At 38.3% G+C, this 144179-nt stretch overlaps 2 protein-coding genes and 1 long non-coding RNA gene across 4 annotated transcripts; 1 reads left to right on the forward strand and 2 right to left on the reverse strand.

Moving 5' to 3' along the window:
* Positions 1 to 7549: 7549 nt before the first annotated feature.
* Positions 7550 to 59873, reverse strand: SPINK7 (serine peptidase inhibitor Kazal type 7). 2 transcript variants are annotated; one of them, XM_021696933.1, is made up of 5 exons: positions 59796 to 59873; positions 10780 to 10902; positions 9892 to 9917; positions 9272 to 9399; positions 7550 to 7912 (listed from the first exon to the last, which is right to left on the reverse strand). In XM_021696933.1, the coding sequence occupies exons 2-5, from the start codon at positions 10838 to 10840 to the stop codon at positions 7867 to 7869; spliced, it is 261 nt and encodes an 86-aa protein (XP_021552608.1). In that variant the 5' UTR covers positions 10841 to 10902; positions 59796 to 59873; the 3' UTR covers positions 7550 to 7866. The 2 variants fall into 2 exon arrangements, with proteins under 2 accessions (XP_021552608.1, XP_021552599.1); XM_021696924.1 differs by lacking the exon at positions 59796 to 59873 and having other exon boundaries at positions 10780 to 10914.
* Positions 59874 to 61394: 1521 nt separating this feature from the next.
* LOC110586657 lies at positions 61395 to 62616 on the forward strand. Its single transcript, XR_002480716.1, has 3 exons — positions 61395 to 61457; positions 62418 to 62455; positions 62552 to 62616. It is a non-coding gene; the product is annotated as an uncharacterized LOC110586657 (long non-coding RNA).
* Positions 62617 to 109377: 46761 nt separating this feature from the next.
* GZMK (granzyme K) lies at positions 109378 to 118984 on the reverse strand. Its single transcript, XM_021696906.2, is given in 6 exon segments — positions 109378 to 109596; positions 111039 to 111308; positions 112084 to 112158; positions 112160 to 112235; positions 118379 to 118526; positions 118874 to 118984. Coding segments are annotated over 6 exon segments (807 nt in total). The 5' UTR covers positions 118938 to 118984; the 3' UTR covers positions 109378 to 109422.
* Between the last annotated feature and the right edge of the window lie 25195 nt (positions 118985 to 144179).

Here is a 144179-nt window from a genome sequence, read left to right on the forward strand (position 1 = left end):
TATCTGATCACTCTTGATATCTGATCAAGTTCTTCATTCCCCACTTTTAATATATAAGTCCTTGGCCAGCCTTTAGCAAGAATCTTCCTATTCTTGGTAACTCTCATTAATAATTTTCCATCTCCTGACCCCCTCAACTTGCTCCTTGGCTAAAAATCCCCACTTGTTTTATGCAGACTTGAGCCCAATCTCTCTCTCCTATTGCAGTAGGAGCTTTCAAGATTATACCTTGAGTGACACCTTCCTTACCATTTTAACAAGTGTCAAATACTTTAACAAGCTTACAAAATAAAGTTAATGGCACAATCATCATAAGCTTGTTGTAAGTTTCAAATGAGATTGTATTTGTAAAGTTCTTGTCCAGGGTCTGGAATATAGTAAGCTCTTAACAAATTTTGGTATTTGATGATAATGATCATGATAGTGAAGACAATGACAGTGACTGTGGTCTGAAGAAAAGACTCAGAAAGCACTTAAGAAGTATCTTAAAATAAGCAAATGGTGTACCTTTGTGGCCATATTGGAAATAATACATACTGGCATGTGATCACAAAAGGAACTTTATGATGATCAGTAATGTTTGATAATGACTAGAGGTAATGAGAATCTTATCCTTTTAAGTGTCTCATTGGAGGTCAAATGAATACTTCTCAGGGACTCTGCAGAGGTGATTCCTTTATTGAATGGCCTCTATCCACATTTTTAAACTTTTCTTTTTTAACAGCAAAATACTTTGTTTAATGACAATAGCAATATCAGTAATAATATTTACTGAGCACTAATTATGTGTCAGGTAGTTTTGGAATTGTTATATGGCTATTAACTTATTTAAATTTTAAAACTATGTTAGATAAATACTATTACTATCAATGACTTTACAAATAAAGGAAGAGAGGCACAAAGAAAATAGAGAAGTTGTCCAAGATCACAAGAGAGCATAGTGGAACTGAAAAATGTTGTATAGAAGCATAATACACTAAACAGACAACAGACGTTCTCCATTACTTGAAGGACTATGGCAGCTTGGCTTCCTTGTCCCCATCTTCCCATAATGGCCCTTGAGTCACACTCATGGAGGCCCTAGGGGTCCACAGGATAATTTGAAGATCTCTAGTCTAGGAGAGAAGTTCCCAAATTCCACCCTCAGACAGCAACTCCAGCAGGTGGGTCCATAGGGGTTCAGTGAGGAAAGTACTACTTGAGGGAGAGCTTATCTGGATCAGAGCCTCAGCCTGACTGGTTATAAGAGTGTGAATGCAGAAGGGAGAACGCAGAAAAACAGGATGATTTAGAAGGAGCAAGTTCACACAGAGTTCCAGGGCCATAAAGGAGATTCTCTAGTTCAGGGGATAAAGCAGTCATCTGAATTGAAGCCCAAGAAGAACCGAATCTCAAGATTTTAGATACAAGATTAGAGGAGAACTAATATAGAGGTTATTCTCTGGAGGGTGTCAGAGGGCTGGGCTGGCTGAGGCTATAATTGCTAAAACCTCTTCTACTTCTGAGGAAGACTGGCCAGAGTTTAGGAGCCGTTGATGTGCATGCATGGGTTAAGTGGTCACCTCTGGAGGGGAAATATTGCAGGATCTGGGAATCAGGAAAACTTTGACACAAAGTCCCTTGAGCTCTTCAGAAATGTCTTTCCACACAATGGCAGTCCTTTCCTGCTAATAAGCTAGACCTTTTAGGCAGCCCTGAGTTACACTGAGAAAAGGAAGAAGAAGAACAAGAACAAGAACAAGAAGAACAAGAACAAGAACAAGAGGAGGAGGAGAAGGAGGAGGAGGAAGGCAAAGGGAAAGGGGATAGGTAGGGGAAGAAGAAGAGGCAGAGCAGAAGCAGCAGCTTAAAATGTCACTGTGAATTGAGGGTTTTTTTTTTTTTTCTCCTAAGGAATTCTGAACTATTTTCAGCATGTATTGGTGGGGAGAGGGGAGGTGGGGAGAACCTTATGGTTTATTTGGGAATTTACTTAAGAACTCAGCCTGTGTGGCATATCCTTCCCATATTCTCTTGCTATTTCCCATTCTGAAGTCACTTCTGTGCCTTTGCTTTCTTGGAGAAACAGTTCTATCAAATTACTAGTACCTGTTTTGCATAACAATTAGGAAGAACACATTTTTGAATTTTAACTTTTTGTTTTGAAATAATTGTTGCAAGACTAGAACAAAGAACTTGTCATGTACTCTTCACCTCAAGACTCCATTTTGCCATTTGTGTCAATAATGCCTTTATAACAGGATGATCCAATCCAATCAGATTGTATAAAAAACTCTAACAGAAATTAACTCAAAATGGATGAAAGAGTTAATGTAATAGTTGTAAGTATACGAGTCTTAGAAGAAAACAGGCATAAACCTTTGAATGGGCAGTGGTTTCTTAGATACGACACTAAAAATATAATAAACAAAAGGGAAAATAGATAAATTGGATTTTGTCAAAATCCAAATTTTGTGCTTGATAGGACAGCCCACAGAATGGGAGAAAATATTTGCAAATCATAGATCTGATAAAGGAAAAAAAATATTCAGAATATATAAAGCTAAACAGAATATATGCAGTTCCACAATAACCAGACAAATAATCTAGCTAAAAAATGAGCAACGGGTTTAAATAAACATTTTTCCAAAGGATATATACAAATGGCCAATAAAGCCATTAAAATATGCTCATCATTAGTTATTAAAGAAATGCAAATCAAAGCCAAAATGAGTACCATTTCACATCCATTAGGATAGCTAAAAAAAATAAAATAAAAGACAAGATGTCAAGGATGTGGAGAAAATGGAACCCTCATACATTGCTAGAAAGATGGGGGAATAAGAGTGACTGCCAGTCAGTTTGGAGTTTCTTTTTGGAGTTATCAAAGGTATTGAAATCAAATAGTGGTGCTGGTTGCACAATTTTGTGAGCAGACTAGAGTTTTACATTTTAAAAACAAGAATTTTTGTAACTAATATAATGCTGTGTGTTAATTATAATTCAATTAAAAATTAAAAAATAATAAAACCCTGAGTTTTATGGTATGTGAAATATTTCTCAACAAACAACAACAATGACAATAATAAAAGATCCATTCAGAATCATGCAATATCATGTTCTTTAGTCTCTTTCAATGCAGAATATTTAAAAGGCCTGTTCTTGGTTTTTGAAAGTTGTAGATGAGTTATTTTATAGAAGGTTTCTGAATTTGAGTTTGTCTCATGTTTCCTAGTGGCTATATTCAGGTTGTGCATTTTTGGCAGGGAAATACAGAAGATACTCTATATTCTTCGCGTTGTATACTTTGAGATAGTATCCATGATGTTGATTTGCCCCATCACTAACTATGCTAACTTTGATCACTTCTGCCAGTTAGTGTCTGCAATGTTTCTCTACTCTACTGTTACTCTTTCTCCTTCCAAATTAGTAAATATTTTGTGATGAGATCCCTTGAGATTATTTGAATATCTCATTTTTCATCACAGTTTTACTCATGGTATTAAGTGAGGCCATGTTCAAATAGGGCAAACTATATAAGTAAATTCATGTAATCTTACATGTTCAAATTGTACTTTTGCCTTTTCACTTTCTAGTATCAATTTCTAAGGAACTAAAATATTCCCATTTCTCAAACCAAGAAAAAAACCCCCACATTTACTGATCATGGGCCTTTACTTCAACATACCAAACACATTTACAAAAATGTAGTCTATGTGTTCAAGCCTGGGTAAATGTTGGAGAAGTATGGACATACAGATCCTAATCAACCCTTTCATTTCCATAGGACTTTACAGTTTATAAAGCATGTTCACATGCATATATCATCTGACTCTGACAATATACAGGTTAAATTAGGGATTTGATTTTGTCGGTAAGCAAAGAGATATTGCACATGTAAATGACCAACCTACAGCTACACACCTGGTGATGTTCAAGTTGGCATAAGCATACAAGTCTCCTGTTCCAAGTTTTGTTGTGTTCTCTTGAGCTGCTTGGTGGAGTTTTATAAAGAAGACAATGATGATGAATATGCCAAAGACCTCAGGGAAGCAAGTGCTGATGAATACATAGAGAAGTGAGTAAAACTTAATAAAGTCATTTTTTTCTTCAAGGCCTAAACTTGGAGAGGTAACAATTTAAAAATAAACCTACTTTACACTTACATTTATAGTGATTTAACAGTTTCCCTGTGGCAAAGATTTACTTTTCCTGGCAGGGAAAAAGGAAAAGAAAAGATATTAATAGATATGCCATAGTAAGAAATATGTATATAAATTCCACTGATGTTAAAAGCTTATGATGAAAACCAAAAATCTTCATTGCCAATATCACTTCGGTGGGAGCTAATTTTAACCATTTCTATTCTAAGGTTGTTACCGTCACAATTCTCAATATTTAAGAAATCAAGAAATAGAGGTATAAGTATACCTTATTATTTATTGACTACCATCTATGAAGGAAAGTCGTTCATTTATATTACCTTACAACTTATAGTTCTTCCCAATTTTTGATGAGTATATCATGACTTTTCAAAAATTCTGCACACTACCTTTATAACTTTAAATAATATCTTGGTCACTTTCTATTATTCTCATCCTTAGGCAACATCTCATAATCCTACAAGAAACTTACATGCCTCCATACACTTCCCTCAGTCAACTTTTCTCTCTAAAGATTTGTCACCTCTATGTTTATTTTTACATTTAAGACATTAAAAATATGCACATTCTGTTCTGTATGCCATAATTCATTCTTCTACAGTTCAACCACAGGTTAATTCCAAAATTTGAAGAGCAATAACTATTTTTAAACATCATTTATAAATTTTAAAAGGATTCTGGGAATGTATCAATTGTGGGCCAAATCTAGACTTCAATTTCAGAAAGATCAGAAATCTTCTTTAAGGCGGTGAGTTGTGGTGAGTGTTGGAAGAAAAGGAGAAATGTCATCAACAGCTAGTATTGGGCTCTGAATACAATATGGACCAAAGACCTGAGGCTGCTCAGGTCTGCAATGAAGCCAGATGTTTCCTCATTGTCTTTATGCAGTGTGGTGTGTAGAACCAATGCTAGCTAGACTCAGCGCCAACAGAACCACCCACCATTTACAGTTCTGCAATTCTGCCCATTATTTCCCTCTGGCAGCTTCTTTTGTCTCACCTGAGAAGCTAGGCTGATCATGTCTACCTTATGATGGACGCTGTGTGAGGATTAAATGAGACAGGAATATGAAAGTCTTTTGTGAACTATAAGTGTTTTACAGATGTTATGTACTGGGTCATTTCATAGTAGAAAGAGTTGATTCCCAAGGGTATTGAGATATGATGGATGAAATTCTGAAAACACTTTTTTGGGCCCTGGATTGGGAGTAGCAGATCTGGGTTCTTGTCCTCGTCTTCCATATGAGCAATGAGGCATTTCCAATTTGGGGAGTTCAGAGTTTCTATCCATAAAAAGAGGCTGTTTACTGGGTCTCTTTCATCCATGATGATCAGGAATTCTTATATAGGTGTGTATTTTGCTCACATTTTGTATCATGTTTCCATTGATATCTTTCCCTGATCTTCATGCACAGTTGCCAGGGATTTTGTAGGTTTTTCCATCTGTACCATACTTGGGGGTGAGGATGGGCTCACAGTGTAGGGGTATGCCCATGCCATGGCCTTTATCACAGTCCAACTACCTGGAGAAAGAGAGCTTTTTTGTACAAAGAAATGAGCTTCTGAGGATTCAGTTCTGCTGAGGAGATGTGAGTGAGATCAGAGGAAGAATGAGAAGGACTGAGGTAGCCAAAAGTTTGAAGGCAGTAGGGGAGAGAGGGGTGAGCAAGTGGAGCAATATGGAAATCAGACTCCTAAGAAGGTATAAACAACTGAAGATATATAAGAAAGATTAGTGAGGAGCACTGGGAAAATGCAGATGTTTGTTTAAGACAGGACAAACAGTGTCAGGTGCAGGAGTAGATCAAGACCAAGAAAAGGAAAGACAAGAGAAGCTGAAGATCTAAGAAGGTGGGAGGAATTGCCATGATGAGAAGAGTACAGCAGACTGAGAAACCTGTGAGGTTGTGGGCAACTCAGGCGTGGGGATGCTTCACATACACAAGCAGGTGTGAGCAGCTCAGGAGAGGATCACACCAGGAGGGGTGGGAGCTTGGAACCCGGAAGTGAGAGCCGCTGAAGGTGGCAAGCAACTGAAGAGGGCTAAGCCAGCAAGACCATTTGACCACCTATTCTAGGCCCTGTTCAGATCACAACTTCTCCCTATCTGCTACTTTTACCTCAGCAGCTTTGTTTGTCCAAGATACTTCCCTATCCTTGCTCTTCTTCACAGTTTCCATAGTTGACTTGACCATGATCTGGCTTGACCTTGACTTTGAACTTGACTTTGAATTTGACTCTGATTCAGACCCATATTTTATCCCAATCATCCAGACCATGTTAGGTGCATCATGATCATGGGGACAGAGTCTGTACTAATATGATTATATAACACTTTAGCAGTAGAATATAAATGCAGGCATGATCCAATTGTTTATAAGCCTTTTCATACGACTTTTATGGAGTTACCATAACTATGGATTCCCTCTCTCTTCTTTTTTTTTTTTAGAATTTATTTTTTTATCTGAGATAGAGAGAGAGTGAGAGAGAAAGAGCACGAGTGGGGGAGAGAGGGAGAGGGAGAAACAGGCTCCCCACTGAGCAGAAAGCCCGATGCAGGGTTTGGTCCCAGGACCCTGGGATCATGACCTGAGCCAAAGGCAGACGCTTAACCAACTGAGCCACCCAGGCACCCCTCCCTTTCTCTTCTTGAGTCTATGAGGAGAATAAGGTTTCCACAGATTTCCTTGTATCTTTAGGGAAGCCTGTAGGTGGGCAGGACTATCCTCTTTCAATCTCTGGGCCAAGAACAGTTCTGGAGCAAGTGAGGGAAGAAGTGAACATGGGGAGGAGAAAATGAGGACCATGAAAGTATACCAAGGCCTAATCTGGGTCACTAATTTCTTGTGAGCTATGCCTATCACTGAAGACTTCCTCAAAGTGTTGTGGTCACATAAGCATCATCTATAGAAGGAACTCCAGCTTCATCACTAAGAATGAATTAGAGGTCTCTGTATTTAAAACAAATGTACAGTTTGCCAGTACGGTCAATGTTGTCTTGGTACATAGTGGTATCTGCATTTTACAGTTATGGAAGGCAAGTGTTAGACCAAGCAATGTAGTAGTCAGTGCCAGAGATGTTCTATTAAGGCTCCAGCAGGAGGTTAGCAAGGTGAGAGATAAGAAAGGAGGAAATTATGGAATGCTCATGGAAAGAAATGGGCAGGAAAATCTTCCCCCCAGGGTTGACTTCTTATAATGAAGGAGGTGCCCCTCTAAGGAACTTTGGAAAAGAGACTGATATAAAGGACCAGTATGGTCCATAGACTAGTTCCCAGTGGCAGGTACTGATTAAGGAAAGTAAAGACTCCAGGAGAGGGTAAGATGTTCACTGATGTGTGTGTGTGTGTGTGTGTGTGTGTCTCTTGGAAGTTACTTGGCATTCGTCATACAAAACTTTCTCGTAAAGAAGATTTATATATCCCTCAGTTTTATTTTTAAACTGAGATATTACATCCCAATCTAAGAAACAAATACAAGCAGAAGTAAAGATAAACTCTCTGGGGAGATTCTTTTATTGAGGTACAAAAAGAAGCCCGAAGTCAGTGAGGCATGAGTTTGAGGAAGACCACAACAACTTTCTCCACTCAACAAAGATGACTCTGAATCTGTCTCTGCCCCTACCCAGAGCGCTGGCCAAGATGAGGGAAAAGGCAGTCAGAGCCCGGGGATGATGACAATGACTGTGAAGATACCATCGCTCCGTACCCATGTCTGTGGAGAAGTTAACATCTTCCTTCATGAAGAAGCTGAACTTTTCCATTACTTTTCCTATGAGAAAACACATAACAAGATTCATTAAACAAGAGGAAATGTTATATGTCAGAGCCAAAAGGAACTATAGAAATTATGAGGCAGAGCTTAATGTTATAGATGAAGAAACTGAATCCCTGAAAAGGAAGGTCCTTGCCACAGGCAGTTTCTGACAGAGATAGAAGCAGAGTCTCCCTAGTCCAGTGATATTTCCACCATACTTACTGCCTCCACTGATCCCAGAACCGGAGCCCATCAACCAATATCCTACAATAACAATGGAGGAGGACATGGGAAGCTGAGGTGGCCTGCCCCTCAGTCTTTCCTGGCCAGCAAGGCCTGTGATGAAGCTGGGTCATGCGTTAGTGAGAACTGCCACCACATGTCCCTTTCAGTGTCCTTGAACACAAGCCACCTTCTAGGCCAAGAGCCCAATGGGTGTGCATGTTAGAGAATCTTCCCTTTTGTGAATTTTCCCTGTTCCTGAATAGAAATAAAGATGCAGACATATCCTTCTGAGCTCAGGGCCTAAACTGATATTCTAACTTGTTTAAATAATCACAAAGATGAAAAATACAAGACCGAAGATGGGTAGCCAAAATCCAGTGGTCTAAGGGAGACTTAATAATGAACGAAGTGGACTTAGTGTAAGGTAAGAAATGCTAAGGTGCCTGTTCTGCATTAAAGAAGTGACAAGTACCTAGTTATATTGCCTTCAGAAATAGTTCACAGGCCAAACAAAAATACCTAAGCAAAACATGCCCAGGTCTAAGCACTGACAGCTTGCATCTCCCTCTTTTAGATAAGAGAAAACAATTTTTGTGGTAGCCTTCTCCTCTTCCCCCATAAGGCTACAGTTATTTAGAACCCCTAGGAATTTGAGAAGGATAAAGGCGCTCTATCCACAGTTTGTCTAAGAATCAAGCAGTATGGCCTCACTTCTCTTAGAAATCATGTAGGATAGTGGTTTTCAATGATTTTTTATTATGGGGGTCAATATATTTTCTTCTAACAAGATACTGTGTAGAACTCCACTACCTAAAATAGCCCAAAGCTGAACTTTGGGGGTTGGAGATCACCCCCAGATGATCCCCTTAGCCCCCTTGCCTCTATAGAACCTCTGGGCTCCTAGTCTTACTGGATTCCCTCAATTGAGACAGGAATTGGCAGTTGGGTGATGGATGGAACTAGTTTAAGCTGGCAGAGCAGGTGGCCCAAACCTCGCCTGACTGTGAGACAGATGGTTTTCTCTCTCTACCAGCTGCTTCTGGGTGGGAATCAGCGCAGCTTATGGAGAGTGAAACAAGCTCATAGAGGAGAGGTTTGCAGTGGAGGACACTGGCTGTGACTTCTTTTTTCTTCCCACGAGGTACTCACAAGTTCTCAATGCATAGGTGGCATTCATTCCCATAGGTAATGTAGTCAGAACCACAAACGGGCAGGTATGTGATGGGGCAGGGGATGGCCACCACTGGGTACTTCTTATAAATGCTGCAGTCCACCTGCTACGGACACAAGAGAATGCCCTAAGCTATGCTGGCCTCTGTTGGGCAGGAAGCAAAATACCATCCTAGGAGTCCCAGGTCAGATATTCTGATGCTGCTTCTATTAATAATATTATCACCATGACAAATACTAGTACCGCTGTCCCCACCTCTGTTACTACTAGCATACGCTGTTAATAATTCCTGACCATTTCCATGCTAGCCTTTAAGCTTAAATTATACATGATTTATTTTTGTTTAATATTTATAACAACTGAATAGGGTAGGTTCTACCGTTACACCTATTTATAGATGGGTGAAATTCAGGCTTATACGTCGTATTTCTTCAACTGCCTTCTGGAAAGAAGAGGAGATTTTTTATCTGTGCCCGCCTCCTCCTTTGCCCCCTCCCCAAACATGCTGAATTAATTCTACATATATATTTCAAAACCTTTTGTTGACTAAATGACAGTCAATAGGAATTGAAATTAAAATGTAATTCAATATACTCACTGTTGTTAAAGGCAGACTAGCAGCTTCTGAAAGAGAGTGACAGATGGAAATGTTAAAAATAAAGCAAAGTCTTAAAGTCTCATGAATTAATGTTAATTTGGGCCTATGGATTGAGACTCTGTATTTGCTCTGGTGACGAATCGAATCTTAGCACACACTCTGTTCTTATATAAAACTCCAGCTGTTTGCTGAAGAAGCCAAATGGCCAATAAGGTAAGCCCTTTATTCAGGTAGGAGAATTAACTGGTTTCCTCCCTTTATTGACATGGGGCATTTTCTGGAGTTTATCATGTCTTTGATAATGATTCAAAGTCAGATAGCAATAGAAAGTATTGCAGTCACCCCTCCTAAGAGCCTGCAGTTCCACCATCTTTGATATTCTCCCCTCTGAACTGATACAAAGAAATGTAATGGAATGTTCTTAAGGTGTTAGACTCTTAATTCATTTAAATAATTTTCACCATATAAAAGTCTAATTGTTGACTCCTGGGCTTTGGAGAATTGTGTTTTATTTCAGTCCCCCTGGATTGATTTGGAGAGGCATCCAAGTTTTTCTGTGTCCTTGCACTGAGGAATAGTATCTAATAACACCAGCCACTTCCAGTGTCCTTATGGAATGGTAGACTTATGAAGAAATTAGTTCTTTTTTCTCCTATGGCTCCATGGATGAAAATAAAAATCCTTGAAAGGGAAAACACTGGACCCAACCACCTTCCCCCAACACCTGTTGGTACGTAAGAGCCTCCCTTCCCAGGCCAGGGCTGTTTGTATTATAAGCCAGTACACTTTAAATCCACATGCCCAGACATTTTCCTCCAATCCTGAGAAGGGGTTATTTGGGAAGACAAGCTTACTGGCTACACAGGCCACTCTCTGCCCTTAACTCACCCGAGTTGCTGAAGAAATGAGTCATTGTGCAGAGCAGAAGGAGCCCCCCGATGATCTTCATGGTGGAGACAGCTGTGATGTAGAGGCTCTCGGGACTGTCACACCAGCTACATCAGCCATACCCTAGGAAAGGGGTTAGGTTTATATGCCAGTCCTTGGTTTCTCCACCTTTCCTGTGAGGTCATCCAGAGTCAGTGTTGGCTCTGAGAGGTTCTCAAGGCACAATGTCACACCCTGGGTGGTGTTGCGGTTCTCGTCACTTAATTGCTACTATTATCTGACCGAGAAATTGATTATTTGAGGTGAGAAGTATTTTCCTGCTTGCACCAGAGGTGGGGACTGTTATTTAGAATTCTCAACTTCAAGTAGTAGAAGAGATTAACTACCGACTGCTTGGCCTAGTTATGAAATAAGTAAAAATATCGAACTTTTTTTTCACCAAATAAAGAATATTAGATTCAGATTGGATAGATCACACTTAGGTTTATATTCTGCCTCCTGGGGAAATACTGTTTCTTTTTGAAGCAATTGACATAGGAAGCAAGCTGGGACCTGGTGGGAGGAACAGTGACCTTAGCGTTTATGAGACTTGGAGAAGGCATTGACACTTTCTAGCTGTGTGACCTTGGGTGAGTCATTTATGGGCCATGAGCCTGTATCAGTCAGAGAGACCTGTTTATGCTGTGCTAACATATAACCTAAAGATTTCTGTGACTTAATATATGTTTGTTTTTTACTCAAGCTATCCACATACAGTTGTCAGCAGATGGTGCCATATTGCCTTCAATGGATCCCAAGGGGGCTGAGTAGTTTTGGAATATCGTTCATTGTCAAGGTGAAGTGAAGATGTGTTCTTGAGAATTTCCATTTTCAGCCATTATATGTTCCCCTCAGAAGTGACACTACTGTTACATTCTCTCAGCATCAAGCGACCTGGCTCAACCAGAGAGGTTACAGTGGGATCTTATCTTGTCCCGTGAAGACCAGAAGGGAGAGAACTGGAAAAATAGTTGTCAAAAAATACAGAGACCATCCCAGAGCCTTAGTTTCATGCCTTGTCAAGTGGGACCTACTGCTAACCACAATAGAATTTACAGAATTTACAGAATTTACAGAATTTTTATTTTATTTTATGTACATAAAAATGGTTAATTTTTATGCACATACATGAAAGTCTGTTCTAAAATGCAGTGCATGTCATTGTTATTGTGATTGTAATTATTATTAATGATCAGTCAAAAGTCTCTGCTATGGGTTGCTGACATTAGATTGTAAACTGGATTGCCCAAACACAATTGTCCAATTAGCTGCTTTTTGTCTGTTGGACTAGAGGGCATATGCATGAAAACCTGAAGGAAGGCAGTGGACTCTTCCACCAGTCTTTTGCTTGATGGGTTTATTTCAGTACATTCTGAAACAGAGAATCTGCAAAGATAATAAGCTAATAATAAATGACATTGCATGGTTCCCTAAAATTTTGACTTTTACATCTGTTTGGGAAGGAATATAATGTAGTAGTTAATAGGGGCATTGCGTCCAGAAGGTCTTATTTGGAAGTCTTGCTTTTAATAATTGTTGATTGTGTGACTTTAAGTATACAGATTAAGCTCTGGGTGTTTTGATTTCCTCATCTGTAACATAGAAATAATATTTACCTCCCAAAATGGCTTTGAGTATTGAATGCGGATATATATATATATATATACATACATACATATATATGTATATATATATATACACACACACACGTGTGTGTGTGTGTATCAGAGTACCAAGATCATAATTCGAGCTTCATACATGGTAGCTAGAATATGGAATGTGATCTTCAGGACAACTCATTGAGGAAGGAATTTTTATTACCCTAATTTTACCAGTGAGTAAGTTGAGACTCAGAGGATTTAAGTAATCTTCACAAGATCATGATACTAATTCATGGGGGAGACTATTTTGAGTTCAGTAATGGAAAAGAAGAGAAGCAAATGCCATAATAGAGTTCATTATGTTTTATTGTTTGCTATGATAGTTTGAAGACAATGAATACTGAGAAAAAGCCATTATGTTTCAAGAAGAGGTGTCTTTGTTGCAGTTTGAAAATGCATTTAGCAAAAAGGAATGGGAATGGGTTCAAAGGGAGATTAGGATGAAGTAGAGAATAGCATTATAATTTTTTCAGATATTTAATAGTCAAGGAGAGGAGGGGAATGAAAGAAGCTAAGCCTTCAGCAAGGTGTAGGATAGACTGAACCTGTCTTACAGCCAAAGGAAAGAAGGAATTTAAGATACATGGTGGAGGGTGGCTAATTACAGCATTACAGAAAACTGTAACTTGTCCTAAAGATCACATTATCATATATATATATATATATATATATATATATACACATTATATATACATACAATCTCATTCAATACTCAAAGCTACTCTGGGAGGTAAATATTATATCTATGTTACAGATGAGGAAATTAAAACATCCAGAGCTTAACCTGTATCCTTAAAGTTGCACAGTCAACATTGTAAGGTTGACTCTGGCTGTTAAGTTCTGGGGTTGCCTTTTGCAGTAGAAAAATTGGGTTGGTCTGGAAGCTGGAGAAGGATGGAGAGGCTTGGTACAGACATCAGTGGAAGACTGTCAGATAGTCAACTGTGGATATGAAAATTAATGTCCACTAGACAAAATTACCACTAGATTTTTTGCAGGTTCAGTCAGTACCATGCTGAATATTTCTCCCTAAATATATTATGACATTGAATAAGAAATGAAAAAAAGGTGACTTTCTGGATAGGGAGTGTGTACATCAGAGACTGGAGGGGAGCCAGAAGGCTGGCCATAGGCTCAGAAGAGAGTCAAGTGTTCAAGAAAGTTCTGATACACTATGCAAGGTGTGAGTAGTTAAGAGTTTAGAAGTCAAAGTTCAGAATACATGTAGACTTAATAATAGTAGTAGGCTTGGGGAATATGAACAATTGTTTATAGAGGCTATGGCTAGTAGGCAAAATGCCAGATTAATTTCTCAGGGGTGGGGCTGAGATAGTAATCCTCAGGGTGTATCCAAATATAAGGCAGATAAAAGATTGGTGGAAATAAAGTTCTTTGGATTTAAAAACGTGAGGAAAAGTGAGGTCAAATGATCAGGCATGGGTGGGTTGCTTAGGTTTGGGCAGCTGTTTACATAGAAATTTTTAAGTTGCACAATGAGCCATGAATTATAGAGGGAGGAGCCTTTGGAGGTGAAAGGTGAAGCTTGAGAAGACAAAAAGTCATCCATTTAGGCTGGGGGCAGTGTCTTTATTCCTCCTAACCTTCCTGCAAGGAGGGAAAATTTGAGGCCTTGTCAGATTATGACCATGGTTCCATTCTAGGGAAGGCAGGGTAGAACTAATGTGGAAAAACATAAAAATGAAATGAGAGAAAAATTTGAGAGTATTAGGGATTTCTTCCCCAATGGATTTGAGGTGCCACAGAGAAGGGAAAGATGACCCATCAGAAAGTTAGAGATTTGGGTGGTAGAATTAAATTGGTGCAGGACCTGAATAAAGAGGTTCTGGGTCAGTTAGCTAGAGGGAAATAAAGAAGCCAGCACCATGCTGGGCAGTAATCCAGGTATAGAATAATGGCTGTAAGAAAGGAAAGGTACAATAAGAAAATTAACCATTTTTTTTTAAGATTTTATTTATTTATTTATTTGAGAGAGAGAGTGAGAGAGAGAGCACAAGAGGGGGGAGCGGGAGAGGGAGAAGCAGACTCCCTGCCAAGCAGGGAGCCCGATGCGGGACTCGATCCAGGGACTCCAGGATCATGACCTGAGCCGAAGGCAGTCGCTTAACCAACTGAGCCACCCAGGTGCCCAAAAATTAACCATTTTTATGCACTTACTATGTGCTGGAACTCTGCTACATTTGGTGTGTGTATTATCTCATTTAAGATTTAAAATAATCTTCTGAGATTGGTGTGGTTATTTGTCCTGTTATATAGCTGAGGCAACAGGGACTTAGAGAAATGGCTAGTTTAAATTTAAAAGCCAATGCTTTTTAATCTCTCGGGTGTATTGCTGTTAAATCTAAATCTAAGAGATAGATTTGGAGACACGTTGGAAATTGGAATAATAGGAGTAAAACTGGTCAAATCAGGGCAGTCAGGAAGGACAGCTTATGTTTTAAATGAGCAGGCAGAAGGAGCTGAGTACTGGATCAGAATGTGTCACCTTTTCATGTGTGAGGATCATCTGGAAAGAAGGAGGGTCCCAGTGGGGAGAGAGGGTGATCTGGAGTCAGAGGACAATCGTTCCTTCCCCATCCCTCCACTCTCATCTATCTAAGGTGCAATGCTGTGACAGTCCCTTCTCTACATTGTGCTTTCTACTTCTCCCACATCTAGTGAGATTGACCTAGATTGGTGCTTCAGGTTTTCAAGTTAAAAACCCTTCCTTGAAACACTAATATGTACAACTGATAAATAAGGCTGAGGATTGGAGGTGGGTGAGAAGAAGTTGCAACTCTACTATTTAATTCTGCATTTTCCTCCTAATTGCTGTATCAGCCCATTCCCAACCCTCTGGGTTCCTTCCTTCTTGGCATCCATCACACATTCCATCCAACACCAAGGCCTTCTTGTGATGATTTTAAAATCAATGGCCTAGATTTGGGTGGACTAGCTCTTGTTTTTCGTTTGTCCTCCTCTCCCTTCCCTGTGTGGCTCCTTCACATTCTAGCTCTTTTTCTTCTTTTTCCTTTCCTTTTCCCTCACCTCCTCTTTCTTCTCTCCACCCCCCCTTCTTCTTCTTCCTCTTCTTTTTCAATGTAGCCCTCACTATATTCGTGCCTTTTTGTGTACTGGGACACAATGACCTAGAGATCTGGATATTTGCATTTTGATCTTGTGTCTGGCAGGACCTTGTTCCTTGCTTTTCATGGGAACAAGGAGTTAGCACATCCAGGGATCCTATGATTTGATTCTCTTTAATTTTCTTTGAATTGCTGAGGCCAAATAATTTCAATTATGGGACAAGATGATGTAAATAAAGGGTAACAACCCTTTCCTGTTGGTTCATTTTGCTCCAACGTGACCTCACACTATCTGGATTTAGATTTTACACTTACACACACAGCTTCCAGCTCCTATTGGTAAAATCATGTCTATTTTTTTTTTTTGCCATGTGCTACTGGTTTATTTATTCATTTGAGCTCATCATTTCATTTCTGTTTTTCTAAGCATCAATTAAAAATAACAACAAAGTAATGTCTTCTTTGCTCAGTGCTGAAGAGAACACTGTTTCTTTTGGGAGGATCCACAATGCACTTCATTTTATTAAAGGCTCCATTAAATGTTCTCTAATACTTTAAGTCAGTTTTTTCCAAACTTAATTTGCCATAGTTTACTTATTATTTTACAAACATTAAATAACATCTAAAGAGATGTTAGTGTTTTCTTTAACACTGAGAACAAGGATTTACTCTAATTTCCTATAAGGTTATGATGTCCAATATAAAGTAAGGTTTGTACCAAGGAAGATCATTGATTTTTTGGTCTGTTTGGTCTCCTCAGGAGTTCTTCATCATATTGAACAGAACTCCATTTCCGTATGGCTTCTATATGGCTTTTTAGTTCTCCACAGTGGAGACCAATAGAATGCGTCTGCTCTCTCTTTCCAAGTCTATCCCTTCAGATATGCAAAGGTAGCTCCGGAGGGTCTAGTCAAAGTCCTTTTTCTCCAGATGATACAAATTAGCTTCTTTAATATTTCCTTTACAGTATATAATCCCTTAGGTTCTCTAGACCCTGACATATTAACACAACATTACTTAATAACGGTGAAACACAAGTCATAATCAACCTTACCATTTCCCTTTGCTATTCTGGTCAGTGTCATCCTCACTGGAGACACAGAGAGAAATAAGGTAGACAAAAATTCTACTTCTTGGAACTTCCTTTCTTGTAGAGTAGAAAAAGGAAAATAATAAAAAAGTAGTAAGATGATTTCATATTTTGACAAGTATTTAAAAGAAATTGTATCATGGTATTGGAATAAAGAGTAATATGGAAATAAGGAACAAATTGCATTGAGTTATTAGAGAAGGCTTCCCAGAGCCTGAATGATGAGGACAGATACCTGAATGATGACAAGGAGCCATTCTGGAAAAGCCAGGACTCAATGGTGCAGAGAGAAGAGCTAGTGTGATGGCCGTCGGCACATCAAGCCTATTGAGGGATTCCACTTTCTCCAATTCCAGGATTATATAAAATGGCAGCTTTTGTTTTAAAAGAGTCAACTTGTAAATCAGTCAGGCTCCAGCCCATGTCCTCTGTGATTAGGCTACATGTTTTCCACTGAATTCTATGTGAGATTGGATTACAAAATTCTTTCATCTATTTTTTTCTTCTTCAGATGGTCTTTTCTCCATGTGTCTCTCTTCTTATTATTTCCTATTACAAACTGTCCTCCTGGTGACTTCAGTTAGAGTCTGCGTCTAGGAGTTTATGGTCTCAAACATCCATTTAGTGTCTACTTACTGAACTCTTATTATATGCCTCACTTGTTACTATATGACCTTGTTTGATTCATTTTCATCACAGCATTCGTTGTTACCTGTTATTGCCTGTTTCTTTATTTGCATATTATTCATCTCTCACCACTGGGAGGCAGGTTCCACAAGAACAGGATCTTGCCTGCCTTGTTCGTTTGCTTCTACTAGCACCTAATATAGTATTTGCAGAGTAAGAACTACTCCACAAATAATTACCAAATGAATGAATGAATAGTTTTTTTTTTTTAAAGATTTTATTTATTTATTTGAGACAGAGAGAATGAGAGAGAGCATGAGAGGGAGGAGGGTCAGGGGGAGAAGCAGACCCCCTGCCGAGCAGGGAGCCCGATGCGGGACTCGATCCAGGGACTCCAGGATCATGACCTGAGCCGAAGGCAGTCGCTTAACCGACTGAGCCACCCAGGCGCCCTAATGAATGAATAGTTTTAAGAGTCCACATCATTAGTCACAAGGTAGAGTAACAACAGAATTCATCCAGCATTGGGAAGAAATCATCTGGTTTGCATCAGTGAATTTAAAAAGAAATAAAGCATACCTCATTGGAACTTAAACAAATTTGTCATTTTAGATTGAACTTAACCTCATTAAGAAGAGGACATTGTGAAATATTTAACACATTCTCCTCCACTTTGTTGCCCATATGACTCAGAATCTCCTTTAAGTTGAAATCACTGTCGTCTGAGTGAACAAGGGCTCCTTTGCAGAGCCCCCTGCAGGGGCGAAGTGCAGAGGATAAATGCACTCTGCGTGTTTCTCAGCTGCTACCACCACGGTATCAATGCCAGGGATCCACCAATCCTAGTGGTGCCCATAAATCTATAAAAAGATTTATCAGCTAAGCAAAAGTTTCCATGAATTCAGGTTATACCTACATACTTTACGATGGGTACTACCTAAATGTAGCATGTCCAGAGCAGATGGCCAGGCTAGAAAGAAATACATAACTGTGTCCACATCTTGCTTCTCTTACCAAACTTAATCTCACTTCGACTCTCCTGCCTGAGGGCAATAAGGTCAATTCCTTAATTTTTATTTTGGTGGAGTTACTGTTCTACTGTTCCATTTCTTTGGTCTGCCTTTTATTATTTTTGAAACTAGAGATGGAAAGATGAAAAAGTAAAATACTGTTAAGTTACACAAGATGATCAAAATTAGCAAGAGAAGGTCTATATTTTAGGAGACTCTTGGAGAAAACAGAAAGACCTGGAACGATTTCCCCAGCTCCAAAGAGATCCACCCTGATGGACCCTACTGACCAGGGGCCCCGGGGGAAGGAAGATGATATAAGAGGACAAAGGCCCTGTTGCCAGCAGAACTGAGCTGTGTATTAGCTGGAAAGGGGATGGAGAAAGCTGAGCTGTGGGGACCCTTCTGGTTCAAGAACTGGTCAGAGTAAGATAGAAGAGTGAGGCTGACATCTAGTGGCAGCAACAGGTAATGGTACAGAGCCCACTGAAGCCAAAGGCTGATCACTTTCCCCAGCCTTAAAAATATAATGATGGTTTCAGCTCCCTGTATTAGTCCAGATCTTTCAGTTATAAGTGACAGCTTATAAGATGGATTAAGCAAAAAGGAAAAATGAATTTATTGACCAATGTAGTAGGAACAATGGAATGGAGTAAGGATTAAAAATGCTAAAACTAGGGGATCAAATGGTATCTATTCTTCCTCTCAAAAACATACTTTTCCCCCAGAAGTTCTTGGTACTCCTCCCTCCTTCTATTAGCATATGAACACTTTTTTCCTCTAATGAAGGTGAACTTCATTTACGAGTACAAGGTAGAAAGTCTCAAACAGCTGTTTGTATGTGTGTGTGAGATGTTTTCTTAGGCTCGTGTCTTCAGGTGAGACTAGGGGGACAGGGTCGGATCTCACAGGTGAGCCTGCACTTTTGGGTGAGTTTAATTTGGGGAGTGTCAGTAACACCACTTGATGACAGATCTTAGACGCAAGTAAAATGAAAGCTTATTTTAAACAATCAGTACACGGGGTAAATACCACCTCTTTCATTATTATATTTATTTGTAATAGACGTGTCAATTGGTTCTCCATTAGTTTGATTCCTTTATTTTCAGTTTTGTTCCAAATTTGGGTGTAGCATAGATGTGTTATTTATCATATGCCTTTAAATTCCAAAGGAAATGATTTTCGGAATTAAGTAGTGAAACGAATAAGCAAGTGTAGTACTCCGTTACTCATTAGCCACATTTTCCATATTTATAAAATTTAATATGAGGACCAAATTCCCTAAAGAGAAGAGATTTTTAAAAAAGGAGATTAGTATCATAAGGAAAGTGGGTATTGCTTCACATTCTCTCATCTTCCAAATGTAGTCCTGAGAAAGGGAGCTGCTTAGCAATTCCCTTTATATCTTGTCTCTTTTCCCGCCGATCACCGCACATTCCTCCTCTATCTCTTAATTATTCAAAATGGTGTTCTATGAAGTTTTTCAATAGAGAATCTTTCATCTCATAACTCATTCCCATTTTGATACCGTTTTTTTTTTAAGATTTTATTTATTTATTTGACAGAGAGAGAGTTAGCGAGAGCAGGAACACAAGCAGGGGGAGTGGAAGAGGGAGACGCAGGCTTTCTGTTGAGTAGGGAGCCCAATGTGGGGCTCGATCCCAGGACCCTGGGATCATGACCTGAGCTGAAGGCAGACGCTTAACGGCTGAGACACCCAGGCGCCCCCTATTTTGATACCTTTCGATTCAACATAGCAATGCCAGATTTTTTTTTTTTACCGAGAGGTAAAAGATAACCATAACAAGAGTGCTATGCATAATAATTCACATAATTCACGCTCTATCCAAATTTTCACCAGGTTTACACTGCTCATAGACTACAGTCTATTCTCCTTACCCTGCTATATATTTTTCCCAGAAGTCTAGCCTCTGTCTAACTTTCCACCTTTATTTATTTATTGACAGAGAGAGAGACAGCAAGAGAGGGAACACAAGCAGGGGGAGTAGGAGAGGGAGAAGCAGGCTTCCCCCTGAGCAGGGGGCCCGATGTGGGGCTCCATCCCAGGACCCTGGGATCATGGCCTGAGCTGAAAGCAGAGGCTTAATGACTGAGCCACCCAGGCGCCCCAGCCTTCCACCTTTAGATATTACTGTTCCCTAATACGTAACATCATTTCAACACAATTTTTCTCTTTATTATTTCCCTAAAGACACCGCACATTTTCTCAGTTGCAAATGTTTTCCCAAGCAGAGTGCCCTGTATAAATTGCCCATTCTATTTTCTCTTGCATTTTTTAATTTTTTTTTTATTTGACAGAGAGATACAGTGAGAGAGGGAACACAAGCCTGGGGAGTGGGAGAGGGAGAAGCAGGCTTCCCACTGAGCAGGGAGCCCAATGCGGGGCTCGATCCTAGGACCCTGGGATCATGACCTGAGCCGAAGGCAGACGCCCAACGACTGAGCCACCCAGGTGCCCCTCTCTTGCATTTTTTTAAAGAATCCTTTAAACTTAGCTTCTTTCAAGATACTCCCCACCTTGACCCCCATCTCAGGCTGACCGTTGATGTATATCTGATCGACTCACATGGGTAAGGGATTGCAAACATGTTAACTTGCAGGAGCCAAGCTGGTAATATAAATAAGTGAAGGGGGCCTCCTTCACCACAACAGAGAGGTGGGACTGTCTGAAATGCCTGAACTCCATTTAGATGGGCAGCTGCTACTAGGCAGCCATCGCTTTTTTTTTTTTATGTGAAATCCTAGCTTCCTATTAGCACAACTTTGATTTTTCAAAATAAATTGGAAATCTATATTTTTAGGTAAAATCTGATTTTTGAAATGCTGTCAACCATTTCAAGACTTACTAAAATATTGTTTGGTTGAACAAAACCAATGCTGTTTTCTATTAACATGAATTTTCTTAGGCATGTATTCTTTTTGCCAAATGTGATCACAAACTTCTGAAGAGTCTGGGATTTTTTCATTCTATTTTCTTGGTAGTTATTACAAGGGTCCTATACTGAGTAGGCTTGAGGGATTCTTTTAAGGATAGCAACTATGATTCTGTATCAATTCTGGCCAAGACTTGCACTCTTCTGTTCTCTTTTGTCTTTTTTTTTTTAGTTTCAAGTTTTTATTTAAATTCCAGTTAGTTATTTCTTACACCATACACAAAAACAAATTCAAAATGGATGAAAGACCTAAATGTGAGACAGGAATCCATCAAAATCCTAGAGGAGAACACAGGCAGCAACCTCTTTGATCTTGACCATAGCAACTTCTTACTAGACACATTACCACAGACAAGGTCTTTGCAAATGGCAAGATTTCATTCTTTTTGATGGCAGAGTAATATTCCATTATATATATACATACACACACATACACCACAACTTCTTTATCCATTCATCAGTTGATGGACATTTGGGCTCCCTCCAAGTTTGGCTATTGTTGATAATGCTGCTATAAACATCAAGGTGCATGTATCCCTTGGAATCTGTATTTTTGTATCCTTTGGTAAATGCCTAATAGTGCAATTGCTGGATAGTAGGGTAGTTCTATTTTTAACTTTCTGAGGAATCTCCATACTGTTCTGGCTGCAGTTTTCATTCCCACCAACAGTGCAAGAGGGTTCCCCTTTCTCTGCATCCTCACCAGTACCTGTTGTTTCTTGTGTTATTAATTTTAGCCATCCTGACAGGTGTGAGATGGTATGTCATCATGGTTTTCATTTGTATTTTCCTCATGATGAGTGATATTGAGTATCTTTTCATGTGTCAGCCATCTGCATGTCTTTTTTGGAGAAATGTCTGTTCATGTCTTCTGCCCATTTCTTGACTGGATTATTTGGTTTTTTGGGTATTGAGTTTGATTAAGTTCTTTATAGATTTTAGATACTAACCCTTTATCAGATATGCCATTTACAAATACCTTCTTCCATTCCCAAGGTTGCCTTTTAGTTTTGTTGATTGTTTCCTTCTCTGTGCAGAAGGTTTTTAACTTGATGAAGTCCCAGTAATTCATTTTTGCTTTTGCTTCCCTTGTCTGTGGTGATGTGTCTAGTAAGAAGTTGCTATGGCTGATGTCAAAGAGGTTTCTGCCTGTGTTATCCTCTAGGATTTTAATGGATTCCTGTCTCACATTTAGGTTTTTCATCTATTTTGAATTTATTTTTGTGTATGATATGAGAAAGTAGTCCAGTTTCATTCTTCTGCGTGTTGCTGTCTAGTTTTCCCAACACCATTTGTTGAAAAGACTATCTTTTTTCCAACGGTTATTCTTTCCTGCTTTGTTGAAGATTAGATGACCATAGATTTGAGGGTCAATTTCTGGGTTTTCCATTCTGTTACACTGATCTATGTGTCTGTTTTTGTGCCAGTACCATACTGTCTTGATCACTATAGCTTTGTAATACAGCTTGAAGTCTGGAATTGTGATGCCTCCAGCTTTGCTTTTCTTTTTCAAGATTGCTTTGGCTTGTCAGGGTCTTTTGTGGTTTCATACAAATTTAAGGATTTTTTGTTCTAGTTCTGTGAAAAATGCTGGTGGTATTTTGATAAGGATTGCATTAAACGTGCAGACTCCTTTAGGTAGTATAGACATTTTAACAATATTTGTTCTTCCAATCCATAAGCGTGGAATGTTTTTCCATTTCTTTGTGTCCTGTTCAATTTCTTTCATGTGTTCTAATTTTCAGAGTACAGGTCTTTTACCTCTTCGGTTAGGTTTATTCCTAGCTATCTATCTTATGGTTTTTGGTGCAATTATAAATGAGATTGACCCCTTGATTTCTCTTTCTGCTGCTCCATTATTGGTGTATAGAAATACAACAGATTAGTGGACATTGATTTTGTATCTTGTTACTTTGCTGAATTCGTGTATCAGTTCTAGCAATTTTGGGGGGAGACTTTTGGGTTTTCTACATAGAGTATCATATTGTCTGTGAATAGTGAAATTTTGACTTCTTCCTTGCTGATTTGGATGCCTTTTATTTCTTTTTGTTGTCTGATAGCTGAGACTAGGACTTCCAGTACTATGTTGAACAGCAGTGGTGATAATGGACATCCCTGTCTTGTTCCTGACCATAGAGGAAAAGCTCTCAGTTTTTCCTCACTGAGGACGATATTAGCTGTGGGTCTTTCATCTATGGCCTTTATGATGTTGAGGTATGTTCCTTCTATCCCTACTTTGCTGAGGATTTTTTCAAGAATGGATTCTGTACTTTGTCAAATGCTTTTTCTGCATCTATTGAGAAGATCGTATGGTTCTTATCCTTTCTTTTTTAATGTGGTATATCATGTTGATTGATTTGTAAATATTGAATCACTCTTGCAGCCCAGGAATAAATCCCACTTGATTGTGGTGAATGATTGTTTTAATGTACTGTTGGATTTGATTTGCTAGTATTTTGTTGAAAATTTTTGCATCCATGTTCTCAGGAATATTGGCTTGTAATTTTCTTTTTTTGTGGGCTCTTTGTCTGGTTTTGGAATCTAGGTAATGGTGGCCTCATAGAATGAATTTGGAAGTTTTCCTTCCATTTCTGTTTTTTGGAACAGTTTGAAAAGAAGAGGTATTAACTCTTCTTTAAATGTTTGGTAGAATTTGTCTGTGAAGCCACCTGGTCCAGAACTTTTGTTTGTTGGGAGATTTTTGATTACTAATTCAATTTCTTTGCTAGTTATCGGCCTGTTCAAGTTTTATATTTCTGCTTCAGTTTTGGTAGTTTATATGTTTCTAGGAATTTATCCATTTCTTCCAGATTGTCCAGTTTGTTGGCATATAATTTTTCATAGTATTCTCTTATAATTGTTTATATTTCTGTGGTGTTGGTTGTGATCTCTCCTCTCTCATTCATGATTTTATTTATTTGGGTCCTTTCTCTTTTCTTTTTGATAAGTCTGGCTAGAGATTTATCAATTCTATTAATTTTTTCAAAGAACCAGCTCCTGGTTTCATTGCTCTGTTCAACTGTTGATTTTTTGTTTGCTTGTTTGTTTCTATATCATTTATTTCTGATCTGATCTTTATTATTTCCCTTCTTCTGCTGGCTTTAGGCTTCATTTGTTGTTCTTTTTCTAGCTCCTTTAGTGGGGTTAGGTTGTATATTTGATACTTTTCTTACTTCTTGAGGTAAGCCTGTATTGCTACATACTTCCCTCATAGGACTGCTTTTGCTGCACCCCAAAGGTTTTGAACCATCATGTTTTCATTTTCATTTGTTTCCATGTATTTTTTAAAATTTCTTCTCTAATTTTCTGGTTGATCCATTCATTCCTTAGTAGGATGTTCTTTAACCTCCCTGTATGTGTGGTCTTTCCAAATTTTTTCTTGTGGTTTACCTCGTTTCATAGTGTGTGTTCAGAAAATATGCATGGTATGATCTCAATCTTTTTGTACTTGCTGAGGCCTGATTTGTGACCCAGTATGTGATCTATTCTGGAGAATGTTCCATGTGCACATGAAAATAATATGTATTCTGCTGCTTTAGGATGAAATGTTCTGAGTATATCTGTTAAGTCCATCTTGTCCAATGTGTTATTCAAAGCCATTGTTTTCTTGTTGATTTTCTGCTTAGATAATCTGTCCATTGATGTAAGTGGGGTGTTAAAGTCCCCTACTATTATTGTATTACTATCAATGAGTTCCTTTATATTTGTTATTATTTTATATATTTGGGTGCTCTCAAAATTGGGGCATAAATATTTACAACTGTTAGACCTTCCTGTTGGATAGACCCCTTTACTATGATATAATGCCCTTCTTTTTCTCTGTTACAGTCTTTGGTTTAAAATCTAGTTTGTCCAGGGGCACCTGGGTGGCTCAGTCGGTTAAGCGACTGCCTTCGGCTCAGGTCATGATCCTGGAGTCCCAGGATCGAGTCCCATATCAGGCTCCCTGCTCTGCTGGGAGTCTGCTTCTCCCTCTGACCCTCCCCCTTCTCATGCTCTCTCTCTCTCTCTAATAAATAAAATAAAATATTTAAAAAAAGAAGAAAAAAAAATCTAGTTTGTCTGATGTAAGTATGGCTACTCCAGCTTTCTTTTGGAAGCTAAGAAGGCACTTCCAAGTGTCTTGCCTAATTAGCCCGTGCCTGAGAAAGTGACAGCAGCTATTAGGAAGAATGCTAATGTAATTAATTATCCCACATAGTCTGGTGACATTCATGAATTCTCATTCATCTTGCTTTGAAACTGATGGTAGATACTTGGTTAATTCCCATTTTTTCAGTTACCATTCTTTTTCTTTAAATGACATTTCAATCATCCTCTGAGTCTAGTACTTGCTCTGAAGATGAGCACATATTTCTTTTATTGGACTAGCTTCTACACCCCATTTTCTTCAGTGCTCAGCAATAACATCCTCATGACACCGGAAGCCCATAAAGATTCTTTTCAAAGGAAGATATACATTAAAGGGTTAGGTCAACAGACTTGGGAAGCTCAAATTAGCTCCTGGGAAGTAATCATAAGCCCTTGGAATATCCCTCTTGATAAGAGTGACTTTGTAACCTGAGGTCATAGGCCATGCCATATAGTTTATGATCAAGGGAATGCCTGTTGTTGTTCCCTGTGGTCCTGAGCTGCTCTGTATTAATTTGTCCTCTGGGAATTCAGGGTGGCTGGAGACTCAGTGGTTGTCAGTCATGCAGGTGTCTCAAGCTTAGGTGACTGGCTTTTAATGAAAGGCCTGGGCATCAAGGCTTTGGTGAGCTTCCCAGGTTGGCAATACTTTGTATGGGCTGTCACACAGCATAGCTGGAAGAAGTAAATACTGCCTGTGTGAGTCCACTGGGAAAGGTCAGCTGGAAGCTTGTGATTGCTCTCTCCTGGACTCCACCCTATGAGCTTTCTGCCTTTGCTGATTTTACTCATATCCTTTCTTTGTAATAAACTGCTACCATGTGTATAACAGCTTTTCTAAAGTCTATGAGTCCTGCTAGCAAATCATCAAACCCGAGGATAGTCTTGGGGATTCCCAACACAAAAGATCTAACAGGTCATGGAAGAGTTACTAACAAGACATAAATCTGTTTGCAAAAACAATTTCAAATGGAGTTAAAATATATCACAAGGAATATTATTAATTTTTTAATCTAAGTTTACTATTGAACTTATTTGAAAGGCAAAGAAATATGTAAGTCAACTGTCAATTTTTATCTGTGTAAGACCACATAACCACTTTGTTATTCATGTGTATGTCTACAACTTTATCTATGTCTGTATCTATAACTGTATTGCTATCTATATCTATTTATGTCTACCAACCAGCATTTATGGGTGCTATTTATAGGCATGTCAATGTGATTTGTTAAAAAATTTTGAGTGATTTGAAAAAATGGATTTCTATTCATTTTTTGAATATAATCTATAGATATCTATTAATATGGTCTTCGATGCCAAAACACCACATAAGCCTTTCTTTCTTTTTTTTAATGAGTCAACTTTGAATGTTAACTGAAGTTTTTCAGAAAGACTTTTCTCTTTATACAGCGTGTCCCCAGTCGTTTATGACCAATAGGGGTTATTTTAAATAAAAATCCCATCCATCAGTAAATCCAGTTTCTTGGCTAAGATTATTTGATATTTCTGTGAGGAAATACAGAGAAAAAAAATAGTATTTTATTTTGAACTTACCACTGATCAACACAAAAAAAACACTCATTCTGGTAAGTGTGGCCATTTGTAGCACAAACATACGATGTCACATCTGGACACTGTGATGTATAAGAAGGATCCACTGAGTAGTACATTTTACATGGGGGCTGCAGATACCAAAAAAATGTCATATGAATAACAATTGATAGATTTTCTCCCATCTATTCCTGGCCTGTCACTTCCTCCTCCCCATAGAAATAATATCAACTAGGGCACCTGGGTGGCTCAGTTGGTTAAGCGACTGCCTTCGGCTCAGGTCATGATCCTGGAGTCCCGGGATCGAGTCCCGCATCGGGCTCCCTGCTCAGTGGGGAGTCTGCTTCTCCCTCTGACCCTACTCCCTATCGTGCATTCTCTCTCACACTCTCTCTCTCAAATAAATAAATAAAATCTTTAAAAAAAAGAAATAATATCAAATATTTCTATTCAATTGATCTTTTTCAAGATTTTCTCCTGGGCTTTGGTCAGGCAGCTTTTTTTTGCTGACTGCAGTGTTAGAAAATGCAGTGACCCATCCATTATCTCTTAAAATCATAAGCATTATAACATCCCCACTTAAATCCCAGATGTAAAGTTTCCACTTAAACTTGGAATCCCAAAGCCGTGAACTCATTCTAAGAAGTTTGTGAGTAGAGGTATTTATGTATTTATGAACTTCTAGAGGAAGGGGCTCAAATGTAATTGTTGAGAGTGAGGGTTCTGTATTGAGGCTGGGAATAAATCCTGTATTTACCACTGTTTAACTTTATGACCTTGAGCAAGTGACAGGTGTTATTTCATTTAATGCTCAGAGATGTATTTTACTGTTATCAAGTTTGTGCTACATAAGATTAAATGTAAGTCTGGAAAGGTTATAATGCCCAAGGTCACATGGAAAACTTTTGTTCTACTTATCCCTGTGAAGTTTTAGGTCTCTCATATCAAGAGAGTGATCAGGTTAGCATCAGAATTCAGAACTGAGAAATTTAAATTTACCTTAGGCCATTTATTTATATCGCGTGGCTTGAAGATTTCTGCAGACAAAGTACATACATAATAGGTTGAAATCATTCTTCATGGAATATGATTTTACCCACTGAAGTTACTAACTGAATAAGGAAATGTAATTTAATTACTCATTTGCACAAAAGTATAAAAAATAACTTACAGCAACAGAATTTGTGGGTGGTGTTCTTTTGTTAACTACTTTATTCATTTATTCATTCTTTCCTTCATTTTCACAGTCCTGACTTTATTTATAAATTTTCTATGTCACTGAGAAAAGAGTAAAAACCAGTTGAGGTTGTAGGTGTAACTTGCAAACTATGTTATTTTCATTAAGTTACCTGATTTTTGTTGGCTTTAGTTTCCTTTTCACTGCAGTTGGGATGAGTGTACGTACTTTAAAGTTTTTTTAATTAAATATGATATGGTAAATAAAATATTAGGCTTGTTCCTACCAAGATGCTGAACTAAAGAGGATACTATGAGTGATGATGAGAAACTTTAAGGGTTCCTTGGCTCTGGAGAGACTGGTTCTGGGAAACTAGTTTGTGTGAGGATGCTGGTGTTGCCTGGAGATAGAGGTTGGCCAGCTGGCTGTGGGAGAAGGAAATAAGAAAAGACTTATCATAGTTCTGTTATTCCTTATCTCTCACTGTAATATGATCTTTTAAATAGGCTAGAAAATTCTAGCTTTCCAAAAGTCAGAATTTCCAAAGTTCAGAGAGAAAACTTGAGTTGTATTTTAAATTATTTCCCAGAGGAAACAAGAAGCCTACCAACCTTTCCAGGAATAGACTATGCCAATTGCACATATAATCTTTTAAAGAATTAAAAAAAAAAAATGGAGCGCTTCTTTCTAATTCTAAAAAACCAGAATCTTTTAATGACAAAAGTAGCTGGATACGGTGAGGAAAAAGGAAAATAAAGGCCTTCATCTAGCAGAAATAAAGTAAAAATATATACCGCATACCATATATAAGAATAAACCTCAAATACATCTGAACATAAGAAATGAAACCATGCAAAGATCAACTGAATTTCTCTTTAATCTTAGTGTAGGAAAACCTTTCTGGTAGGTGAGGTGCTTTAGCATTTTTTTCATAGTGAAGTTGAATATCTTTTACAGATTTAAGAGCCATTTCTGTATTTTTGGGGTATGTGTATGCGTGTGTGAATTGTATATGTATGCATATTACTCATTTGGCAATTGGTTTTTATTTTTTTCCCTCAGTTTTAAGTATTCTTATATATTAGATGTATTAGTCCTTTATCTGTGATATGTGTTGCAGATATTCTCTTCCAGTTTATTAGATATTTTTTAGTTTAAGGAATTTACCCTGAAGATACACCTCCAACAATACAAAATACGTATGCATAAGATTATTGCAACATTGTTTGTAACTGCAAAATATTGAAAACAAACTAAACGCCCATACAAAGAAGACTGACTGAATAAACTTTGGTATACCCACCCAAGGAAGTTCTATGACATTGTATAAAAGAATGAGGGAGATCCCTGTGAATTGATATGTACTGATTTTCAGGATATTTGTAAATTGAGAAAAGCAAGTTGCAAACAGGTACCTATAGTATGCTATCTTTTAGGTAAGCAAGTAGGAGCATGACACAATGTGCACACATGTTTCTATATAACACAAGAAAGACAGAGATCAATGAAGCTGGTTCCATAAAGATGGCTGTGGGGTTGGAATAAAAGGGAAAGGAGTATGGAGGTAATGACACTTCTCTGAACCTAAACTTTTGCTCATTTTGTTTTATTTTCCTTGTGTTCAAAATAATTTTGAATTTCCCTTTGGATTTTTCTTGACCCATGCATTATGTAGAAACATGTCATTTCATTTTCAAATTTTGGAGGGTTTTCCAGAGTAACTCCCTTTTCTAACAGTGATACCCAATTGATACCCACTTTGCATTGTCAAGCCTAACATTCCCCACTTAGTCACACATGACTATTTTTCTTTTCTACAACTAAAAGAATATCAGATGTTTCTCTCCCAAGACTTGTAAGTTTGCTTACCTGAGAAAACAGTATGTGCCAAAGTGGAGGAAGCCAGGAAAAATATGGTTGTGTAGGAAAAGGTAGCCATTTGATCTCATCCAATGTCCTGCTCTGGTGGGACCTGGGAAAAGGCTTGAGATAGTTTATTCCTAATATCTTGCACAGCTGGCTTTCCAAACATGAGAGGACCTACTGCCCTGAGGTGTTGCATTCTTATAAACTTGACCATGATGGTCTCACACTGGCCTGACCCAAGGGTTCAGACCTGAGAGGGCCCTCTGCTTCAAAGAGAGATAGTAAACCGTTAAAAGAATTTTTTTTTTTTTCTGCCAGTAGTCATGTATAATCCCAGTCCTGGTTGGAAGAGGAACTGGGCTCCGGGCTTTCATCAGGACTGGCCCCAGGCATGTTCCTTTTACATAGGTTCACCCTATAATCTATCATCTACACTGGAACATTCATGTGAGTAAATATAAACACTCCAAGAATTTATAAAAAATTCTGAATAAACGGGTGTGGACTGAGGACTGTCCTGCGTTATCAGGGACATGTCACTTTATAATGTGAGTCATTTGATTTCCTGGGATAGACCAGTTTCTCCAGTCCTTCATTTCCTAACTAAGTGTCTTCTTGCAGACCACTTACACGTGCTCAAATACAAAGAATGAATTGAAAATAGAATTGTTGGTCTTGGGTCATAAAAATTATGTATACCTTTCCTGATGCAAGAATCAGGATAAATATCTTGATCTAAATATAATTTTTATGATTCTTAGATAGGTACACATAATTTTATATATATCAGAGAGATCTGAGTTCAGATTCTAGCTTCAACATCTCCTAGAAGTGTGAGCCTTAGAAAAAGGATGAACTTCAAAGCATATTGAGATGGTCAACTGATACTATTGTAAGTAAAGAGTTTATTTGTATTAAATTGCCAATTTCTTTAGCCACACTCTTCTCTTATAGGGTTGGAAATACTTAGGCCCAGAGAGAAGATGTTTTCCAAGTCATTTCCTCAACTTCCTCCTGTCCTTCTGTCATTCTGTCTCTTCTCCAAATTGTAGCTGGTGGGCATGCAGGGAAATGAGGGAGAATCCTATTAGCTGCTAGTGAATTTTCCCCTACTTTCATGTGCAGAGGAAGCAAAAGGAAGATACTGGAGGAGAACAAACACATGGGAAAACCTACTGACAGAAGAAATGCCGAGATCCCACCACTTATTTGAACTAAGGATGGAGAAGATGAAGAAACATTACCTGAATGAGTTGCTGCAGAATGTGAGTCTGCTCTAGTCACCCTGAGGTCAGAGCTAGCCTTAAGTAAAGTTGCTATTCTATGAATCTGTGCCAGGGGCATGCTGAGCACAGGGAGCAGCCTCCTAGCTCAGCTGAGTGACCACTTACTTGGCATGAAATTACTCTAATGGCTGTTTCCTACTTTGATCCCTCTCTTGAACCACCTCTTCTGGTGTTTCATGTTCCAGCAGGCAGGGAGAGATCTGAAGGTTCCATACTTGTGGTTTCTGTTGTGGACATGAGAACAAGAAGGACCAGCATCCTAAATATTTGATCGCATTTGCAAAGGTTAATTGCCTACCACATTGCAGATGACCTGGTGGAATTTCTTGCCTAATTCAAGGCTGATTCATCTTTCTGGTCTCTTCTGCCTCCTGAGTCACTTAGTCCATTCTGCTTCTCAGAAGGTTTACCTGTTTTATCTTTCTAGGACATGATTTCTGACATCAGCCCAAGAAACTCGGGTACTGCAACCAATAATCTTTGCAATACTCAAGGCTCCCAGTTTCTCCACTTGTTTCCCTCTACTTAAACATAGGAAAGCCTAAAAATGTGCCGTTAACTGGAAAATTTCTATCACATAGACCTTAAACTCTCTCAAGTAGTTAGCACGCCTTTTGCTGCTTTGTCTTTTTTTCTCTACCTGAGTCCCATAGTTTGACATTTAAAATTTAGCTTCTTGACATGGCCATACTCTCTTGACATCCTACCCTTTATTCTTCCCTCTTCCAAGCCAGAATAAACTCAACTTCCTATTTTCCTACTAAGACCTCAGTTAATCTTGGTTGGCCACCTAAACCTGCTAGGCTCTTAAGAAAGCCTCTTATTTAATATCATGTTGCTAACTAGGCCACCCATCTCCAATATCATTTCTTTTTCTTTAATCAATTTTTTCAACTATCTGACCATACCTCCCCTATATGACTTTGAGTAGAAAAGTTCACCTCTTCTTTATTAAGTAGGGAAGCTTCAGGATGAACCAACTCCACTTTTTTTCTCCTTGCCTTGTAATTCTGCAAATTTTATCACTTATTTTTCTTTCTATTTTTCTGCTTCTCTTCATATCAACTTACGAGGGATCTACACATTCATCCATCCCTTTCTTTCTGCCAATACCTGGTTATGTGGTCTACACTCCTCATCACATTTACTCCTTATAATAATCCCATGAGGTTTATAGCATTGTGAGACTTGTATAAGAGAAAAAGATACTGAAGCTTAGAAGAGTAAATTCATTTGCTGGGGCTAACTAGCTACTAAAGAGTGGTAATGAAGTAACTAGCTACTAATGGTCAGATATGGGATTCAAACACAGGTATGTTTAACTACAAAGCCCATGTTCACTTACTTTCTCTCATCTTAGAGAATGAATGTTCCCTTTAACTTATCTATCAATCTTCTTAGACCAACACCATGAATGTCTTGTGTGATACTTTATGCTTTTCTTGGCAGCATCTTTGATTTTCCCCTCTTTGTCCCTCCTTCCAAAGGCGGTACTCTTAATCTCTCCATAATACTGCCTCCTAGGTAATTAGATTGTGTCTAGTCCACCAAGATATAACCCTACTGGAATTTTGACTGGAGTCAATAACATCTTTATAAAGTATGTATAAAAACATGTATAAAACATGTTAAAACATGATAAAAAACATCTTTTCATACATGAATATGACATGCCTTCTTTTCAATTGCAGGGGAATTCTTCTACTTACTCAATGTATAGGAATTCCTAGAATGCAATTTTTAAAACACAATCTGATCTTGTTGCCCTATTCAAATCTACCATTGGCTCTTTCTTGGTTATATTATGGGGTTATTATTTATGATAAAACTTGAATGTGAAGAAATTTAACATCTTATTTTGTATAACTGAAATCAACTTGTTCATGAATATCCAAATTCTATCAGTAATAGACAAAAGTAACTTGGGGACCTGTGACTTTGGGAGCAGGAGATAGAGGTTGAATGAAGTATGGATCATAAGAGTGAAGATAAGGGAAGAAAATAATTAGGTTTTTGGATCCTCTTAGCACTAGTGTCAACCTTTCTAGTGTCTGTAGAAGCATTTACTTTAGAAATTAAATTCAAGTGAGAAAAGAAAACTGCCTACACAACTAAAGACAGCTTTATCTGTTGAAGATTCTGAGGTCTTTGGCTAATAATTACCTGTTGCTTCTCTGGAGCTCCATTTCCCTGGTTTTTTAGAGATCCTTTGCATACCAGCATAAGGTTAGTTTTGCCAGTTAAAAAAGGCACTAACATTAAGAAGATGATCTCTCCTGATCTTTGTAGGAAAATGGTGGATGGCGAAGTCAGATTTCTTCACCCATCTTTAAAAAAAAAACAGGGCTTAATCTAAATCTGGAGAGTACATAACATTGCCCAGTGCCCATGCCTGCAGTATAACTGGAAATCAGACAATATTATCTACTTTGCATTCCATGCAATTAGGGAAGTACACTTCCAACACCAGCAACATTAACACAAAAGATAGAAAGATTACAGATGACTTGAATAACCCTACTTACCAACTTGACATAACTGAAATTTATAAAACTTCTGGATCTGTAGTAGGTATAATTTCCCTATTTTTACCACTAAGTACAAATGAAATACACATAAAATAAACATAAGAAGACAGTAAGGGGGAGAGAAAGTGGATTGGCTAGGGATCTGGGGACTTGAAGAATAATACGCTGGTGAGTTTCCTGGGTTTTCTGTTTGCTTCATGTATCCAGACTTGGAGCTGAGGAAGATAGCAACCTGCAAACACCAGGAGGCACAGGTCAAAAAACCACCCTGACAAAAGCCTGTTCTCTCTAGTTGAAGGACCAATAAAGGAGCACAAATGACTTTTTTGCCTCAAAACGTTATATCCAAGAAGCTATCATTCTCACCAGCCTGGGTTTGCAGCTGGGTTTCTTGTAGGATATGTTTCATAAATGGTGAAAAGTGTAGGCAAACCATGGGTAGCTGGACCCTCTATAAGTCACTAATGTCTTGTCAACATATTTCTTCCTTTTTGTTTAACTTGTAGGGTCTTATTCCTGATGGAACTAAGTAATGCATTCATTATTACTATTTCTATGTAATATTGTCCCATAGGTCTGGTCATGTCATTGACATTAACCAGACACCAACAGGTAGAAAAAAGGAGGGCCAGAATTTGGTTTGACTTTACCACTCCTTATTGATTACCCATTAAATTCCAGGCTTTATAGTAGGTCATAGAGGTGGCCTAGTATCCATCCATTAAATTACTGCTCTCACAAATCTTAAAGTTTTATTAAAAGTGGGTGACAAGCAGAAATCCACAAAAGTAGAAAGGCAGTCAGCTAGGAGATGTGGCAGTTGGTGAGGAAAACCTGAGTCATGTGCGGAACTAGTATCAGAAGAGAGAAAACCCACCCAACATACGATAATTAAAAGAACAGAACACTTTCTTCTCTTTGCCTGAATAAAAACTGGGGAAATCAAAGGCTCATGTCTAAGAACATAATTGAGTCCTTACTAAAATGGTCTTTTTATTCAAAAATATTTGACCTTTTTAAAAATTTCTGTCAGGATTAAAGTAGCATGCATATTCTTAAAGCCTGAAAGAAAATAAGCAATACTCTGCCTAATAATGTGATATATTTTAGGAGATGAGATTCTTGCAGTTAGAAGTTTTTAAAACTTCTTTATATGTTTGTATGTTTTTTTACATTATTTTTAATGCAGCCCATAGTAAGAAATAAATTTTATATTACAACCAAAACACAAATACACATACACTCACATATCTGAAACATCACAAAATCCTACTTACACTGTGTGCAGTGCACTATAGTATTTTCTATCATATTCTGTTTTCTTCTAGTTTATTCCATTAAGATGCAGGCTGTAGGGCGCCTGGGTGGCTCAGATGGTTAAGCGTCTGCCTTCAGCTCAGGTCATGATCCCAGGGTCCTGGGATCGAGTCCCGCATCAGGCTCCCGGCTCAGCGGGGAGCCTGCTTCTCTCTCTGACCCTCTCCCCTCTCTTGCTGTTTCTCTCTCGCTTGCTCTCTAAAAAATAAATAAAATCTTTAAAAAAAATAAAAATAAAAAAAATAAAAAAAAATAAAAAAAAAAGATGCAGGCTGTAACCCACTTTGATTTTACAATGTATTTATGAATCAGAGCCTTTAGTGTAAAAGATATTGGTTTAAAGAGTGCAAATTATTATAAAAATTAATACTTGATCTTGACAGATGTGTGTGTGTGTGTCTGTGTGTGTGTGTGTGTTCATTCCTGGCAAATAGGCAACTCACACTGATTAGAATATTGAAAAGGAGAAATCCCCCAGTAAGACCACACCAGCTCTGAACCTCCTCCAATCTGTGGGATGTTAATGGTGGGTGGGGATTCCAAGCAGAGGAAAAACTGACACTTTGAAAGATAAGCCATAAATCAGAGGGAAGAGGAGCCAGGTTAAACAGTGGACATAAATCCACCCAATGTGATTCCCTGGTGCAGGATCTTCTGACTTTCTGTCTGAGGAAATTCATGTATATACTGTAGTTGTAACTTCATCCTTCTATGCTGTATTTCCTTTTGAACAGTAAACCACGCTTTTATAAAGAAAGACATTTATCCATGTGCCTCCAAGTGTGATGGGTAGCATGCAATGAAACCAAAGGATAGCCTCATCGGATTCAACTTGAGCAGATAGTGGGGTAGCAGGGAAGTTGGAAAGGAGTGCTCTGTGCCAGGTTTCTGGGCAGAGATAATTGGTGAAGTGTGTGGATATGGCAGCATGGGGATGAAATGACAGGAAAGGACAAACAATAATTTAGGAATGCATTGAGGCAAAAATATGTTTTCCTTCTCATTTTTTAAAAGATTTTATTTATTTATTTATTTGAGAGAGAGAGCACAAACAGGGGGAGCAGCAGAGGGAGAGGGGAAAGCAGACTCCCAAGGCTCGATCCTAGGGTCCTGGGATCATGACCTGAGCTGAAGGCAGACGCTTAACCGTCTGAGCCACCCAGGCGCCCCTGCTTCTCATTTTATGCTGGAGAAGAAAAAATAAAAGAGCTTTGAAAGTTAAAGCAGCAAACACTTGGGACTACTCAAGGCTGAACTTCAGTCTCAAGGAAAAGGGGTTCCTGGTAATGTCAGCAAAGCATGGATTCTACCCCAAGAAAACCTATTAAGAAATTAGCTATTAAATGTTATGAAAGGTGGACCCTAAAGCAAATCAGGAGCACAGTTATCATAATCAGAACCCATAATCAGAGTGGGAGAATGTGCAAATCTGTCAAATTTGGAATCATCTAAACTGCACCTAGCGCTTTTTCAAAATCCGTAACTAGGATCAGTCTGAGCCTCATAATCTGGAGCAGAGCTAAACTTAATTAAGAGGGTTCAATATCTTAGCTAAGGGAAGAGAGCAGTTATTTGGATGAGAAGTGGGCAGTCGGGACAGTGATGATCAACAGAGTAAGTTCAAACCTTGAAAAGCCCTACAGTAAGCTGGGGGTCCAGAGAGCTGTAGGCCTATCTTGTGATCTAGAAGTTACCAGCAACCTTGACGATAGATGGTGAGAAATGCTTTGGAGAATAGGATGAGTTTCATTGTGAAGATATTGTTTGAGATAACATGGGAACATCCAAGTAGATGGATGGGATTTAATCTCTAATGGGATTTGAGGGGCTTCTGGGGTACTGATAATGTCTGATTTCTTGGTCTGGGTGATGCTTAAATGGGTGTGTTGATTTTGTGAAATTCTTATCTGTGCAAGATACTATATATACATGTGAAACATCAATACTGTTTTATATTAAAAATCTTAGAAATACATTAAGATAATAAAGATTAGCCAATAAAACTTAACAGTATGTCAAAGAATAGTTTACAATGAAGAAGTAAGATTTATTTCAAGAATGGAAGGACAGTTACATATTAGAAAGGAGATTACTATAATTTATTATATCAGTAGGTGAAAGGACAGTTACTATATAAATAATTGATAAATATTGTTAGTGAATTGAATAAAATCTCTATATTTGAATATTCTTTGTAATAAATAGGAAAACTGTCAAAGATAAAAAAAATATTGTAAACATTTGAAGTTGGTGAAACTGCTGGTGAGTACATAAATTTGTAGAACTTTTAAACTCTCAAATGAGAATTCATCATAAAGTTGTTTCCAGGAGCACTTGGGTGGCTCAGTCAGTTAAGCATCTGCTTTCAGCTCGGGTCATGATCCTGGAATCCCAGGATCTAACCCCACATTGAGCCCCATGTCAAGCCCCATGTCCAGCTCCCTGCTCAGAGTGAAGTCTGCTTCTCCCTCTGGCCCTCACCCTACTTGTTTTCTCTCTCACTCTCTCTCTCAAATAAATAAATAAAATCTTTAAAAAAATGTTGTCTCCATAAATATTTATAACAGGAATTTTTGTGACACTGCAAAATGGAAATCATCTTACAGAGGGTTGGTCATATTTTGGTTTATCTATGAACGAAAAAATAAGTAACTATTAAAAATAATATTGTAAAAGAATATTTATTGACATGGAACTATTTCATCATATACTGTGTGACATATAAGTTTACACCTAGAATAATGTAAATTTTAATATAACATATAACAGAAATAATGTGTAATGTGGGTAAAAACAACTTTCAATAAAATTGTATGTAAAAATATAATGACAAATTCTGAATTGTTAACAATGGTTACTACTAGTTCTTAAGATTATGTATAATTTTGTATGTATTTTGAATTTGTGCCTTTTTATGTTTGTTTTCTGCATTGAAGAGGTATTATAGTATAATCTCAAAAGTGCAATGATGGCTGCCTGTGTTTTTTCTTTTTCTTTTTTTTTAAGGATTTTATTTATTTATGTGACAGAGAGAGAGACACAGCGAGAGAGGGAACACAAGCAAGGGGAGTGGGAGAGGGAGAAGCAGGCCTCCCGCTGAGCAGGAAGGTGCCCATCACCCAGTTACTCCATCCCCCCCCCACCTCCCTCTCCTCCATCAACCTTCAGTTTCATTGCTGTAGTTGAGTCTCTTAGGGTTTGTCTCCCTCTCTGATTTCGTCTGATTTTTTTGAATTAGTGTTTTCATTTTCTTTAGGTAAAACTTTGGCTTTTACATTTAGAGAGTTGGGAAGCCATTAGGTGATTTGAACAGAGGAGATATTGTTAAAAGACATTTCTCTAAATGCTAGAATAAATAAGGAGAGGAATAGCAAGATTCAGGAGAGCAGCTAGGAGATATATTAGTGTTTAAGAAAGGAATTCCAGCACCTGCTAGGGGTGATGAAGATAAGGCATTGATTTCTTATAATCTTTCATTGTGAAGAAAGTTGGACAGGATTGACCTTCTGATAAATTTGCTACCTTACTCCTCAGTGTTCAGAAGCCATACTACAGCTGACTAAAGAGTCAGTGAGTGATAAAGATACAAAGGGAGTGATGGTAGAAAAGGAACAGAAAGCCAGCAGGGAGTATGAATAATGTTAAGCTGCTATAATTCACTATATTTATTAAACAAGTCAAACTTGAAAAAATCCTCATTCTCAACAACTCAGTCAATACATCTATAGAAAGCAGTACCTCTCAGGCTTATCATATTATGGCCCACATAGAAAATATTATTTATAAGTTAGAGCAAAGAGATAAGGTTACCTGCCACTGGTGGCAATCAGCCTGAAGAGTCCAGGCACCCGAGGTCATGGTGCCATCCAAAAGAATCAATATTTCATCAATGTTCCATAATATACATGTCAATAATTCATATGATGACTGTAGTCCTATTCTGCCCCTCAGCCACAGAGATCAGCAGCAACAGCCCAGGCCTCCAGTGTTCACACATAATATCAGGTTGGTGCAAAAGCTCTGCGTTACCTAGGAGTTCATGCTGACAGGTGCAACTGGCCACCTTCCTTTGGATATTCCCACCTCTAACTCCTTCCCCTCCAAACTCCCCAGGCTGCTTCTTCCCAATGTTGCATACATTTAAGAGTTAAAGGTAACTTTGACTAGAGGAGGTCCCAGATTTGGTGGTAGCAATGAGAGTGGATTCCAAAGGTTCTGTCTAGGACTCTCTGCCTTTAAACTTATCTCCACCTCTCTTCTTATAGTCACCAGGAAGAACTCAGATGAGGGCCTGACTTTAGATCTTCCTTCACATACAGAATTTATGGAAACATGGGTACTCACACCAAATCACTTAGACTCCTAAGAAGTATCGTCACTGTAAAAAACCAGAATACTATAAACCAATAAAAAAAATTTATTCCAAAATAAGTGTAACTTAAATACGTATAATTAGCTTGGATTTTTAGATATATATAGAACGTTAGAACAAATTAACAAAATAAACTCTCTTTTTAAGCACACAGTGAACATTTATAAAACTAGACTATCTTTTAGGTCATAAAGGAAGCCTCAGTAAATTCCAAGGCATCACAGACTGTGTATTCTGAAATACATATGGTAATATGTATTATCCATATGCTTGCAAATTAATGAATATTCTCTGAGTTAATAAGAGAATCTTGATGGGAATTGCACAATATTTAATACTTATGACAAAGAAAATACTCATATTCATATTATTTTTTTAAAGATTTATTTATTTATTTGACAGAGATCAGCAGAGGGAGAGGGAGAGGCGGACTCCCTGCTGAGCAGGGAGCCCGATGTGGGACTCAATCCCAGGACCCTGGGATCATGACCTGAGCTGAAGGAAGACGCTTAACTCACTGAGCCGCCCAGGTGCCCAAAAATATTCATATTAATGTAAGCATATCGTTGTAGCAAATAATCCTAAAATGCAAAATGACTCAATATACTCAATAGACATATATATCCTCATTCATATAAACAATTAAATGTGGTTCCAGATGTTGGGGAAGTAGCGTTCTCTTCCATACAATTATTCAGAGAGATGAAGTGGAGGCCCTTCAATCTTCCAACAGGTGGCTATCATACATGCAATAGCACGATGACTCTTACAATGAGATGAGGAAATGAAACCAGAAATAAAAGAGGACAGGCTGTATAATTCCTTTTATATAAAGTGCAAACCAGGTGGAACCAATCTATGGTATTTGATGCCAGGATAGTTGTTATCTTGGAAGTTAGTGACTAGGAGGGAATAAAAGTGGGGAGGGCTTTAGGGATTCTGGTAACATTTTGGTTCTTGAACAGGTTGCTGATTACATGGATACTGTAGAGGACACATGTGTGCTTCACCCAGATGCCTTTTTACCAATTAAATCTTTACTCTTATTCCCCAGATTTGATATATTTTGCTCGTTATGACTTGTACCTACAACCTTCTTTAGAGTGCTACCTTTACTGGCTACTAGTGCTACTTTGTCTGGATGTTCCAAAAGCTAAAAGTGCTAGGAGTTTACATTCCCTTGTAGCAACCTCCGTGTAATGAGTGAGTAGTGCAGGAGTATGGCAGCACAGATTTCTTGCTTCAGCAGAACACATTTCTGCCTTCAGCAGAGTGTAGTTTACACTCCCCATGGAATTAAGCTATATCTGGAAACTCACATAAAATTGCACCTTTGCTCTACTTGTTTCTCCTCCTTATCCAACTCCTCCACTCTTTAACCAATCTCTTCCAGGAGCATTTCCTCACTAAACACCAGTACATGAATCAACATATTAAGATCTTCCAGGGAGACCAGCCTATGACAGTAGGTGCCATCATGATCATAGGAAGTAGATTATAAGATGTGGTTCCGGAATTGGCTATCTGGCACACCAAATGGCAATGAGTAACTCATGCCTGGTAGTAAATAATGCTGATGTCCCATGGCATGCTGTAACAATGTAATTTTAAAGTTTTCCCCTGTGCTGAGTGTGACAAGATATAGATGGAAGGGTATCCCCTGGCTTATGCAATATCTCTGATGTTTGGGAGGTGTAGGAAAATGGTAATTATGACTCTGAGACTGAGTGGTAGTGGTTAAGTCTCATCAATACCTGAAAGGAGAAAATGTTAGGCTCAGGTTGGTCAACGACTAATTTAAGGAAAAGTTTAGGGTCAGAGGTCATCTACTGCCACTTTAAAGAAAATTCATCTCCTGCAACTGGAAGAAAGATCACGATAATAACCAAGCATAGAGCTTAATTGTAACAGAGAAGGCAATGTGGCATTGTAGGGCCACAAGCACTTACTCATGCATCTTACTTTTGTCTTCAGAACCTGCTCAAATCTGATCTTGTACACAGTCTCCATGTCTTGATGATGGGGAGACCTGTACTCCATTTTGAGGACATTAATATTATTTCAGGGGATGATAATTTGAATATATATATGTTTTTAATTTTTGTTTTGCTTCTGCCTTACCTCTTTCCCCCTCACTCATGCTTAGCCTAATGTCTCCCTATATATACAATTGGTAAAGAGCTTCATTGCTCAGAATGAAGTCATCATGTCAGTGATAAAACACCCTGAGATGAATTATTGGTTTCAGAAAATCACTGTTCATAAGGAACAAAGATTTATGATTATATTTGTTAATGCCAATGTTTTATGGATTGAGAGCAGGGAAGTTCCAGGGAAGAAATATCTGACTTTGATGTTGGTGACAGTTCAGGAGAGTGACTATGGATCTTGTCCTGCCATCCCGTCAACCATGGGGAGGGATTAATATCAGGAGGGTTTGCTGCATTCAGACATGTTTGAGTATTTAAGAGTATTTTAAGAGAAAATCTGTGTCCCAATTTCTGTTCAGGGTACTGGAAGCCAGCAAGTCATCACAAAATTCCTGAGCCCATTATGGCATAGAAGTGATGGGTAGACCCTCCTGCACAGAGTGTCTAGATTGATGGACTGAGGATAGACTTACAGTGTCACTATCCACATAAATGGGTATCAGAAGCACCCAAACATTATCTCTATTTGGTAGAGAGTGGCGAGGATCAGAACATGAGAGCCAGTGGATATGGTCTAAGCCAGGATGAACGTATAACTTCCATTTACATAATACAATTTTAGAGAATACTTTTAGGTTCACAGCAACATTCAGCAAAAGGTAGAAAGACTTTCTGTATACTCCCTGCCTCCACACATGTCTAGCCTCTCTCATTCTCAACGTCCCCAACCAGAGCAGTATGTTTGTTATGAACCTACACTAATACATCATTATCACATAAAGTCTATAGTTTGCTTTGTGGGTTCACTCTTGTTCTGCATTCCATGCGTTCAGACATCCAAATGAGTGTGAAGTGGTATCTCATTGTGATTTTAGTTTGTATTTGCCTGATTATTCCTAATGATGTTGATTATGTTTTCATGTGCTCATTGGCCATTTCCAGATCTAATTGAAGAAATATCTGTTCATGTCATTTGCCCATTTTTAAAATGGGTTTCTTTGTCTTTTTATTTTTTATTTTTATTTTTTTAGAATTTTTACTTTTTTTTTTTTTTTTAAGATTTTATTTATTTGCGAGAGAGAGAATGAGAGACAGAGAGCATGAGAGGGAGGAGGGTCAGAGGGAGAAGCAGACTCTCCACTGAGCAGGGAGCCCGATGCGGGACTCGATCCCGGGACTCCAGGATCATGACCTGAGCCGAAGGCAGTCACTTAACCGACTGAGCCACCCAGGCGCCCTTCTTTGTCTTTTTAAAAAAAAACAAAAACAAAGAGAGAGACACAGCGAGAGAGGGAACACAGGCAGGGGGAGTGGGAGAGGGAGAAGCAGGCTTCTGCTGAGCAGGGAGCCTGATGGGGGGGCTCGATCCCAGGACCCTGGGATCATGACCTGAGCCGAAGGCAGACGCTCAACGACTGAGCCACCCAGGTACCCCTCTTTGTCTTTTTTTTTTTAAATGAGACTTTATTTTCCAGAATAGTTTTAGATTTATAGCAAAATTGAGAGGAAGGTACAGAGATTTCCTATATACTCCCTTCCCCCACACATGCATAGCCTCCCTCATTATCAATGTCCCTCACCAAAGTTGTACATTTGGTATAGTTGACGAAACTACATTGACACATCATAATCACCCAAAGTCCATAGTTTACAGGAATGTTTATTCTTGGTGTACATTCTATGGATTTGGACAAATGTATAATGACTTGTATTCATCATTATGATACACAGAATATTTTCACTATCCTAAAAATCCTCTTTGTTCCACTTATTTATCCCTTCCTCCCCCAGCTCCTGACAACCACTGATCTTTTTACTGTCCACATAGTTTTGCCTTTTCTAGAATGTCATAGGGTTGGAATCATATAGTATATATCCTTTTCACATTGGCTTCTTTCTTTTAGTAATATACATTTAAGTTCCTCCATGTTTTTTCATGACTTAATAGCTTGTTTGTTTTTGGATCTGAATAACATTCCATCATCTGGATGTACCAGTTTATCCATTCATCACTGATGGACATTTTGGTTGCTTCCAAGTTTTGGAAATTTTAAATAAAGCTGCTATAACCATTGGTGTGCAGGTTTTTGTGTGGAAATAAGTTTTCAACTCCTGTGGGTAAATACCAAGAAGCGTCGTTGCTGGATCATATGGATGACAGTTCTTCATCAGATGTATCTTTTGGAAATATTTTCTCCCAGTCTGAGACCTGTCTTCTTATTTTCTTGATATTGTCATTTGCAGAACAGCAGTTTTTAATTTTCATGAAGTCCAGCCTATCAATTATTGCTTTCACAGATCAAACCTTTGTGTTGTGTCAGATTTTTTCCTCAGGCTTGTCCAATCTATTAATAGGCTCACTGCCTTTATTCAACTTAGAATTGGGAGTCCTATCCAGAACAATTAGGCAAGAAAAAGAAATAAAAATTATCCAAATTGGAAAGGAAGAGAATCCTGCCACTATTTGCAGATGACATGATATTCTATGTAGAAAACACTAAAAATTAGATAAAAAACTATTAGAACTAGTAAACAAATTCAGTGAGGTTGCAGGATACAAAATCAATACACAAAAACTTTTGCATTTTTATATACTTATAATGAACTATCAGAGAAATAAGAAAATAATCCTATTTATAATTGAATCAAAAAGAATAAAATATCTAGGAATAAATTTAAGGAAGTGAAAGATGTGTATATTGAAAACTAGAAGATATTAAGGAAAGAAATTGAAGAAGACACAAATAAATGGAAGTATGTTCCATGCTCATGGATTAGAAGAATTAATATTGTTAAAATGTCCATACTGCTCAAAGCAATATATAGACTCAATGCAATCTCTATTAAAATTCCAATGACAGGGGCACTTGGGTGGCTCAGTCAGTTAGTGTCTGACTCTTGATTTCGGCCTAGGTCATGATCTTGGGGTTGTGGGATCAAAATCTGCATCAGGCTCCTTGCTCAAGTAGGGAGTCTGCTGGAGATTTTCTCTCTCTCTCTCTCTCTCTCTCTCTACTCCTCTGACCTCATACTCTCCCTCTCTCTCTCTATTCTCTCTCAAATAAATAAATAAATCTAAAAAAAAATCCAATGACATTTTTCACAAAAATAGAACAAACAATCCTAACATTTGTGTGAAGCCATAAATGACCCCAAAAAGCCAAAGCAATCTTGAAAAAGAAGAACAAAGCTGGAGGTATCATGCTCCCTGATTTCAAACACTATTACAAAGTTGTAGTAATTAAAACAGTATGGTATTGGCATAAAAACAGACACATAGATCAGTAGAATAGAATAGGGGGCCCAGAATAAACCCATGCATGTATGGTCAATTAGTTTATGACAAAGGAGTCAAGAATATACAATGGGGAAAGAACAGTCTCTTCGATAAATGGTGTTGGAAAAATTGGACAGCCACATGGAAAAGAATGAAACTGGATCACTATCTTACACCATACACAAAAAATTAACTCAAAATGAAATAAAGACTTGAGTGTAAGATCTGAAACCATAAAAGTCCTTGAAGACAACATGGGTGGTAAGCTCTTTCACATGGGATTGGTGATGATTTTTAAATCTGACACCAAAACCAAATGCAATAAAAACAAAAATAAACAAGTGGGACTACATCAAACTAAATAACTTCTGCACAGCAAAGGGAACAATCAACAAAATGAAAAGGCAATCTACTGAATGAAGAACATCTTTTAGCATTTCTTGAATATGGATCTGCTGGCAATAAATTCCTTTAGTTTTTGTTTTGTTTAATTTCAGCTTCATTTTTTAATAAGAATGGCTTTTACTGGACATTCTTGGTTGATTAATTTTTCCCTTGAGCACTTTGTATATGTTATCCCACTGCCTTTTGGCCCCATTGTTTCTGCTGCAAAGTTAGCTGTTAATCCTATTGGATGTTGCTTGTAAGTGTCCTTTTTCTCTTGCTGTTTCAAGATTTTTTCTTGTTTTTGACTTTCAACATTTTTACCATGATGTGGGTATTTGTGGTCTTTTTGTAGTTTATCCTACTTGGTATTTGTTGAGCTTCCTTGATGTTTAGGTTGTTTTCTTCACAAACTTGGGCAGTTTTCAGACACTGTTTCTTCGGTTTTTGTCTGCCTCTCTCCTCTCCTTTCCTCTGGTATGGCCATTATACAACTATTAGTGTGCCAGATGGTGTCCCACAACTCTCCGGAGCTCTGTTCGTTTTTCTTTATTTATTCTTTTCTCTGTTCAGCTTACATAATGTCTATTGATGTATCTTCAAATTCACTAATTATTTCTTCTGCCAGCTCAAATCTACTATTGTTCCCTTCTAGTGAATGCTTTATTTCAACAGTTGTACCTTTTAATTTCCAGAATTTCCACTTCCCTCTCTTTATTGATATTCTTTATTTGAGGTGGCATTGTTGTCATACCTTCCATTACTTCTTTAATCAAGCTTTCCCTTAGTTCTGAAATATTAATAATGCCTATTTTAAAATATTTTCTGGCTAAATCCAACATCTGGTCTCTCTCACAGGCAATTCTGTTGCCTGCTTTTTTTTTTCATTGTGATGGGTCATGCTTTCCTGTTTCTTTGCATGCCTTCTAATTTTTTTGTTAGAAACTGAACATATTGTAATGACTCTGTAGTGTTTCTGGGTACTGCTTCCTTCACGAGGATTGTTTTTCTTATTTGCTTGTTTATTTGTTTAGTGATAGCCTGGATAGTTGTAGTACCATTTACTCCCCTTTCTCCCCTTAAATGTTAAGTCTTTGATGCTACTTTTTAAGGAGGCACAACTTTGGGTATGCTTACAGTTGTCTTGAATGACAGTGGTACAGATTAGGCCTCTTCCACTCTGGCTCTGAAGAGACCCATCTGTTATGCTCCACTAATTGCCAGCAGATCACTCTATTGTTTACAACAATGTCTTGGGACATAAATACCTCTACAAACTAATCTAATAAAATAGTATTTCCTTGCATGGAATATTCTCTGGGGTCAGTGTTTTATATTTATGCTTACCACAGGAAAGCTCCTCCCAGCTGTCTTATTCTTGATATGTCTCCTGCAAACTAGCTAACCTGTAGTCTAGGCTGTATCTTCATTAAGTCGATAAATCTCCTAATTCCCTTTACAATAACCCCCCATGGTTTTTGAAAGAGCTCTGAAAGAGCTCTATTGTTTTTTGTTTTTTTTTTTAAGATTTTATTTATTTATTTGACAGAGAGAGACCCACAGCGAGAGAGGGAACACAAGCAGGGGGAGTGGGAGAGGGAGCAGCAGGCTTCCCGCGGAGCAGAGAGCCCGATGTGGGGCTTGATCCCAGGACCCCGGGATCATGACCCCAGCCGAAGGCAGATGCCCAACGACTGAGCCACCCAGGCACCCTGAAAGAGCTCTGTTGTAAATGAAGTCAGTTCCTTTGGGAAGAGATCCAGAGCTATCTGTTTTATGGCCTGCTTTTCCTCCAAGGCAAAACCTCTGAACCAAAGCTCTGGAGCTCGAGTGACACCCATTCTTTAGGACCTGAGCACTCAGGGGAGGAGTAGTAGTAGCCTCAGGTTCACTTCATTTGCCTCTCCTGGTGTAGGACTATCAACTCATGAACTGGGGGAAGGGCCATAGGTGTGTAGTATTCACTGTAAGCCACACCCAAGGCAGAGCTTCCATTCCACAACAAGGAGTTGGGTGGAAGTGAGCCCCCAATTCTAGAATTCACTCACTCAGGAATTAGCCTCAGCAGCAGACAGATGGAGGTAAGAAGAGAAGTGCTGAAGTCCTGCTCTTCCTCAGAAGAAAACCCTCCAGCTTGGAGCTGGGTAAAGAGATATTCCTGTGTTCTTGGATAAAGCAGTCTGGAATGGAGTCTCCACCTTATTGACCGGGGAAAGGGAAAGGGAGAAGCCCCTTGGTTCAAATACTGCAGAATCTTGCCTTTCTTATGAATTTTTATAGATTTTTTTTTGAGTAGATGTTTCTTCATTTGCTGTTTGCTCTTAAACCATTTCCATAGACTTGACTAAAAAAAAAAAATTATACCAATTTCACTGGAGAATGGGTCAGCAGAATTTGTCATGCTATCATTTCAGAAGTTGATTGCACTTTGTTTTTTCATGTGGATGCAAAGTATTCTCTGATATTACTTTCTTTCATTTAAAAATACTTCCATTAATGTTTCTTGTAAGTCAAGACTAAGGTTTTTTTTTTTAAAGATTTTATTTTATTTATTTGAGAGAGAGAGACAGAGCGAGAGAGGAACACAAGCAGGGGGAGTGGGAGAGGGAGAAGCAGGCTTCCCGCTGAGCAGGGACCCCGACGCGGGGCTTGATCCCAGGACCCTGGGATCATGACCTGAGCTGAAGGCAGCCGCTTAACTGACTGAGCCACCCAGGCGCCCCTCAAGACCAACGTATTATAGCAACAAATTATCTTAGTATTTTTCTTTCTGAAAATGTCTTTATTTTGCCTTTATTTTGTTAAGATCATTATTCTGAGAATAAGATTCTTAGTTGAAGCTTATTTTCTTCTTTTATTACTTGGAATATGTTAAGCCACTACCTTTGGCTGCCATATTTTCTGATGGGAAGTTAGCAGTTAATTATATTTTTATTTTTCTATATGTGATGGGTCATTTTTCTTTTGCTGCTTTCAGTATTTTCTATCTTTGACTTTCAGTATTTTGAATATCATGTGTCTGGATTTAGATTTTTTTTTTTTGTATTTACCCTAATTGTAGTTCACTGTCTTAGATATGTAGAATAGTGTTTTTAAAATAAAATCTGAGAATTTTCCAGTCTTTATTCCAATAATATGTTTCTGCTCTGTTCTCTCTCTCATATTATTCTGCTACTCCTATTATGCATATGTTGGTGCATTTAATGGTGTTCAAGACTTCTTTGATATTGGGTTCAATTTATCTTATTGTTTTATTTTCTGTTCTTTAGATTTCTTACTGTCTATTGATCTAACCTCAGTTCACTGATACTTTCTTCTTCCAGCTCAAGTCTACTGTGAATTTTTAAGTTTTGGTTATTGTATTTTTCAATTACAGAAATTCTATTTATTTATTTCAAATAAGTTTGTATCTTAATGATATTCTCTAGTTGATGAAATATTGTCATACCATTCTTTAATTCTATAGAGTTTTCCTTAGATCCTTAATTATATTATAAAAGCTACTTTAAATTTTTTTGTTAGGTCCAACATCTTAGCCCCTGAAAAAGAATTTCTATCCTTGATTTTTTTTTTTTATTCATGTGTATGGAACATACTCTCCTGTATCTTGAATTTCTCATATATTTTGTTGAAAATGGACATTTTAATAGTATTTTATAGTGACTATGATGACTTTCCCCACCTAAACTCCTGGTGTTTGTGCTATTGTTTTTGGTTTTTGGTCTCTTTATGTGTCAGTAAAGTCTATTCCCCTTGAAGTATAGAGTCTCTGATATTTCTAAATTCTGGGCTTCTTCAGTGCTAAAAGTTACTGGTAGGTTTAGGGTGACAAGTATAATCCTCACACACAAGTATGGACAGTTCTAATATTTTAACTCAAATATTTATGATAAACCTGTGAGACAGGAGTTATGATTCTCAGATTTAAAATAAGCAAAATGTGCATTATAAAGTCTAAATGTTGAGTCCAGGTTATTCATTGGTAGATGGCATTTGAAATGATCTCTTTCCACTGAATCAGTCCATAAAGATGATTGGTTTGTTAGGAAATAAATAACTGAAAAATCTCTCCTTTATATTAAAAGCCTTTAGTGTCTCTCATTTACCTCTGAAGTAAAGATCAAATTACTTATCAAATAATTTAGGGTAATACCTCATCTTGTTTCAACTTTAATCTCCAGGTTTATTTTTCTCCTATTCTAGCAATTTCTATGCTGTGTTCTCTCCCAGGTTGTGCCTGAGCCTCATCCAGGAGCTTTTGAAACATAGCAATGTCCAGGACTCACTATTAACAGTTTTTCATGATCTTGATAGTAGAATGGTGCATCTTCAGGCTTTAGAATTTCTCCAAGTGATTCTGATATTCATCTAGCTTTTTTTAAGTTCCAAGGGTTTAGACACTTGTTGAATTAGCATTTCCAAACTCTTTTTTCTTTTTCTTGCTTGATTCTCCTGTTCTTTTTCAACTCACTTACTTGGGATGTTTTCATATTATCTTCTCTATCTTAAAATCTGTATCTGCACACATTTCTTTCTTTCCTCCTCATGCTCTGGGTACATTAGGTCAAATTGTCCCAAACCTCCTGCTGAGGGAAGATCTACTGAAAAGTATTTGTGAGGCATCTCTCCTGATGTACTTTACAGCCCCCCTCTGGGGGGTGGGGTGGGGCACAGAATGCCTCTATCTCTTACCTGTCTGAGCTATCTGTATTACTACAAGAAGTTCCTCACTCACATCTCAATAAAAGCAATTTAGATGGATGGAGATGGATGTTTGGGGAAAAAAGGTGAACACAATAGCCACTGTTGCTTCACTCATTATCTCTTTGTGTGAAGTATGTCAAGCAGGGAACTTATATAGCATTGCTGTGAGTCTTGCTCCCCATTGGTCCTACCAGAAATAATGACTATTTTTCTGAAGAAAATACTGAGTTTGAAATGTGCATGTTTACTTGAAATGCATCCAGCTCCTTGTGTGTTTACTCAAAGATTTGGGAAAGTAATCAACTTCTTGTGTTCACAGAGCACTTTCTATGGCCTTTTCTCTCTTATCTCTAGGACAGCCTTCTGTTGACATTTCTTGTTGAATTTTAGGGTTGGGAGAAAAACGGAGCTAACAGTCCACCTTAACTAGGAATCTAGGATGTTGGAATAGTTCCTTCATTATAAAGTACGACACTTTATAGAATGTGCCCTAAATTCTGTTTGCCTGTCCATAGGAGATGGGCAATGTGTCCTTTGCCATTGTTGCAAGCATCCTGAAGGGTTTCTTTCAGAGATTCAATCAAATGACTCTGTTCTCATTATGGATCAAAGCTATTTTCATCACCGTGGCCTTTACTCTTTTTTTCTGGTGCATAAATTTTCCAGTCCTGGGTAAAACACTGCATATCCTAAGAAAACAGAAGGCTTTCTGCTGTAACTTAAAAATGGAGTGGTTGTTTTACTGGCCTTCTAATTCTTACTTGGTTAAATGTCACAGGGCATGTTATAAATTTCTTCTAAATATCTCATCATTGAACTGCCTTTTCTCATTTCCCATGTTAGAACAGTTGAAACAGAGTGGTAGGTTAGAATGGGCAGTAGACTTTAGCTCTTTGTTCACCTGTAACTCAAGAACTTTAACCAAATTCTTTTCCCCTTTTGGTGCCCAGATTCCACTGTTGTTCAGTGCAAAATATAGAGAAGGAATGATCTCTTCTAGATCTGGTATTCCTTGAAAATCTGATTTTTTACTTATCAGCTCTGAGTCCCTGAAATCAAGGCCTGTGTAGGGAAAGAACTCATTCATACCTCAGGTGACCAGTTTACCTCCCTTAAAGTTCAAGGTGGCTCCATAAAGTTTGGAAAAAAGTAGCTGTTAGGTATTGAATAGAACCCTGATATTAGAGCAGAATTTCTTCATATTTAAGTGACTTCACACAAGGCATTGTCTTATGTCACAATGAAATGGCTCTTTTATAAAGCTTTTAAAAATTGGTATCCTCAGACTCTTAACTCTAGAGAACAATCTGATGGTTACCATTGGGGAGATGGGTGGGGGATGGCTGAAATAGGTGTTGGGTATTAAGGAGTACACTTGTTGTGATGAGAACTGAGTGATATATGGAAGTATTGAGTCACTATACTATACACCTTAAACTAATATTTCACTGTTTGCTAAATAACTGGAATTTAAATAAAAACTTTAAAAAATAGTATATTCAAGTAGGGTATTAGGAGTTATTAAAAATAATATATGGCGCTATTTTTCACAGATCTAGATTAATTTGGGGATTGATTTTTTCTAAAATTTGGAGACATTTGAAATTTTGTATTTTTGTTATGGCACAAAATTCTGACCTCATTAGTTACAGTTCTACTGCTGATATATGTGTGGCCTCTTTATCTTTTTAAACTTCTTTGGTTGCAGAAACTGCTTTTTAAAAATCATCACATGTCAGACATTTGGTAAGTTATTACTGGTTCATTTGGAAGCTGAAGCATGTAAATTTTTAACCATTTTCAGTTTTTTCAAAGCAAGCAAAATTGACCAAGCAAAATGTACAAAACCCCCAATTCTCCAAAAAGTAAAATTATGTATTATTATTACACCAAGGTTAAGAAATAGAATCTAACAAGCACTCTAAAACCATTTAACATTATCTATAAAACGTGATATTGTATTTATCCTATCACCCCCAAATTCCAAACTAGTCCATAGGTAGTTATTTGTTGTGCACAAAACTGAGAGATGTAAAAGTGTATTGAGAGTAAACTTATTCATCCAACAACACAATGGGAAACAAATATCATCCCAAGTATCAGTTTCTAGAAGAATAAATAGCAATGATTTCTATACATCCACATAATGGAATATTATGTAGGGGTGAAAGTAAATAAACTACAGCTCTAAACATCAGTATATATTAAGGTCACAGAGAATGTAGAAAGAAAGCCATGTATATATACATACATATAGTTTGTTTTCTTTGCATAAATTATCAAGATATCCAAAACTATACACGAGCATACACATTGTTATGCATGTGGAATTCTCGAGGAAGATAGGTAATCATAAACAGAAAATTCAGTTAGGTGACTTCCTCTGGTGTATGTGGGAGGAAGGAGTGAGAAAGGGGTGACCTGGGAGGGGTGAGGATGGGGAGTTGGCTACATGATACCAACAGTTAGCCAGTTGCATTGACTTTCTTGGGTTTTTATAACAATATTGATAACGTTTTATTATTTACTGGAATGTGACTAGAGAAATGTTTGTCTTTAGACCTAAATATAGATTATATTTATCTTTTTTTGGGTGTATGGCATTTCATATCTATCTTACACCATTCACCAAATAATCAACTCAAAACAGATTAAAAACTTAAACGGTAAGACTTGAAACTATATAACTCCCAGAAGAAAACATAAGGGATAAAAGCTTCATGACATTGGTCTTGGTAATGATTTCATGGGTATGATACCAAAAGTACAGGCAATGAAACAAAGGTGAGTGAGACTACTTCAACAAAACAGTTTTTGTACAACAAAGGAAACTATCAATAGAGTGAAAAGACAACTTATAGATGGGAGAGAATATTTGTCAACCATATATCTGGTAAGGTGTTAGTTTCCAAAATAGAAAAGGAACTCCTTCAACTCAATGGCAAAAAACAAATAACCAGATTTAAAAATGGCCAAAGCACTGGAGATAACAAATGTTGGAGAAGATGTGGAGGCATTGGAATTCTTGTACGCTGTTAGTGATATGGTCTGAATGTGTCCTTCCCCTCCCCCCGTGTTGAAATCCTAACTCCCAAAAGTGATAATATTCATGGGGTCTTTGGGAGGTGCTTCAGTAATGCAGGTGAAACCTCATGAATGGAATTAATACCTTACAAGAGAGGCTCCAGAGACAATGCTAGCCCCCTTCCCCAGGTGAGGGCACAAAGAGAAGGTACCACAGTGAGAAGGTCCTATGAAACAGGAAGAGAACATTCATCAGAATGCAGCCATACTGGTGCCTTGACCTCAGACTTCTCAGCCTCCAGAACTGTTCATTTTTTTGTTATAAGCTACCCAGTTGTGGAATTTTGTTATAGCAGCCCAAATGAACTAAGACAGTTGGTGAGAATGTAAAATGGTGCAGCTACTATGGAAAACAGAATGAAGGTTCCTCAAAAAATTGAGGATAGAACTACTGTATGATCAAGAAATTCTACTCCTAAGAAAATATCCCCAAGATTGAAATAAGGATCTTAAAGAGTTATCTGCACTCCTGTGTTCATTGCAGCATTATTCACAATAATCAAAATATGGAAACAAGCCAAATGTCCATCAACAGACAAAATGATGAAGGAAATGTGGTATGTACATACAATGGAATTTTATTCAACCTTAAAATTAAAGGGAATGCTACCATTTGCCATAACGTGGATGGACCTGGAAGATGTTATGAAAAATGAAATAAGTTAGTCACAGAAGAACAAATACTGGCATGATTTCTCCTGTATGAGTTATCTAAAGTAGTCAAACTTATAGTAGCAGAAAATAAAATGGTGGTTGCCAGGGGATTGAGGGAGGGAGAAGAGGGGAAACTGTTGCTCAGTGGGTATAAAGTTATAGTTACACAAGATGAAAAAGTTCTAGATATCTGCTGTGAAATTTAGTGCCTTCGGTAACAACATGGTGTTGTGCACTTAATTTGTCAAGATTATATACCCAGAAATGGGATTGCTCCAATATATGGTAATTCTATTTTTAATTTTTTGAGGAACCCCCATACTATTTTTCATAATGGCTGTACCAATTTGCATTCCCACCAATAGTGCACAAGGGTTCCATTTTACTCCACAGCACTGACAACACTTACCATCTCTTGTGTTTTTGAAGACAGCCCTTCTGACAGGTATGCGGTAACACCTCATTGTGGTTTTGATTTGCATTACCCTGATGATGAGTGATGTTGAGCAGCTTTTTATGTATCTGTTGGCCATTTGTATGTTTTCTTTGGAAAAATGTCTGTTCAGTTCCTCTGCCCATTTTCTGAAAGATTTTATTTATTTATTTGTCAGAGAGAGAGCACAAGCAGGGGGAATGGCAGGCAGAGGGAGAAGCAGGCTCCCCACTGAGCAAGGAGTCCAATGTGGGACTTGATACCAGGACTCTGGGATAATGATCTGAGCTGAAGCCAGATGCTTAACCAACTGAGCTACCCAGGCATCCCTTCTCTGCCCATTTTTTAATCAGACGCTTGTAGGATTTTTGGTTTTTGCTATTGAGTTGTATGAGTTCTTTTTATATTTTAGAAATTAATGCCTTATCAGATATAAAATTTTTAAATATTTTCTCCCATTCTGTAGCATTATTCATGATAGCCAAGATACAAAAACAACTTCAGTGTCTGTCGATGGATGAATAGATAAAGATGTGGTGTGTTTATATATGCAGTGGAACATTCAACCATGAGAAAGAGGAAATCCTGTCATATGTGAGAACATGGATGGACCTTGAGGGCATTGTGCTAAGTATAAGCCAGATAGAGAAAGACAAGTACTGTGTATCACTTATATATGGAATCTAAAAACAAGAACAAAAACAAAAAACCCCTCAAACTCATAGAAATAGAGAAGAGAATGGTAGTTATCAGGGGCTAGGGAGTGGGGAAAATGGAGAGATGTTAGTCAAAGGGTACAAACTTTCTGTTATAAGATGAGTAAGTTCCAAGACATTTCTGCAAAGAAGACATCCAATAGCCAACAGACACATGAAAATGTGCTCAACATCACTTGGCATCAGGGAAATACAAATCAAAACTTCAATGAGATACCACCTCACACGAGTCAGAATGGCTAAAATGAACAAGTCAGAAAACGACAGATATTGGCGAGGATGTGGAGAAAAGGGAACCCTCCTACACTGTTGGTGGGAAGGCAAGCTGGTGCAGCCACTCTGGAAAACAGTATGGAGGTTCCTCAAAAAGTTGAAAATAGAGCTACCCTACGACCCAGCAATTGCACTACTGGGTATTTACCACAAAGATACAAATGTAGTGATCCGAAGGGGCATATGCACCCCAATGTTTATAGCAGCAATGTCTGCAATAGCCAAACTATGGAAAAAGCCTAGATGTCCATCAACAGGTGAATGGATAAAGAAGATGGGATACACACACACACACAGTGGAATATATTATGCAGCCATCAAAAAAATAAAATCGTGCCATTTGCAACTACATGGATGGAACTAGAGGGTATTATGCTCAGCGAAATAAGTCAATCAGAGAAAGACAATGATCATATAATCTCACTGATATGAGGAATTTGAGAAACAAGACAGAGGATCATAGGGGAAGGGATGGAAAAATGAAACAAGACGAAACCAGAGAGTGCAACAAACCATGAGAGACTCTTAATCTCAGGAGACAAACTGAGGGTTGCTAGAGTGGAGGGGGTTGGGAGGGATGGGGTGGCTGGGTGATGGACATTGGGGAGGGTATGTGCTATGGTGAGCACTGTGAATTGTGTAAGACTGATGAATCACAGACCTATACCCGTGAAACAAATAATACATTATATTTTTTAAAAAAAGAGATGAGTATGTTCCAGAGATTTAATGTACAGCATGGTTAATGCTACTTATTATACACTTGAAAGTTGCTAAGAGAGTGGATCTTAAATGTTCTCACCACAAAAAAGAAAAAGGTAATTATGTGATGGGATGAAGTTTAGCTAATACTATGGTGGTAATCATTTTACAATATAAAAGGGTATCAAATCAATGCATTGCACAACTTAAAGTTAATGATATATATTAATTATATTTCAATAAAGCTGGAATATATATATAAATATATACAAATACATATCTATGCACCTTGTGCCAGTATAAAATGAACTGTGAGATCTTGTCCTCAGGGATCATCCAATCTGGGACCTTGTTGTCAGCTATGTCAAGGACACTCTGCTAGCACCCTGGATTCCTTCATGCATCGTCCTTCCCTCCACAGCCCATGCCAGATGCTAACACTGAATTGGCTGCAATGCCATCCATGCATTGCAGGATGTTGAGGACCACTTCTCCTGTGGTCCTAATGCTTTGTAAGTCTTTCCTAATCTAATAGGACACTAAGTAGGAGTTTTCTTATTGATAACCAAGGCCAAGGGGAAGACGAAAAGTCACCAGGACCATACATTCTAAAGAAAAACAACAAACTCCCCTACACTAATGGCTTACTAAGAAGCAACCAAAGGGGCTCTGTTGCCAGAAACCACTGGCTAGCTTGCAGACTTACTTCCCAGAGTGGAGAAAGATTCTGGAATATCACTGGCTTTCTAAGGAGCACCGTGTCTAGGTGAGAATCCCTCCAACTCTGCTGTGGAGTCAGGAACTCAAAGAGAAGGGGAGAACTGCATGAAGGGGAGATTGCATTCTCTGCCCTCCACCTCGCCCCGCCCACTCTCCCACCCGCTGTATAGTGGGTGGGGTTGATGGGTTTCACAGCTTCACAAGTGAATGCGATAGTTCCTTAAATATGTCACTGAAATTTATATTTCTAGGTATGAAAGGAAAGAAATGTGATTTAACCTATGGGCCCTTTGAGGTCAAGTGTAATTTCTTTCTTATACATTTCTAGACATCAATTTTTTAAAAGTGACACTATGAGAAAGCTATTTTAAATTAGATGGTCTATATTAAATAGCTATAAATTTTAAAATGTTGGTTTTCGGGTGAGATCAAATAGTTTGTTACTTCCAGCAAATGCATCAACTGTTTTTTTAAATGGAAATTTCTAATTTAGTTTTTAAATTAAATTATATATGGTAAAATTCATTGTTCCTGGTATACCATTCTGAGTTTTGACAAATACACATGGTCATGTAACCATCAAAATCAAGATGCAAAACCATTCTGTGACCATCCCCACATTTCTTTGTGCTGCCCTGAGGAATTTTCTTTATGGCACGTAAGATACTGCCTGTTTTCTGACAAGGCAATTTGCTTTAAAGACAAACTCGGGCTTATGTACAGTTGGCAAGTGAAGCAAAATATCCCATAGAGAGTATCAGTGATTCAGAAGAAAGTAGTATCTTTGACTTTATTACTTTGGATAATGACCTATGCCTTCACCTAAGAGGTTCTCTAAGCATGTCTATCTTTGAATTCTTCAAGGATAAAGTTCATTGGCTGACCATGGTTTTCTTTTCCTTTTTTTTTTTTAAGATTTTGTTTATTTTTTTGAGAGAGAGAGAGAGAGAGAGAGCACAAGCAGGGGGAGGGGCAGAGAGAGGGAGAAGCAGACTCCCTGCGGAGCAGGGAGCCTGCCCTGGGGCTCCATCCCAGGACACTGAGATCATGACCTGAGCTGAAGGCAGACGCCTAACTGACTGAGCCACCCAGGTGCCCCTGACCATGGTTTTTCAACTGTACCCAACTACAAGATGTGATTACCAAACCTGCCTCTGATGATCAGGTTTATAGTTTCTTTCGTTTCCTGGATATTGGGAATTGCCTGCTTCTACAGAATCCCATGGTCAATTCTCCTGCCTATATTGATCTCCATATATTTGATATTTTGCCTCCAGAACCTAACAGGATCTCCTAAGCACTATAAATTTTGGAATATTGGAGAGGAGACATAAATAAGCATGTAGTCAGCATTTTCCAGCAGGAGTTAATATTCAGAGCTTCTAAATGGACACAATAGGCACCATGTCAAAAGTTCACACATCACCAGTTCAAATACATTGTTCCTCTTGTATATGCCATGTGTCACAAGAGGTTCCACCACAGACTCTCAGAATATCTCATCTTGCAGAAGAGAAAATCACAATGAATTTTACTAATTAGTAAAGTAGAATTTCTTCACACATTCAGGACTCACATAGGGAGGTAAACCATGTTTGTAGACAAAAATTGATAAAAGTTAAAAAAATAGAAATTGTGGTTTCATTAACTTATAATTTTTTTTTTTTTTAAAGATTTTATTTATTTATTTGAGAGAGAGAATGAGAGACAGAGAGCACGAGAGGGAAGAGGGTCAGAGGGAGAAGCAGACCCCCCGCCGAGCAGGGAGCCCGATGCGGGACTCGATCCCGGGACTCCAGGATCATGACCTGAGCCGAAGGCAGTCGCTTAACCAACTGAGCCACCCAGGCGCCCCTTCATTAACTTATAATTTTAATTTCATTCCCAAATGAAGAACTTCTGTAACTGAAAAAAAAATCATCCAATACATATATTTTATATGTGTGTATATATTTAGATGTGTGTGTAGAAACCTGAGTATTTCAGAAGACATTCATTTGATGAGGTGTGGAGAAACAGTCATGTTTGTAATCTATCTTTTTCATAGTAAAAGACTATAAGGGTGCTGGAAGTAATTTGCTCTTACCTATAAAATTTAAACTGCATATATTATTTGACTCAAAATGCAACTTCTAAAAGTCTAGATACAACTGAATGAGCATATAATGACCTGTACAATCATGTTCAATACAACATTGCTAGCAAAAGTATTTAATAACACCTTAAAAGGAATTGTGTATACTTATATGTGTATATACTTATTATTTATTATGATTATGTATATACTTATATGAAGATATACCATTGACTGTTAAATAAAAAAAGATAGTTACAGAGAAATGTCTTTATTTATTCTTCTGTTCCTATTTTTATCTATCCATCCATCATCTATCTATAGCTATCTATTATCTATCATCTTAAAGGTCAATATCTTCAAATCTTTCTCAGCTCTGTCTTCATAAGGCCTTCTTCTTTGTGTGTCTGCGTCAAATTTCCTTCTGTCTCTCTTTTATAAAAATACTTGTGATGACATTTAGGGCTCGCCTAGATAATTTAGGTATATAGATATGTATACATAGATATACACATATGTATATGTACTGTGTGTAGTATATATATGTATATAACATAGTATATAAACATATACTGTGTATGTGTGTATATGTACTTAAGTATATGTGCATTTATATATGTGTAGATGTAACATTAATACATATTATTACATATATAATATGTGTTATATGTGTGTTATTACATATATAGGTACATATACAGATATATACATGCATATAGGTACACATACATGGACACACGTATATATACATAATGTATATATCTATATATACACACATATGTATATATTTGTGTGAGATTTTAATATAGTTGTATATTAAGTATCTGTACATTTTTGCTTATTTTCAACCATTTATGCATATTAAACATTTTCAAGGAAGATAGATATGCATTAAATAATCCATACATTTAACATTCTCTTTCGTGGTTAATTTAAAAACTTGTGACCTGTTGTGCAACATAGGGAGTGTCTCCTGCTCTTAACTTCTGCTAGTCAATACATGTAAGAGAACTTCAGTTTAATTTCTCCACAAATGTGCCAAAAGGATTTGCCTGCATGAATATCTCTGATGGTGTCTATGTAAATATTTCAAAGGACTAATGTAAACACAATAGTCACTTTATTATGATAAAGGAACATTTTTTGCACTTACCAGATTTTGTACCCTCTCATTAAGTTGGCATGGAACAGTGCTAGATTCAAGGATTCTTTTCTAAATCTTGGCTTTCTTCACTGATAAAAAAAAAAAAAAAGGCAGGTTAGATTAGTGTGACAAATATAAGTCTGACACAGAACCTATGTACAGACTTTTAATATTTTATCCTTAATATTTATGGCAAGCCTATGAGACAGAAATTATTCTCACATTTAAAATTAGGAAATTGTGGATTAAGGTCTGAATATTGTGTCAAGGTTACTCAGTGGTAGATGGGATTTGAATTTAGGACTTTCACCTGCCAGATCTCTTACCACTGAGCCAGACTGCAAAGCAGATTAGTTAAACAGCTGTGATTAAATCTCTTCCTACTTCAAACCCTGTAGGGTCTTCCACTTCACTTTGAGGTAAAGATCAAATTATCCATCATACAATTCAGGGCACACACTGTCCTCTAGCCCAGGTCCCCAAAGTGGGCCATTCCAATGCTCATCTAGGAACTTTTTTGAACATTTCAGGTTGTACTATAGTTTTACAAGATGTTCCCATTAGGGGAAACTGGTTAACAGGAACATGAGAACTCCCTGCATTAGTCCTTAAGGTTTTAAGAGAATCTCCATTGATCTCAAAATAAAAAGGTTAATACAAATCAAATCTCCAGTTAAGTCCTGTGTGCTTCTGGCGTTGCAAAATACTTAAGAGTCCGAGTCATAATTCCAATTACAATTCCCAAAACTCTTTCTTCTCTTCTTCTTTTGATTCTCCTTTCCTTCCCAACTCAATAGCTTGGAAAGATTTCACATCTCTTCTCTATCTTGGTTTCAAAGCACTATTACCACCTTTCCTCCCCATACTTCTGGATACATCTGATCAAACTATCCCAAATTTGCTGCTTAGAGATCTACTGATAATACATTTGTGAGGCATCTCTCACAGCTCTTTTAGAGCCTCTAGGCAGAACAAAGAGCACCTCAGCATCTTATCTGCCATGAGCCATCTCACCCCCATAAGCTCCTCACCATCAGATCGATAAAGGAGATTCCTCAGCTGGGTGGAAATAGTTGAGAAGTAAAGTGAACTGAATAGGCACCATCTCTAGAGCTGTAGATCCCACTCGCCACTGTCTTCTCTGTGTCAGGTGGAAGGGACTCTGTGAAGGTAGCTGTGGTGTGGAGTTTGATGGGAGGACTGCTCTAGGTCAGTCCTTCCTGAAATAATGGTTTCTATTTTCTGATGCAGTCAAATGCTCTGATGAAAAACTTCAGATTCCGAAGTGCATATTTCCATAAATGCAGCCTGGCTCCTTGTGGGCTGAGCCAAGGGTTGGGAGAGTAAACAGCTCCTACTTAAATATACACAGAGGACTTGCCTGGTGTTCCTTTCAAGTCCATACAAGGTCTTCTGTTACCATGTATGTCTTGTTGACACTGTGTGTTGGCGGAAGGAAAAAGGGAATAGTCCACACCAAGTAGGAATCTAGGAAAGTGGAAAAGCTTCTTCACCTATAAGAAAGTTTCATTTGGAAATGGGCAGATTGTCCCTGTACCATATGTTATAACGTCTCTATGGGTTTCTTCCACAGGCTTGGTAAAATGTCTTTCTTCTTGACATGGATCAAAGCTGTTTTTATCATTGCCTTGGCATTTCCTCATTATTCTGGTGAGTACATTTTTCAGTCCTGGATGAAGCATTTCCCATATCTTAGAAATGCAGCAAACAACTGCTATTATCTAGAAATGGAGGAGTTTGATTGATAGGATTTATAAATCCTAAACTGGCAAAATGAAACAGAGTATGTTAGAAATACCTTTTAAAATTGCATCAGTGGGTTGCCTAATCTCATTTCCCACCTTAGAGAGTTGGAGACAAAGATGTGGGTTAGGATGAGCAGTACTCAGAATGAACTTGTCTTTTTGTTCATCTATGACTAAAGATATTTACTTTTTTTTTTTCTTTTCGGAGTTCAGATTCCACAGTTGCTAAATGCAGAGTGTGGAAAGTAATGATGTCTTCTAGGTCTGACATCCCTTGAAAATCTGATTTGTTGTTCGCCACCTCTGAGTCAAGGCGTTGTATAAGGAAAGAATTCATTTATTCCTCTGCAAACAACCTTATGCTCCTTAAAGCCCAAGGTGGCCCATGAATTTCAGAATAAAGTACCTGTGAGGTAGTGGATAGATCCCTGATATGAGACCTGAATACTAATTAATTAAATAATGATTAATTTCTTCATATTAAGTGACTTTTTGCGAGGCATATGAGTGACACTAAGCAAACCATTGTCTTTTCCAACTAAGATGTCTCATTTATAAAAATGGAAAAAAAATCACAACTATAGTATCTTACAGGAGTGTTTGATGATTATTAAATAATACATAAGATAATTTTCACAGAACGAGATTAATTTGGAATTATCTTTCTACATCTGAATTTATTTTGTGAACTTACTGTTTTGATACTACTATAAAAGGCTCATATCATTATTTGCAGGGTCCTGATTAGGCAATTTGTGTAATATTTTGCTACTAAGAGATGTGGGGACTTTTCACCAGAGACTCTGATGGTTTTCCCCTCTTCCTTCTCTTATTTTTAATTTGTGTGTGTGGCGGTTGGTTGCAGAAACTTCTTTTGAACCTTTACCAGAAATTCGTCAAGTGGTAAGTTAATACTGATTACTTCAGGAATTGAAATGGTAAGCCTTTAATTTTTTTATATTGTTAAGTTTTAACAGCAAATTTCCCTCTGTACAACAGAATGATCCTTCAAAAGTAACAAACAGTTTTATTATTACGCTAAGTTCAAGAAACAGAATCTTGCCAGACATACAAAATCATTTGGCATTAAAGACAAGGTAAAAATATCCCATTACTAAAAAATTCCATTACTAGTTATAGCTTTGTTATAGACAAGTGTCTGTTATGGATTAAGGGGTGTTTAAAGTAGAATTGTTTATCTTAGCAAAACAAGAGGATTAAAAAAGCAACAACCCAATTTTTCACTAAATGGTAGATAAAATAATAATTGTCATACATTCACAGAATCAATTATTACATCAAGGTGATGAAAATGAACTATAGGTCTAAACATGTGAATAGATAAAAGTTATAAAGACATTTAAAAAGCAGGTTATGTAAGAATACACACGTTGTTTATTTACGTAAATAACCAGCACTGTCATCATTAAGCAAATTACATACATATCTATATGGTTATATACACATATGCAAACACTCATATGTATGAATTCATACAAGTGTGGTAATAATCTGAAACTAACAGATTATGTAGTAGTAAAACTATTGAGAAAGACAAGGGAGTTATTAAAAATTGTTTTATGATTTCTTGTGGTATGAAATATAGGTGACTTTTAAACTGCAGGGGTCCACTTATACACAGATTGTTTTACAGGACAGTACAATCTTCCTTATGATTTTCTTTTTTTTTTTTTTTAAGATTTTATTTATTTATTTGACAGAGAGAGAGACACAGCGAGAGAGGGAACACAAGCAGGGGGAGTGGGAGAGGGAGAAGCAGGCTTCCCGCCGAGCAGGGAGCCCGATGTGGGGCTCTATCCCAGGACCCTGGGACCGTGACCTGAGCCAAAGGCAGACGTTCAACAACTGAGCCATCCAGGCACCCCTTTCCTTATGATTTTCTTAATATTTTCTTTTCTCTAGGTTTATTGTAAGAACACCCTATATAATACATGTACAAAATATTTGTTAATTGACTGTTTATGTTGTCATAAAGCTTCTGGTCAACAGTAAGGTATTGGTATTTAAGTTTGGGGGGAGTCAAAAGTTATATGTGAATTTTCAACTGTGTAGGGTGGGAAGGTCCATACCTCTAAGACCCTCACTGATCAAGGGTCAACTGAGGAAAATCTGACCCTAGTGTGAGGAGAAGTGGAGGCAGAGTGTCTAAATTATAAAAACACATTTAGCCATTTGTATGTTTTTTAAAAAAAAAAAATAATGTTGGGTTTGTAAAACTATACTAAAAATATTTTATGTGTAAGTGGACTGTGGGTACCTTGATACTTATTTTTAAACCTCAATATAGAATATATTTATTCCATTTTAATGCATGGCATTTTGTATTAACATAAGGGACATTTTATTTAAAAGTTCATTACTTGATACATTTTATGTTGTCTCTTTGTGTTCAACAGCCAAGCTGTGATGTGTATATACATCAATTACATTTTTGCCCAAGAGAAAAGGATCCAGTCTGTGCAACCAATGGCCAAACTTATTCCAATACATGCGTTTTCTGCAGCGAACAATTGTAAGAACACAAGACTAAATATGGCTCTTCCAAAATAATGAAGAAACCATCATAAAATGATAGGAAAACCCATGTTTTTGATAGCCTAGGCACACTATATCCAGAAAATAACTACTCTCCTGTAAAAGCCACAGAAACACACTTGTACCTTTCCCTGAAGTTCTCATTTCTAGAAGCAGTTTTGTATTTGACCTCTCAAATATAACTCTGTGGATATTCTGAAAATGTATAAGTCAATTAGTTGAACTTAATTGAATTATTATGATTTACTAATGACAGTCTAGTCACTGATATAATTCCAAAGTCCAGATGATAAGTGGTAGTCTCCATGATGTAGCTGCAAGCTAACTTGGGCATTATTGAGCAAGAAATCCTACTAGCTACAGAACTCTGAAATCATCACAGTGGGCCCATTCCTGCTAAGAAGGGCTCTTCTGATGCTCCGCTCTGTCTCTTGAACTCCATGACACACTCCAAAACTTTCTTAGAAGCAAGGCATTCTGGAACCTTCCATGTAAACTCCCTTCCTGTATCCTTCACTCAAAAGGAGTTTGCAGTCTTCAAGTGTGGTCAATTTTTCTGAGTCACCATTTTCTATCACAGATATTTCCTCTTCTTTAATCTGAAAATCTCTAATCGTCTCCTGTCTCAGGTCTGTGCAGGTTCCAAGATTGAATCAGGACTGAGTGTGTAGGAAGAGCTAAACTGTCTCAGGTGTGGGGGGAACATGTGCAGTGCAGCAGAGCAAGCAAAGCCCCCTGCTTGTGGCAGAGCTTCTACACATCATCCCATTTTTAAATTCTCCTCATTGAGGAGCACTTAGTGCAATACCTAGAAATTTTAAATAATTTCTTTTTCTTTCTCTTTTTCTTTCTTTACAGTGAAAGTGGTGGAGCATTTGAGTTTGGTTATTATGGTAGATGCTGATTTTGCCTAAGCTACACATTCCTGTGGCTTTTATTGTGATCCAATTTTGTGGTAGATTCTACAACCAATTAGAACTCCCTCATTCAGGGTTTTAAATTCCTAGATAACCAAAGACTTCTATGGTATTAAGATGGAATATCGGATGTTGAAGAATTTTCCTAAGACCCTATGATTGAAAGATTTTTCTTTTCTATGTCCAATTACTCAAAGACAATTGAAAAATTATCTTAATTGTGTGTTTCTTAACATAAAATCTAATGCAATTTAAAATCATAAATATTTCAATGAACACAATGTTCAATAATATTATCCTTTTAAAATACCCTTTCGGGCGCCTGGGTGGCTCAGTTGGTTAAGCGACTGCCTTCGGCTCAGGTCATGATCCCAGGGTCCTGGGATCGAGTCCCACATCGGGCTCCCGGCTCAGCAGGAAGCCTGCTTCTCCCTCTCCCACTCCCCCTGCTTGTGTTCCTGCTCTCACTGTCTCTGTCTCTGTCAAATAAATAAATAAAATCTTTAAAAAAAAAAAATACCCTTTCTTTCTTTGGTTGGTTAGTGGGTGAAAGACATGAATACTTTTGGTAACTATAATTAAAGAAATATTTTCAAAGGTGAACAAATAATACATTACTTGTGTATTTATTAAAAATACAGACACTTGGGCTCCTCTTTATCCTAAACAATCAAAACCTCTAGGAGAGGGATCTGGGAACTTGATTCTAAAATGTACTCCAGGTTAATCTTACAATTACAAATGTCAGGCAATATGCACTTAAATTCTAAAACATGGGTCTGTCTATCATTGAATGACTTGGAGAATCTGTTCAAAGATATTGTAAGATTTCTGAGATTTGGAAGAAAAATTATATTATTTCCTTTTTCTCTCATGAATCATTAAAGAGAAAAGTTGGTGATCTTGGGGTGCCAGGCAACTCCACCTTCATCAGGGCAGTCTATCCGTTTGTGGTCCAAGTCCAGTGATTCTCCATTTCTTTCATCTCTCAGCCAACAAGAAACAAGCTTTATTTGGGTGGTCATATGTTCATTTGAAGCTTGATTTTAATGGCAGAAATGCAGACTGATTACAAGAAGACAAGTATCAATCTGCTACATTAACAGGCCTGCTCTCCTTTTCACTAAACACTTCCACCTCTAAAAGAGTGATCTATGTGGGAGTTACATATTCATTTACATCTTTAGTATTGATTTTTAATGAAGGTACTGGCATTTAGATTTTTTATCCATTAGAATGTAGACATTAGAGCCACATTATAAAAATGTATTCAGCCACTTTCATAGCCTTTTTCATAATAGAGGACATGTATAAAAAACATTCAGTGAATGCTGGTAAATTTATACATATATTGCTTTCCCTTTTATTTAACATATTATTTTTTTAAAAATCACTACTATATGTTAAGCCCCTATTAATGGTAGGGAAAAGTTGCTAAGGAAAGCAGATACTACTACTGTCTTCTAGGAACTTTGGGTAGACTACTGGAAGTTAGTATCCATCAACAATGGGAATTCCATCTCTCCGCATGACTGTTTTCTACACAAGCTTTGTGGATCAACTTCCCACATCCCTTCAGTTATGTAACTTAATTCTTAAAGGAATCTTATTAGATGGACATCAGCTCTGTATTTTAGCCATAATGAAAGTGGGACACAGGAAACTGAACATTTAAAATCTGACACTTGATAAGGAAAATACAGTGTTTTCTTGAATTGAGATAAAGTTCACAAAACTTAAAATTTGCCATTTTGAAGCATAAGATTACATATTTTTTCGTATACATTCATTTACAGGGTTGTACAACCATCACTATCCAACATGTTTTCATCATCTACCCCCTCCTCCAAAAAACAACTACATACTTCCCAATTCCCCACCTATCAATTCCTGGCAGCCATTAAACTATTTTTTATCTCTATGAATTTGCCTATTTGGACATTTCACATACATGGAATCCTACAATATATGTATGATTTTCACGTGAAAGTAAATCTACTCATCTATCTATTTATCATATGTTGTCTTTTGTGAATGATTTCCTGAACTTAGCACGGTGTTTTCAAAGTTTAACCACATTGTAGCATGTATCAGTACTTCTTTCCTTTTTATGACTGAGGAATATTCCATCTTGTGGCTATACCACATTTTGTTTATCCATTTGTCAGTTTATAGACATTTGGATTGTATCTACTTATTGGCTTTTATGAATAATGCAACTCTGAACATTCTTGTGCAAGTTTTGGTGTGACCATATGTTTTCATTTCTCATGGACATACACCTGCAAGTGGAATTTCATTTGATAACTATCTTTCACACTTTTCAGAAAATGACAAACTGTTTTCCATAGTGGGCACACCCTTTCACGTTCCTAGCAGGATTTCATGAAGGTTCCAATGTCTCCACATCTTCACCCAAATCACAACTGTTTATTTTTTAAAAATTATATTCATCCCTGGGCACCTGGGTGGCTCAGTCAGTTAAGCGTCTGCCTTTGGCTCAGGTCATGATCCCAGAGTCCTGGGATGGAGTCCCACATCAGGCTCCCTGCTCCATGGGGAGCCTGTTTCTCCCTCTGCCTCTCTCTTTCCTGAATAAATAATATCTTTAAAAAATTATATTCATCCTAGTAGATGTGAAGTAGTATTTAATTGTGGCTTGATCTGCATTTCCCTTATGATTAACAGTGTTGAACACCTTTTCACATGCTTATTGGCCATTTGTGTATCTTCTTTGGAGAAATGTCTATTCAAATCCTTTGCCCATTTTTAAATTAGATTTTTGTCTTTTTTATTTTTGAGTTGGTATTGTTCTTTATATAGTCTAGAGAGTAGAGTAAGCACATTGACTTACAAATGTGCCTTTATTCCATTTTGGGGTTGTCTTTTTTAATTTTCTTGATAGTGTCCTTTGATGCAACAATTTCTTTTTAATTTCATGAATTCCAGTGTATTTATTTTTTCCTTTGTTGCTTGTGCTTTGGTGTTATATGTAAGAATTGCTACCTAATCCCAGTTCATGAAGATTTACAACTAGGCTTCCTTCTAAGAGTTTCATAGTATTAGTACTGGCATTTAGATTTTTTATCCATTTTGAGTTCATTTTTATATTGAATGAATTATGGGTACAGTTATACTTTTGCATGTGGCTATCCAGTTGTCACAGCACCATTTGTTGATAAGACTAATCTTTTGCCTTTTAATTTTCCTGGAACTCTTTTTTTTATTTTTTTAAATTTATGTTATGTTAATCACTGTACATCACATCATTAGTTTTTGATGTGGTGTTCCATGATTCATTGTTTGCGTATAACACCCAGTGCTCCATGCAGGACGTGCCCTCCTCAATACCCATCACCAGGCTAACCCATCCTCCCACCCCCCTCCCCTCTAGAACCCTCAGTTTGTTTCTCAGAGTCCATAGTCTCTCATGGTTCGTCTACCCCTCCGATTTTCCCCCCTTCATTTTCCCTTCCTGCTATCTTCTTCTTCCTTTTTTTTTAACATTCCATGTAATTTTTTATTTCTTTTCTGATTTCTTGGTTGACTCATTCATTGTTTAGTAGCATGTTATTTAACCTCCATGAATTTGGGGTCTTTCCAGATTTTTTCTTATGGTTGACTTCTAGAATTGTAGTCAGAAAAGTTGTGAGATATGACTTCAATCTTTTCGAATTTGTTGAAACTTGTTTTGTGGTCTAACATGTGATCTATTCGGAGAATGTATCATGTGCAGTTGAATAGAATATGTATTCTGTTGTTTTAGGATGAAATGTTCTGAATATGTCTGTTAAATCCATCTGTTCCAGTGTGTCATTCAAAGTCACTTTCCTTGTTGATTTTTTGCTTAGATGATCTATTGGTGTAAATGTGGTGTTAAAGTCTTCTACTATTATTGTATTAGTATTGATTAGTTCCTTTATGTTTGTTACTGTTTTATGTATTTGGGTGCAAAATGTTTACAATTGTTATATCTTCTTGTTGGATTGTCCCCCTTTATTATTGTCTAGAGTCCTTTATCTTTTGTTTTAAAGTCCATTTTGTCTGATATAAAGATTGCTACCCTGGCTTTCTTTTGACATGCATCTGAATAATAAGTGTTTCTCCATCCCCTCACTTTCAATCTGCAGGTGACTTTGGGTCCAAAATGAGTCTCTTGTAGGCAGCATATAGATGGATCTTATTTTTTTTATCCACTTTGTCACCCTATGTCTTTTGATTAGAGCATTTAGTCTATTTACATTCAAAGTAATTATTGATATGTATTCATTGCCATTTTGCTACTTGTTTTGTGGCTGTTTTTGTAGTTTTTCTCCGATCCTTTCTTCTCTTGCTCTCTTTCATGGTTTGCTGGCTTTCTTTAGTGATATAGTTGGATTCCTTTCTCTTTATTCTTTGCATATTTATTATCGGTTTTTGATTTGTGGTTACCATTAGGTTTGTATATAATATCTTCTGCCTATAGCAGTCCATATGAAGTTGACGGTCACTTAAGTTTGAACCCATTCTTTACTGCTCCTCCTCTCCCCCATCGCCACCATGTTTTAGGTATATGGTGTCATATTTTACATAGTTTTATTTTGTGAATCCCTTGACTGATTTTTACAGATATACTTATTTTTACTGCTTTTGTGTTCCTTGCTTTTCATGCTCTCACTTATGATCTTTCCTTTTCACTCAAAGAGTCCCTTTTAATATTTCTTAGAGGGCTGGTTTAGTGGTCATGGACTCCTTTAGTTTTTGTTTGTCTCTTTATCTTTCCTATTCTGAATGATAGCCTTGCTGGATAGAATATTCTTGGCTTCTGAGTTTTCCCTTTTAGCACTTTAAATATATCATGCCACTCCTTTCTGGCCTGCAAAGTTTCTTCTAAAAAATTTGCTGATAGTCTTAGGGATTCCCTTGTATTAACTGCTTTCTCTTACTACTTTAAAATTTGTTTCCTTTATCACTATTTTTTGCCATTTTAGTTACTATGTGTCTTGGTGGGGATCTCCTGGTTTTGATTTTGTTGGGGAATCTCTGTGCCTCCTGGATCTGGATTTCTGTCTCCTTCCCTAGATTAGGAAAATTTTCAGCTATTATTTCTTTAAGTTTTCTGCCACCTTTTCTCTCTTCTTCTGGGATCCCTATAATGCAAATGTTATTATGCTTGACGGAGTCACTGAGTTCTCTAAGTCTCTTCTTATTTTGCATAATTCTTTTTTTCCTCGCTTTCTCAGCTTGACTACTTTCCATCACTGTGTCTTCCAGGTAATTCATTCCTCTGCTTCCTTTAGCCTGTTATTTATTCCATCAGCTGTATTTATTTCATTTATTGTGTTCTTCTCTCTGATTGGTTCCTTTTATCTCTGTGTAAGGGTTTCACTGATGTCCTCTATTCTTTTCTCAAATCCAGTGAGTGTTTTTATGATCATTGAATTCTTTAAATTCTCTATCGGGCATATTACTTATCTCAGTTTTGCTTGTGATTTTGTCCTATTCTTTCAATTGGGACATGTTCCTCTGTCTCCTCATTTTTCCTAATTCTCTGTCTGTTTCTGTGTGTTAGGAAAGTCAGCTACTTCTCCTGCTCTTGAAAGTAGTCGGTGGGGCACACACTTTTAAAAAGGTGGCACTGGTCCTTTTTCACAGGGGATATGCAGCTGCTGTGGAGACCAGGGCCAGCCAGGGCTGCTCCACAAAGTGCGCCAGACCTGAGCTCTTTTAGAGCTGAGTGCAGCTGATTTTTACTGGTTGGAAAAACTCACAAAATTCAGTGCCTCTGCTTTCCAAAGCCAAAAGCTATGGAGATGCATTTTCCCCATGCAGGCTCCCTGGTGTGATAGTCTGTTTCTTGCCCTTTCTCCACACTCCTAGTTCCCTCCCTCCTGTGGCCAGACCTGCAGGTTTTAACTCCCCATCCTATCTCTGCTCTTCTTACCCTCTTCAGTGTGGCCTCTTCTCTACTTTTAGTTGTGAAGTTTGTTCTGCCAGTCTTTGGGTTGTTTTCTGGGTTATTTGCACTGATGTGGGTGTTATATAGTTCTATCTGTGGGGATAAGGTGAGTTTAGGGTCCTCCTATTCTGTCATCTCTCCCAGATATTCCGATTTATGTCTTTTGATTGGGGAGTTTAATTTATTCACATTTAAAGTAGCTACTAATAGTGAAGAAATTATTATTGCCATTTTTAATTTGTTTTCTCTATATCTTATAGCTCTTTTGTTCCTCATTTCCTTCTTTACTGCTTTCCTTTGTGTTTAGTTGATTTTTTGTAGTGACATACTTTAATTCCCTTTTATTTTCTATGTATATTCTATAGAAATTTTCATTGTGGTTACCATCAGAATTACACATGACATACTACAGTTATAACATAAATATACTATTGGTTTTTTTAAAGTTTTTATTTTAATTCCAGTTATTTAACATACTTGAATATACTATTGTTATAAAAATCTATTTTAAATGGATAACAACTTAACTTCAATTGCATAAAGTTTACTCCATTGCAGGTCTGCCCCCTCACTTTATTTTATTGATGTCACAAATTCTATCTTTTTATATTGCCTATCAATGAACATAAATTTAAATTAATTTTTATGCTCTAGTCTTTTAAATCCTATAAAAGAATCAAAAGTGGATTTATGGACCAAAATTAAAATAATATGGGGTTTTATAATTGTCCATGCATTTACATTTACTGGAGAACATTTTCATATCATTTTGAGTTATTGTCTATTGGCCTTTCACTTCAAATTGAAAGTCTCTCTTTATCATAATTTTTTGTAGGATAGCTCTAAAGGTAATGAACATCTTCACCTTTTGTTTCTCTGGGAATGTCTTAATTTCCTCCCTCATTTTTTTTTTTTATAATTTTTTTTTTTTTTAGATTTTATTTATTTGAGAGAGACAGAGACAGTGAGATAGAGAGCACAAGTGGGGAGAGGGAGAAGCAGGCTCCCCACAGAGCAGGGAGCCCGATGCAGGACTCGATCCCAGGACCCCGGGATCATGACCTGAGCCGAAGGCAGATGCTTAACCGACTAAGCCACCCAGGCGCCCTCCTCCCTCATTTTTGAAGGACAATTTTGCCAGAGGTAGAATTCTCACTTGGCAGTTTTTTGGTTTTTTTTTCCACACCTTAAATTTATCATCCACTCTCTTCTGTCCTGCAAGATTTCTACTGAGAATTTCTGGTCCTAATTCCTGCTGACAAATACATAGAAGAAGGGAAGTCCAATGTATAGAGTATAAGCATCTTTCCTGCAGCTTCAGTTCTAGGCCTCAGTTTGCGTTTTCCTCAAATACCCTGCACCAGAAGGCTTGGTCTGCCACAGGCATTTTTGATGGTGTCTATGTAAATAACTCAAAGAGCTAGTGTAAGCATAATATTCAGTTTACTATAAAAAAGGAGTATTTTCTCTACTTGTGAGATGTGGGTTCTTCAATTAACTAACATAACATAATAAAAAAATTAAAATAAATAAACCAATATCAAACAAAAAAAATTGGCACAAAACATTACTAGTCTCAAAGTTTCTTTCTAAATCCTGGGCTTCCTCACTGCTAAATATAACACATAGGATTAAGGTGGCAGATGCCTACCAAACACACAACTTAACTACAGATAGTTTAAATGTTTTATTCCTATTCATCACACATATATAAGATAGACACTATACTTCTCATATAAAGAAAACTGTGGATTCAAACTTTATGATTGAATATTGAGTCAAGGTTACTCAGTAATAGATAGGATTTGTACTTGGGTTTTTCGACTGCCAGAGCTCTTTCCACTGAGTCAGACTGAAGAAGATTAGTTAATAAAGGAGAAAATAATAATGAATAAATCTCTCCCTTTTCTTTTTTTCTTTTTAAAGATTTATTTGAGAGAGAGAGAGTATGAGCAAGGGGAGGGGCAGAGGGAGAGGGAAACAAGCAGACTGCCAGCTAAGCAGGGAGCCTGACACTGGGCTTGATCCCAGGACCCTGAGATCATGATCTGAGCCAAAACCAAGAAGTGGACGCTCAACCAACTGAGCCATGCAGGTGCTCCTCCCCCTTTTCTTTAAAAGCCTCCAGTGTCTCTCAAATATCTCTGATGGAAAGAACAAATTTTTACCATATAATTTAAGGCAGTGTCCCATCCTGTTTCAACTTCATTCCCCAGAGTTCTCTCTCCTGCTCTAAAAAAATGAGTTCTGGAGACCTAACACACAGGATAGTTATTATAGTCGACAATACTGTTTTATAAACTTTAAAGCTGCTAGGAGACTAGATTTTAATTGTTCTCACAAGAAGAAGAAAAAGAAGAAGAAGAAGAGGAAAAGGGAGGAGGAGGAGGAAGATATTTAAGTGATGTGATAGAGGTGTTAGCTAATACTGCATTGGTAATCATATTGCAATATGTTAATGTACCAAATCAACATGTTGCTCACCTTAAATTTACACAATGTTATATGTCAATTATATCTCAATTACAAAAACATATTTGCATCCTGTCCTCTTAAGTTTCCTTAAACCTGGCTGCCCTTGAGACTCATCTGGGAGCTTTTACAATGTACTAATGCCCAGGATGAATCTACTAACAATCAATTCACAATTTTGACTGCAGGACAGGATTTTCATACTCTTGAAGTTTCCCATGTAATTCTAGTATGCTTGTAGTTTTTTTTTTTTTAATATTAAATGCTTAGGTCATTAATTATCTAATTATCATTCCCAAACTTTTCTTTTTCCTGCTTGATCCTCTTGTCCTTTTTCCACTCACTTGCTTGGAAAGCTTTCACATACCTTCTTTATCTTAGGATCTATGATGCTTCCCCATACCTCTGGGGATCAGGTTGTCCTCAAATTTTCTGTTTAGGAAGATCTATGTGTGACCTACTTTACAGCCCCAAAGAAGGACAAGAATATCTCTGTGTCTTATCTGCCTTGGGCCATCAATCTTACCCCATCAATCTCCTCAACAGCAGACAGATAAAAAAAACTTAGCTGGAAGGAGATGGCTGAGGAGGAAATGTGAACAAGGTAGCCATAGTCTCCAGAGCTGTTGACACCACTCCCTATTGTCTCTCTGTGTCAGGTGGGTCATGTGGGAGATCTAGGGAGGTGGCCCTGGTATGTAGCACTGCTATGAAGATTGCTCCAGGTCTGTCTTTCCAGAGATATCTGTTCCTATATCCTGAGGAAAATAACTGAGATTCAAATGTGTAGTTTTTAAAAAATGCAGCCAGGCTTTTTCTGGGCTGACTATAAGTTGGGAGAATAATCTCAGTCCTCCCATTTTGTTAATCGATATTTTGGAGGGCTTTCTTGTATATCTTTTGGGGGTGGGGGACTTCCAAGTGATGAGACTTTATGTTTTACTGAATCATAGGGTTGTAGGAAGGTAAAAGGGAATAGTAATCTAGGAAGTTGGAACAATTCCTTTAGAAGTAAGAAACATTTGAAAACTGGGTCTTTAGGGAATCCAATTTAGCATGTATCAATGTTACAAACGTTCTTAAAGGTTTCTCTCACAGACTTGATAAAATGTCCCTCTTGTCATCAAGAATCAAAGTTTTTTCATCATTGCCTTCTTATTTCCTTATTATTCTGGTTAGTAAATTTTTATTCCTGGGTGAAACACTACATATCCTAGGAAAAAAATGCAGGAAGCAACTGTTATAATTTTGGAAAAGAGAAAATGATTTTATGGAGTTTGGAATTCATAAACCAGTAAAATGAAACAGGCACATGATCCAAATGCTTTAAATTACTTTCATTATTCTCATTTCCCACATTAGAGAAGTTGCAATGGAATGGTAGATTACAGTAGGCAGTAGTTTTTAGGTCTTTGTTCATATGTAACTCAAGAACTTCAACTAAATTCTTTTTCCTTTCTGGGCCCAGATTTCATGATTACTAAGTGCAAACTGTAGGAAGAATGATGTCTTCTAGGTCTGACATTCCTCGACAATCTGATTTGTTGTTTGCCAGCTCTGAGTCTACTAAGTTAAGGCTTTGTGTGGAGGAGAATTCATTGATTCTTTTTTTTCTAACAACTTATCTACTGATAAGCTCAAGGTTGTCCATGAATTTCAGAATAAGGTAGTTATGAGGTATCAGTTGGAGCCCCCAAAATAGGGCAAAGTACTGCTTAATTTTTCCTACTTAAGTAAATGCATGCAAAGCATTTTCTTCCTTGACACTAGGATAGCTCCTTTAAAAATTTATATAAAAAATAATATCTTCAAGCAGAGTATGAGGTGTTATTAAGAAATAGCATACACACTGGTTTTCCACATAGCTAGATTAATTTGGAAATTAAATTTTTAAAAGATTTGTCTCATTATAAGTTTTTTTTAACTACTGCCACAAAATTCTCATTTATTATGTGCAATGAGTAGGCAATTTATGTCAATTTCTGTTGCAAATAGATTTGGATGCCTCTTACCAAACTATGTTTTTTGTTTGTTTGTTTGTTTTTAACTTTTTCTTCTCTGCTTTGGTTGCAGAAAATGGATTTGTAAAACCATCCAAGAACAAGGTTTCAGTAAGTTATTACTGATTGATTTGGAAGTAAAAAAAGATAAAATTTTAACCTTATTTTATTGAAAAATTTAACACTAAATTTACCAAATATACAACAGAATGAGGTTTCAAAATTTAAAAATATTTATATTTTTATTATACTAAATTCAAGAAATATAATCTAGCCAGCAATACAAAACCATTTGCCACTACCTACCTTATTATATAAGACGATAAAATGCATATTCTTCTATCCCAAGATTCTATTCATTGGCAATAAGATGCTATTGTGAACAAGAATCTGAGAAAGAGGACACCTGGGTGGCTTAGTGGGTTAAGTGTCTGCCTTTGGCTCAGGTCATGATCCTGGGGTCCTAGGATTAAGTCCCACATCGGGCTCCCTGCTCAGCGGGGAGCCTGTTTCTCCCTCTGCCTCTGCTGATCCCCCTCCTTGTGCTCTCTCACTCTCTCTCTGTCAAATAAATAAATAAAATCTTTTTAAAAAAAAGAATCTGAGAAAGAGAAAAGCGTGTTGGAGTAAAATTATACATCCTCATAAAACAAGTTAAAAAAATGAACCACCAAATGATCAATTTAATGTTAAAAAATAATGACTTCCATATATTCACATAGTAGAATATTACATTGAGATGAAAATAAATGAACTATAGTTCTAAACAATATCAGCATATATATAAGATCACAAAGGAATGTAAAGAGCAAGTCATATAAGAATATATGTAGTATTGTTTTCTTTGTATAAATTACTAAGATACCCTAAACATATATATGAATACATGTATAAATTTGAAATGTATAAATATTGACAGTTAGTGAATATATTTATTGATATGCAGTGAAATTACAGAGGAATGCAGGAAATAATCAACAGAAAATTCAGTTTGGTGATTTCCTCTGGTAAAGGGGGTTGAAGGAGATGTGATCTGCTAGGGAAGATCATGAGTGTGGGTATGGATTTGCGACATAATAAAAATACTTATGCCAATTACTTGGCCTTTATCTTAGTAGAGGGTTTATATATTTAAAGAAATGGTAATTTTTAAAACTTTCTCCTGGGTTGTATGTACACAGATATTTGTCTTTGTACCTATATATTGATTATATTTACCCTATTGTGTATGTATGACATTTCATATAAAAATGAATATTATTCAAATGTTCATTATTCAGTAAACTTATGTTGTCTTTCTGTTTTACAGTCAATATGTGAAGTGTATGATAATCCGGCACAAATTTGCACCAGAGAATATTATCCAGTCTGTGCAACCAATGGCCAAACTTATTGGAATAAATGTGTTTTCTGCCTTGCCGTGATGTAAGACCGCAGTAGCAAATGTGTGCTTTCTAAGTAATGAATTGCCAATTACAAAATCTTAGTACATCTATGTTGCTGATACTCTAAATACAGAATACACAGAAAATAACTAATATTTCTGTAAAAGTCAAAGAAACACACTTGTATCATTCCTTGAAATTCTTATTTCTAAAAGTTTCATGTTTGAGCTCTCAGACCATAATCATGCTGTTCTACAAACATATAAATCAATTAATTTAACTGACTATTAATTACTAATGACAGAGGCGCAACCAATATGACATAATTCCAAAGCTCTGATGCTATTCAGTAGATCTCTGCTATACTCTAAAATCCATCAAATGAGCCTACTCATGCTGGAAAGAAACTCTCTGATGGTCAGGTTTGTCCCCTGAACTTCATGAGGACCTTTCAAACCTTCCTCAGACTGCAGAGCATTCTAGTACACTTCCACCAAAACTTTCTTCCCTTTCTCCTTTACCCTGAAGGAATTTGTGGTCTAATGGCTCTGCCAAGCTTTCCTGCCTTGTCCACATTTTTTTTCTCATATTTACAATCCCAACAGTCACCTGTTTCTCAAGAACCGCTCTCACAATCCCTAATCCTTTCCTTTCTCAGGCAAGAGCTGGTTTCCAGCCTGAAGGCAGGGTTGAGCAAGTAGGAGGGGTCAATATCCTCAGAGCAGGGGCGCCTGGATGGCTCAGTAGGTTAAGCCTCAACTCTTGATTTCGGCTCAGGTCATGATCTCAGGGTCATGATCTCAGGGTCATGAGACTGAGTCCCACATTGGGCTCAGTGCTGGGCATGGAGCCTGCTTGGGATTCTCTCTCTCTCCCTCTCCCTCTGCCCCCCACCGCCACCCCCCACCCTGTGCATACTCTCTTGCTCTCTCTCTTAAAAAAAAAAATCCCCATAGCAAAGACCGGCCGGCTTAGGAGCAGGTGGGGCCCAGAAGTTTCTAGAAGTGAAGCACAGTGTCTCCCTGGAGTCCACGTTCCAGACTTCTTCATGAAGAAGCATTTTGTGCATTTCTCAGGAGTTTAATGTGTTCTTTTAATAATTTCTTTTTTCTTTCTCTTTCTTTCTACAGAGAAAATGGTAACAAATGTAAATTGTCTCATTTTGGTAAATGCTGACTTTTGATGGAGTTATATTTTTGTGGGGATTTTATTGTGATCCCATTTTGCAGTGGCTTCTACAGACAATTAGAGTTTGTAAATGGAATCATTTCTCTAATTTCTCTTTCCACAGTTGCATTGTTAGTGTATAAGAAAGCAACTGATTTCTGTGCATTGATTTTGTATCCTGCCACATTACTGAATTGCTGTGTGAGTTCTAGTAATTTGGGGGTGGAGTCTTTTGGGTTTTCCACATGAAATATCGTGTCATCTGCAAAAAGAGAGAGTTTGACTTCTTCTTTGCCAATTTGAATACTTTTATTTCTTTTTGTTGTCTGATTGCTGTTGCTAGGACTTCTAGTACTATGTTGAACAATAGTGGCGAGAGTGGGCATCTTTGACGTGTTCCTGATCTTAAAGGAAAGGCTCTCAGCTTTTCCCCATTGAGGATGATGTTCTCTGTGTGTTTTTTGTAGATGGATTTTATGAACTTGAGGAATGTTTCCTCTATCCCTATACTCTGAAAAGTTTTAATCAGGAAAGGATGCTGTATTTTGTCAAATGCTTTTTCTGCCTCAATTGAGAGGACCATATGGTTCTTCTCCCTCCTCTTATTAATGTGTTCTGTCACATTGATTGATTTGTGAATGTTGAACCACCCTTGTATCCCGGGGATAAATCCCACTTAGTCGTAGTGGATGGTCCTTTTAATGTATTGTTGGATCCTATTAGCTAGGATTTTGTTGAGAATTTTGGAATCCATATTCATCAGGAATATTGGTCTGAAATTCTCCTTTTTGATGGGGCCTTTGCCTGGTTTGGGGATTAAGGTAATGCTGGCCTTATAGAATGAGTCTGAAAGCTTTCTTTCTGTTTCTTTTTTTTGAAACAGCTTCAGGAGAATATGTATTATTTCTTCTTTGAATGTTTGGTAGAATTCCCCAGGGAATCCATCAGGCCCTGGACTCTTGTTTTTTGGGAGGTTTTTGATCACTGCTTCAGTCTCATTACTGGTTATTGGCCTATTCAGGTTGTCAATTTCTTCCTGTTTCAGTCTTGGTAGTTTATAGGTTTCTCGGAAGGCATCCATTTCTTCCAGGTTGCTTAATTTATTGACATATAGTTGTTGATAATAATTTCTAATAATTGTTTCTATTTCCTTGGTGTTAGTCTTCATCTCTTCCCTTTCATTCATAATTTTATTAATTTGAGTCCTTTCTCTTTTCTTTTGGATAAGTCTGGCCAGTGGTTTATTGATCTTATTAATTCTTTCAAAGAACCAACTTCTAGTTTCATTGATCTGATCTATTGTGTTTCTGGTTTCTAATTCATTGATCTTTGCTCTAATCTTAATTATTTCTCTTCTAATGTATGGCTTAGGCATCGTTTGTTGCTTTTTTCTCTAGTTCTTTAAGACGTAAAATTAGTTGGTGAATTCAGGAGTTTTCTATTTTTTTGAGTGAGGCTTGGATGGCTATGTGTTTCCTCCTTAGGACTGCCTTTGCAGTATCCCATAGGTTTTGGACTGATGTGCTTTCGTTCTCATTGGTTTCCATGAATTGTTTAAGTTCTTCTTTGATTTCCTGGTTGACCCAAACATTCTTGAACAGAGTGGTCTTTAGCTTCCAAGTGTTTGAATTTCTGCCAAATTTTTTTCTTATGATTGAGTTCCAGCTTTAAAGCATTATGGTCTGAGAATATGCAGAGAATAATCTCAGTCTTTTGGTATCAGTTGAGACCTGATTTGTGACCCATTATGTGGTCTATTCTGGAGAAAGTTCCATGTGTGTTTGAGAAGAATGAGCATTCTGTTGTTTTAGGGTGGAATGTTCTGTATATATCTATGAGGTCCATCTGGCCCAGTGTGTCTGCTCTTCTTTCTTTGTTGATTTTCTGCTTAGATGATCTGTCTATTGCTGAGAGTGGAGTATTGAGGTCTCCTACAATTAACATATTATTATCAATATGACTCTTTATTTTGGTTAACAGTTGGCTTATGTAGTTGGCTGCTCCCATGTTGGGGGTGTAGATATTTACAATTGTTAGATCTTCTTGTTGGATAGACCCTTTAAGAATGATATAGTGTCCTTCTGTGTCTCTAATTACAGTCTTTAGTTTAAAATCTAATTTGTCTGATATAAGAATTGCTACCCCAGCTTTCTTTTGAGGTTCATTGGCATGGAAGATAGATCTCTGTCCCTTCACTCAGTCTGGATGTATCTTTAGATCCAAATGAGTCTCTTGTAGACAGCATATGGATGGGTCCTGTCTTTTTATCCAATCTGCAGCCCTGTGCCATTTTTATGGGAGCATTTAGGCTATTCAAGTTGAGAGTGATTATTGAAAGATATGAATTTATTGTCATCATGTCCTTGTTTCAATAGATTGTCTCTGTAAATTTCTGTTCTGTATAACTCTTGGTGTCTTTCTCCTTTTATAGAACCCCCCCCCCCTTAATATTTCTTGCAGGGCCGGCTTAATGGTCACATATTCTTTCAGTTTCTGCTGGTCTTGGAAGCTCTGCATCTCTCCATTAATTCTAAATGACAGCTTTGTCGGATAAAGTATTCTTGGCTGCATGTTCTTCTCATTTAGTACCCTGAATATGTCTTGCCAGGCCTTTCTGGCTTGCCAGGTCTCTGTGGATAGGTCTGACATTATTCTGATGTTCCTCCCTCTGTACGTAAGGAATCTCTTCCCCCTAATTGCCCTTAAGATGGTTTCCTTGGTTCTAAGATTTGCGAGCTTTACTATTACATGCCAGGGCATTGGTCTATTTTCCTTGATCTTGGGAGAGATCCTCTCTGCCTCCAGGACACAAATGTTTGTTTCATTCCCCAGATTAGGGAAGTTCACAGCTATGATTTGCTCAAATATATCTTCTAGTCCTCTCTCTCTCTCCACCCCCTCAGGGATCCCAATAATTCTGACATTGGAACATTTCATGGTGTCACTTATTTCTCTAATTCTGTTTTCATGGATTTTGAGCTGTTTCTCCCTGGCCTCCTCTTTTTCCTTCTTTTCTATCAAATGGTCTTCTAGATCACTAATTTGTTCTTCCGCCTTGTTTACCCTAGCTGTTAGAGTATCTAGATTAGACTGGATCTCATTGATAGCATTTTTAAGTTCTGCCAGTTCAGCTTTCATTTCTGCCCTTAGAGAGTCTATGCTGCCTTTAATCAATTTCTCCATTCTAGCTATTGTCTTCATAACTGTTACCCTGAAGTCCATTTCCAACATCTTGGTTGTATCTGTAACCATTTGTAAATCTGTAGCAGAAGTCACAGTCTCTGAGTCTTTCCTATTTTGGGGGTTCCTCCTCTTAGTCATTCTTGAAACCAACAGCCTGTGATATTCTATTTGTAGAGATCCAGATATATCTTCTTATATCTCAGGCTGATTTCATGGGTGTTCAGAGTGGTCTGGTCGATATGCAGCTCAATTCAGGGGACCAGTTGGAATAGGGTCCCCTACTCCTCTGCCATCTTTCCCCCGTCCCACTTTTATTTATTTTTTAATTTAAATTCAATTTGCCAACATATAATACATCATTAGTTTTTGATGTCAATCGGAGAAAGACAAAATTCATATGGTTTCACTCATATGTGGAATATAAGGAATAGCACAGAGGATCATAGGGAAAGGGAGGGAAAACTGAATAGGAAGAAATCAGAGAGGGAGACAAACCATGAGAGACTCTTGGCTCTGGGAAACAAACTGCAGGTTGTGGAAAGGGAGGTGGGAGAGGGGGTGGGGTAACTGTAACTGGGTGATTAAGGAGGCATTAAGGAGGGCACATGATGTGATGAGCACTGGGTGTTATATGCAACTAATGAATCAAGAATCAGAAACTCTTGTTGAGAGCTTCAATTATAGCCATTATAGTGAGTGCATTTATTTATTTATTTATTTGTAATAGTTAAAAACACTTTATTCAAGATACTAAATTTACATATATACACTATGGCTTTAATTAAGAAAATATAAACAAAAATTAATAGAAGATAATATTCCAAATATTAAAGTTGTTGCTTCTTGGTGATGGAATTATATATGTTTACTTTTCCAGCTTTCTGAATCTTTCATCTTAATGGGAAACATGTATTTACTATCATAAGGGAAAAAAATAAACCTCAATAAAGCAACAAAATATCTAAAGGCTTTCAATGCTAAATAATCTAATTTTATCTAACTTAACTTTCCCAGGGATATATACCAAAGTGTTTCCTCCCTTTCCCAGGTTGACATTTTGAGTTAGGCTGGCTTTATTAAGATCCAGGGAGGAATAGAAAGCTTTCTGGGTGCTCTCCAATCAAGCTGAATACCTTCGGCTTGTACAGCCATGATTGCTATCCATCCCACAATGCTTTCTAAACTACTATATAAGCATATGGATCTTGGCTGTCCTGAACCTGCTTATTCCTTTACAAACATCCTAATGCTGCTAGTTCCTCTGACACCAGCGTAGAGCTATTACAACAAACTCTATAAGGCACATATTACAAAGTAGTTTTGTGTTTTGATGATGATGATTACCAAAGTCTCCACATCACTCAAAATTGTAAATGCCACTTGGTTAGCACATAACTAACTGAAATTCCAGCCCAAATTGATGTTTTCCATTCATCCAAGTACGAATGAATCAACTGTGCATATGGCACCATTCCGGGCCACCAAAGAGCCCAAACTCTTAAAATGAATTATGTACCTATAATATAGGAAGCTAAGTGTCTTAACAGAGCCATTCATGGAAGGGTCTGAAGTTTGGAAATGAATGTTTTTTTCCATCTCTGTGAAAAAAGTTGTTTTAGAGAGATGGCCAGTATTGACCACAGGGTTATCAATTGATTATGGAACCCATGTTAATGGAGGCACAGTTTGCCTTAGGACAAGTATCTAGTGGCCAAAATCAAGGAAAGAGCTTTTCCACTTTTCCCATACCTAGCTTCTATCTGGCTGTTTGTTCACTTCCCAAATTCCTCTTGTCTTAACTTTCAGGACATCTATACAAAAATTATATACTGTCTTTTAAGATGCCTCAGGCAATCATCAATACAAAAGGCAAGGGCACTATCACTCAACTTAACACTTTTCAGATCCAGAAATACCTAAATATCACAATGTTAAGTTACGTAAAATTAGATTATTTAGCATGGCATTGTACTTACAAGCCCTACAAGAAAATGTAAATAAGTAGAAAAACACGGCATTTATCATTGGAAGCCTAGAAATAGTAAAGATGCCAATTTTTCCTAAAGTGACTCAGAATCAAGAAAAAAATCTGTCAAAATCCCAGCAAGATTTTCTGTGGATAAAACCAAGTTTATCTTAAAATTTATATGAAATTATGAAGAACTAGAATTGCTAAGATAATGTTGAAGAAACAATTTGAAAAAGTCAAAATACCTGATTTTGAGTCTTAGTATCTTAGTATCTACTTATTATATAGATATAATAATTAAGACAGTGTGGTATTGGTGGATATGCATTTTCGATATACCAAGGTCTGCGGGGTTATCAATTGCTTCACTCTATCTAAGTGAAATGTCCAGAAAAGACAAAGCAATAGGGAGCAGATTAGTGGTTGCCTTCGATGGGAATGGGGAGACAGATTACCTACAGTCAGGTTAGAAGAAGCTTTTCTGGGGTAATGTAAATAACCTAAAATCGGATTGTGGTGATGGTTATGTATCTCTCTGTATTTGTCTTGGTACAAGACCAATTAAATCCCTTTCAAAAGATTTTGGCAACAAACTGCCAGACTCTTCAGACATGACCTCTTTATGTCTGACCATTTTAAAAATGGCAGCTGCCCCTGGAGGCTCTGCCCGATTGATGTCCATAGAGAACCAAGATTTTCCACTGCTTGAACATCAAAAGCAGTTAAGTGCCAAGAGCTGACCTGGACCAGACTGAGGCCTATGCAACTGCGGGCCCACCAACTGACTTCACGTTTGGTTTGTTCACTTCCTACACCCTTCTGTTATCTTGTTTGTTGTGTGGCTTGTCTTCTGTCCTGCTCTGTGTGCTGTGTAAGAAGCCAAGTTTAATCACATGGCAAATTGTCATTGACTTTAGAATTCTGAACCTGCTTTATAATCGTGATTTAGCTTTGCTTTATGACTGAATAAAGCTGACATTGTGGAAAGACACAACTCGTGTGTGTGCCTTTATAGTGGGCTCATGACAGTTGTGTCCCACATGTTCTCTAACTTAGTTCTTATAAAAACCTCACTAGACATTGTCTCCATTCTTTAGCAACATGAAAGTGAGATGGGAGTTTCACAATATTTAAAACCTGCTATTTTGGTAATGAAAAGGCAATTTTAATAGAGCTGTTCTATTACTTTTAAAATAGATTCATTGAGATATTTACTTAGCAAAAAAATCATTCTTAGGTATAACACAACAGTGTTTGTAAATACACAGAGATACATAACCATCACCACAATCTGATATTAGGTTATTTACATTACCCCAGAAAAGCTTCTTCTAACCTGACTGTAGGTAATCTGTCTTCCCATTCCCATTGAAGGCAACCACTAATCTGCTCCCTATTGCTTTGTCTTTTCTGGACATTTCACATAGATAGAGTGAAGCAATACATAGGTGTTCCTAATTGCTTCTTTCACTAAGCATAATGATTTAGAAGTTCATATACTTCAAATAATCTATAAGGAGTTCATTATTTTTACATGATGAATGGGATATTCCATTTTGTATTGATGAACCATATTATGTTTATTTACCAGTTGATGGGTACTTGGGTTGTTTCTGCTTTTCGGTTCTTATGAACAATGTTATTAAGAACATTAGTGGGGGGCCTGGGTGGCTCAGTCGGTTGAACATCTGCCTTCCGCTCAGGTCATGACCCCAGGGTCCTGAGATCAAGCTCTGTGTGGGGCTCCCTGCTCAGCAGGGAGTCTGCTTGTCTCTCTCTTCCTCTGCCCCTCCCCTCTGCTGGTGCGCTCTCACATGCGCGCTCTCTCTCTCTCTCAAATATATAAATAAAATATTTTTAAAAAGAACATTAGTATGCAAGTATTTGTATGGACATATGGATTTTGTTTCTTTTTCTCTTGGGTGAATAACAGGAGTGGAAAGGATGGTTCATATGACAGGTGTATGTTGAACTTAAGAACTTGTTATCCAAAGTGGCTTCTCATGTTCTCTCTAGCAATGCATGAGGTTACACTTTGTCTAAACTTTGTCTACACCCTCATGAACACATTTTTTAATTGTCCTTTTTTAGATTATAGCCATTTTGACATTTATTATTTTCATAATACCATTTAAATCATTAAATGAAATCAGTGTATATACCTTATGATCATAATTTTTTTAAAATATCAAATCTAAATAAAGATAATATATCAAAATATTAAAATTGGTTGCATCTGGGTGAATTAAGGTTTTCTTTTTTCTTTTTTTGCATTGTTGTTTCTCTTTTGTTTCTCTTTGTAATAAAGATATATTTACCATCATAATGGAAAAATTAACTTCAATAAATAAAAAAAGTGTCAACGTATTTTATTGCTAATCTGACCTAATTTTACCCAATTTAACATTCCCCAATAGTGACCAAAGTTTCCCCACCTGTCCCCAGATCGACATGCAAAGTAATCATTGCTTTTATTAAGCTCCAGGGAAGAAATGAAAAGCATTCTGGGCACTCTTTCAAACCAGCAGGATGTCAGGATACAGTCATTATTGCCATCCGCTATGGACTGAATGATCGTGTCCTCCGAAACTCATATGTTGAAATCTTAACGCCCAAGGTGATGGTGCAGAGAGGTGGGGCTTTTGGGGGAGATGGCATAAGGACAGAATTCTCCTGATCAGGATTCCTGCTCTTATGAAAGAGACCCTAGAGCACTAGCTTGCCCTTCTGCTATGTGAGGTTACAGTGAGAAGGTGGCCATTGAGGAAGCTGGGTCTCACCGGACACTGAATCTGCTGGCACCATGACCTTGGACTTCCCAGCCTCTGGAACCATGAGAAAGAAATATTGGTGTTTATAAAACACCTAGTTTGTGGTATTTTTGTTATAGCAGCTAAGACACCATCCATTCCATAATGCTTTTTGAACCAGTAAGTGGACACTCAGAAATTAGCTTTTCTGACCCATCTTGTTCTTCTACAAAAGGCTTCTTGGTGCTGTGGCCCTCCAGCTCCTCTGTGTTAGAGCTATTACACGGTATAAGGCACGTGGTTGCAAGTAGTTTTGTGTTTTGCTGATCATTGCAAAAGCCACCTCACTGGACACAATTGTAAGTGGCAGTTGGTACCTTAACTGGGAAGCTCATCCAAAATAATATTTTCAATTCATACAACAAATATTAATTGTGAAACCTGAGATTATAGAGTAAGAGTTGGATATAGAATCCAAAGGTCTAGGGGGAACAGAATGGCTTAAGAAAAGTGTTTTGTGGCCAGACCAAGGAAAGACCCCTGTGTTTCCCTTCACCTAGTGTCCAACTCAAATGAATTTGCCCTGCTCCTTCTTCATAGTCACCACCAAGACCCCTCTTGCCTCTAGTTACTCTCCAGATACATATACAAAGTCTGGATATCCTGAACTGAACAAATGCTTCAGATAACCATCAGTCCAAATGCAGGTAGAGAGTATACTTTAACAAAACTGTCTAATATGAAAAATCCAAAGTATACTAACCAGAGTTTTATTTATTCTATACTGTGACATGACACTTAAAATTCATACATCCTTTGAGGTAATAATATTTAATAAAAGATGCGTAAAATAACATTTACTAAAATACTATATGTCAAATGCCATTGTTCTATAATAGTTGAATTATTCGAAATGACAAAGCAAAACTTGCAAATACAGGTGTCTGCAGTGTTTGTTTGTTTGATAAATAATTTATACTCAGTAGTAAGTCATTCAATTCACCAAGGGTGAATTAATTAATATCAAAGGACCACTTTTATTTTTTCCTCTCTCTTTTTTTTTAATTTAAATTCAATTAGCCAACATATAGTATATCATTAGTCTCAGGTAGTGTTCAACAATTTATCAGTTGCATATAACACCCAGTGCTCATCACATCACGTGCCCTCCTTAATGCCCATCACCCAATTTCACCACCCCCCCACCGACCTCCCCTCCAGCAACCCTTAGTTTGTTTCCCATAGTTAAGAGTCTCTCATGGTTTTTCTCCCTCTTTGATGATTTCCCATTCAGTTTTTCTTCCCTTACCCTATGCATAATTCACTTTTAAAAATGTGACATATTCTCCATCTGAGGATTCAGGAATGCTTGGGATACTTAACATTGTGAAGGACCATAACTCTAGATTACCATATCCACATAACATTATTCAATAAACCCCAGCAAGGCCTAGAGTTTACTAATTTTACTGTTCTAAGCTAAAAAAAAAAAAAATTGCTCTTCTAATAGTAGTAAATGTAGGTTAACCCCACCAGAATTAGCTATAGGAGATATGTCTATTATAAAGTTTGACTGATTTTCATTGTTTTAGGTTTATTGAAGTAAATTCACACACAGTAAAATGCAACGTTTATAGCTATAAATTAGACACACTTACACAGTTATGTAAGCCACTCCACAATTAAGTTATAGAATTTTTCCATCATCCTAAAAAATTACCTTGTGACATCTTGTAAATTCCTTCCACCAACCCTAACCTCTGAAAACCACTTACCTAATTTCTGTGTTTATTAACTATATTTGTGTTGAATTCAATTTAAAGTCACAGAAATTGTATAAATAGAAGTGAGTTCCTGACAGTATTTAACTAGCTTCATGCAGTGCTAACCCTTTACATAACCAAGACATGATGACAAAACCAGCAAATTGACATGGTATACTAGTATTGACTAAATTAAAGACCATACTAAGACTTCACCATTTTAAAAAGGAATCCTACTTCTGTTTTTCCTTTTGGTGCCTCATTCTATGAAACTTTCCATTTAAGGGGAGCTGTGACATTGGGAAGAGTGGAGCCTGCTCTCAGTTCCCATTTGCCCCGTTTTCATCATCTCGGTCTCAAAGTCATAGTACTATCTACCTTTTCCTCAACTTCAGTGGCAAGTGCATTATGTTCTTCATGAACCTATATTATATAATCCATTGTCTAACGTTAACTTTCCTGGTTGATATCAAAACCTTTTAGCCTTCTGTGCTAATAGGCAGTTTTTCTTGCTTGCTCTCTGCTGATTAATACATATAAAAGAAGTCCAGTGAAATATACATAAGCATGTCCTACAATTTTCAAATCTAGACTTGCATTCACTTTTCCCACAAACATCTTACGTCAGAACAATTAGTCTGCTGAACATTTCTCTGATGGTGTCTACATAAAAAATTAAGTATGCATAATTTCACTTTAAAATATTAAAGGAACATTTTCTAGACTTGAAAGAATTTAGGTTCTTGTACTGAATTGGCTATGAATATTACCAGTTTCAAAGTTTCTTTCTAAATCCTAGATTTCTTCAGTGTTAAAAAATCACTGGACAAATAAGTGACAAATAGGGTCATACACAACTTAACTGTGGACAGTTTGAATATATTATCTCTAGTATTTGTGACAAATCTATGGGACAGAAATTATTGCTCTCATATTTAAAATATGTAAATATGGGGCGCCTGGGTTGCTCAGTCAGTTAGTGTCTGACTTGGTTTCAGCTCAGATTGTGATCTCAGGGTCCTGGGATCAAACCTTGTGTGGGGCTCTGCATTCTGTGGGAAGTCTGCTTGAGGACTCTCTCCCTCTGCCCCTCCCCCTGCACTCACACACTTTCTCTCCCTCAAATAAATAAATATTTTTAAAAACCTTAAAATACATAATATGCATTAGAAAGTTTAGACGTAGATGGGATTTGAACTGAACTCCCAAAGATCATTCCACTGAGTCAGTCTGTACAGCTGATTGATTAGTTACAAAGAAAATAACTAAAAAATCTCTCCTTTACTTTAAAAGCTTTCGGTAGCTCCCATGTACCTCTGAAGTAAAGATATATTTATTTAACATATAATATAGGCCAGTGTCCCATCTGGTCTCAATTTCTGTCCCCAGCCTTTCTTCTCTCCTATCCCAGAATTCACATTCTGTATTTATCCCAGGGGTTCTCACACCTGCCTGCACTTAAATTTCAAAACACACCAATACCAAGGATTCATGTATTAATCATTGATTCACAGTCTTGATGGCGAGTTAGTGCATCCTTAGGCTTTAAGAAGTTTCCAGGTGATTCTAACATTCATGGATTTTTTTAAAACCACAAAGGATTTAAACACTTGTTGAATTAACATTTACAAACTCTTTTTTCCCTGTTTGATGCCCTTGTTCCTTTCCTTGCTCACATGCCTGGAGTTTTCACATATCTGACCTATCTTACAATCCATAACCACACTTACTACCCTCCTCTCTTCTCATACTTCAGGGTTCATCAGATTAAATTGTCTCCAAGCTTCCTGCTGAGGAAAGATGTATTGTGAAGTATTTGTGAGGCATCTCTCATGACCTACTTTATAACCTCCAGGGAGGACACAGACTACCTCTGTGTTTTGTTTGCCCCAGGCCATCTGTCTTACCCCATAAAGCTCCTCACTCATATATCAATAAAAGAGACTCAGCTGGATGAATATGGGTGGTTGCATACTTGGTATGATCTCAATACTCTCAAATTGTTATGAGTTGTTTTGTGATCTAAAATGTGACCTATCTTGGAGAATGTTCCATGGGTGCTTGAGTAAAATGTGTATTCTGATTCTGTGGGTATACAATGTTGGTATATATCTGTTAGGTCCCTTCAGGCTGCAGTGTTGTTCACATCTGTTGTTTTCTTATTGATCTGTCTGGATGTTCTATTACTGAAAATGGGGTAATTAAATTTCCCTGCTATTATTTGTTGCTATGATATGCTTTGATTTCATTCTCTATTTCTTTTATATCTTTAAGAGATATTATCTTTTTGATTACCATGGGCTTACATAAAATATCTTATGGTTATAGCAATCTATTTTATGCTGCTAATAATTTAACTCCAATCACATACAAAAACTCTACACTTTTACTTTTACTTTTATGTTATTGATGGCATACTTTGCCCATTTTTAAATGTAACTTTTTATTGTTGAGAAAAACACTATTTTTTAAATTGTTGAGTTGTAAGAGTTCTTATGTATTCCAGATACAAGTCTCTTATTAGATATATGGTTTGTAAATACTTTTTCCCATTCTGTGGGTTGCTTTTTCTTTTTATTATGTTAATCACCATACATTACATCATTAGTTTTTGATGTAGTGTTCCATGATTCATTGTTTGCGTATAACACCCAGTGCTCCATGCAAAACGTGCCCTCTTTAACACCCATCACCAGGCTAACCCATCCCCCCATTCCCCCTCCCCTCTAGAACCCTCAGTTTGTTTTTCAGAGTCCATCGTCTCTCATGGTTCTTCTCCCCCTCTGATTTCCCCCCTTCATTCTTCCCCTCCTGCTATCTTCTTCTTCTTCTTCTTCTTTTAACATATAATGTATTATTTGTTTCAGAGGTACAGGTCTGTGATTCAACAGTCTTACACAATTCACAGCTCTATGTGCTATGGTGAGTGCTGCTTTTTCTTTTTATGGTGTCCTTCAAAGCATAAAACTTTTAGTTTTGGTGAAGTCCAATTTATCTATTTTTTGCTTTGTTGCTTGAGCTCTTGGTGTCAAATAAAAGAAATGACTGCCTTATCCAAGATCAGGAAGATTTTCTCCTACATTTTCTTCTAGGGGTCTTATAGTTTTAACTCTTGTCTTGTTTACATTTAGTCTATAATCCATTATGAGTTAATATTTGTGTATGGTGTAAGAAGGTGTCCAACTATATTATTTTGCATGCAGACATCCAATTGTATCAGCACTTTAAAATTATAAATTGCTTAGGAACAAATTAAACAAAGAAGTGTATGATTTATATCCTGAAAAATACAAAATATTGTTGAGGAAATTAAAGAAGACCTACATAACTAGAAATACATCCCAGACACATAACTGGAAATAGTTTTAGACTTAACATGTCTAAATGGTCATACTCCCCAAAATGATCTACAGATTCAACACATTCAACATTTCAGATGCCTTTTTTGGACAGAAATTCAGAAGATTATTGAACATACTTTCTGTAATTTCAATCCTCTGAAATTGAGTCAAGTTTATTTCATAATCTAACATTTGTTATGTCATATAGAATGTTATGTGTGCTAGAGAAGAAATAATATCCTGCTCTTTGTGGGTGAAATTTTTTTAAGATATCTGTTAGATCTATTGGTTTATAGTGATCTTCAAGTCTTTAATTTCCTTGTGAGCTTCTGCCTACTTGTTCTATCTCATTGAACATGGAATATTGAAGTCTCTAAGTATCACTGTCAGATTGTCCATTTCTTTTCTCAATTCTGTCAGGTTTTCCTTCATGTGTTTAAGGCTCAATTATTAAGTGGATATATGTTTGAATTTTATGTCTTTCTGATGGATTGACACTTTTCTCATAAAATTTTCTTTTTATCAATCAATAATTTTTGTCTTATATTTCATCTGATGTTGGTGTAGCTACTTCAGCTCTCTTCTTTTAAAAAAAAAAAAAAGATTTATTTATTTGTTTGAGGGAGAGGGAGAGAGAAACTTAAGCAGACTCTGTGCTGAATGTGGAGCCCAAACAGGGCTCGATCTCATGACCCTGAGATCACAACCTGAGCCGAAAGCAAGAGTTGGACGCTTAACCATCTTCACCACCCAGGTACCCCTCAGCTCTTTTCTTATTATTTGCATGGCATATCTTTTTTCATTATTTTACTCTCACATTATTTGTGTCTTTAAATCTAAAGTCTATCTGTTGTAGACAGCATTCAGTTGGTTGATTTTTCTTTTATCTATTCTGCAAATCTCTGCCTTCTGATTGGAGTGTTTAGTTCCATTTACATTTCATGCAATAAGTGCTAAGTTAAGGCTTATCTCTGTTCTGTTGTTTTACTAGGTATTTTCCAAATATCTAATCTCCTCTCTGTTCCTCTATTGCTACTTTATTTTGATAAACTTTTGTTTTCTGGAATAGCATTTTCATTCCTTTATAATTTATTTACTATATACTTTGAAGTTATATATCTTCCAACATGAGATGTTCTGAGCATGTCTGTTTTGGACTTCTTTAGGGATAAGATCCATTTGTTGGCCACATTCTTCCACTTATATACAGTTAGAAGAAGATTACAAGCCTGCCTCCAGTTTCAAAGTTCAGCTTCTTTGATTTCCCCGATAATTGAAATTATCTGCCTACATGGAATTCCATGTAGGAATTCAGGAAAACATGTCAGTTTTCTGTTTTTATCGTTCTCCATAAATTTGACTCTTTGTCTTCAATTTCTAAAACACTCTCCTAAGCATCATAGATTTCAGGATATTGGAAAGGGGAATGTAATGATCATCTAGTTCACCATTCTCAAACCAGCATTATTTTGGGAACTTCTAAATTGATATGACAGGCTGGATGTGAAAGATTCACTCATCACCACTTCAAACAAGATCTTTTATTTTCCTCTCTCTATATAGATATGGATTCCACAAATATCAAATTTCAAGAGATAAAGTTAATGTTAAGGCATTTTGTAAATCATCCTTGTACTCCAAAGTTGTCATTTTACAGAAGACAAAATACCTATGAATCAATTTAATCAGAGAGATTTCTTCACATATAGAGGACTTTAAAAATAGGAAGATATATCATGTTTTTAGATGAAAATTCTTGAAAGTATAAAAGACAAAAATTGTGACTCTATTAACTTGTTTGGACAATTTTATTTTGACTTTTAATGGATAAATCTTATAATTGAACACAATGGCTTTAAGATAAAAAAATACAATTTCCTAGATAATTTTGATAGTAGAAATAGCATAATTCTATATAGGTATTACAATATTTATTATAGAGTATAGATCTATAAATACTTATAAACCTTATTTAAATCTATAATTATCTGATAATAAAAGGTAAAATAAAAAATTAAATAGCTCTACTGAGTCTAATATGTTTGTAGTGTAGAAAACTTTTAAGAGGTCATGCCTATGTCTAATTATACTTTCTCAAACTCTTTTTCTTGCTCTGATTCTCTTGCCCCTTTCTAGGCCACTTGTTTGGAAAAGTTGCACATCTCTTCTATATCTTAGAATCTGTAACTGTTCTTGTTACTTTTTCCTTCCCCATATTTCCTTCCCCATATTTATCACATCAGATTGTCTTCAAATTCTCTCTAATCTTGCATGAGCTACTGTAGAGCCTCTAGGCAGAACAAAAGACTACCCCTAAGTCTTATCCACCTTGGGCCATTTGTTTTACCCATCAAGTTCCTCACACACAGATAGATCAAAGAACTCCTCAACTGGATCTGTGCAAATGAGGGAAAAAGTCACACAAGATAACCAATCTCCAGAGCTGTTAACCTCCATCTTCACTACCTTCTCTGTGGGAGGTAGGTCATGTGGGGGGTCATGAAATGTAGCCATGGTGTATAACTTTCCTTCCAGAAACAATATAGCTCCTATTTTCCTGAGGAAAATACTGAGATTCAAAAGTAAATGTTTTCTTTAAATGGAACAAACATTCTTGTAGGCTAACCAAAGGACTGGGAGAGTAAGTTGCTCTTTCTTATTTATGAAAAGAGGACTTTATTCCTACATTTTTTCTTTTGCTAACTACATAGTTAGGAGGTCTTCGGTTCACATGTTGTGTCTTGTTGATCTTTGGGGTTGGGGTAAGAAAAAGGGACTAGTTGACTTTAATTTGGATTCTAGATGTTAGAAAAGTTCCTTTGCAAGTAGTAAAATTTTGGAAAAGTGGATCCAGATTCTGTTTGTCCATTGGAAATGTATAGAATATACACATGTATCTCTTTGCTCTACCAATTGAAAGCACCTGGGAACAGCAAATAGCATACCTAACACCTAGATTGTGATTTCTAAATCCTAGTCTCCAATGAAAGGAAGTTAGAGTCTTTGGAGAAATGGCTGATTTTAGGACTGAGGCATGAGATAAACAAGTTGAGCCTGAGGCATCTTGCAGTGCCAGAAAATAAGGAAGTGAAATAACAAAACAATGGTGGTGGACACAAAGAGACACAGATCCCAATGACCCAAACTGGAAAGAAGTATGCTTTGGTAAAAAGTGTGCTTATGAGAATAAGCATATATTTCAGGGTAGAGACTGTTCAAATGAACAACATGAGTTCAAATTGACTTTTTGGAATATGATTAACAAATTTAGTATAAGTTGCTTGAGGTAAATGATCTTATCTGTTTGTTTACCATTCTATTCCTACTGTCTCTCACCACAGCTGGCATAGAGTAGACATTTAATAATGTATGTTGAATTTTTAAAAAGCTTTAATGCAGATATTAACAAATATTAGTTCTTGTGCATCTATTACCTAGAGCAAAGGATATTGCATAGCCTATTGGAAAAATTTCTGCAAGAGCTTGTAACAATTTGGTCACACAGTTCTCTAGGTGCCTACACTAACTTAAGGATGGAATGGATGAGTAAAAGTCTACTATTCACTTGTTTTTTTTTTTAATTTTTTTAAAATTCCATTTAGTTAACACATAGTATATTCTTAGTTTCATGGGTAGAATTTAGTGACTCATCAGTTGCATATAACACCCAGTGCTCATTACATCAAGTGCCCTCCTTAATGCCCATCATCCAATTACCCCATCCCCTCACCAACCTCCCCTCCAGCAACCCTCAGTTTGTTTCTTATAGTTAAGTCTCTTATAGTTTGCCTCCCCCTCTGTTTTTATCTTATTTTATTTTTCCCTCCCTTCTCCTCTATTCATCTATTTTGTTTCTTAAATTCCACGTATGAGTGAAATCATACAGTGTTTATTTTTCTCTGACTGACTTATTTCACTTAGCATAATACCCTCTAGTTCCATCCACATCATTGCAAATGGCAAGATTTCATTCTTTTTGATGACTGAGTAATATTCCCCTGTGTGTGTGTGTGTGTGTGTGTGTGTGTGTGTGTGTGTGTGTACACATCTTCTTTATTCATTCATCTGCCAATGGATATCTGGGCTCTTTCCATAGTTTGGCTATTGTGGACATTGCTGCTATAAACACTGGGGTGCATGTGCCCTTTGAATCACTATTTTTGTATCCTTTGGGTAAATACCTAGAGGTGCAATTGCTGGGTCCTAGGTAGTTCTATTTTTAACTTTTTGAGGAACCTCCATACTATTTTCCAGAGTGGCTGCACCAGCTTGCATTCCCACCAACAGTGTAAAAAGGTTCCCCTTCCTCCACATCCTCGCCAACATCTGTCATTTCCTGACTTGTTAATTTTAGCCATTCTGACTGGTGTGAGGTCGTATCTCATTATGGTTTTGATTTGTATTTCCCTGACACTGAGTGATGTTGAACATTTTTTCATGTGTCTGTTGGCCACTTGTATGTCTTCTTTGGAGAAATGTCTGTTCATGTCTTCTGCCCATTTCTTGACTGGATTCTTTGATTTCGGGGATTGAGTTTGATAAGTTCTTTGTAGATTTCAGATACTAGCCCTTTATCTGATAAGACATTTGCAAATATCTTCTCCCATTCTCTAGGCTGCCTTTTGGTTTTGTTGATTGTTTCCTTTGCTGTGCAAAAGCTTTTTATCTTGATGAAGTCCCAATAGTTCATTTTTGCTTTTGTTTCCCTTGCCTTTGGAGAGTGTCTAGCAAGAAGTTGCTGCAGCTGAGGTTGAAGAGGTTACCACTGCCTCTGTTCTCCTCTAGGATTTTGATGGATTCCTGTCTCACATTTAGGTCTTTCATCCATTTTGAATTTATTTTTGTGTATGATATAAGAAAATGGTCCAGTTTCATGCTTCTGCATGCCCAATTTTCCCAACCATTTGTTGAAGAGACTGTCTCTTTTCCATTGGATATTCTTTCCTCCTTTGTCAAAGATTAGTTGACCATAGAGTTAAGGGTCCATTTCTGGGTTCTCTATTCTATTCCATTGATCTGTATGTCTGTTTTTGTGTTAGTACCATACTGTCTTGATGATTACAGTTTTGTAATAGAGCTTGAAGTATGGAATTGTGATGCCTCCAGCTTTGGTTTTCTTTTTCAACATTACTTTGGCTATTCGGGATCTTTTGGGGTTCCATACATATTTTAGGATTGTTTGTTCCAGCTCTGTGAAAGATGTCAATGGTATTTTGATAGGGATTGCTTTGAATGGGTAGATTGCTTTGGGTAGTATAGACATTTTAACAATATTTGTTCTTCAAATCCATTAAAATGGATTGTTTTTCCATTTCTTGGTGTCTTCTTCAATTTCTTTCATAAGTGTTCTATAGTTTTCAGAGTACAGATCTTTTACCTCATTGGTTAAGTTTATTCCAGCTTATGGTTTTTGGTGCGATTGTAAATGGTATCTATTCCTTGATTTCTCTTTCTGCTGCTTCATTTTTAGTGTATAGAAATGCAACTGACTTTTGTGTGTTGATTTTATATCCTGCGACTTTGCTGAATTTCTGTATCAGTTCTGGCAATTTTTTGGTGGAGGCTTTTGGGTTTTCTACATAGAGTATCATGTTCTCTGTGAAGAGTGAAAGTTTGACTTCTTTGCTGGTTTGGATGCCTTTTATTTCTTTTTGTTATCTGATTGCTGAGGTTAAGACTTCCAGTACTATTTTGAACAACAGTGGTGAGAATGGACATCCCTGTCGTGTTCCTAACCTTAGCGGAAAAGCTCTCAGTTTTTGATATTTGTTGTGGGTCTTTTGTATATAGTTTTTATGATGTTGAGGTATGTTCCCTTTATTCCTACATGGTGGAGGGTTTTTATCAAGAAAGGATACTGTATTTTGTCAAATGCTTTTTCTGCATTTATTGAGAGGATCATATGGTTCAATTTACTTACATATTCACTGAGCAACTTCAATTCGTCTTGTCTGGTAAATGTTTCCTAAACACCAGAAGTCTCACAGGATTTCTATTTAGATGCAGCATTTCATTCAGTCAAAAACACATACTATGTTCTCAAGTTCCCTGATCATAAGATTTACGTGATGCAGTTGTTAATCCACTGTAACCCAATGACCCTATCCTGGAAATTTTAATGCATATGAATGGTGTGATCTCAGGAATCTATTATGTAAAGGCACTCAGATCATTCTCATCATTGTGTGTATTTGGAATGCACTTCCATACATGACATCCTATTATGTGATAAACGTTTCCCTAGGCTTCCATTAAAGAATGATAAATAATATAGTAAGTACATATCTTATAACCTTTTTATGTAAAACAATGTCTAATGACAGAACTGTTTTATATCTTATAAGTCTCAAACAAATAAGAGTAATACATTTTAGAAGTTCAATAAAAAACTTGATATAATTAGGATTTTAGAAACATATTTTCACCAAATCTTATAATTGGATGAAACATGAAAGGGCCTCAAGTCCCATTTTTCCTAGAAATAAGGTGTCTCCTAACCAGTAGGCATTTCTAGGGTTTAGTTGTGAAGTTCATGTGTAACTGTAATGGGATGGCAAGAGGAGCCATGTGATTACACATGTGATTACACAGCCACAACACAACATCAGCAATCAGTATAATAAGCAAATCTAAATAGACCCTCCACTTTCTCTAAGGCAAGTTAGAGATCTTAGCATTCAGCTATAACAGACTAGTTTGTCTCAAAATAACCCTTTCTTTGAAAACAGCTAGAAAAATTAGGTTAAATAAATCAATAGTATATATAATTTAGCATATAAATATTTATATAATTTATTTTATATAATAAAATATATATATTTATATAATAAAAATATATATATATATAACTTACATATGTGTAGTCCAAACCCTTTGTGGCAGATGAAGAAATGGAAGCCCACACTGTTGATGTGACTTAGTCAAGGTTGCACAGTTCATGGAAGAGTTGGGATCAGAGCCCATATTTCACCAATTTCCAGAGTTCCAGCACTTTCCTCCACATGTATCTGAAGTGGGTAGGATCTTGCTTTGTTTCTTTGGTCTTAGTCTAAACTCCCTGTAATCAATACCACTAATTCTATGGAGCAACATGGTACTCTCATGTGAAATTTTCAGTCCTTCCTGTGCAAGGAGAAAGGGACTAGTGAAGACTGTGTTGGGGGGGCGAGTGGTGTGACTTTAAAATAGTCAGCATAATTGGCTGAAGGAAACACCATAGTGGGAGTGGTGACTCATGTTCAATAGTGAAGAAAGCTGCGTATCGACCATGAGTTTGTGAGTGGGCTCTGGAGTCAGATGATCTGAGCTTGAATCCATGCTCTATCACTTACTAGCTATGGGACCTTGAACAAGTTACCAATCTCTGTACTCTATATCCTCTGTAATGAAGATAATTATAGCACCTACAGCATGGCATTACTGTGAGACTGAATGAGTTGATACAAGTAAAATTCTTAGATGAATGTCTGACACCATTCAGCCAATGTTAGCTTTGATCTAAGAGGGGAAATTGGATGTAAGTAGCAGTCACTGGACATGACCAATAGGGCTTTCCTATGAGGCCATTAGGTATCTTAGAAATTTCCAATAGGATCTGCTTGTTGAAACTACTTTGGGGTGTGGTTTTAGGGTATTAAAAATTTCCTTCAATCCAGAACTGATACAGTGTCTGAAAATCTCAGCTCTATATAATGACATTAAAGACTATATTACAATCAAATGTGTTATCTATAAGTAGTACATGTAATCATATAGGTCATTACCACTTCATCACCGATTCACTTATCATCTGAGGCAGCTAGTCATTTTAGCCAAGACTTTGTGGTAGGAAACACCATAAAGAATGATATTAAGAGGGTATGATGAGAACCAGCAAAGCAGTCATAGCAGACACTGTTGGTGGGATACCCTTGGCATTCACTTCTACACACCAGAAGGTTGCTTACTCGAAAACCTATGCAATGTGGAAGTGCAAGAAAGTTAATGACCCTGGGATAACCCTTCAACAATGATGGTAGGGATGTCTGTGGCTAATATCCCAGCTTCCTAGACCCTTAGCTGGAACAACTGGGAGGTGTGTTCTATACTGTCACCCAGAGTTCCCCATGGGATTGAGATCCCATTGCCCATATTGGTAACCGGCATGAAAGTGTGTACTCTTTGTTGGATTTTTTATTCTTTCCCTTCTCACTCCACTACTCTCTTATTTGTTTCCTGGTGTGTCTCATAACTACACTACTCACACACTAAATTCTGGGACCAATTCCAATGTGTGTAGAAGGGTCAGTGTTTCCCTTGTACCACTAAGCAATGCTCTGACACCAGCTGGATGTCCTACAACTTGACTCAATTCTGACACTATCTACCTGGAGATAACATCAGGTTGTACAGGTTAAAGGCACAATCCAACAAGACTGTCCCCACTTCAGATGCCAGTCAAAAAGTCAGGTTCTTATAGATGCTTCTGACCATCTGGTTATAAATCTGAGATTTCCATGACCCACTCAATTAATTTGCTAGAGTGGCTCACAGAACCCAGGAAACCTGTTTACTCACTAGATTACTGATTTATTACAAAAGATATTAAAGAATGTGAATCAACATCCAGGTAAAGAGATACATGTGTTGAGGTCCCAAACAAAGGAGCTTCTGTCTTCGTGGAGTTTGGGGTCTAGCATAATGGCATGTGGAAGCATTCTGGTTCACCAGCCTAGAAGCTCTCTGAACCCCCTCTTTCTGGGTTTTTTTGGAGGCTTCATTACCAAGGCATGATTGATTAAATCATTCGCCATTGGTAACTGATTCAAATTCCAGTCTCTCTCACTTCCCTAGACATCAGGGGATGGGACTGAAAGTTCTAGCCCTTTATTCCTGCCCTGGAAACCAGCCTCCATCCTTAGGTGCCTTCTAAAACTCATCTCATTAACATAATCCCATTGTGGTGGAAAGGGGCTTGTTATGAAAAAAAAGACACCCATTTTACCTTTATTGGTTCTGAAGCATTTTCAGGAACTGAGGACAAGAGAACAAATACAATGACAAAGGTGGTTCCATTGCACTTATTGCTCAGGAAATTCCAACGGTTTTGGGAACTGTGAACCAGGAACTGTGGCAATGACCATATATATATGAGAAATATATTTTGGTCATCTGAGTGACCAAATATATATTCCTTATAAATCACAATATCACACACTCAAACCTGTGACTCAGGATCTTCCTTTACGGAAACTCAAACCAAGATGGCAGCCTTCAAGTATTTGGTTGGGTTCCCCCATGACTCTTGTTCTTTCTGCCCCTCTCTATTCCCCACATTTCCAACTGCAATTCCAACCCCAGAATTTCAGGGCTGTTTTTCCTGACATAGCTATTACTACAGTGTGGGAGTAATATCTCTATGGCAATCTTTCTGGGGTAAGGAGTAGATATTCAGAATTAATAGTACCACAGAACCCTCCTGAGACAAACAAGGCACATAGAATGACATTTGGGAAGGAAAAAATGTCAAAAAAAAAGTTTTCTCTGCAGAGCTCAAGACCTCAACCCCTTTGACAATTTCTAAATGAAATCATGTAGTCAAGTTTGGGTTAGCTGCAAGTTATCTGACATCTCTTGCATCAATACCACCATCAACAAGATTTGCTGGTTATGTCGATCCTCAGACTTGCTTACCCAGATGGTATAATAGTGATTACATCAAATTCATTAGGCCCCTTGGAAAGTGTAGTTTTTATACTGTAGGGACCAAGGGCAGGCCACCCCAAGATGGCCACTTTGACATGAAGACTATTTTGATTTAAAAAACAATGGAAGCCCAGTAGTTTTAAGAAAAGCTCTTTACACTCCCCTCTACTCCCTCAGCTGCTGAAAAAGAGTTTAGATGGAGAAACTATTCCAAGAAGAGAGCTCTCACCATCGATAACTACATTATGATATGAACTAGGTATGATAGACATGGAAGAACTTGGAAAGACCTGTCTGATCCAAGTCTTCTATGTCCTATTGTTTCTAAGGAGCTCAGCAAATATTTGTTTACCAAACATTTACTCTTTTTCTTCTTCTTATGAATTGCATTCCTTCCCTTTGAAGTCCCAGACCCCTACCCCCAACTCCTTAATTCAGAATAGCATATATACCTTATTTTGCTTGAATGTTTTTGGAATTTCCATGTCTGAGTGGATTTCCTGTACTTCTGCTATTAAATATGATTTTCTCCTCTTAATCTATCTCATATCAATTTGATTCTTTGGCTGGAAGGACCTTGGAGGGGACAGGAAGTTCTTGTTCCCTAACAATACAGAATTGGAAAATATTAACATTTCTAAATCTTTTAAGGCATACAATGAACTGAAGGGATCAAGTACTTTATTAAAATAAACATAATAACCACTTAAATTCAATATTGCTAAAATGTGACTAAACTACTGTAGTATTTAGACAATGATGACAAGGCAAAAACAAGTAATGTTCAAAGCAATCTTTTCAGACCAGGCATACGATTCTTTAACCTTTTTTCCCCTTCTTACAAATCAATGAAAATGCTTATCAAGACTTAAATAAAGGATGGCTCATTGAAACCTTCAAGTAAATAATAGTACTCCATGTTTATATAGTGTTTTCTTCACTGTGGAGCTCCAAGAATTATCAAATAATCATGGGACCTGCTAGGTCACCCACTTTACACCCAACACCATCTTATCCCTTGCATTTATGAACAATTTTTGAAGGTGATTTCAAGCATATAATCACTATATTCTTTTTAAAAATTTTTTTCTTTTTCTTTTTTTAATTAGCCAACATATAGAACATCATTAGTTTCAGATGTAGTGCTCAATAATTTATCAGTTGTGTAAAACACCCAGTTATAAATTCAATTTAATTAACATATAGTGTATTATTAGTTTCAGAGGTAGAATTTAGTGATTCATCAGTTGCATATAACACCCAGTGCTCATCACATCAAATTCCCTACTTAATGCCCATCACCCAGTTACTTCATCCCCTCACCCACCTCCCCCCAGCAACCCTCAGTTTGTTCCCTAGAGTTAAGAGTCTCTTATGGTTTGTTTCCCTCAATGGTTTCGTCTTATTTTCACTATATTCTTAAATGGTTCCAGAAATAGAGATTTATTAATTCATCATTTATTTTTTTCAATTATTCATCAGTATAATAAATTTTCCATTTATTCATCCATTCCATCTACCCACTCATCCATCTACTTCCAAGTGTTTATTAAGCAGTCACCACATGTGAGGTCTTATGCTAAGTTCTCGCTATACAGTAGTGATCAACACAGATATGGGTCCCAGCTTTCATGGAGCCAATGGTATGGTGAATTCTATAGCATAAATTCTTTTTTTTTTTAAGATTTATTTATTAATTTTAGAGAGAGAGAGAGAGAGAGCAGGGGGGAGGGGCAGAGGAAGAAGGAGAGAGAGAATCCCAAGCAGACTTCCCACTGAGTGGGGAGCCCAACGCAGGGCTCAATCTCACAACCATGAGATCAAGAGCTGAGCTGAAATCAAGAGTCAAATGCTTAACTGAGTGAGCCACCCAGGTGCACCTACAGCATAAATTCTAATAAGATTTCTATAATTCTATTATTTCCATCTAAAATATTTTTTGAAATAGATTTTTCCTAAGACTTAGGCAGTTAATCTGAGATATAATATAATACATTTAAACTACACAGATATAAAGGTAAGAACACTCAAAAAGAGAATAGAGGCCTTGTGTATATAAAGCTGAGTTCAACACACCCAAGCCTGTGCAGGCTAAAGTGACTAGATCGCACTGTGAGGTGTGCCCATCCCCCACTTGGCAAAACAGGGTGGTGGCCCATGGAAACCAATATTTTAGTCAACTTCTGTTTGAATGTTCTGTTGAGTTTTTTTTTTTTTTTTCAGTACGTGAACAGAAGCTGCAGGCAAGGCAAAGTTTGAGATGAGTATATCCCAGATTCCCATGTCAAGTTAAGGCTCACAAATTCTTCTTCTGTTCCCTGGTCCCTGAAGCTTCTAAAAGGGCAGATTAATAATTATTTCTGATTCACGGAATAAACTGAATCATCATGCTGAGAGAAATGGAACATTTTCTCCTGAGAAATAGCTGCACATATTGATTAGCCTTGGATGTGATTATGGTGGAGTTAGCTCACACAGAGAGCCTACTTCTCAAGAAGAGTATATGTGTTCACCTTTATTGACAGGGGTTTCACTACCGCAATTGCTACAGCTCTTGTCTTCTTTTATCTGGGTCAAAGGTGAGTTGTACAAATCCGGTGATCGAGATCTTTCCCTCCCTCTACCTTGGGAAATTGTTGACAAACTACAAGAGAACCAGGCTTTAAATGTATAGGCCCAGAATGGTAGAGCAAATTGTTTGTCCTGCACAAATTCTGAACAACTCACATTTGACTAAGCTTTCTGTTCTCATGTTCATGTCTCCATTATAACAATTGTTGGATCATAATATAGTTGTTTTGTATGTATCTCCATTATTACTATTCTCTATGCGTCACCTTTGTAATAGTTTTTGGAGCATGGTATATTTGTTTATTTGCAGGTCCATGTTTGTTCACTGGACTGTGAGTTTCTGCAGGGCAGGAGTTGTGTCCTTTCCCCTTGGTATCTCCAGCAACCAGCCCAGTACCATGTACATAGAGGAGCTCAGTAAGTGTTTGTTGAGTGAATGAATGAATGAAGGAATCTCTCTGAATGCTCCCTTAGGGAGTGTGTCTGAATTGGTTGTTAACACAGTCACTCTGCGCAGTTGGTTGGTTTGACCACATGTGGGCCTGTTTTGTTTTTCTACAACATTACTAATATTCAGGGTATTATTATATCCCACTATCTTCCAATGGAGTTGCTTTTGTAGTCTGGATGAAAAAAACTGCTGTATTATTTCAAATGATTGTGAAATAATAAAGCAAATGAAAACCTCAGATGCCAGAAAACATTATTTTCATGGAACTTCACAAAAAATAACTCCACAAGATCCTCTTACAAAATATACACAAAAGGAGAAAATAAGGTTACAGATTACTGAGTGTCACGCATTATTTTGACAATAGGAACAAGAATGTTTGCCGTGCAGCAATGTGTGGTTAAGATAAAAATATCTTCTCAAGTAAGCCAGGGCATTTTCTTCATGTTAAGCCACAGGATGGAACAGTGAGGGAGAAGTGTTTATTGATTATAGCATTTAAAAGTGACTTTTCTGAATCAATTCTTGTTTAAATAGGACAAGGTGGAAAGCTAAAGCCATTTGGGAGTTTGGGATTTTGGAGGATCTGGACATAAGGGCATAAAGACATATGCTCGTCATTGGAGCATACATCAGGGATAGAAATTTTAGGTTTCTGATTTCATCTAGTAGGATTGAGTGGGGACGTATTTGACAGAAAGCTCCACATAATAGTGGATTAAACACAAGTGTTTATTTTCTTTCATGTAAAAGAAGTCCTCAGGTAAAGAGTACAGGATTGACATAAAGACTCCTTCTTTTTGCTTCACTGCCATAAACACTTAGTTTCTATTCAAGCTTGCCTCATGGTTCCAGCATTGTTGCTAGTGATCTAGCCACCACATCTATCATCCAAGTAGTAGGAGGAAGGAAGGGGGAAAGGACACTCTTTCCTACTGAAACAACTCTCTTTAAAGGAACTTCCTGGAAGCTCCCAGCCAATGATTTTTCACTTACATCTCCTTTACCACTTCTAGCAGCGGAAGAGGCTGGAAAACACCATTTTTAAGCTGTATAGATTTGTGGCTCCAAGTAAAATTTGAGTTTTGTTACCAGAGAAGAGAGGAGATGGCTGATGTATAGCAAACCAGCAGTCTCTGCTACTAGGTGAACCAGACAGAACACAGCTGAAAAACCATCATTTTTCTTGGAGTTATTGGATAATCAGGGGACTAATGGGATAATGTATGTATAGATGCTCCAAGTGTGAGCACATTTCATGCCTGTGGCCAGAGCAGGTATGCCAAGAGTACTCTCCAGGGGAGAGGCAGGCTGTTGATGTGTTGGAAATTCTCATGGGGTAGTTAATATTCATTACGTTGGTGAATTTACCAAAGTTCAGGGTTTGACCTTCATTACTGCGGGGACTGAAACTTGATTTTTATCAGCACACAGAGTGATTTGACTCTTAAAGAGAAATTCAAATAACCCTAATTTAGAGGTTAAAAAAATTATCATAGATACGGAAAAGCAAAATGTTTATTAATTTGCAATAAGAAATAACTGTCACAGGGAGCAAAATGCTCACAGAAGTTTGCTTGGTGAGCATGGGATTAGAAACAGACCAAGTAAGGCAGCTGAATGCTTAGTGAAGTCAGGCTAAAGTGAGAATGGGCTTACTAGGGGCTTACCTCCCTCCCTTCCTCATCAATTCTGGTTGGTCCACTGCCTGTGTTGCCTGCTTTTCCCTGTACGCATGGCTGTCCTCCTCCCCCTCAGACTGGGTCACTCATCTTGCAGGTCGTTAACGTTCAAGCAGATTGCAGGCTGTCTTGTAAGCTTGTGAACCTCAACATCTCTTCAGAGTACTCTTGTGGATCTCTGCTCTGAGCCAGTATCTATGGAGTTTAAATTTTAACTTTCAGAGGACAATTTCATTCTACTTACTCCTAAGTTCTCAAGAGAAACCTCAGTGTAGACCCCATCGGCGGTTTCTAATAGGCTGTTACATCGACATTTACGGTCAAAACAAGAAAATGAACACAATCTCTTCATGCTAATCTGGAGTTGACTGATGTGACTCAGCAAAAGGGCTGAACAAGTTAACATTAGTAAACAGGAAGTCAATGTGTGAAACCTTAAAAGCCGGGCTGAATCATTCCAGATACAAGGAACCCATCTGTTCAGCCAGCATGCATTTGATACTCAAATATCTCTTAAGAGAATATATGAGTAGCTGTGCAGGGTTGCTTCAGTAATCTTGTGAAATTGTAAGCTTTGGAGAGATCTGGGTGCATCGCCCTTAGACAGGTGGAACAGTGTCTTTCTCCATCACGTGTGTGCCCCGTCATAAACCAAGAGCTTAGTCAAAGAGGAAGAGGGTCTCTAACAGACTCAGAGCAGTTCTCGCCTTTATTGAGATACCCTTCTGAAGCAATCAAGTGGGAAGCACTGCTTTTCCTATCATCTCAGGATCAGTGGAGATTTATTATGTGCAAAAACTATGAGGGTCAGACAATAGGACTAATTCTGCTACCTGGTTCTAGACTGGTTTAGTCACCCACCTGAATTTATATTGATTTATTTCATGCATGATACTGGTCCTATTTCTAGGGCTGTCACTTTCTATTAAAGCTGGTTGGACATAAAATAAAGCATGAAGCTTTTTTCAGTGTCTGGGGGGAAGGCAAATATGCTCTGTCCACATCACGAAGAAAGGAAAAAGTGGGATAATTTAGAATGACAACAGCCATTCATGATCCCCTAAAGTTTTTGAGCAGTTTTCACAATCAAGATATTTACCTCATTTTTACTCTCAGCTTTTCTTTGAGGTCATAGATGGAATCAAATACTGTCTCCAAGACAAACTTCCCCAAACTAAGACACCATATTCTTTTAGGTTATGTTGGGAAGATTTTGATATGTTTAATAAAATATTGCTTCCCTAGGAGGATGAGGGACACTTTTCAATTGTGGGCTCCATCATCAGCTACTTGTCAAAATAAACTGTTTATCTTCCAATTTAAGAGTCAACAAATCTGCCATAGCTGTTGACAGAAGTTTCCTCTCTGGCAATCTTATCTAGTTTGACCATTGGATGGGAACAGCATGGAGTCTAAAATCAAAACAAATGTCAGGTTTTAGTGAAACTTTTCAGGATACTCCCCAGCTGCAATCAGAAGGAATCTCAACCACCCTTTTGCTAGATTAAAGAGACTTGTAACTATATATTCCATTGGATTTGGAATTTAGATGAAATATATAATACTTTTTTAATGGTGAGTTCAGAGTCTCTGCAATTTCCCCTTTCTTTTCTTAGGAAATGTAGTCTGGGATTTATCGGTCAAAATCAGCATATTTTTAATGAATCAAAATGATACAAAATGGAATACTGAAAGAACCTTTTTTTTAACTCCTTACTTTTTTTTTTTTTACTACTTACTTTCAAAGCAGTTCTATAATTTTAATTAGGTTCCTTTTAAACCCAGTGCTTCCACTTGTCAAAGTATTTCTAGTAGAGTAGTCCTGGTGAGTGGTTCCTGAGGACCATGACAACAAACAAACAAATAAAAGCATCCATTTTTATATGAATGTAAGAAACCCGATGGTGGCACCTAGAAATGAGCACTATGCATCCTCTGAAACCCAAATGAAATATAGAGACTGAGAATAATCTTTTGGTTTCCGACTGTTGAAGGAAAAGCCTGAATGACTCCCCTGTCCTCTGCCACCAGATTAGAAATTGTCAGATTCTCATTACGGGGCGGCCATAGTCAAGGACAGTGAGACCCTCCGGGACACTGACTGAATTGCACTCTGGTCTGCAGTCCTCAGTTCACACCGAAGGGCTTATAAAGGAACAATTGTTCTTTCTTGTAAGATGTTTTTTGTTTGTTTGTTTGTTTGTTTGTTTGTTTTAAAGATTTTATTTATTTATTTGAGAGAGAGAAAGAGAGAGAGAGAGAGAGCACATGAGAGGGGGGAGGGTCAGAGGGAGAAGCAGACTCCCCACTGAGCAGGGAGCCCGATGCGGGACTCGATCCTGGGACTCCAGGATCATGACCTGAGCTGAAGGCAGTCGCTTAACCAACTGAGCCACCCAGGCGCCCTCTTATAAGATGTTTTTAAGGATGTTCACTATTAGCGGCTTTTTAGATTTGCCCATTTATAGGAATCAGTTGAATTGTTTGTAAACCGTGCAGACTTCCAGGCCCACCTCAAGCCCATTCAGTCTGAATGTCTGAGCAAGGAGTTGGGGCAACGTGTGTTACAGAAGGATCTTCTCAAGTGATCTGATACAGTTGGTAGGGATGTGGGAGCCCTGGAACAGCATCCTTGACACAGATCCCCCCAAAAAAGTCCTCTCCAGGCCCTGTATCAGCACCAGTTGTCCTATGTCTGGGCAGATAAGTTGATCTTTATTTCCTGGATACTGTAATTCATATAACTGACTGTGTTGCTCTTTTTGTATTGATTCCTGTGAAGCATACGAGGCAAACACGACTCCTTCTAGCAACAGTATGGGAAGAAAAGGGTGGCCCTTTGGGTAGTAACACTCCTGTCTTCATCTTCTTCTTCAAAGGTCTCATTTCCCCCTTGCTTCAGTTTCTTCACCAAATTATTTATTTATTTATTTATTATTTAATTTTTTTTTTTTTTTTTTTACCTTTTTACCCCCTTCACCCATTTCTCCCATCTCCCAACTGCCCACCTCTGGCAGTCACCAATCTGTTCTCTGTAGATGATACCACATATAAGAGAGACCATAGGATATTTGTCTTTGACTTATTTCACTCAGAATAATGCCCTCGAGGCCCATCCATGTTGTCACAAATGGCAAGATTTCATCCTTTTTTATGGCTGAATATTATATATATATTACATATAATTATATATTATATACATACACATTATAAACATATACATATATATGTATAATATATATTATATATATTACTGAATATTATATATATATATATATATATATATATCACAGTTTCTTTATTCTTCCATTGATGAACACTTAACTTGCTTCCACATCTGGGCCATTGTAAGTGATGCTGCAGTGAGCATGGGGTGGTACAGATAATTTCTCAAGTTAGTGTGTTCATTTTCTTCAGATAAATACCTGGCAGTGGAATTTCTGGATCATATAACATTTTCTATTTTTAATTTTTTGAGGAAAAATTATTTTTAACTTCATATTTAGTTTTATGGCACATATTTTTGTACATTGCCTTAAATCCTGTGTGGAATGAAGTATGACAGAAATCAATAATAAGTACTATCCTAAATATTTGTATTAGCCTTGATGATTCTTTTTTCACTTGATTTGGGGTGTTTGAATTTACTGTTTCTTATTTTAAAAGCACAGTTTAGGGTAAAACCACATCAGAAATCACAGCATAAACCTGGTTGAAGTTGGTGCCTGGCTGAAGGCTTGGTTTTTTTTTGCCCTTTGGGGGAGTGTGAATAGAGTGGGAAGTATATCATTTGCTTTTTTCTCATTTGCATGAAAGATAAGGACATAGTCTTCTAAGTTTTATTCAGAATGAAATCAGCATAGTAAAAACACAGCAGTTACAGATGTGAAAGAGAACTTGATTCCTTGACAAAATCAGTCCTACAGAAGCAGGAGTGGACCCTAGCTGTGCTCCACTTTACATCCAACTACATATAAAGACAAAGGTGGCCTCTAGGACATCTTACGAAAATAAAACAAGCAACTGGTAGACCCAAGAAAATCATTTGTGGTCATAGTTTGCCTGAGATGGAGCAAGCTTGTTTTTAATCCAAGCCCGGTATTTCTGGGTTATTAGGGTGTAGATTCCAGGCTTCTTGGCATCACCACATTTATGACCTGCAGAGACTAAGGCATAGAAGGCACCTTTGCAAACCAAGGGGCCACCTGAGTCACCCTAGAAAGAAGAAAATAGACAGATACTTGGTGAGAAGCTATTGAACTTTTTCTACCATTAATTACCTGTTACTCAAAGGATTATTATGTGGGTCCTTGGTTTCTCTGTGTCCTCAAGAGTTCCTGATATAGCCCCTTACTCAGTGTGGGTTGTCTCTGTCTCTGGCCAGGGCAATGATTCTGTCCATCTGTCTGTCTCTGTGTCCCTATCTCTGTCTGGGACCATGTTTCTGTCCATCTGTCTGTCTGTCTGTCTGTCTCTCTGTCCATATCCCTGTCTCCGTCTAGGACTACTTATATATACAACCTTTGATAATCAGTGACTATAGAACTTTATTCATTAAGGAATGAGTAGATATAAAGTTTAAAGGAATCCACTGAAATGAAAGAAATGTTTAAATTGTGGATTTCATCTTGGTGCTCACGGATCTGAAATCAAGTTGCTACTGAGATGGGCAGAGAGGAGAAATGTATCGTACTAAATACATTGGTGGCAGGGACTCTGTCTTTTTTTTTTTTTTTTCCCCGTTTTTGCATTCTCCTGTAATTGAATATAATGCTCGGCACAAATACAACACTTTGTAAATACTTGCTCCGTGAACGGATTCTTGAGGACTCAGACCTAAACATGTAACTACAATTCTGTCAAGGAAAGTGACAGCGTGACAAGAGGGGGCTTTCAAATCTGAAGAGCAGCCTTTGCCTCTGCTTGCCACTCCCATGGGGAACTGTAACACTTTGTGCTCTGGTTGCCATGGAAAGAGAGGCTGAGGGGGATGACAATCTTGGGGCACGGCAGATACAGGTGATCTTTGAAAGCATCATGTCCTCCCCTCAACAAGGCTTAATACAGTATGATGTCAATAGTGCATTCTAATTTCTTAAAAATTAGTAATCCATCTGTGCTACGTGTCACCTGCAAACATGAACACCTATGTTTTTTTACTGCCTTGGGAAACAAGAGATTCTGAAAAGTATGCCTCCTTTCCTTTCAGTCAATCTGTCAACATTATTTAAGAAACACATACTATATACTTGAGCTTTTTGCATCTGGGCTTTCCAGCACCTCTCTATTGATTGCCTACAATGGTGGGTTTTTTGGGGGGGGGAAGGGAGTTATATTTTACACCACTAGTGACCTCAGAGTTGGTAGGCTTTCTAAGGATGGTAAGATCCCTTGGAAGAAGCCTGTAAAAGTTATCAGATGCAGTCTATCATCCTGATTCACGGACATTTAAAGAGTTCTTATGTGTTGGGGAAGTTCTTATGACTCATTCACATTGGTAGATGAGAAAGAATAGAGAACTCAGTGCAGGAATGGAGAGGAACTCTCTGGAGTTGTGATTTTCTGTTCTCCATACCTCTCCTCTGGGCTAGGAGCACATGGAGGCTCGACTGCATGCACAGCATTCTGAGATGTCTATTTGATGGATGGGCTCTTACCTGGCAGGAATCCTTCTGGCCCCTGGTGTCTCCTGCACATATCATGTCTTCAGTTATAATAGGGTTGTGGTTATAATAACTTGGGCTGTTGCAAAGTTTTCGATTTATAACCGTAACAGTGACTTCATGCAGGGTATCAGAGGTCCTTAAAAATTGTGGGTTGGTGGCTCCCCAGCCAGTAACCTGGCATTTTGTTCCAGCTCTGATACCATTTTTGGAGCTTGGGTGGAGCAGCTGGACATGTTTGTCAAGTGTTGCAGCCGTGTGAAGCTGACAGATTGAAAAGAACATAAATTATCGTTTGTCCCCAGTAGTATTCTGCTATTAGTCTGAGCAATGTATGTGTGGTCCCTCTGGTCTAGGAAGGCATCCCTCTTCTTGAATCTACTTTGGTGGTAGCCTGCAGCTGTATTTGTGGTTGTTACTTTTCTGAAATGCTCTCCAATCCCTGTAGAGCTCAATGATGCTCAGGGAGGGAGCTTAGACAGAGCAGGAATTTTGCCCAGTCTTAAGCAAACTGGCCTTTACTCTGCATTGGATGGTTTTCTGTGGAATAACATCCATAGGTCATGACTTTGAGGGCTGGGCTGTTTCCTGCTGGATAAGACCCTTGAGTATGGTCTAGACTAAGTCTGGACTAGACTAAGTATGGTCTAGACTAAGTTATAACTCACTTACGTGTCCCTGAATTCACTTGGTTGGCTCGGTTGTATAAAGGACTTGCAATTTTCATTTGCTAATGATAAAAGCATTTGGGGAAAAAAGCTTCCAGTGGGGATCTGTGGGCTTGTTGGGATGTTCCCCTCCCACATATGCGAGCATCAGGGTTGCTTTTCTTTGTTTAAACACAGACCTGATGCATTTGTGATAAATTCTTGTTTCTTTCAAGGCAGTATATAAAGTAAAAGGGGCCCTTATAGAATATGTCACGTTTACCTCAAACATGGAGACAGTGCTAACAAAATCCTTTTCTGTAGATGATATAACAGCTGAACTATGTTGTATAAGAATGCTGGAGAAATCGAAGGAAGGCAACACTACATACCTTAATCAGCATAATATCATTTGATTTACGATATGATGTAAGTCTTGAGAATGGTATGAATTTTTTCAATCTTAAACGTTTGTTTGGAGTCCTCTTTCTTTGAGAGAGAGTGTGCTCCTAAAATCACTTTGAAAAACTGGACTTTTCCATGCCTAAAAAAAAAGCAAAGAGAATAGAAGGAAGAGAACGAGTCCCAAATACTCCAGTGGGGAGTAGAAATCGTGGAGAACATAGAGGAACAAAGGCCATCTTTAAAGTAACTTGTTTGGATTAGGTGGAGTAACAGAGGTCTTAGTGAACCCAAGCATGAAAGGATGATATAAAGGGCCAAAAGACCTGCTCTCAGACCCACCCCACCTCAATTCCCTAGTATTTCAAAAGAATATCAGAACTTATATCCTACTGTGGGGAAAAGGAATGAAATTCTAATTGAGATCAAGTTTACAACAAAATTGTTAATTTATGTAAAAAGAAATTATATTTCTCGAGTTGTGGGTTGAGATTTATACCCACCATTGTTAATTTTTTAAATTAAGGTACAATATACATAACATAAAATTTATAATTTAAACCATTTTTAAATGTACAGTTCTGTGGCATTGAATACATTTACATTGTTGTTCTTTAATCACTACCATCAATCTCCAAAATTCTTACATCTTCCCAACATTAAGTGTTTTAATAACTAAAAAGTAAAGACTCAACTCTGCATTCACTAATCTGGTATATCTAGACCTCATCTCAGAGCCATATGGAGAATAAGATCCATTACATGGCTGTCAGATAAGCTATGTTCTGTCCTGTCAATTAGAAAGATAATTTGGACAAGAAAGGAAGACTTGCCTCAATGTGAAAAATCATTGCTAGTTTGAAATAAAGACACTGTAGGGTTAGTAGCCATTGATAACTCCATTGTGGAGATTTAGAGGATAGAAACAGGTGAGTTAGATAAAGAAACAAGAGTTGTTTTGCTTTGTTTTGTCTTATCCCTGGTCATATACAGCTCCAGTACCAGTGTTTTGATAGTGCGACAATTGATTTGATTTACTGCATGTCGACCAAATTACATTTACATCTAGTTATGGAAATAGAAATGTTTTCTTTTTTTTGAGATCTTGACAACACCTTGGGGCATTCAGCATTCTATTAAAAAAAATCCCATTTTAATGTGTGCCTTTAGGAAGGTCCTTCAAATCCTTTAGGGAACAAGGAAGATTCTAGAAAGACTTACACTTGTTTACATGTAACTATTTCATTGTCACTTGAAAGAGGGATTAAGACAGATTATAATAAAAACATCCACACCCACATAAGTCAGATGGGGAAAGACAAATACCATAGGATTTTGCTTATGTGTGGAATCTAAAAAACAAAACAAATGAACAAACAAACAAACAGAAACAGAAACAGATTCACAGACACATAGAACAAAGTGGTTGTTACCAAAGGGGGGTGGTGGGCGGATGGGCAAAATAGGTGAAGGGAATTAATTAAGAGGTACAAACTTTCAGTCATAAAATAACTCGGCGGGGGGCGGGCACGCCTGGGTGGCTCAGTCGTTAAGCGTCTGCCTTCGGCTCAGGTCATGATCCCAGGGTCCTGGGATCAAGCCCCGCATCGGGGTCCCTGCTCAGTGGGAAGCCTGCTTCTCCCTCTCCCACTGCCCCTGCTTGTGTTTCCTCTCTCACTGTGTCTCTCTCTGTCAAATAGATAAATAAAATCTTAAAAAAAAAAAAAAACTCAGGGGGATAAAAAATACAGCACAGGGAATATAGCCAATAATATTGCAATAACTTTTGTAATAGATGGTAAATACACTTATGCTGAGCATCCCATTATGTGCATAATTGCCAAATCACTATGTTGTACGTCTGAAACTCATAATATTGTATGTCAACTATACTTCAATTAAAAATAAAAACACACACATACTCCCACATATGGATTCATAAAGATTAATAAGAATTAAAAGGCACAGAAACATACAGAAAAAGGAACAAAGTGTTGTTTCAGGTTCGAAGAAGGAGCTCAGGACTACAGTGGGGTGGGTTTGCCTATGGCAGGACTGTGACTGCCAGGAATGACCACTCTTCAGTTTCTACCAAAATAGTTTATTTTGGTTTATTTGGGGAATTTCAGCTCTATTTGTTGAAAAGTTTGCCTATTGCAAAATCAGGATGGGGATGAAATTTCTCAAAGGATGTGGATCAGATTTCCTAGGATTGATTCAAATTCAAATTCAACATACTCATTAAAACCAAACTGTGGAGGGGTGGGGGGGAGGGTGGAGAATGATACCAAATCCCCAGGACTACTGCTTTAACAGAAAAGATGGAAACAGGCATAAAAAACACAAGGAAGGCTGTGGGGTACAAATGCGGGTGTGGAAGATGAATTTTGATTAGGGGATGTTTGCTGAGAAAATTTCTGGTTTTCCTCATCTTTTACCAACGTACTCGATTAGTTAATGCCTTTGAAATATTTTGGTTATTTTTGTCTCCACTAGGACATGTTAATACCCAATACAATGCAAGCAGACTATGAATGCTTTCTGACTTTCTGTTTCCTGATACACTCCAACTGGAATCTGAAAGGTCATTTTTTCTGCCCACAGGATACCTGGAATTACCTGAGTTTTAGGATGCCACCTCCTTAGCTAAACCCAGGTCTGAATTCACACAGAAATGTAATAATACCAGTGTTTTTCATTTGTTTATTGTAGGGTTTCTCCGCAGGTGGTCTTTGCTTCAGAATTCTCTGGAGATGTGTGTTTAAAATGCAGTTTTCTGAGTCCCACCCTGGACTTACCTGGAACAGAACTACATGCAGAGCAGGAACCAGAGTGTTGCTCACAGCAATCCTTTTCTGTCTACTGAAACATTATTTCCATTGGGCTTAAAAAGAACCCTTTCTCAGTGTTGTTCAAGCTGATGTGCGGTATAGTCCTCATTGGTGGAAGGGTTCTTTGGCCAAAGGTGACACACATGATAAGTAGGGAAATCGGGACTCAAACGCAGCTTTTGTGATTCCAAGTCCAGGGCTCCTTTCCATGACACTCTGGAAGCCCCATGTCAAGCCCCTTCAAGCCCCTTATTGCCTCTGCCAGTTTGCTTCAGCACTGAGCCTTGTTTCTACTTAGATCCACTCCTCCAGGGCTGACAAAGACTGGGTCCTGACCCCCTGGCGGCTCTTTAGTCTAAGACACGAGGGAATTACCTGGCTGTTGGAGAGGGGCTATTACAGTCCCATCCTCAGCACGCCTGGATCATCAGACTTGTGCCTCAGTGACTACCACAGAAGGTACAGAAAATAACTTGATGACATGATATAACACTTACTACGTTATTGTGCTGTGCCAGGTTTTGTGCGAAGCATTTTACATATTGTCCCTCATTTACACCTCACAACAGTCCTGTGAGGGAGGTATTAGGATTATCCCCACTTTGCAGATGAGAAGATTGAGGCTCAGGTGAATGAACAAACTTGAGAAAGTCTCACAGATATTAAGGGGAGGCTCCAGGATGCAAATGCAGGCAGGATTGAAGCTCAACTGGTTTAAGCCCCCGGGGCCTGAATCTACACCTTTCTACTCTGGATGCCCTGGGGCGGTCTGAGATGGTGGGGAGGCCAAGTGGAAGGGGCTGCGGCAAGGGGGGGGGGGGTAGGGGGGTGTTCATCTAATTACAGCCCAGGCAGGTGAGAGGAGGGGATGCTCAGTGAGGGGTGAGATTCAGAAAAACAATGGAAAAGAGTTGGTGAGAGTTTTGCTTCTGATAAATTGAAATGCTGTAAATAAGATTAGACAAGAAGCTTTTTTACTGGTTTCCTTTTCTAGTTGGCAAGGCAACTAAGAGGGGCCAAGAGGCGCAGTAAGGAAGGAGCTGCGTGGATGGGGAGTGAGAAGGGGGCACCCCAGATCTGGCCTCCTTCACCGTTTTGCTGAGAGCAGAGGCTCAAGTTAGTAAGTATTCCCCCAGGATACTTGGGAGTACATTTGTGGGAAGCCACCATTAAACTATTTCATAAATATTTTGGATTTCATAAAGCTTAATATTTTTCTAAGCACCAATCCACCTACATTTTTACACCCAAGTGTCCTGGAGAAGAAATTTGATCCATATATTCTGGAATTCTTTAAACTCTGGCCATTTAAAATGGTATTTAGCAAGAGTTGGTTTTTCTTTTCTTTTTTTCTTTTTTCTTTTTTTAATTCCAAGATCTCTTTTCCCCAATTTGTCAGTTTGAGGACCCACTCCTATCAAGTCAAGTTCACTTGACAAAATTTTAAATTCAAATTAATAGTATTATTTACTTTTGGAAAGCACTTTATGGCTTGTGAAGGACTTCACACACTGTGTTTTTGGCTTGGGAAAAAAAAAAAAAAAGAAAGTCTTCCAATTTATTTCCTTCTTTCTACCCAGACTTTCTTGAGCATTTATAAGTCAAGGTCTATGTCTGGGGAGGTTAGAATCCACTTGAGTGTGTGCCATAAGGATATTTGAAGATGTGCATATCCTGAATTGAATGAACATTTCTTGATAGTCACCCTCTGCCTCACTGGTCCTTCGGAGACAAGTGTTCTGAAGAGGATAGAAGTGATAGGGACGCAAGGGTGGTTTCTATGACAGCAGAAACCCCATATGAATGACGTAGTCATATTAAACTGGAGATTAGTAGCTTGCTATTTAGAAATAAAACAGAAGTTCTCACTTTCTGCAGGCTTCAAAATTTCTAAATTTGTGTCTAGTCTTATTAAAATGTGGGCAATCGACATGGAGAAGCAAGTCAATTCAGTTGCTCCATAGTCTGGTTAGCAAACCATTATGGCCAAGAGATTCTTAAGTGAAGTGCTATAATGTTTGTAAGGAAAGAAAGCCCCATCTCTCCTTGGCTTATTCAGGCAAGAGACAGAAGAAAGAAACATAGAGACAAAAACAACAAAAACCAAACAAAAACCAAATCCCCCCAAACCAACAAGTAAACAAAGCAACAAACACCAAATTGGTTTTCTATGGCTTTTCCTTTTGCAAAGGTTGCAGCATCCCAAGAAGAGCTTGGGACTTTTTAGCTGAAGTAAGAGAATCACCGACTGAAATGTACTTTGAGAAAAGCTTTTTTTGTTCTAAGTATCCCAGAAAAATAGCTCTTTTTTCCTTGTAGAAATCATCTATAACTTTTTTTTCCTCTTTTTCTGCTGGGAAGTTTGTTGCCCCCTTATGGCTGTGATTCCCAAACTGTGGGCCTCAGGCCTCTGGGGTGGGAGGCAGGGCAGAGAAGTTAACAGGAGGGGTCTAAAAATCCATTAACCACGCAGGCTTCTCGTACCTATAACAATAATGGCTGCAACTTATTTCTGCTTACTATATGTGCTAAGCATACTAAAATATTTAAATAGGTACTATTTAATCCTCCAAACCCCATGAAACAGATACTACTATTATTATTCCCCTTTTGTAAAATGGGAAAGCAGAGATACAAACACAGGCTGTCTAGCAAGGTCAGGAAGGCCGCTGCCCCAATTACCATGGTTGTTGCCTTCCCTGGCCTTCCACGGAGGACTTGGATCTGTCCCATGGCCTGCCTGGGAAAGGTGGCCCAGTTCTCCCTGAAAAGGAAAACTCAGGGCGGAAAACTTGGATGGGCAAGAGGGTAAGTCAACTCCACCAGTTGGTCAGTGATCACAGAAGCTAAGGGTAGATGAAAGTCTTGCCATTTACTACAGCATGGACAGACTTAGAGGATAGTATGCTAGGAGAAATAAGCCAGAGAAAGACAAATACCATATGATTTTACTTACATGTGGAATCCACAAAATAACAAAGAAACAAACAAACAGTAACAGCAAAAAAGAGAAACAGACTCACAAATACGGAGAACAAACTGGTAGTTGCCAGAGGGGAGGGGTGGAGGGATAGGCAAAATGGACGAATGAGTAAGAGGTACAAACTTCCCAGTTTTAAAATAAATAAGTCACAGGGATGAAACTACAGCACAGGGAATATAGTCAATAATATAATACTTTAATCGTGGTGAACCTATCATAATGTACATAATTGTTGAATCACTGTTGTACCCCTGAAACTAATATTATACGTCAACTCTATTTCAATTAAAAGAATATACATATATATGATTGAACTGTTATTGATACCCCTTGATATTACATCTGTGTTCTTCAAACATTACAGTGCTCATTAATGCTTAGAATGTTAAAAAACAAACTTCTCTCCGGGAGAGGCGAGCTTCTCTTCTAGCCAGTGGAGGTAGAACGCACAAGGTCAGAGCAGGTACTCACCGGGTGCGGCAGTGGGCCGCGGACAGCACCCACTGTGGGTGGATCAGCACGCCTCCACAGAGGTGGTGGTCGCGGTACTGGATGGAGGCCATGAATGGCCGGGAATGTGGCGACACTTCTCGCCCTCCAATAATCTCCATGCCGAAACCTACAGAAGAAAACCCAAAGATTTAATATGAAAGATCCAAGCAGATTATTTCATGTAATTCTTCTTCCAATAGTCATTATATCATTTCCAAGATTAAAAAAAACCACCCTACAATCTCCTAATGGCTATAATAATTTTACCGATAAACACATGTACACTTAATAATATATAATATTATATATAATATATAATTAAATAATAATATAAAATAGTATAATAAATTTAATAATTGATAATACAGTTTCAAGGGATAGACATGGTTGGGAAAAATTTTCATTTCTAAATAACAACACAATCACTAGAAATTCATTTGATGCATAAATGTGGTGGGTCTAGGAGGTACTTACACTCTGAAGTCATATAAGCCCCAGCTGTTAGGAAAAATAGAGGAAAAAAAGAAAACTTCACCATTTTAATGGCTTTGATTGAAGAAGCCTAGATGAAATATTCTGATGGCATTGGTGAAGGAAGAAGATTCTGAAGACTGAGCTTTGACCTTGAAAGTTTTATCTTTCTCACCATAAGTGTTTCAGACAGCAGTGGTGGAACTCGAATCTTGGTTTTTCACACCTATGTTTGAAAGTGTTTATCAGTTTGAGGAGATCAGATCTATGCTTTTAGCACTTTTTGGTGTATATGCAATAAAGAACTCATTTCAGGAGTGAACCCTCTTCAATATCTATATGAGTACTCATGTTATAAATGGGGAAAGAATAAAAAACATCCAAGCCATAAGAACTTAAGGAAGTTGCAGACAGGATCCAAAGATGTTCATTGCTCTATAGCAATACTTTTTACTTTTCCTGGCAGAAAGTGGTGCCTATCATATTTAGTTTCTCTCTATTTTTCATCTGGACATAGATTTATTATGTGGAGAGACATGGAACCTTGCACAGATCGTGGTTGCATTGCAGTAGGTTTAGCTAAAGCCTGAACATCATCCAGAAAAACCCATATGTTTTGTAGCAAACTTATTCCTAGTCATGCCATTTACTCTAAATCTGACCAAATTTGGGTTAATTTTAGTTACATTTTTGGGAAATTTCATAATGTATTAGAGAGGAACATTGGTAACACATTTTTAATTCCGAGTCTCTCCTTTACTCATTTTTAATTGAAAGTAATCATGTGATTATCCAGGGCCTCGATAATAATATCTTTTAAAAATCAAAGACCGCATTTCGTCATTCTCCTCGGGAACAGATGATAAATATATAGCCTCGCTTTCTATGGTACTTTCTCTTTCACTACCAAAGCTATTAAACTTAAGATTCCACAAGATTCTGTTTGTGCTTCTTGCTGATCAATGGTGCAAATTTTATGAGTACAAATAGATAAATCTGGCACTGGAACCCCAATCCAGAAATACTGACCAAAATTTACCTTGAATTCACAGAAATTATTTTCTTTTTTCTAAGATATAGGCATCCTATCCCTTATTTTTTTTTTATAAAGGAGAATTGAAATCCAGAGCTATTATGCTTGGCAGATTGCAAGAGAATCCTACCAAATTGTTTTTTAGCATAAGACAGTAGGAAGAATAATAAACAATATTATAATTATATAGGATATATTATAATTTAATTATGTAAGTGTCTTAAATTGTTATTATTATTTCCAAATTCTCTTTACAGGATCATTTATATACTTTCATGTTTTCTTAATTTACCTAAGGTTCCACAGCATGTAACGGGGACCAAATTATTTGCCTGACCTGAAATAACTTGTATGTTAATAAATGTGCTGCCAGGGCATAGAAGTTGAAAAATATCCTGTTTTCACTTTACAAGGATGCAGCAAAGTAAAGTAAAGCTCTTCTGGGTGTTACATAAGCAGAATTAACAGCAAAATGAATGCAGAGTGGTGACTTCCTGTTGCAGAGTCCCAGCGGGTGAGACAAGGGGGAGCGGATTAAGAAAAGCCACAAACTTCAAAAACCAAACTTGTTAGTTCCAGCCAAACGTCCCTATGAATTTTCAAGTCATCTTTGTCACTGCTAATGTGCCTTAGGTAGATCGCACATAAGCCACTTTTCCAAGCTGCGAAGTAGACCTAGTGATGCCAATTCCCTCCTATATCCCAGTGATGCTGGGGACATAAGGAAAATCATGTGTGATGTGCAGAAGTGGTTTGAACTCTGAGGAGGAAATGAACTGTGTAAGAGACAAAGCTTCATTTCTGGAGGGGTCGGGAGGCATGGTTAAAAACATCTCTCAGCTGCTTATTTCTATGTAGTGAGGACTCATACCCACGTAGCTTTTTACAAATTGCTAAGCATTTTCAACTGAATTTCCAGGGAGGTGGCCGTCAGTCTTGTTTTGTGGATAGAGAGTTGCTAGAGATTACCAAGCTAGCAGGTGGCAGGGTCGGTTCTTCAGCCCTTAGGTGCTGGCTCCAGGCTCCACGTTGCTTTCAACCTGACCACATGTCTCCCCCGCTTTGAGAAGTCCCTGAGGTTTAGATGTGCTAAGAGGCAAGCTGGCTCTGCAGAGGGGAAAAAGGAGTTAGCCATATACACTGCAATGAGACCTGGGTGAGATTTAGTTCAATTGGGAGGACAGTCTCATAACTCTTTCTTGTAGCTGACCCGGAAAATTCTGAGAATCAATTTGGTTTATAGTAATGAGTTATTTGCTTTTGGCTTCAGACCGATGCGCCAGTTAATAGTATCATTTGTTATTATATTCAGGATCCTGGATTTGAGAACAGTGAGCTGTGTAACATGATGAGCTCGGCGATCCAATTTATTTCTGGGTGTTGGTTTTGTTCTGTTGAGTCTGCTGTGGGGAGAGCCGTGTTTGCTTTGGATGGCTTTTGCAGCAGCTGTGCTGGGCTGAGCGAGTGTGTGGCGGTGCTCAGCACTGGACCGGCTTCACAAATCAGGGACCTTGCGGTCTGCCTGTGCTGCGTGGTGCTCAGCGGTCCTCATGAGCTGCTCTTGGAGAGAGCAAAAACAGTGCTTTTGTTTTCCTTCATCCCTCCTCTCTCTTTTGATCCTCCAGTGTTTTGGGAGACCCTTATGGAACAGCTGTCTGCCCAAAGACCATGTGTGGTTCCCTCTGTTGGGTTGCTTTCTTTCCCAGACTAGACACCTGCTTCATCACTTTCATTAGCCTTGCCCTCTAAAGCCATGCCGTTCAAAACGTGTCCCCAGAATTGTCTCCGTCCATGACCTGTTCATTACCCACCTAGGGCAAGCTAAGGACAGAAATGGAGTGTCAGTTTAGAAGCAGTTACAGCCATTTGTCAGGGCTCCATACTAATTTATTTTAGTTAATGAAATGCTATTTATTATCTGTTCAGTCTAATCATAAAATAGAGCATATATTCTTTATGCCTTTTATAAAATTTGTTTTCTTTTTTTTAATTTTATTTTTTTTTTAAGATTTTATTTATTTATTTCACAGAGAGAGAGACAGCGAGAGCAGGAACACAAGCAGGGGGAGTGGGAGAGCGAGAAGCAGGCTTCCCGCCGAGCAGGGAGCCCGATGTGGGACTCGATCCCAGGACCCTGGGATCATGACCTGAGCCGAAGGCAGACGCTTAACGACTGAGCCACCCAGGCGCCCAAAATTTAAGTTTTCTATTTACTTGTGTTGCCATGGTATGAAAGTATTGGTCCACAATGGACTAAAACCGAAACCAAACAAATGAACAACAACAACGAAAACCCCAAACACACCTGGTCTTCCCCTCAGGTAGTTTGACCACGGCTCTGTACACACAACTGCAAAGTAGATCTGTTTCAAGCTCTTTCCTTCTCTTCCCTTTTAGCCTCCTTTGAAAAAATTTCCCAACACCAAGATTTCCAAGACTCCCCTGGCTGTCCCATCCTCCTCAGCCCCAGGCACGTGAGATCAGGATTTGGCAGAATTCCCCTGGGTCCTTCCTTTATGGCCTTCCACCCTATGAGCCTTGACTTCTGTCCAATAATGGTTTCACTCATTTGATCAATGAATCTGCTAACAAATATGGTGAAACTATGGCAGTTTTGAAAATTGGCTGGGGGGGGCACCTGGGTGGCTCAGTCGGTTAAGCGGCTGCCTTCGGCTCAGGTCATGATCCCAGGGTCCTGGGATCGAGCCCCGCATCGGGCTCCCTGCTCTGCAGGGAGCCTGCTTCTCCCTCTCCCTCTGCCTGCCTCTCTGCCTGCTTGTTCTCTCTCTCTAGCTCTCTGTCAAATAAATAAATAAAATCTTTTTTAAAAAAAAGAAAAGAAAATTGGCTGGGAAAGGCTATTGGGGTGCTGTATGAGGACATTGTGTCCAGAGGTCCCAAGAAAATATACACCCAGCTTCACATTATATCCATGCCTCCCACGAGATTTTTTTTTTTTTTTTTTTAAAGATTTTATTTCTTTATTTGACAGAGACAGAGATAGCGAGAGCAGGAACACAAGCAGCGGGAGTGGGAGAGGGAGAGCAGGCTTCCCGCCGAGGAGGGAACCCGATGTGGGACTCGATCCCAGGACCCTGGGATCATGACCTGAGCCGAAGGCAGACGCTTAACGACTGAGCCACCCAGGCGCCCCCCACGAGATTTTTTAAAACGGATGAGCTTGAGAACAATCGCTATAAGGAATGCAAAGTATCCTTTGACAGGGACCTGGGCTGGGGATTTGGCCTGAACCTCAAGGGCAGAGGTTTCTCAGTGGTCTCCATAGTCAATGGTTTCTCTTGGGCAGAGAAACTAGGTGAGCTGGGTTGCAGCATATGCAGCTCTGCTTTTTCCTAAGCCCCATAAATACTTCCAAGAACTGTTCCAGGACCTCCCCGTGCTGGAATGGTGGTGGGGATGAGAGTGGATTGGAAGGAAATTTGTTGTATCTTCCTCCATCTTAACTTTTTTCATCAGAACATATTTTGCATGTGAATCACCACCTTCCTTTCTTAAATAGGAATTTATGGTGAAGGGGGCTCCTAGTGCTCCCCGAGCTGGCTGCCTCGTCAGACACTGTCCTCTCAGCTGGTTCTCTAGGCTGCAAGCTGACATCTCTTCATTTTCTTTTCTTCTTCAGGGTGGCTTTTGATGTTCATTTTCACCGAGCTGAAATGTTTTGGGAGTGATGAGGAGAGTCCCACATGGGGTGGTCCCTGCGATGTCCTGGACCTGAGGCAGATCCAGAAAATCTTGCACTCACGCTGTCTCCAGTCTCTGTCCTAAACGATTTACGCATGTGAAAATCCTTTCACCAGGGATGACTGCCAAAGGAAGGTTTGTAGCCCTGACCTCTCTTCCCAGCTCCAGGCCCGTGGGGACACTGGCCTTGCACAGAGGAATTGAGGACTTTTGAGCCTGGTAGGGTTTTAGGGAGAAAACTGGGATCAATATGTAGGTCAAGTCAAGGAAAGAGCCAGATGATAATGACCAGAAGAAAAGAAGAAGCAGGAAGGGAAGGGAAAGGGAAGGAAATAAATATTGTAGAGAAAGAAGGAAACGATCAGTTGAAGATGAGAGAACACATCCATTTATATTTAAACATCTCAGATGTGTCCCAAGCCAAATATATCAGCTTTCTACAATAGAAACAGGTCTTTAAAAAGGAATCGTCTTATTCTATTGAAAGCAAGTCCGTTGTTTGAACTACTCAGAAGGGTTTCACAAAATAAATAAAGTCACAGGAGGCAAAATAGTAAGTATTTCAAAGGGGATGGTCAGATTTGTTAATGAGGCTATGGCCCAGCTGAAACTCAAAAAATCAATGTTTCATTTAGATGAGATCAAGTAGAAATTATCATGTAGTTCTAAGCATGATAGAAATACTCTTACCAAAGGCTGATGATTGACCAAACAACACACATGCATGGGCATACACATTCTAGCACATCTCCATCCCCTCTCCGCCACTATCCCTGAATCCCTATCCTACTTTTTATCACAAATTGCAGGTGGATCAAAGATTGTCTATGAAAAATGAAATAATTATAAATCTAAGTGAAATCGTAATTTTTAAAAAGGATTTATTTATGGGGCGCCTGGGTGGCTCAGTCGTTAAGCGTCTGCCTTCGGCTCAGGTCATGGTCCCAGGGTCCTGGGATCAAGCCCCCGTCGTCGGGCTCCCTGCTTGGCGGGAAGCCTGCTTCTCGCTCTCCCACTCCCCCTGCTTGTGTTCCCTCTCTCGCTGTGTCGCTCTCTGTCAAATAAATAAATAAAATCTTAAAAAAAAAAAAAAAGGATTTATTTATTTATTTATTTATTTCCGAGAGAGAGCATGAGGGTGCCTGGTGGGGATAGAGGGAGAGAATCTCAAGCAGATTCCCTGCTGAGCTCGAAGTGGTTGCTTAATCTCACAGACCCTGAGATCATGACCTGAGTTGAAATCAAGAGTCAGACACTTAACTGACAAAGCCACCCAGGTATCCCTGAAATGGTAAATCTAAAATACTGTTGGAGAGGGGAAGGCAGAAAGGAACCATCAGTATTAGAGCATATAAAATTTTATGACTTAATGTAAGGCAAACAACACTATAGGTATATCCAAGACTTATGACAAAATGTTTGTCATTTGTATTGAAAAACATTCCCCCTGAAAGAGAATATCTTTAATGTATGAAGTGGTCTTACAGATTGATCAAAAAAGATAAGAGTCATAATAAGTGGGCTCAACTGCTGAGCAAATCAATATAAATACAAATAAAATAATATTTTAGTCAATTTTCCTCAATAGGGACCTATAAATAATATTTTGAATAATTATTTAAAATAATATTTTAAAATCTTGGTAAGTATAGGATAAAAAACAAAGCACATTGCACATTTTTTTGCAAAGTTTAGGAGGTATAGGTTTGATATATATATAAGAGCATAACAATGATAGTAAGTACTGGTAAAAAGACTACCAGACTAAGAAGATAGAAGTCAACAAAGGCATAATCTACTAAATTCTCATGGTTGACGGGTCAGTTGATGGATTTTTAGCAACAATGGAATTGTGATATTTCTCTTTTTTTTTAAAGATTTTTTTTTTTTAATTTATTTATTTGAGAGAGAGAGAGAGAGAAAGCATGAGCAGGGTGGAGGGACAGAGGGAGAGGGAGAAGCAGACTCCCTGCTGAGCAGGGAGCCCGACATGGGGCTCGATCCCAGGACTCTGGGATCATGACCTGAGCCAAAACCAGACACTTAACCGACTGAGCCACCCAGGCGCCCCTGGAATTGTGATATTTCTTTTATTTTTTTAATTTTTTTAAATTTTATTTTATTATGTTATGTTAGTCACCATACAATACATCGTTAGTTTTTTTCTTTTTTTATTTAATTTTATTATGTTATGTTAATCACCATACATTATATCATTAGTTTTTGATGTAGTGTTTCATGATTCATTGTTTGCGTATAACACCCAGTGCTTCATTCAATACGTGCCCTCTTTAATACCCATCACCGGGTTAACCCATCCCCCCCACCCCCTTCCCCTCTAAAACCCGCAGTGTGTTTATCAGAGTCCATAGTCTCTCATGGTTCGTCTCTCCCTCCGATTTCCCCCCCTTCATTTTTCCCTTCCTTCTCCTAATATCCTCCATGCTATTCCTTACGTTCCACAAATAAGTGAAACCATATGATAATTGACTTTCTCTGCTTGACTTATTTCATTTAGCATAATCTCCTCCAGTCCCATCCATGTTGATGTAAAAGTTGGGTATTCATCCTTTCTGATGGCCGAGTAATATTCCATTGTATATATGGACCACATCTTCTTGATCCATTCATCTGTTGAAGGGCATCTCGGCTCTTTCCACAGTTTGGTTATTGTGGACATTGTTGCTATGAACATTGGGGTGCATATGGCCTTTCTTTTCACTACATCCTTGTCTTTGGGGTAAATACACAGGAGTGCAATTGCTGGGTCATAGGGTAGCTCTCTTTAATTTTTTGAGGCACTTCCACACTGTTTTCCAAAGTGGCTGTACCAACTTGGGTTCCCACCAACAGTGTAAGAGGGTTCCCCTTTCTCCACAACCTCTCCAAAATGTGTTGTTTCTTGCCCTGTCAATTTTTGCCATTCTAACTGGTGTAAGGTGGTGTCTCAATGTGGTTTTGATTTGAATTTCCCTGATGGCTAATGATGATGAACATTTTTTCATGTGTCTGTTAGCCATTTGTATGTCTTCTTCAGAGAAGTGTCTTTTCATGTCTTCTGCCCATTTTTTGACTCGATTATTTGTTTTTTGGGTGTTGAGTTTGAGAAGTTCTTTATAGATCTTCGATATCAGCCCTTTATCTATAGTGTCATTTGCAAAAATCTTCTCCCATTCTGTGGGTTGCCTCTTTGTTTTGTTGACTGTTTCCTTTGCTGTGCAGAAGCTTTTATCTTGATGAAGTCCCAAAAGTTCATTTTTGCTTTTGTTTCACTAGCTTTTGGAGGTGTATCTTGAAAGAAGTTGCTGTGGCCAATGTCAAAGAAGTTATTGCCTATGTTCTCCTCTAGAATTTGATGGATATCTCACACTGAGGTCTTTCATCCATTTTGAGTTTATCTTTGTGTATGGTGTTAGAGAATGGCCGAGTTTCATTCTTCTGCATGTGGCTGTCCAATTTTCCCCAAAAAATAGAAACAGAAGGAAAGCTTCCAGACTCATTCTATGAGGCCAGCATTACCTTAATCCCCAAACCAGGCAAAGGCCCCATCAAAAAGGAGAACTTCAGACCGATATGCCTGATGAATATGGATTCCAAAATCCTCGGCAAAATCCTAGTTAATAGGATCCAACAATACATTAAACGGATCATCCACCACAACCAAGTGGGATTTATCCCCGGGATACAAGGGTGGTTCAACATTCGCAAATCAATCAATGTGATAGAACACATTAATAAGAGGAGGGAGAAGAACCATATGGTCCTCTCAATTGAGGCAGAAAAAGCATTTGACAAAATACAGCATCCTTTCCTGATTAAAACTTTTCAGAGTATAGGGATAGAGGAAACATTCCTCAAGTTCATAAAATCCATCTACGAAAAACACACAGAGAACATCATCCTCAATGGGGAAAAGCTGAGAGCCTTTCCTTTAAGATCAGGAACACGTCAAAGATGCCCACTCTCGCCACTATTGTTCAACATAGTACTAGAAGTCCTAGCAACAGCAATCAGACAACAAAAAGAAATAAAAGTATTCAAATTGGCAAAGAAGAAGTCAAACTCTCTCTTTTTGCAGATGACATGATACTTTATGTGGAAAACCCAAAAGACTCCACCCCCAAATTACTAGAACTCACACAGCAATTCAGTAATGTGGCAGGATACAAAATCAATGCACAGAAATCAGTTGCTTTCTTATACACTAACAATGCAACTGTAGAAAGGGAAATTAGAGAAATGATTCCATTTACAATAGCACCAAAAACCATAAGATACCGGAATAAACCTAACCAAAGAGGTAAAGGATCTATACTCTAGGAACAATAGAACACTCATGAAAGAAATTGAAGAAGACACAAAAAGATGAAAAAACATTCCATGCTCATGGATCGGCAGAATAAACATTGTTAAAATGTCTATGCTACCCAGAGCAATCTATACCTTCAATGCCATCCCAATCAAAATTCCAATTTCAAAGTGCTGGAACAAACAATCCTAAAATTTGTATGGAATCAGAAAAGACCCCGAATCACCAAGGAAATGTTGAAAAAGAAAAACAAACCCGGGGGCATCACGCTGCCTGATTTCAAGCTATATTACAAAGCAGTGATCACCAAGACAGCATGGTACTGGCACAAAAACAGACATATAGACCAAAGGAACAGAATAGAGAGCCCAGATATGGACCCTCAACTCTGGTCAAATAATCTTTGACAAAGCAGGAAAAAATATGCAATGGGAAAAAGACAGTCTCTTCCATAAATGGTGCTGGCAAAAGTGATATTTCTTTTAGATCATGAACTGTGTAAATCGTCTTTCCTTCTTTCAGTTCCTTAATTCACCTCTTTTTCTCTCCAAAGTCCAAAATATACACTTTTATTCTCGCCAGAATTTCAAATCACCGACCTTCTTGCAACGTAGCCATGTCCACTAGCTCTCTTCTGCACACGTCTGACCTCTTTTCAGTCTGAACAAGACAGTCATAGTAACAAGGTCCACATATCAACTCCAGGCTTGTCTACCTTCATAACCTTCTACTACAGAACGGCCCAACTACACAACACCCTTGCCATTTGCTTTCTCAGATTCTAGCTTAAAGAGTACTCCTGCAGAAATCACAGAGCCTAGTGGGCCACCCCACCAGCTCAAAAGTAGGGTGTTCACTGTGCTCTAGAAATTCTTTCACTCATGTCTTTTTCATTCTCTAGATCACGGGCCACAATACCCTTCCCAGACTTTCTTCATCTTCCCCAGGATCCTGTTTCCCACTTTACTAGATACCATCATGTCACCTTCTACTTCAGAAGTTGAAGGAGAATCTGTCTCTTTATCAAACTACTCATCTTTTCTTCCTGGTCAAGTGGGAACACCTCTAAAGAGGGACACCTTTATTCTTTTCCTCATCTCCTGGGGACTTTAACTTTTAATTATTTCTTTAAATAGCAACTTGAATTTCTACATGTTCACTAGCTCATTCCTTCAATATTCATCCATCCATCCATCATCCATCCATCTATCCCTACATTAATTTTGTATGCAAGCAACAGACCTATCTATTCATGAAAGATATTCACTTGAATATGTTTGATCCTCAGTTTATCATTCCTTTTCCTTTTTTCATAATCAATTTCTTACTATCTTTTGTCATCCTGACAAATTGTTTTCATTTCTCACTTTACTAGTGAAATACATTTTCAGTGACTCTTGTCATGGCTTTTCTCAGTCCTCATTTTTTTTTTTTTTTTTTTACTTTTTTGCATCCTTTTACTCTGCTGACCAGCTTTTCCTGGAAGAATCCTTTGTCCTTGACTCCTGATATGCTATATGTATATTCTTCACCCCTTTCATCACTATTTGTCTCTTTACTGCCACTTCCTCTTCCTGTTCTCCAAATTCTCTCTAGAAGTCTCTCTACTCTCTTCAGCCCAACCTTTCCCAAAGTGTGTACCCATAGGTGTGATGATAGCAGTTGTCCTGAAGCAAGAAGCGTTCTGTTGTCCAAGAAGTTTCAGGAACAAATAGGCAATTCAATGAAGATAAGTGTAGTTTTGGTCTTCAAGACTTCTTCAAGCCTTTAAATGCTAATATGCATTGTTAATATCCAAGGGGCTCTGTGGAGCTAGAGTATGCTCACTTTCTCAACTTTATTTTACCACAGAACATTTCTTTTTATAGAACGTGTCCGGACACCTGAATTCCATACAACTCATGATGGAGAACAGTGAATATCTTCAATTTTCCATCATGACCTCTTTTCATAATATTGCTCCACCAACTATTCTCCTGTAGCCTATCCTGCTACCTTCCACATGTTGCGCTTCCTAATCATTCTGGGTGGAAGTAACTTTTCCCTCTTCCAAAAGCAAGAGGAAGCCTTAGAAGTCATGTTAACATCTTGCTTGATATTATTATGATATTTATCATATTCAGCCTATTCATCTGAGATTGTTAGCTTCTCGAGAACTGTGTCTGTGCACTTTGTACCAGCAAGGAATGATTTCAGCTGCAAGTAGCAAAAAACCCAACCCAGAGGGACTTAAACAAGGAAATTCACTTTCTCATGTAACAAGAAACTCAGGGGTAGGACACCAGGGTTGATTAATTCAGGGCTCAATGTTACTATCAAGACTCAGGGGTTCATCCTCAGTCCTTGTGTTCACTAACCTCATGACCCCAGGTGTCACATTTGGGTACAAGGTTAGAGGGAACTAAAAATCCACAGCAATTCCTGCAGGTGTATTTTAGGATGCCACACCTTTCCCAGAAGCACATTGGCATCTCTCCCTCCCACATTTTGTTGGACAGAGTAAGATCACGTTCCTTCCTGAAAGCAGTCACTAGCAAGCAGAATGAGGTTTCCCATTTCCCACTGGACTGCCTTGGGTACATCTGTGGAGCTGGGGTTTGGATCATCTTTGAGGAGGAATAAACCTGAACAAAATAGGGATTCTGTTAGCAAGGTGGGAATGGACAGAAGTATATTTATATCTTACTATATTGCTCTGCTCCCCACAGAGTAAAATGAACATTCTATGGACTTGCTAAGTGAGCAAAAGAACAGGTAGGTGGTTGTGCCAAATTATGTGTTTAGTCAAGATTTTATAACTTGCTACCTGTCTACTACATTTCCTGACTTTTTAGGAGGAAGACTCAAAATTTACCTGAGAAGGAATATTCATAGGTGAATATTTATAGTTACTAACTCTGTATTTGAAATAGTAAAGCCTTTGTCCTCCCTATACTCTTTTATACCAGTAATATCAGGAACCAGGAATATAATAGAGCCATTTTGAGTAAATGTCTCCAAGGGAATTCACAGTGATAAAATCAAAATAACATAAAATAGATTCTAAATTAAGATTTTCATTGTTTTCATCAACAAAATTATAACTTTGGGAAGCTTCTTTTTCTTTTCCCTCATATTCAAGATAGCAACCATATCACACTGTAAGTGATTTGATGCCAATAGTTGAATCAGTCTGTATTTTAATTTAGTATTTCCTCCAGACATTCTTTGAACATGTGTCAACAGGAAAGAACATGTTTCAAAATCCACTTCTAATCATTTCTCCCTTAATAAAGTTTGAATGTTTCTTTTAGTTCTCTCTGTGCTTTCTGAAATTTGCCAAAAAACAAATAAACAAATAAAACAAAATAAAACAAAACAAAAACCCAGAACTATCAGAACTGGTCAAGACCAAATTCCTAAGAAGGTAAAATTGACCATGGGGACACTTTCATCTCTATTCTCAGTATCTTGATTTCTCTTAACAATCCTCATCTGCAAAGATTTATTGTCAGCAAATACCAGCCAACATCTCATAGCTCAAAAATATTTTAAGGTGTTGCCTCTTTATCATGTATTCTCATTTTATTTAATGTTTCTTAAATAATAATAATAAAAACTCTACAGATCTTTAATAATGGGCTGTCAGGTCTGGCGGCAGGGATGAAGACGGTTGGGTAGAGAATATTCCTTGTTTTGATCAAGTCACACCACATCGGCATCATCTATTCTGGCAAAGTAACAGGCCGGTTCTAGACATATTTTATTTTTGCATATTATTGGGTAATTGATAAGCCAGAAGCCCCTGAGCTGCCAATGCTGAGATGTTTAAAACTGTTACACTAGAAGTGCTAAGGCCCAATGTGTGTAGATTGTGTGGTAGGTGGCCAGAGAAATATTTTAAAGTTTGGATTTCAATCAGAGAGTACTCTTCTAACTAGAATGAGTTTCAAACCTGTCTCTGAAAAAGAAAAGAAGAAGAAGAGTGAGGGCCCTAGGAACTATGTGCTTCCAGCTCGCAGACTGCATTCACACACACGGAGAAGCCATTTCCATGTAACATGTAGCAAGAATATAGGAAGCCGGGCAGTGAGATAGCATGATGTTAAGGAAGACGGCCCTTCTCTGAGTGACACTGGGCTTATGGTACTAACTGCCAGACACCTGTTGTAAGAACAAAGTCTCATGCAGTCAGAAGTCAAAAAATTGTCTTTGTGACTCACTTGATAGGATTGAGGCCAGTAGGTTGCTGCACCAGCTGACAGTATTCAAAGAGACCAACTCAGCCAAACCCAAGGATGCTTGGTGTGGGATCTAAATCATGGTGCTCAGTAGTCTAAAAGATGAGGAGGCTTTTAATAATTCATAGTCCAGGGGAGAAAAAAACTCTCCTAGAAGACCTATCAACTTTCCATCCCAGACATCTAGAATAGTCTTAATTGTTTGTTCTTTAGGCTTTTACTTTTGTGAAGGTGTCAAGAGATCCATACAGAGAAGAGACTGGTGACAGGGAAGGTCACATGCATCCAAATGACCAATCCTCTTGGAGAAAAGGGTCAGAAAAAATTGATAAAAGAAATCCCTTGGTCAAAACCAACATACGGTAAATCTATTATTTTATCTAAAAAAATAGTTTTCTGGGGAAAATCTCTTCCTTCTCAAGTTTTAAAGTACTAGTAATTACCATTGGCAAAAACTGGCCTCCTGAACTATATTTTTAACTGATTAAATAAAAGATTACTGTTCCAATGGGAAAACAAGGAATAAAAGCAGTAGGCAGCCAGCATTTTGCCAAATGCATCAGAACGAAGCCAAGACTTTATGATATTTTAGCAGTGAAGGCTTAGTCCCTGATGACATTCATTTTCTAGATGGCAAATCAAGTCCTGGACACAGAACAAGATCAACATGGAACATACATAGAAGAATCATCTGAATATGGACAATGCAAGTAGAAGAAAAGGGACAATTCAAACGAGTCTACAACAGGGATTAGTGTTTTCTCCAATTCATGAGTAAACACAAAGTTTATACCTGAAGTCTTACCAGTGATACTATTTAGTTGAGATACATGTATATGTTTATATATGTGATTTTCCAGGTAACTGTTTAGTAAACTTGACATAATTGGACTTAATCATTATCAACAGATCCTTTTAGAGTCCAAAGTCCTGAGTTAAAAAAATAGCCCATGTACAGTTACTTACCCACCTGAATCAGAAGTCATAATTCTAGTGCCCGTAATGTACCTCTTTCAGGATGTTGTTTCCCGAACAAAGCATTTATATGTCTGCTCGGACCACAAGTGTGAAAATCACAGGATATTATTGCTGAAAGATACAGTTTCAATCAGATCTTGGCAGGAAACAGAATCTGACTCAGGCCGCTCAAATGAAGAGACTTTAATTAAGGAACTACTCACAAGAGGTGTGGGCAAGGCAAAGGGACTTGAGCGCCCAGGGACATGAAACAACAGGGAGCCACTGCTACTCCTGATAGCCCAGGAGAGCTCAGCTGTGGAGGAGGGTGCCCAACAGGAGCCGTGCGCATGGAAAGACTCAGCCCCTGCCATAAACACAGGCTAGAGCAGGGAAGGAGTAGGGAAGAAATGCCAAAATTCTCTCTCCTCCTCTGATCCCCATTGGTATCCAACCCAAGCTGGAAGGCAAGGGAGCCTAGGTGATGTAGCCCATGGAGGGCATGGAGCATGGCAGGAAAGGGCAAAGACTGGATTTAGGGTGGGTGGGACAAATGGTGGGAAAGTACCTTAGAAATCTGTCCTTTGAACTCAGATGGTCCATAGACAGATCCTTGGTGGGCAGAGTGGGTAGCAGGTATGTGACTATATGAAGCAGCTTATACCTGGTAGAGGTAAGAGTTCACTTGTTAAAGGTGAGTCTGGCCTCTCCGTGGATACCTGGATTCCCCAGTGCCTAGAGCAGTTAGTCCTGGTCAGCCTGTGATCATGCCAGAAGAGGGGCTGATGCTTCTCTAGGGTGCTCAGAGGGAAATTCTGTAGCTGGCTTATGGCATCTCGGTCCTCAGCCAGGCAAGACCAGTCTCTCTGTAAGCATGAGTGCTGAGCTGGTGGAATAGGGCTGGAGTTGAGTACTGACATGTCATGTTAGTCTTGTGTGCAGTTTCTGATGACACCAGGTAAGAAGCTGGCGTTCCGTCATCATGCAGCCCAAAGTATAGCTCTGTTTGGCTTCTGGTGCACTGCTCTAGGATTGGCCATGGGGAAAGTGGTCTCATCTCCCCTGTGAACTCTGCTCTGGCAGATCGAGGGCAGGTGTACTGCTTTGCCAGTTGCCCTTGTTTACAAGAACCCCAGGCAGGAACCAACAGGGGAGTGTGGGTGGGAGCAAGGCTCCCACAGCCAACATGGAGAGTCCCCTTGCTCCCTGGTCCTTTGGCCAAAATCTTTTTTAATCAACTGCATGTCCACTCATGAAGCCAAGATGACTGTGCAAAACTCATCTACGTTGCTTCACAGAGTGAGGTGATCAGTGGGATGAATACCGAACGTTGTGATCCAGCATGTATGACGTTACTCTGCCACCTGCCCTGTGGCTGGTGGGCAGACAGCATAATGGGACAAAGAATTAAACAGGAAAAGCAAAATACACGCGCCCTTTGAAAACAGTTACATAAGTGTCCTTGAATAAATAAGTAACATTTATTTGTGGTGCCTTGCAAGTTGCTCAATGCCATCCCCATTTATTTTTGATTGCTTGACACGCTACTAAGTTATGTCTTTAATCTCTTCATCACAAGTAAGGTTTTGACTTCCATACATTTTGAGGTGGGAAAAATGTTGCTTTTTATTATTCCCCTGAAGCCCACTTTGTCAGGGATCCAAGTGGCTATAGCAACTAAATCTCCTGTTAACTCTTCCTCTCAACTCAATCCTTGAAAATTAGCTGGAAGAGATTCGAGTGAGCCCTCCGAAAGTCGTCTTTTGGTTTGAGAGGGGCAGGGAGCTGGAAGGCTCATCTGTTCTTTGATCCTCTGTGACTTCTCTGATCCTGGGAGTCGGTATGACTCATCTCATGCAAGGTCTTGTTGTTCTGCTCACTTGGAAACTTCAGACTGTTATAAATAAGGCCCACTCCTGGCCGCCTTGAACTTCAGCCTTGCAGCTGGATTCTGCAGGCCCCAGAGCCCCCAAAACCCTGGACCAGTGCTGAGGGCTCTTTCCACATGTGCAAGACCATGCCTACAAAAATAAACTATTTTAACGGTTTGGGGCTAAACTGACTTTTTATTGTATAAATTAAGCTTCATCCATACCTGCCCCCCGCCATAAGTAAATGGCATCCGCGGGGTTAGTGGGTGGTGATACAGCCAGAGCTTCTGTCACCTCCTGGGGACCTTCTCTCTCCCCTCTTTTTCCATTAGGTGCATCCACTTGGGTGCTCTGAGACCAGGAATCACAGGGTCATGGGGAGCCATGGCAGGAGGAGGCATCTGGTGGAGGCCCAGCCCAACCCCACATTGTTATTAACACATTTGAGTGCTCACCGCTTGCCAGGAGCTGGGCCCCGTGCGTCAGTTCAACCCTTTGAAGTCCGAATTCTTGTGTGTTTCTGCACCTGGGGAAATCAAGGCTTACCGACGTAAATGCTGTGCTCAGTTTGTAGTATTAATAAGTTGTATACCCAGGATTGGAACTCAAGTGACCTGACCCCCCAAATCGGCCATTCTTAGCCACTGCTCTATATGGTGAAGTCAATTTGTTGCTTCCACCCTCCTTTCCTTTCTGACAGAGGAGCTAGGGGTCACAGAGAGTAGTGGGCTTGGTGCTGGGCAGAAAGGAAAGCGATCCGATCAACGTTCCCAGTCACGTGTGAGTGATGTAACGCTGGCAATGCCTCCGCCATTTTAATTTTAGAAGAGGGTGACATGAGGACACACTCCTAAAGCATGGCACCTTGGGACTGTGGGCAGCACGGGAGGACGCTGGGGGTGGGGAGGGGCATCCCCTTCACTATCACTTGAGGAGCTGGGGTTCATGAGGCTGTCTCTGGTTTGCTTATTTCTTCTCAGAGGCTAAGCCATATCTTGTCCCCCTCAGATGTGCAGGACCTGAGGCAAGCACTGTGAAGACCAGGACAATAAACATAAAACGATTTCTGCTCACAGGAACCAGATGGTCCCCTGGATGTAAAAGACAGTGCTAGAAGTGTAGAAATGCCTAGATGGGTGGGGATCAACGAGGAGATCAGTGAAGGCATCACACAGTGCCTGGCATCTCAGCCTCAAGGGGCGAAGTCTTTCGATGGATGGAGAAAGGAAAGTAAGTGGGTGGATGGAGGGGCAGGCCCAGGCTACACTGGTCATTGACTGTGGACACATTTGCCTACAATCTGGTTGTTTTTGTTTTCTATGAAGAGCACATTTAGTCACTTACTAACCTATAAATACTAATGTTGTATTACTACTATCGGGCAAGATTTTAAAAAACTGAAAAGTTTAAAAAATGTATTTAGTTAAAAAATAAATTAAGTAAAATTCCAAGGTATCACATGTTTCTTAACTCTGGTTTCTTTAGCAGTTGAGTCAGCAACTTACCCTGAACCACTTCTTCAGTCAGACTTTTTCCTGACTCTAAGCTCAGAGTTCTGGTGTATTTAGGGCTCGAGAGGCTTTTGGGGTCGACATTTATTGCTCCGACCTGCTTCTCCTCTTTTCAGATACTAAAGGTCTTTGATTACATGTCCATGCTAATTGCCCTAGCAGTGAGACTATATGTGGGGGCAAGCATTACTTTGCATTTTGAAGACTCGGACTCTCCTAATTGAATGTCAAGTGCTCTGATGATGTCTCTTGCCCCTCGGAGGAGAAGCATGTCTTCCTGCAGCAGGTTTGTGTAGCTTTGCAACTGCAAGTACACAATTTTGAAGGCTCACCATGTAGGACTGTTCAACAGAGTGGGTGCCTCACCGTTTTTTGCTTGTATGGGGTGTGTGTGTGTGTGTGTGTGTGTTTCAGCCAGTTAGGAAGAGGTTATCGCGGCAAGCGTGCCATACTTGTTATCTCCTTTTCAAACAGCTTTGCTAAGTGGCTTCCTCGCAAGTCCCTTCAAAAGTGCCTGCCAACTATTCTCTGGGATGATCAGATACCCTACAAATCTTGTTTTCAGTATAAACTCTTGTTTGGATGTGGGGTGCTTGGAAGGTGATCATTCATGGCCTTATTTGAAGTTCCATTATTTTAAGTTCATAATGAAGGCATTAATACTAAAAAGTTAGCACGGGTCAGTGCTCATCAAATTATCTATTATAATAAGTGCTGATCCCTTATAAAGCAGCCTTGTGGACTAGACCACATAAAGGTTAAAATTGTGATTTGCCATCTTGAGAACTCTTTGAATACAGAAAACCAAAATTATGTTGGATTCCTTTCATTCTTGGAGACATTGTTTGGTGTTTCATTCAGTGAGTACTTCCTAGATATATTTATAAAGGAGCCAGGCTCAGCATGTTGTCTGGAAGTGGTGGTGTATACACGGGCTCATGATCTGCTGTTAGAAATGTAAGCTGAGTGTGTGTGCACGTGGGTGTGTGGGTGTGCACTTTGGAACTGAAAGTGGGCACATATATCTCATATATGGGCACATATATATACAAATGTGTAAATATAGACATATATGTACACACACACACATATGGATGGCACATATATCTTACCCTAAAATACCTCTAGTTTGACCAAGTTAGGATGATGTTTATCAGGTCTTTGATTCCATCACATAAAGTTGTAATGGATTAAAGGTTGGTAAAAACATTTGCTAAGCAAACTGTTGATGGTGGGCCAACAAAAATAAAAGGAGGTCTATTTGGACAACAATTGTATTTCATTGAATCTAAGATGTTATCAGTATAATATATGCCATGAAGTGAAAAAAATTCTTGAAATTAAACTCTGGCATAAAGCTTCTATAGGTCTTGAATTTTATTTATACTTTAAAAAAATTTTTATTATTGAAGTTTAGTGTTTGACTTATTGAAAGCACTCTTTTAGGTTTATGTGGACATAGATTTCTATCATTTAGAACTTTTGAACATTCATAGGAAGAAAAATATAAATTCAATAAATTAGTTAAAATAGTTTTAAATGACTTCAAATTCATATCTGGTCCTTCTGAATCACATGTCAATATCACATCTTTTTCACAGAGTACAGGCCCTGGGCCATTAAGATCATCAGTAATGCAGCATGTTTTAAAAACTAACCCCACTACTGTCTGAGATTCTCTTCCAAGTAACTGGCACGTCATCCTGCAAGTTTTGGTGTGTACATGTAAGCAATGACTTCCATCACGATGGCCAAATTCCAACTCGTTACCATGTGAAGATGCGTATCTTAGAATCAGGGAAGTATGCTAAAAACCTTTGAAGTGTATCCTATAGTTAAAAGTTCTAGGGCAACCCCTCAAAGATAGGCTTTGTCTATCTGAAATCTCCAGAGTAAAGATAAGTACTAATTCTGCCAACATGTGACTGGGAGAAATCAGTAGTCTGGAAGTTTCTCAAATTTTTGAGTGTGTCAGAATCAAGTGTCTTGTAAAAAATGTTGATTCCTTCGTCCATCCCCAACCCACCAAACTGGAATCCATGGTTGTGTCATTTTGACATCAGGACACTGACACAGGTGGTCTGGGCAACTCTGCTTTTTTTTTTTGAGAGAGAGAGAGAGAGCATGCTCATGCGGGGGACGGGGGTGATGGAGGGAGAGGGAGGGAATCTTAAGCAGGCTCACACCCAGGACAGAGCCCGACTCAGGGCTTGATCTCATGACCCTGAGATCATGACCTGAGCTGAAATCAAGAGCCAGCCACCTCACTGACTGAGCCACCCAGGCGCCCCAGGGCAAGTGTGCTTTGATGCACGCTGCCCTGAGCCCTGTCCGAGACACCCTTGGTATGCATTAAGCTCTCAGACTGTAGGCTTGGAGACTTTGTGACTTTGTGGCAGCCAAAAGAAAGCAAGGCACTTAAAAAAAAAAGAAAGTCATAATGTGGTCCTTCACTGGGAGGATCCCAGGAAGAAAAGAGGCAAGATATTTTGACGCCAGATTAGAAAGTGAGTCAGAAACTGCCCATTCTTTATAAAATTATAAATACGGGGTTTGGAAGTTACACTTCTTGTTTATCTTCTTCTGGTGCTTACCTTGAACTTCTTTTTTTAAAACGTTCAGTTATTTATTCAATCCACGTATCATGTAAAGACTAAGGCTTCTTCATCACTAGACAAACTCTGATGATGAGTCTGGTGAGGGTGGTCCTGATTAATATTTTATTACACCATAAAAGGGGTCAGCTTAAGGTTAGGCCAAGGAAGTGCCATGTTACTAGAGAAGCAAAGCAGCAGAATCATTTCCTATGATTCGTGTATTAATCAGAAACCCCAGCCTTTCCAGTATTCCTAATGGAAGTTCCAAATGTCTTAACAATAACTTCTAATGTGACTTTTTAAACCTAAGTTCTCTTATGTCAATAGTTCTAACGTCTAAATGACTTCCAACGCCTAACTAATTATTTAGTCATTTAGGAAACTGGTGATTAAAAAAAAAAAAAAGGCAGAACAAAACAAAACAAAAGCCTCTTTTGGCCCACAAGAACAATTTATGAGCTTCTGGTCATCACATACCAGGTTGGGGCAAAGAAGGCTGTAAGGGAGAGGAAGTGGGGTCTTCCTTAGGGGAATGTGGATGCCTGGCCCTCATTCTGTGAATGAAGTGAAAGAAAAAGTTATGCCATCTTGCAGAAGGTGAGGGGAATGGAGGAACAGGTGAGACCTGAGATTAGATCACCACAGGCTCATTTCCTTTCATGGTATATAATTTGTCTTCTAGAGCAAGTCTTACCGTTTTACACTTGTGTGGTAATTTAGAGTGGACAGCCTGTTTTCACACCTACCTTACCCTGTGATCTTCCCAATGTCTCTTCGAGACAGGGACAGTAAATCCCTTAGCTTTTACTGAGACGAATGACTTCACATTACTCAGGAAGGCTGGCTGGTGTCTCACACAGGACCAATGGTGGAACTGAGACTCAAACTCGGGTCTTCTGGTTCTAAGTGGTGCTATTTTTGCCACTCATACTGTCTTTGGTCTTGTATCAGGGCAGCACCCGGTGCTTCTGGATGTGGCTTTATATTTGGAGGTGTAAGGACACCCTATGACTAGAATCTCTTGCAGATGAATTCATAGATTCAGAGCCCTGATTTGAGAAAGAGCTAGCTGTTAGAAAAACATGCCTGACTCCACATTAAGACCCGCCAGAATCGGGGGTGGAGAGAAGTGGGCAGATAGGTAGTAAGAGCTCCTCACATGTTCCCATGTCTAAACTTTCTCTCTTAAAAAATTCCTGCAAAAGTGAATGCAAAGGTGAAGTTTCTAGATTTGGTCAAGGTTAAAAAACAACCGCGTCCATGCCTGCTTCCTCGGAGGACTCCATGGGATCCAGAGCGCCAGATATGGTGGTAAAGCTCTCTGAGGGGTGCCCGGAGATCCAGGTTTTCAGCAGACATGGTGGGTGTCCTGTTTTTATCTTCTCAAACTGGCCCACACTCACTATTCTTGCAGAGTTATTTGCTATAAGCAACTGCGACTGCCTCCCAGCTGCCCGGAGCCTCGACCTACGATTAAGATACATCAGAGAGCCCCATGCTGGCAAGAACATGTGCACTTCACTTTACTTTTCTGGGCAGGTGTAGTTTGGGGTTTTTTTTTTTATTTTTAAGTAAGCTCTGTGCCCAACGTGAGGCTTGAACTCATGACCCTGAGACCAAGAGTTGCATGCTCTACCAACTGAGCCAGCCAGGCACCCCTGAGCAGATGTAGTTTTTAAAAATTGCCTGTAACATCCAATCCCTGTTTACTATTAAAGTTGTCTTTATTAGAAATGAAAACTTAGAGAACTGGAAAGATATTTCTTTGGGGATAATATTTGCTCCAAGACCTAAGATTATTTTTAAAGAATGAAGCAAATCTTTAGAAATTTAGATTCTTGATAATAATAGTGAGGATGACCCTTTTGGTCTTCTTAACTCATTACTGAGGTAGAGAGGAGAGAAGAGGGGCCTAAGGTGTGCATCATGTGACTTGCCTAAGATGACAGAGCTTCGTAGCGGCAGTGCTGTTTCTAGAATTCCTGCAAGTTGTTCCCAGGGCGGGAGGCTCTGGGAGGAGTCCCCAGAGCCTGTGACAGCTGACCTGTCCCTACTTTAAAAGTCAGTTTGGCAGATGTTTCATCAGGGTCCATCGGCAATGAGGAGCTCCTACGAACTTCTTCTTGGGGTGGGTGTGGTGTTGCCAGACCCAAGGCTGGAAGGTCAAGGGGACAAAGTTGGTCAGCTGTGCAAGAGCTGACATGATGGGACTCTGCTCAGACCCCATTCCATCCCCAGCTGCTTCTGCTCTCTCTGGAAACCTCTACCTCATTCCCCAAAAGAAGCACTCAGTTCGCAGCTCAGTTCAGTCTGTTCAAGAACCAGGGCCTCACTTCGCTTCCCCTGGGAAACACATTGGTGCGCATTTTAACTTACTATGCTCTGAAAATGATTCTGGGAGACAACTTGGTCACGTTTACATGTTTACTAAGTACTGAGCTCTTGTTATGTGCTAGACCTTGCCCTAGGCACATGCAAAATTGCCATCAGCTGGTGTCAAAGCAGAAAGACTTCAGGTGGTACCCAAAACAAAAACTGAACTAAACACAGTCTCATGCATCTAAATTTCTCCACTTGCCCCTTGGAAATGTTTGCCTTCAAGGCTGCCTTCATAATTCAATTTAAATTAAACCTATCTGGGGCTACCTGGCTGGCTCAGTCAGTAGAGCATGGGATGCTTGATCTCAGGGTTGTGAGTTCGAGCCTCATGTTGGATATAGAGATTACTTTTTAAAAAATAACAATTAAAACTAAAAAAAAAAAAAAAAACCTATCTGGTAAAGAGGTTTGGGAGGAAGGCACAGTAAACATGGGACAATTTGACTTGACCATGAGGGTTTGGAATCCTTTCAGAGCCTTTCCCACTTTGCCTATCCAGAAGAAAATGCTGGGTATTTGGTTACAAGCAATCAGAATGTGCAAAATTAAACACAAATTGCCAGAGCACATTACCTAGGCTTATTTTCCTTCTCGGTATAATACCAAGTTTAAGGAAAAAAAGTCACGATGGCAATTTAAATGAAAAAGGTGTACTGGGTTGAATAGTTATCAGTTTTATTGTTTCTCCGGCTCCCATTGCAGAAAGCCACACGCTTTGGATCCCAAGATGATATGGTTTGACCCACTATAACTTGAACTGGTGTTTTCAGAGTTGTGAAAAGCTTATGTGCTTCCCTTTGGCCTTTCTTACTCCTTGGTTTGACACCTGATACACAGGCAGAGCGAGGTTAGAGATTTGCCAGCCGCAGGACAAAGGAAAGCCAACCAAGGTGGGCCTCATGCCCTCATCACCAACCGCTTTGCTTTCACCTTAATTTCTTTTGTTGCAGATTCCAGCTGTAGATTTTTTGTTTCCTCGTGTTCCGATTTCCTAACCCTGTGTGGCCATTGCTAACTTCCCTCATAAGAGTGGTTGAGCTGGATTCCTGGTTGGGAAAGATAGAAATAAATAGATATAAATCCCATAGGGATCGTGCTGGGACAAAGAGTTTTTGCTGGGTCTTGGAAGGAATGGAACGTTCCCCAAAAATGAGTCGTTGGGAGCTACATGTTGAGAGAGTTCCACCACTTATGACCTCTGTTGAGCATATTTCCTCCACTCCTCTAGGCATGTGTTTTGGCTTACTATTATGGTGGATTTGGTACCCTCAAATTACATCTTCTTTCCATTTACTTGTCCTTTACTAAAAGTATTATCGATTTTTAGAAATGTAGACGATGGTTGTCCATGAGCTCCTCTTCTCCTTCTTGCCCCACCACTTATGATATTGATCTGCAAGGCCTTTATTGTTTCTTCCTTAAACTCCTATAAAAGATCAGAAGGTTCTTACGCTTTTATTATTTCTCTTTATTCACTGCCAACCTTATGATGAAGATCTTTTAAAAATGCAGAATAGCCATCATTTAGTGAATGCATACTATGAGAGACACTTTCCATCCCTTCTTATCAATCCTCACAATGGCCTTATGAAGAGGGCGTTAATCCCACTGTACACAATGACAAAATGGAGGTTTAGAGATGTTAAACTAAGTTTCTTTTTTTTTTTAAAGATTTTATTTATTTATTTGACAGAGAGAGACACAGTGAGAGAGGGAACACAAGCGGAGGTTGGGGGGGGTGGAAGAGGGAGAAGCAGGCTTCCCGCCGAGCAGGGAGCCCGATGCGGGGCTCGATCCCAGGACCCTGGGAACATGACTTGAGCCGAAGGCAGACGCTTAACGACTGGGCCACCCAGGCACCACATAAGTTTCTGAGCCTCTTAGGTAGGAAGTCGTGGAACAGCAATTCGAATCCAGCACTGTCAGAATCCGAAATTTATAGCAAGACCAACGTGTTGTACAGACTGGATCCTGCCCATATGAAATAAGGGTGCATATAATGGTTTATAATTTGAATGAAATACTGGCCAACATTTAAAAATTCGGGTATTACATTTGAAAGTCTGGATTCCACCTTCTCTCAAAAAAAAAAAAAAAATCGAAGATTGGGCCCACTCATATTCCCCCAAGCGGTAGCCAGCCACTCCTAAGGAGGGCCACTTCCCTTAGTGGAGGCATGTGGTCTAAGGTGAACAGCTCCACTTATTCCCACCTCCATCTGGTTTATCTTATCACTTTACCCACCTGGGCCACCAGACTGGTACCTGTATATGTTTGATTTTGCAATCCTTATTCCAGTCTCCAGGAACAATCTGTTTCAGGACTGGAGTCCTGGCTTCCCCATCTGCTAACTTTGTGTCCTTGGACAAGTTACTTAACCCTTCAAGGCCTCAGATTTCTCACCTCTACAGTGGGGATAAGAATAGTACCTACCGGGCGCCTGGGTGGCTCAGTTGGTTAAGCAACTGCCTTCGGCTCAGGTCATGATCCTGGAGCCCAGGGATCGAGTCCCGCATCCGGCTCCCTGCTCGGCAGGGAGCCTGCTTCTCCCTCTGACCCTCCTCCCTCTCATACTTTCTCTCTCTCATTCTGTCTCAAATAAATAAATAAAATCTTTAAAAAAAAAAAAAAAGAATAGTACCTACCTTTTGAGGTTGTTTGGAAAGTTACATAAGGTAATCCATATAAAGTGCTCTGCGTGGTGTCTGGCACACAGTAAGATTTCTATAA

Source organism: Neomonachus schauinslandi, chromosome 7 (assembly GCF_002201575.2).
Source record: "Neomonachus schauinslandi chromosome 7, ASM220157v2, whole genome shotgun sequence".
Lineage (NCBI taxonomy): Eukaryota > Metazoa > Chordata > Mammalia > Carnivora > Phocidae > Neomonachus > Neomonachus schauinslandi.

Bases quoted from the DNA above. Each gene is read 5' to 3' on its own strand.
- SPINK7 (XM_021696933.1), bottom strand. From the start codon at position 10,840: ATGAAGATCATCGGGGGGCTCCTTCTGCTCTGCACAATGACTCATTTC. The intron at 9,918-10,779 runs GTGAGTTAAGGG...ACTCTCTTTCAG, and splicing joins TCATTTCTTCAGCAACTCGG to AAGCTGCTAGTCTGCCTTTA. The intron at 9,400-9,891 runs GTGAGTATATTG...TTGTGTCCGTAG, and splicing joins CTAGTCTGCCTTTAACAACA to CAGGTGGACTGCAGCATTTA.